Source organism: Biomphalaria glabrata, chromosome 3, assembly GCF_947242115.1.
Source record: "Biomphalaria glabrata chromosome 3, xgBioGlab47.1, whole genome shotgun sequence".
Classification (NCBI taxonomy): domain Eukaryota; kingdom Metazoa; phylum Mollusca; class Gastropoda; family Planorbidae; genus Biomphalaria; species Biomphalaria glabrata.
Genome location: NC_074713.1, coordinates 52,607,158 through 52,736,599, shown reverse-complemented (window position 1 = coordinate 52,736,599; position 129,442 = coordinate 52,607,158). Strand labels below are relative to the sequence as shown.

The following is a 129,442-nucleotide window of genomic DNA, read 5'->3' as shown; positions in this document are numbered from 1 at the left end:
CAGAGAGAGAGACAGAGAGAGAGAAAGAGAGAGATGGATGGATGGATGGTTGATTGTGTAAACACGGGATATACTGCGGACTCGAAGACAGGCTTTTTTAGAGACAGACAGACAAAGAGAGAGAGAGAGAGAGAAAGAGAGAGATGGATGGATGGATGGAAGGTTGTGTAAACACGGGATATACTGCGGACTCGAAGACAGGCTTTATTAGAGAGAGAGAGGGAGAGAGAGAGAGAGAGAGAGAAAGAGAGAGATGAATGGATGGATGGTTGTGTAAACACGGGATATACTGCGGACTATCACCGCAGATATGTCACCATTTGATTGAAAAGAAATTAATAGAATATAGAGGGAAAGGGGGGGGGGGGGGTAACAAATGAAATTTCAGCTGGAGAAGATACATGTTGATAAGTAATACTATTAGGAAGGGTTGTCGGACTTGCATGTTAGTCATCACATTTTATGCTTAGACATTGCGCTAGGTGCGAAGCTATCACATCTTAAAATTAGCACTTTTTCTGTTGAGCGTAACATACCACACAGCTTTAAGTTAGTTCTCCCATATTCTAGTGCAGTTTGAAAGGAATCAATCACAAATTATACCTTATTATCATCATGAAACTACATTTGCAAAATCAGAGACAAGTAATGAATTATAATTTTTTTTATGTCATTAACACGCTAGTTATTGATTCGACAAACAGATGGACATCTTGTTGACCTGGGCCATCATCTCGGCCATCATTGCCCTCTCTGTCTACTTCTGGTTCAGCAAAAACACTGGCCGTCTTCCACCATACCCCGTTAGACCACTGCCCATAGTGGGTCACCTGTTTGCATTGGTTTCTGAGCAGAGGTCAAAGTTCAAGAGGTGGCGAGTGGAATGCGGAGACATTTTCTGGTGAGACAACTGCTATCTATCTATTTATCTATCTATCTATCTATCTATCTATCTATCTATCTATCTATCTATCTATCTATCTATCTATCTATATTTCTCTCCTATCTATCTATCTATCTTTCTCTCCTATCTATCTATCTATCTTTCTCTCATATCTATCTATCTATCTATCTCTCCCATCCATCCATCCATCCATCCATCCATCTATCTATCTATCTATCTCTATCTATCTATCTATCTATCTATCTATCTATCTATCTATCTATCTATCTATCTATCTATCTATCTATCTATCTATCTATCTATCTATCTATCTATCTATCTATCTATCTATATTAATATCTATATATGACAGATATGATTTGATTTCATGAGTCTGAATGCTTGGGTATGATGTTCAAACATAATTTCAGTTAAAATATCAGCATCCCTAAGACAGGCACACGACGCATTAAAAAGAACTAAAATAGAACTCAGGCGGACAACGGTTTAGTTTACATCAGATGTGTCAAAGGTCGCGACTGGGTTCTAGTCATGAGGACTACTTTACCCATCTTTAATCTTCGCACTAGAAGCCAGTGACTTGTATATGAAGTAGAGATATATCCTCTTGGAAGGCTGACTGGTTGTGGTGAATGGTCAGGAGTTTAAATTGTGCCCGCTGGCATCCTCTGCAGGAGGTTACGCTCTGCAGGAGATCTACGTTTCGCAGGAGGTCTACCTTCCGCAGAAGGTCTGTGTTCTGAAGGAGGTCTACGTTACAAAGGAGGTCTACGGTCCCTAGAAGGCCTACGTGCTGAAGAAGGTCTACGGTTCGCAGGAGGTCTACATTCTTCAGGAGATCTACGTTCCGCAAGAGGGCTACGTTCCACAGACGGCTACATTCCGCTGGAGGTCTACATTCTGTTGGAGGTCTACTTTTTCGGAGGAGGTGTACGGTCTGCAGGAGGTCTACAGTCCACTGGAGGTCTACGTTCTGTAGGAGGTCTACGATCTGCAGAAGGTCTGTGCGTTAAAAAAACCCAACAAAACATAGTACAAGCAGACAACGCTGCCGCACACCCAACCTACCAACACTTGGTGCGAAAGTTGAACTTCAATGCCATCTTCGAGTTCCTAGCTAATGAGATTGTGCTAATCAAGGACAACAAAGGAGGAGTTATAAATAGTCCCAATTCGAACTGTTGTTGTATGTTACACGTCATGCTTATACAACATACAAAGTAAGCATTCAGCCCCGGGATATAATAATAATAATAATAAGAAGAAGAAGAAAAACTGAGATAGAAAAACAAAGAAAATATGGGAACCTATAGGCTTGGAGATTAAGCGTCTATGGAAATTTTCCGAAATAACAATATACCCCATTGTCATATCAACCGAGGGGATTTAAACAACTGACCTCACAGACACCTTCAAGGACCTTAACATTCTTCGTTGCCTGTCAGAGGGCGGTACTGCTGCAGACCTGCCACATCACCAGAAAATTCCTCAGTGGACATTGTTAAAGGGACTTCGATTTTGTTTCTCTTTAACGAAACTGGACACTGGAAGCGCCAGAGATTGACTACTCATTCGTTTCTGACATAATATTAATAATAATAATGATAATAATAATCCTTTTTAATGATATTATAACTATAATAAATTATAATAAATAATATAAAATTAATTATTAATTAATTCATTAATAAATTTTTAATTAATTTGTAAAAATTATATATCTGCCATTGAATTCTACGCTTTTATTTTAAATGTACAGAATCACCGTACAGCCCTCTTTACTTTTTTTGTTCAAGAATGTTCATTTAATGTATATTTTACAGTCTTCAGTTGGGGTCAAAGGTCTTAGTGGTATTGAACGGCTATGACCTGATCAAAGAGGCCTTAGTGCACAAAGCAGAAGACTTCACTGACAGACCTTACACCGTGCTGGACAAAGTAGGTTCACGCCACATTATTAGTGATCTCATTTTTAGGCTATCGCTGATATTATTATAGCTTTTATATAGCGCTTATAACATGCTCAGAGCGCTTTGGTCCAATCTCATTTGTGGACCAGTGGGGAGGGGGTATCTAGGAGTTGGTTTTCCGTGCTGCCTTTAGGCGCTCAGTAAACACAACTCTGCCCGAGTCGGGTGTCGAACATCGAACCCCATTCTAGGTAGCCAAGCCAAGCCAAGTTCAAGCGCACTTGGCCTCTCGACCACGCTTCTCGACCATGATTCCCATCGATGGCATATCCATATTTGCATATATTTACAAACATTCTCGTATTGACAGCTAACATAAATCCCTCTGCCCTGTGCAGTATTTAGGCTTGAAAATGCCCTAAACTATTAAAGATATTGGGCCCTTTTGGGACCCTTACATGTTGTGGACACTGTCAGTGTTAAATATTTCTTGACGTCTTTAGGTTTTAGCTTGTTTTGAATATACATAAATCCGGCACCAGGGCCGGCCTTAGGCATAGACAAACTAGGCAGACGCATAGGGCCTCCGGTTGGTGGTGGCCTCGCAAAGGACATTTTTTTAGAAAAGAAATAACGAAACTTCTCTTAACTCTTTCTCTCCTAACTGACGATACCAACGTTGATTCCACCATAATGTGGTAAATAATTACGTATAGAAAGAGTTAAAAGGTATTATTGAAATAAACTAGACTTTTAATGAATTGTACAATTTTATTTTTTTCGCTGTTTTAATTTTTATTTTTCTATTTTTTTTTTTACACTTACTTTTTTTTTTACAATAATTACACTTCGCCTAGGGTTTCCATTTATCTAAGGCCGGCCCTGACTCTGGCTTCGAAAATGCTACTGACTGTAGCTGGTACTAATAAAACTCACCTACCGTTGTTTTTTTGTTTATGTTCATTTTGCAAAGAAAAAAAAATAGTTGCACCGAATATTATATTGAAGTTGTTTTTCCAGCTGCCCCGTGTATTATGTTTACGCAACAATAGGTCCAGACCCCTTTACTTTATTACCTATCTCGATATGACAGAACGAGGCATAATAGACATTAGAGTGTAGCACATTGAACTAAGTCTTTACTAGATCTACTAGTTAGGAAAAGCAACTCTTTCATGTTGAAACAGGTTTTTTTTTCCATTGATGATTGTGCAGAAAGAAAAGAAGGGGAATGTATTCTATGTTTTGTTTTTTGCTTTTAGTCAGCTGACTTGTCCACAAAATTCCCCTTATCAGCTTGCAAGCTCTTTGAGGGTTGAACCTAAAACCTGCCGGACACGAATTTTGAAAACGGCTCTAACAATTTTCATAGAAATCGGACAGTTTATGACAGTTTATGTATATCTTTGGGAAAAAGTTACTAGCTAATTGGCCTCACAGGGAAAACTCTGATTTGATCGTTACAATTGTTCAATACATATTTAATAGACTAAAACAATATGAGCTTCAATAAACACAATGATTTTATTACTCTCTATTTCTGTTCTTTACTCCAGCCACTTGTTCTCTAAACTGACTTCTTTTTACATACAGTCCTGACACACTGCTGTTCACTCAACCATGTACACTCAAGGTCCACTGGTCATTTCATACACAGGCACACACACACACTGCACTACCAGCCACTCAAAACACATACACTTACTATCACAACATAGTCATCTTAAAATTAAATTTGGCTTACGTTTTAGTTTGAACACACGTCAGTGGGAATTCCCGGATGTGTTCCGTGAAGAGTCGAACAAAAAGACTTCCAGGAAGAGTGTGAGCATTATTTTATGTGGAAATGATTGCTGGAATTAGTTTGTGACACTGCATATGTGTATATATCTTATTTTTTTGGACATTACTTTAAAAAATGAGATAGTTACGCCCTACGCATCACATGTGCCATTCTAGCTATGCCTATAATAATAATAATAGAATATGCATCCTCTGTTTGGGACCCCTCTACTCAAGAAAACATTAAGAAACTAGAACAGACACAAAATAGAGCAGTGCGATTCATAACAAACGAATATTCACATTTGACTAGAGTAACACCTTTAGTAAAATCACTAAATTTAGAAAGCCTTCAGGACAGAAGGCTCAAAAGTAAAGTAGCAATCATACATAAAACACTGAACCATAATCTTCAAATACAAAATTTAATAAAATACTCAGATAGACACAAAGATAAAGGCACATTCCTCGTCCCATATGCTAGGACAAATTTGTACAAACACTCCTTCTTCCCTAGTGCTATTAGAGCATGGAATGGGTTGCCTGAGCTAGCCAGGAAAACCAGTGACTTGGCAGAATTTAAGTCATTGGTTAACATGCATGACTAAATGCATGACGCGTAGGACGTAATCATCTTCTTTTTTGAAGTAACGTCTGTATTATATAAGATAAGAATAATAATAATAATACTGTTACTGTTAACTAGACCATATTTCACCAATCGACAATTTTCTATACTCTTGAGTAGAATCATACGTAAAGGACTTCTTTTACCAAAGCGAACGGTCACGTGATAATATTGATAAAACAACGAGGAAAAAAACTGTCACGTGATAACCATTATTGATTAAAATTAGATCGTAATTTGTATAGAAGAGATAGAGAAGCATGTGACTCGATGTTGTTAGTTGGTGAATGAGGTCCATTAGGATTTTTTTTTTGGGAGGGAAGGGATAAACCTTCATCTTTTTTTTATCTATTCAGAACGTCTGTAAAAGAGCTTACAGCTCAGGAGCTAAATGTGTGCTAGACGAAGAAGAAGGATCTATTGAGAGCCAAGTCACGTGTCTTCCATTAAATACCATCAGTTTAACGAAGGAAGATTTATCGTTAAAAAAACAACAACTAACAAACTTTTATTTTATATTCCTTGATAAATTCCATATTTGTTTATTGTTACAGATGACGCGGCTCCCCCAAGCAGGGGTTATAACCTCTACGGGAAAAACGTGGAAAGAGCATCGCTCAGTCAGTCTTCAGATTCTTCGCAATTTCGGTTTCGGAAAAAACATTCTTGCCGAAAGAATACAAGAGGAAGTGTCCTTCTATATCAGTTCTTTATCGGAATGTCTCGGGAGGCCCACTGACATCAAGTTGATGACAACAATAAGTACTTCTAACATTATCTGTTCTATCATGTTTGGTCAGAGATTCGACTACACTGACCCGTCCCTCATCAAGCTCACATTTCTTGTGGACAGCATCTTCCGAACTTTCCAATTAAACGGTGTGGTCAATTTCATCCCAGTGCTGCAATACCTGCCTGGGGACTTGTTTCACCTGAAGAAATTTGAAGCGGATGTACAAGAAATGTTACGGCTCTTGAGTGTATTTATAGAAGAGTGTCGAGACGGAAACAAGGGGGACAATCTGGTTACCGAGTATCTACAAGAACTGAGCAGACGCAAGGAGAATGGCGCCGATACCACTATGTGTGAGAATGGTCTGAAGCGGCTTGTGTTCGATTTTTTCAACGCTGGAACGGAAACTACTTCCACTACTATCGACTGGTTTGTACTGTACATGTTACATCATCCAGATGTCCAGAAGAAAGTATTCGATGAAATTAATGAACATGTTGGAACTGAGAGAGAACCAAACATCCGAGACAAACAGAATCTGACGTACTTGAACGCAGCTATCATGGAGACTCAGAGACTGGCCAGTATCGCCCCTTATTCTTTAGTCCGCACCTGTCCGAGGGATGTAAATATTAGAGGCTACACTATTCCAAAAGGCGCATACATCACTCCTTCTCTTGACTCAGTCTTACATGATGCGAAAATCTGGGGAAATGACGTCATGAGCTTCAGACCGGAGAGGTTTATTGATCAAGAGGGAAAACTTCTAACGCCTGAACAGTTTGTTCCGTTCGCCCTGGGAAAACGCGATTGTCTCGGGGAGAGCATGGCCAAAACAGAACTCTTCCTATATTTGTCCAACATGTTTCAGAAATTTGAATTTCGACCGACTGAACAGGGCAACCCGCCTCCACTAAGATACCACCTTGGAGTTACAGCAGTGCCCTTGCCCTACGATGTAACCATTGTCTCTAGGCTTGACTGACTGCTTTTTATTTTGTTTCTTCACTACGGCGATCTCCGAAATACGGACCACTATCATGGCCATTCCTTATGGCAGGCCTCAATACTGATCTGCAACGTCACAACCTGTGGGCAGTTTAGACTAATAGTTCATTGCATCGTCACAACCTGTGGGCAGTTTAAAATAATAGCTCATTGCATCGTCACAACCTGTGGGCAGTTAAGACTAATAGCTCGTTGCAACGTCACAACCTGTGGGCAGTTAAGACTAAGAGCTCGTTGCATCGTCACAACCTGTGGGCAGTTAAGACTAATAGCTCGTTGCAACGTCACAACCTGTGGGCAGTTCACACCAATAGCTCGTTGCAACGTCACAACATGTGGGCAGTTAAGACTAATAGCTCGTTTCAACGTCACAACCTGTGGGCAGTTCAGACCAATAGCTCCCAGCACCCAGTGTTACACCCTGGGCAGAACCTGCGACGCTGCTGACCCCAAACTGCATCGGCAATAGCCGTTCCTTTTGGATACATCAGCTGCGTGGAGAGGGGGGGGGGAAACTGATGTTTGGGCGACATCATTCCGATCAAAGCTAATATCAGGCATTAATCTCATTTCCATGAGATGATCCACAGTCGCTTCGCCACTAAAGGAGGACATAATAATGACGTTAAAAATACGTGATTTTGGAACCTTGTTTAAAAGAATCACTAGAATCACTAGATTAACATCAAGAGTCACTATTAGAATCTTAAGGACTCTGAAATTTATTTTGGGCACCAGAAAACAACGAACCTAAAGTGTCTCCTCCTTTAACAAATAATTTCCTTTCCATGTGCTTATGTGGAGGATATACTTAATCCCCATTGTCTTATAATGTTTTGAATAGGATAGCTCTTATAACAGCCCAATTGGCTTCACGCGGTAGAACAATAAGAATTTAATTTTACATAACAAATTTTGATAGACAACTTTTATTTAAAAAATACAAATCTATATTTTGTGATAAATGTAGAAAAAAAAATTTGAACAAATTTATAATTCCAAAATGTTGTCAAAATGACACGTAATAATAATATCATTTTAAATAATGTTATGTTCTATTTATGATGGTATATGTTTCGCTGTACACATTTTACCACATATTATTATATTTATTTGTTTGTCTCCCTTTGAATTACTCTATTTATAAGTAAAAAAATGAATGTGTTTGTAGCGAGGAAAGAGAAAAAGAGAGAGAGAGAGAGGAGAGAAAGAGAAAGAGAGAGAAAGAGAAAGACAGAGAGAGAGAGACGGAGACTATAGTACAGAGATATTTGGAAGGTTGGGTCTGTTGCATGATTTGGCTCTTAATTTTAAGATTGATTTTCGCTCTTCGTTGATGTCTGTCCTTTATCCCACGAATCTTGAATTCACGGCTCTACTCCACGCGGACAGGTCAAAAGTTAGCATTCCCCGGGGTGTCGATTGCCGCGTTATTGAGATGGGGTTCTTTAGGGTATCTCAATCTCTTTGGTGTTGATTTCCAAAGCAAAGATCCGTATTAAATAAGTCGCTCGGTGATGCGATTGTCAGGCATACAACACATGATCAGCTCAGCGTAGTTGGCATCTTTATTTTAGCTGTTGTACGAATTATGTCTGACGATTGCTGTTTACTTATTCCTTGGTAATGCTTCTTATATTAATTATTGATCAACAGGGCCGGTCTTAGACAACCTATATTCGAAAAACTCCTGGAAATCTCCTGAATTTATTAAAATCTCCTGAAAACTCTTTAAAATCTCCAGAAAAATAGACAAAATTGTCATTTGTGGGTGTCATTAAACGGCAATCCTACGCGTGATAAAAGGACAAAAGGCATTGTCAGCTTTCATGCAATAATCGGGCGAATTTATACCTTAACCGGAAGTTCCAATACTTTATATACTTTTATAGTCACTAGCATATAAATATGCAATTGGTTACAAGGTTCGTAAAGTACAGATCGCAATTTTTAACTTAGTAAAGTCGAATTTCTTTTATTCTTCTACAAAATCTTTATTTTCACTTATTATCCTTATTCCCACACAGACTAGGCCCCGCAATTGCTAGGACCGGTCCTGTTGATCAAACAGAATCATCACGCCGGAGATTTTATGAATGACTTGATAACACACTAAAGAAACATCTGTGTTCTCTTTTAACTTCTTTAATTAACTTCATCAAATGGTACATATAAGCAACTTCTCAATTCAATAACTTTACTTAAATATTTTCATAAAATGAAACGTTCTAATACTACAACTTTAAACTGATATTATAAAATTATAGCTTTTATATAGCGCTACTTTCATGCTTATAGCATGCTCAGAGCGCTTTGGTCCAATCTCATTTGTGGACCAGTGGGGGAGAGGGGGTATCTAGGAGTTGGTTTTCCGTGCTGCCTTTGGGCGCTCAGTAAACGCAACTCTGCCCGAGTCGGGTGTCGAACCTCGGGGCCCCTTCTAGGTAGCCAAGACAAGCCAAGTTCAAGCGCACTTAGCCTCTCGACCACGCTTCCCATATAACATATTACTGAGATAACTTAAAGATACAACAACTTCAACTAGTATGACTTCAACTAATGTAACTTCAACTAATGGACCCACAAGTATTTAAACTCATTTTAACACAGGGGTTCTCAACCTGTGGGTCTGACGATTTGCCAGGGGTCGCCTAAGACCATCGAAAATATGGATTGTTATTGTCTATTCTTCTATTGCTGTGGGGGGGGGGGGGGGGTCGCGGCAGAGTGGGGGGGTTGTAAAAAGGGGTCGCCGAGCATAAAAGGTTGAGAACCGCTGTTTAACACATTTGAAATTGTCTAGTTGAGTTGTGCGTCGCACTTGGAACTCTAAGACCAGCAAAAGCGAACAAAATCACCCTTTCACCAGCCTGAATTGGGCGGCGAGTTCCTCTTTCTCCCTTCGGAAAGGGGGGGGGTGAGACTCGGGGTTAAAACTTAAGAGTTTGGTTATGCGTTCACATCTAATGAACACGAAGAATTCGGACTCGCGGACTAGAGACGCGGCCGAAGTCCGCACCACCGGGACCCCCGTTGAATTCATATACTGCACCAGGCTAACCGTGCGGGACCGTGACCCCAGGCCGTAAGGCTGGTTCGTGACGTAGTAGGTCAGCGTCCATTGTTTCTGACTGCGTGTTAGCATTAGCGCTTAGGCGAAGTGTTGTAAAATGTAACACAACCAAAGTGTAGTTATTGTCCTTTAAACTATAAACAGACGTATTATTAAACTAGACAAATTACTAGATCTAGACTTAGATCCTCATAACTATAAACAGACGTATCATTAAACTAGACAAATTACTAGGTCTAGACTTATACTAGAGATCCTCATAACTATAAACAGACGTATTATTAAACTAGACAAATTACTAGGTCTAGACTTTATGTATTTACTTAATATACACACTAAGTGATTGAAGACTGCTTTGTGTGTGTTGTAAACTGAACTGTAGTGTGTTGTAAACTGAACTGTAGCACACCTGACCTGATGTTTGCATTAGTGCATAGGCTAAGTGGTAGAGTACCGTAGAGTCTGTAACTCATTAATGTGTAGTCATGTATGTTATGACTTTTCTATAAACAGTATTACACCTACATATATGTTATTAGAATATAATATTTATAATATTAAAATACTGGATCTAGAAATATTTACTTACTTTAGAGTTTAGAGTACTCCTTTAATGATAAGTAGATCTAATCCTTCTAAGGTATTACCGCTGGCCATTTTTTCTTTCTAAGCCATCATCTTTTGGTAATAGGAAAGCATCTACTAGATCTAGATCTAAATCAAGAACCTTTACAAAACGAGACATTTGTTCACCATTATAGATCTAGATTTTTAATCCATGATGAATGTTTCAAAAAGTCTAAAGCATATTTAGATGAAGATTCTAAAAGAAATTTTTCTGTCTATGTACACTACACAGCAACACAGTGGTTTCGGACACACGCATCATCAGTGACGCATAACCTTGGCCTCTGACGAGTGATGACGTAGGCCGCGCCTTGGTCAGAGCTCAGGCTTTCATATCGAAGGCGCCGGCGGGACTCGCCATTTATGTAACGGCCCCTTGAGGGACTGCGCCTGGATGTTGACAGATCGCTGCGGGAGCTCTTTTTCATCCCCGCACAGTGCAATGAGGGTGCCCGGGAGCCCCGATGAGGCAGGGCAGCTAGCACGGGCATTCTAACACAAGACCGTTACTAAGCAAAGACCGTTACAGTGCGAGGACCCCGACTCACTAACTTTCCCCTAATTTATACTTTTCTTAATCGTACTGTCCAGAATCATAGAAACTTCTTTCCTAATTATTTCGTTAACTGTGACCTTCTAGAAACTGACGTATGCTATTTTTTCCCTTTCTATCTCTATCTCTCTCCTAAGGCAGTTTGCAGCACCCAGTGCTACACTCTGGCAGAACCTGCAATGCCGCTGACCCCAAACTGTATCGGCACTGCCGTTCCTTTGGATACACCAGCTTCGTGAAGAGGGGGGAACTGATGTGTGGGCGACATCGTTCCGACCACAGCTAATGCCCAGGCATTCATCTCACCAAGATGATCCATAGTCGCTTCGCGACTGAAGGAGGCCATAGGGAGATCTCTATCTCTGATTGGATCACTGTAATTAACGTGTTTACTCTGGTCATCAATTACCTGACCTGGTCATCTAGAAACTGGTCGAATTATGTCACAGTATCGACTCGTGACAACTGATCATCTGTGAGATGTGTAGGATTAAAGAGTCAGTTAATATGGTCAAATCAATGCACAGTGGAGTAGCTAGGGTACTTGATGCCCTGTGCGGCAGTTCCTAATGATGCCCTCCCCCCAAAAAGTTTTAAAACAGCGAAAAGTTTCTAATTTTAAAGTGTATTCATTATTTAAGCATATTTCGCAAAGTATTGATTTTACAAAAAAAATATAATACAAGTAAATCTCACGAGCTTTCTCGCCGGCCAACAATCAGTAATTTTGTCGAAATCAGGTTTTTTTTTGTTTTTTTTTGCACTAGGTTTTGTTTAATAGACGAAATTGCCAAATTAGTGAATCGTAAATTCTTTATATCATTGATTTTAAGTATTTCATCAAAGTAAATTTGAAAAAAACTTCGCTTGCATGTATCCACACTTACCACAATAGTCAAAAACAAATATGCGAATCAAGATAGCATTATTCGGGGACTGACATATATTTTGTATTCAATAGATTCTTGTTTTGGAAGTTCGGAGACTTCTGGAGAAACTGCGACAATTATCTGAAGCCCCCGGACAAAATTCATTTTGTCTATGACGCTGGGAGAACCATCGAGATTGATTTCCATCTTAGGATTCAATAAAAGCGACTAAAATTCATATTTATCATGATGTTGTTCTTATGGGGCTTATATTTCATGTTTTTTTTATTTTTTCGTAAATTTAGTTGGCAAACACTTAAGTTCTATTTTTCTATCCTTAACCTGACTTCGCGTATCTAGTTGCGATCAGCATATTTAATCGTTGTCCGCAGCGGGAGGGGAGGGGGGTAGGGCTCCAATTTAATGCCTGACCTCGGAAAGGGTTATTCTTCCCACTACCTTTGTGAGAGCTTTCCAGCTCCAGCTGGCTCTTTACAACGCCATCTGCTACCAGCTGCTTTCTCTATCCCAGTGAGGGCGAAATGGTCCAACAGACAAACAACACGAACTGATAAAAATAATAACAATAATAACAACAAAAATCATCAGCAACAAACAACAACGACTACAAACAACTACAAACAACAACAATAAACAACTACAAACAACAACAATAAACAACAACAACAACAACAACAAACAGCTACAAACAACAACAACAACTACAAACAACTACAAACAACAACTACAATAAACAGCTACAAACAACAGCAACAATAAACAACTATAAACAAGAACAACAACAAACAACTACAAACAACAACAACAACAAACAACTACAAACAACAACAATAAACAACTACAAACAACAAAAAGGACGAAGACAAAGAAAATTTAAGTTTAAAAAAATGAAAGTTAAAGTCTTGAATAACTTATAATTAAATCATTTCAATATTCTTTTGCTTTCATAAGTTCTGTACAAGGCTAAGTCCTGGTCTGACGGAGAGCTTGATAGCATCTATTATAGTGGGGAAGTGTGTCCAAGTCATTTAGTATTTCTTTGCTAAAACTTCACTGATTGACTTATAGTTTTAAAAAAAGTTGTCTTTAATTTCCTAGTCTGTCAATGAAACAAACTTCAAATCTTATCGGCGACACGTCTGTGGAATAAATATACTTAATTGGTGGCGGTGAGTGGATGTCTTCCGGCAGAAGTTTAAATTTTTGAAACAAAGTGGCCAGCATCAAGAATATTGCAGTACTGGCCAAGCCTTCTCCAATACATACTCGTCTTCCAATCCCAAACGGTATCAGCTGTTCTGGGATTTGAAGTTTTCCCTCTTGGTTGATAAACCTCTCAGGTTTGAGGCTCATGACGTCATCCCCCCAGATTTTTTTGTCGTACATAATCGAGTCCAGATTCGGTATGACGATGCTGTCCTTGGGGATCTTGTAGCCGTTAACGATGGTGTCAGCGGAGCAGAGGTGGGAGAAGGAGTGAGCGACAACGCTGGCAAGACGGGTCACTTCGGCAATAAAAGCATTCAAGTAGACCAGCTTCGTCCTGTCGTGGAATGTCGGCGCTCTCTCAAGACCTATCTCATTCTCTATCTCCTGAAAGATCTTTTCCTGAACTTCCGGAAAGTTGATGGCGTATAACATGCACCATAGTAAAGCCGAGGCTGTCGTGTCGGATCCGGCGAGCAGAAGATCGAACACAATTTTGGCCAGATTTTCTTCATCCATCGTTGTTGCCTGTCCATCTCGCAATCGCTTATCTCGTTCTGCCAGATAGGCCATCACAAAGTTATTACATTCGCTTTCCACATTTGTTTCGCATTTCATGTTTTTAATAAGTTTGTTTGCGATGATGTCCAATATGGCGTGGGCGACTTTCGTTACTCGTTTGGCCTCGAAAATATCCCCAGGAAGTTTCGCCAGACACGGAAAGTAATGGACGGCCTCACTTTTGTTGAATCCACGTAAAAACTCGTAGAAATGTCCCATCAGTCTTTGAAAAGTGGCGTCACTGTAGTCGAATCTTTGCCCGAACATTAAAGTGCAAGTTATATTGCCCATCGCCATGTTGGTGTTGATTCTCATATCCGTGGGGTGGCCTTTCAGGTCTTTAATTAGACCAATGAAGTGGGTTATCTCCTCTTGAATGATTTGGTTCAAAACATTTTTCCCCATCCCGAAGGAACGGAGGATAGAGATGGCCACGGATCTCTGCTCTTTCCAAGCCTGTCCACTGGAGAAGGTGATGCCCTTGTGTTCCAATCCCAAAAGCTGTGAAGCAAAAATTTTATTGAAAAAAAATTTAAAACAAAAATACACATTTTATTAAAAAAATATTAAAAAAACAGGTGCGAACAAGTAGGCTTTCTTTGTAAGGACTTTTAAAAAATAAAGTAAAGTTCCCCGTTTAGACCTTGCGGTCTATAGGGCAGATGATGTAAAGGTCTGTGGCATATGATTAACGAGGGTGTCATGTGGCCAACACAACGACCAACCGCCTTTGCTTTCCCCAACTAATGCCAGGAACCATTAGAGCTGGGTGATCTGGGATGGCTGCCTGGTCGTGCGGTTTGGGCGCTGGACTGTCGTTCAGATTTATCGATGGTCCCGTGTTCAGACCCTGCCGCTTCCATCCCCCTTCGTCATGCGGGAGGTTTGGACTAGGAAGTAATTATCTATAACCGTGCAGTAACATCCGAAACATGTAAAACATTTTACAAAACATTTTCACAACAAACTTAGAGGTGTCCAAAGAACGTTCCACGACTGAAGAAGGCCTGCGGTTAAATTAAATTAATTTTTGATTTTATAAACTTTAATTTATGTTATATAAAAAGAGCATGCATTTCCATTTAATTCTATACCAAATATAGCATTTTCTGATAACAAATAAAAACATAAGTTTAATCAATACAGCTCAGGAAACTACAAAACTGGCAAAATAAATAATTCCGTTGGATCAGGGGAAATAATTGCGGAGAGAAAGAATTCATATCTTATAAAATACGAGCTAAGATTAAAAAATTCATACCTTGTCTACGAAAAACGGTGCCCTGTCAGAGAAGTCATTTGCCCTCTTGACCAAAACGTCTTTAATGAGGTCATATCCGTTCAAGACGATTAGCAGAGTTCCAGTGACCTTAAAACTTGCAACATATTCAAAGAAATCAACGTCATTTTAAGACAATTAATGGGTAACTCAATAATATAAAAATAAAATCTATTTTTATAATACCATAATTTGATTTTTAAAACTGTTTATCACAAATACAAGAGAATAAGTGATTAGAACACATTAAATCAAGCATATTGAAACACACACATTTGTGTACACTTGCCACGCTATTAAAAAAAAAGGTGCATTCAGAAGAATTCGTAGAAATAAAATGTCCTGGTCAAAACTGAATCATGAGTTCGACCCCCCCTCCACCCCCACTCACTTCCGTCCCATGTAAAAACCCTTACCCCCTCTATATTAGGACCCCTCAAATCAAGAAAACAGTAAGAAACTGGAACAAACACGAAATATAGCAGTGAGATTCATATCAAACGAATATTCACACTTAACCAGAGCAACACCTTTAGTAAAATCACTAAATTTAGAAAGCCTTCAGGACAGAAGACTCAAAAGTAAAGTAGCAATTATACGTAAAACACTGAACCATAATCTTCAAATACAAAAACAAAATTTAATAAAATACTCAGAAAGACACAAAGATAAAGGCACATTCCTCGTTCCATATGCTAGGACAAATTTGTACAAATACTCCTTCTTCCCACCCAGTGGTATAAGAGCATGGAATGGGTTGCCTTAGCTAGCCAGGAAAACCAGTGACTTGGCAGAATTTAATTCATTGGTTAACATGCATGACTGAATGCATGACGCGTAGGACGTAATCATCATCTTTTTTGAAGTAACGTCTGTATTATATAAGATAAGATAATATATCCTTTATAATGAATGCTTATGCTCATTTATCTTGCTGTTGTTTTCTCGTTCTATTGGTTCTCTCACCTGAAAATGTCCCCCAGTTCCTTGTGCCACTTCTTGAACTGGGGTCGAGGATCTTCCTCCAGCGTAAACATATGCCCTAAAAACGGAAGTGACCCTGGAGGCTGGGGCGGGTACATTCCGTCAGACCGCCGGAACCACAGGTAAACGCAGACGATCAAAATGGAGGCTATTAAAACTGCAGTGATCTCCATCACAGGAACCTAGATAGATTTCAAACAAGTTTGTGGCTGGTCAAATGTTAAAATCCTGACCTAAACGATGTTTTATTTGTCATTAAATTAAAATTAAATTAAACTATAGCGTTAATGTAGCGCTACTTTCATACTGTCATGCTTGTGGCATACTCAAAGCTCTATAGACCACAGACCAGTGAGGGGAGGGGGTATCTGAGAGAAGGTTTTGCGTGCTGCCTTTAGGCGCTCAGTAAACACAACTCTTCTTGAGCCAAACCAAGTTCAAGCGTACTTAGCCTCTTGACCACGGGATCCCTTTTTAACCTAAGTTAGACCAATATAGGAATGCGTCATCTGTTTGAAACCACTTAACAAAAGATAGCATAAAAAAGAGAGCTGGGAGATTTATAACAAACATTTGACTAGAGTAACACCATTAGTAACACCATTAGTAACACCATTAGTAACACCATTAGCAACACCATAAGTAACACCATTAGTAACACCATTAGTAACAACATTAGTAGCACCATTAGTAACACTATTAGTAACACCATTAGTAACACCATTAGTAACACCATTAGTAACACCATTAGTAACACCATTAGTAGCACCATTAGTAACACCATTAGTAACACCATTAGTAGCACCATTAGTAACACCATTAGTAACACCATTAGTAGCACCATTAGTAACACCATTAGTAGCACCATTAGTAACACCATTAGTAACACCATTAGTAGCACCATTAGTAACACCATTAGTAGCACCATTAGTAACACCATTAGTAACACCATTAGTAACACCATTAGTAACACCATTATTAACACCATTAGTAACACCATTAGTAACATCACTTAAAAACACTTCAAGACAGGAGACTAAAAAGTAAAGTAGCAATAATAAACACGTCAAGAGAAGTGGCTCTTCACCGATCCCTCTGCGAGGAGTCCCCCTGAGACTATATGACCATTTATTCACATCTGTCTGGTCATGGGACACGGTCCCTTAAGCCAACGACATGAGTGCCTCTTCGCATGCAAGGCCGGAGGCCGAGCCCAAAGGGGGCCCACCATATGTGTGCTATTGCTTCCCGTGGGAAGGTCATCACCGCCCGTATGGCCCTCGCTTTGGAACGGTTCAATGGATGTCGGACGGGGTAGCAGGCCTTTCTCACATCCCAACCACGTGCAAGTACACTCGCTACAGCATATCTGACGTAGCCAATTGGGAGCCTTGTTTGCTCTCGTTCTTAGCCTTTTCGCTTCCCCGGGCAGACGTTTCCATGGAGGTGCCACGCAGAGGCGACGGGAGTATTTCCTACGGCCTGAATCAGCCAGAAAAGCCAACGGCTTAGCAGAGTTAAAGTCTCTAAATAACATGCATGACTAGATTAACCCCCTTGGGTAGGTACTTATATTCTATTTTGAAGTAACGTCTGCATTTTAAAAGATAATATAAGAGAAAGATAATATAATATTTTTTAAAAAATTCTTCATATTCGAAAAGAGGACTTCATGAAATATTATTTTTTTTTTGGAAAGGATTAATCGACTAGAGATACAGTACATTACAATCTAGAGTACTGTCTTCATTGGAAGATGAGCAGCATCAGTATTTTTTATGATAATATAAGATAAGATAAGACTTTGTGAAATCTCCTTACAGTCCTAAATCTGACAGGACATATGAAGAAGAAAAGAACATAGCTTCCAGTATTAACGTGGCTGCTGGTCACAAAGTCAACATTTTGATTTTGACATGATGTTGCGGTAGGTCTTCGACCTGTTGCCCCGAATTGCTAGTAAACAACTAAACCGATGTAGGCGTATTATGGTTTAAATTATGGAACTTGAAATACCTTGAACAAACTTCTCTTGTGAACAAAAACTTTATAAATATAACTTTCATGACAATATTCACACGTTTAACTTTAGATGAGATAAAGATTTAATAATAATAATAAGGCTTGTCTTCGAGTCCGAAGATTAGTGAGGAATGCAGTATTTCCCGTGGTTGCGCAACCCCAGCTGTGACATACATATTTTGCAAACAAATTTAATAGTAATGAAATAAAATGATATTAAAACAAAATCCAGCCACCACAAAACACGTCCTTACACTCTCACTTCTTTGGGTCGTCTCCCCTTCTTGACTTCGATGACAGAGTCGCCTATCTTGCATCATTCTACAAGACTAACAATTAATGCTTCCCTTTCGTCATCCTCACCTTGGTAACACACACACACACACACACACACACTCTCGCACTCTACATAAACACCAACAGAGACACTGAGTTCATGTTGTCATGTTTGTTTAAACTAGACGTGATTTTTTTTTCTGTATTAAAACCACATTTATTTTTATTTTTTACAGACTTTATTTTCACTTCATGCTATTAAAAAAACAAACAAATAATATTGTAAATACCGTCACGTGACATTTCTTTAGAATTTCTATTTTCAATGCATTCAATATATTTTTAAAGATATATAAATTAAATACTGTTCTTTTTATAGTCCAAAACAAATTATTAACAAATCCTGACTTGAATTCAAGGCTGTCAAACTATATTTAAATCAATATCTATTCTAAGATGTTCATGGACTTTCTTTTGTTCAACTATACTTACAAATGTACAATATAATTTCAGCGTGCTTTAAAAATTTATCTGGCACCTCATAATTATGGTATGCTTATAACAGATGGTATTCACTAAATCAAAGAAATAAAACAAAAATGGATTTCAAATGAACACTGACCTTATGTCCACACTTGCTGATGTTTCAAGGATGGTGCCCACTGACCAATATGCAGGAATGAATGTTGATATTTCAATGATGATGCACACTGACCTGTGTCCATAAGTGTTGATATTTAAAAGATGGTGCACTTTGGCCTATGTCCACAAGTGTTGATATTACAATGTTGATGCACACTGACATATGTAAAGTAATGATGATAGTATTGTATAGATAGTCATGACCTATGTCCAGGAATGTCATAGTTTAAATGAATGTTCCCTTCTGCTGGTAACAATTTAACTTCGCTTCGATGTGAGCAATATTCAAATGTGTAGCCATTGTTGAGCTGTCTCATTCTCCAGCACAAAAGGTTTTAAAGGGTAAACTGTTGCATTGTTCTGGTGGTTTTCATGTAGATGAATAGAGAATGCACTTAAAAGATAATCGTTTCTTTGTATGGCTTGGTGTACAATGTAACTCCGCTGATGAATGAGAGTTGTCCCCGTATTGTCAATTGTTTTTAACTGTTTTGTCAGCAAGAAATAGCAATAATATATTTTATGTTTTTACTCGTCAAATGAATGAGCTTTTTCTTTTTGATATTTTTTTAGATATAAGTAAATATATTTTAAAAAATATAATTATTTGAAAGAGGAAGATATTGAGAAATATTTTCTAGAGAAATAACCGATTAGGGATACGATGTATGGATTCATGGTTTAACTGCTTGTTAGACGATCTGACACTTTTATGAAAAGTAAATATTTAGATGACAAAATACATTTGAAATGAATGAATGTAATATAATAGATGTAAATAATTTAATAAATATAAATATAGATGCAAAAAACTTGATTAGTAATCTTATCTTATATTATAGACGTCTCTTCAAAAAAAAAAAAGAAAGGAAGATAATTACGTCCTATGTATTTTATGTGGTATTTCATGTGTCAATCTAGTCATGCATGTTAATTAATGACAAACTCTGCTAAGTTGTTTGTTTCCCTGGCTGATTCAGGCAACCCATTTCATAGTCTAATGGTACTAGGGAAGAAGAAGCACTTGTACGAATGTTTAGCGTATGGAATAAGCAATGTGCCTCTATGTCTTTCTGGGTATTTCATTAGGAGAAGCACTTGTACGAATGTTTAGCGTATGGAATAAGAAATGTGCCTCTATGTCTTTCTGGGTATTTCATTAGGTTTTGTTTTTCTATTTATAAATTATGGTTTAGTGTTTTATGTATTATTGCTAGTTTACTTTTGATTCTTCTGTCGTGAGATGTAATGATTTTACTAATGGTGTTACTCTAATCAAATTGGAATGTTTGAACTCGGTATTTGGATTCTCTACTCGTGTGGCGGTATGTTTCAGAGTACATGCATTTGTATTATTTCTTGTATTTTTTATTTCTATATCTCGGTTGATCACATTGCTTCTTTCTGAACTCATGGACTCTGTGCGTGTTTAAAAAAAAAAAGATTCTGTATTCAACCTCCTTCCACATCCCTTATTTGTTTACACAAGAGTTGAATCCCCTGAAATAGGGCCTCCCTATTAAGTTAATTGTTTATTGCCGATGGCATTTTCGCACCCCAGTCGGAATTAGCTATTGAGCACCCTAGTTCACGCCATTTGTAAACAATGTAAACAATGACTTATCTCTGGACGCACATCTTTTATTTCATCTCAAATGTTGTACATACAATGACCCACTCCATACGGACTGTCACACTTTGATATTTCATCTCATCGACTTGTATTGATGTCATAGTTTGTACTGACCACGTTATTTGATCCTTTGATGAACCGCTAGGCCCTAGCGAACACAACGCCATTTAGTTCAGTGAACTTATTGTACTAGACTTAGGGCTAGCCCTCGAAAGAAGGGACAGAATAACGACATCCAAGTTTAGTAACTAACAAATGCAGGGACAGACAATTCACCCATCGACTCCCAAAGTTATCTCCACTTCACTAGAACCCAGCCAGAATCTCTTTTTCCTCTCTAGATCTGTTCATACCTTATGTTAAACAGCGCCCTGGTAGTGGTACACATCATATGCGTCGGCTTAGGAGCCTCAGGGATAAAAGACTCAAAAGTAAAGTAGCAATTATGCATAAAACACTGGACCAAATATAAAAACAAAACCTAATAAAATATTCAGAAAGACACAATGATAAAGGTCCTCCCAACACCGCCCACGCTAGTACACATTAGTACGAGAGGTCCTTCTTCCCTAATGCTAATGCCACTAAGAGAATGAAATTTAACTCATTGGTTAACATGCATGACTAGATGCATGACGCTAAGGACGTCAGTATATTATAAGATAAGAAAAGATTTATGCGAGCATTTTAACCCAGTCCGACTGATTGCGGATTGTTTCACCCAGATATATCCCTTTCTCTCTTTCCCACCACATGTTCCCAACTGGTCATGTGATAAGTGATAGGGTCATGGGATAAGTGATAGGGTCATGGGATAAGTGATAGGGTCATGGGATAAGTGATAGGGTCATGGGATAAGTGATAGGGTCATGGGATAAGTGATAGGGTCATGGGATAAGTGATAGGTTCATGGTATAAGTGATAGGGTCATGGGATAAGTGATAGGGTCATGTGATAAGTGATAGGGTCATGGGATAAGTGATAGGTTCATGGGGTAAGTGATAGGGTCATGTGATAAGTGATAGGGTCATGGGATAAGTGATAGGGTCATGGGATAAGTGATAGATTCATGGGATAGCTAATAGCGTGAAATGGCTCTAATCTAAAACCATGGTTAAAAAAAAATCTCTAATCGCACAGTCTGTATCTTTAACAAATTTAATTACATGACTGATCCAAGATAATTCAATTGATTCAATTCCTCATTGGATAAACCATTATTTATTATTTTCTTGAGACATCGATCAATTCGGGGAACATAAATATCAAGCCAGTATTGATCAGGGTAAAATGGTGTTGTTACAGTGAAAAAACTTTTAAAGTCATTTAATTATATAACTAATTTTTGAAACTAGATAGGTTTAACAAATAATTATAATTTACCATACTTGTTCTTAGAATGTACACAGTACATAAAAATAATACTTTTTTTAAAAAAATTCTAATGTAAATACTTTTGATAAACATTTTTTTTCTAATTCTATAACAATTTATAACTTGTCTCATTTATAATGTACTTAGCAGCTTCTTTATAAATAATCATCCAACCTTCGTTTTCGGAGGCGCGGTGGCTGAGCGGCAAAGCGCTCTGACTTTCGAATGGGGGGTCCGGGTTCGAATCCTGGTGAAGACCGTTCTCTAACATTAGTTAGATGACATTAGTTGGGGAAAAGTAAAGGCGATACTCATGTGCTCTATAGACCACAAGGTCTGAAAGGGGAAATTTACTTTTTTTTTTTAACCCTTCAGGTTATGTAAAAGGAAAGTTGAATAAAAACATTTATACATTTTATTCTAAAATAATCTGTCGATTTCAAAGGCAGTCCCTCAGGGCCGGCCCTAAGAATCGTGGTCTATAGGGCAGATGATGTAAAGTTCATCTGTTTTTGTGGCCTATGGTTAGCGAGGGTGTCATGTGGCCAAAAAAACGACCAACCACCTTTACTTTTCCCCAACTAATGTCAGGTACCCATTAGAGCTGGGTAGACTCAGAGGAACGCACGAATATTCCAAATCTTCATCAGGATTCGAACCCCGGACCCCGGTTCGGTAGTCAAGCGCTTTACCGCTCAGCCACCGCGACTCCTTATTCATTCTTAACTAAGTACAAAATCACGATCAAATTAACTTTACTTTACGAGACTTGCATGCAGCGATGTCATATCATCAACATTTTGTTTGCTACATAGATCACGCTCAATAGCAAGAATTACCGAATTGTTACATCTATCTTCGTGAATTGATGACCTCAAGTAATTCTTGATTATTTGAAGAGCGAGAAACTGCTTTCACCAGATTCCACAATTACGGGTATTGTATAATGCCTTTTTTTTAAATCGAGGATTGGCGTTTTTCATGTTGAATGACACCCAAAATGACAATTTTGTCCATATTTCAGGAGATTTTTTATGAGTTTACAGATTTTAATAATTTCGGAGACTTCCAGGACTTTTTTTGTATATTTTGCAATTTCAGGAGATGTCCAGAGCTCCTGAAAAATCAGGAGGCCGCGGGAATAAAAAGTTATAATAGTTTACCTCGACTTTCAGTGGGGCCTATGAAACATTGTTGTAATAAAGTTAGCAAGTGATGAGAACAAAACTTCAGTTCTGTAAATTGCTTATTTCTAAATGTCATTGTTCTGGCTAATTTGAATAGAAAAATAATAGAAGTGCCCCTACAGTCTACAACATTATTGATCATGTTGAGTCGCTTTCCATTGTAGCTTTTAGCAAAATAGAAACATTGAATAAGAGGTCATTAGAGTGCATCAAGGGATATAATTGATACAAGTTAGAATACAAGAAGAGTCCTATACATTTAAATTAACGTAGTATAGTTAATGACAGATTTGAAAGTAATACAGGACAATACTGAAAACGATTTTAAAGCATAAATTAAACAATTGTAATGTCTTTACTGTCTGTTTTAAAATAGATCACTCTACAGATAGACTTAACAGTCCTCTTTCTCTCTCTTGGTTTGTAAGTATAAGTATATATATATAATTTTAATTGTTTCTGTTAAGATATAACAATAATAAAGTTGCTAAAATTTAATTCATGCCTGTCTTATCATTTGTTGAGTCTTAATTATAATGTCTAGATTTTAATTCTGTCGCCTGTCAACGAAACAGACTTCGAAAGGAGCTGGTGACACGTCTGGACCAAAGATATAGTTCAGTGGGGGCGGGGAGCTCATGTTTTTAGGCCGAAGCTGGAATCTCTGAAACAAAGAAGCCATGATGAGAAAAATGGCGACGTTTGCGAGACCCTCGCCTAGACACATTCTTCTCCCGATTCCAAAAGGTATCAGCTGTTCAGGGATTTGAAGTTTTCCCTCTTGGTTGATAAACCTCTCTGGTTTGAAGCTCATGACGTCGTTGCCCCAGATTTTTTTGTCGTACATGACGGAATCCAGATTGGGTATGATCATGCTGTTTTTGGGGATCTTGTAGCCTTTAATTGTGGTTTCATTAAGGCAGCAATGAGTAAAGGAGTGAGCCGCAACACTTGCGAGGCGGGACACCTCAGCAAGAAAAGCATTTAAGTAAACCAGTTTCGTCTTGTCTTGTGTGGTCGGAGCTTTCTCAAGCCCTATTTCATTCTCAATCTCCCTGAAAATTTTCTCCTGAACCTCCGGAAAGTTGATGGCATACAGCATGCACCACAACATACCCGTGCTTGTCGTGTCTGCTCCTGCATTCAGAACATCAGCAAAGATTTTGGCCAGATTTTCTTCATCCATCGTTGTTGCCTGTCCCTCTCTCAGCTTCCTGTCACGTTCTGCCAGATAGGCCATCACAAAGTTATTGGCATCTCCTTCCACAAGCTTTTCGGATTTTTTTTCTTTAATGAGCTTGTTCAAAATAACATCCATAATTTCTCTAGTGATCACCTGAACACGTTTGGCATGGAAAATATCTCCAGGAAGTTTCATTAGAAACGGAAAATGGTGAACCACTTGGCTGCTATTGAGAAGCCGTATAACATCATTAAAATTCTGCATTAATTTTTGAAACGTGGCATCACTGTAATCAAATCTGTCTCCTAGCAACAGCGTCAACGTAATGTTCCCCATCGCCATGTTCATGTTAATCCTCATATCCACAGGACGACCTTTGAGTCCGCTGATCAATTCTTGGAACTGGGTCAGCTCTTCCAGGATGATTTGCTCCAAGACATTTTTGCCCATACCGAATTTGCGGAGTATGGAGAGCGTCACGGTCCTTTGCTCTTTCCAGGTCTCTCCGTTAGAGAATATAATCCCTTTCTGCTCCATCCCCAGAGCCTAGAAGAAGAAATGTAAAACTATTGAGATATTTATTGTTTTTTCTATTTAAAAAAATTAAAATATTTTTTTCACTCATAAAATAAGTCAATATTGTTGAAAATTAAATTACATCTAAAGCTTTTAAAAGTAAGTTATTTAAGTTGGTACTGTTATTTTCTTATCTTATATAAGCGTGGCCGAGAGGCTAAGTACGCTTAGCTTGGCTACCTATGTAAGGGGCTTGAGGTTCGACACCCGACTCGAGCAGAGTTGTGTTTATTGAGCGCCTAAATGCAGCACGGAAAACCAACTCCTAGATACCCCCCCCCCCCCAAACTGGTCCACAAATGAGATTGGACCATGACGCTCTGAGCATGCTATAGGCTTGAAAGTAGCGCTATAGAAAAGCTGTAATCTTTATTAGCGGCCCCCGAAAGGGGAAAAGACGCTATTAGTTTTGTGCGAAATGTCTGTCCGTCTGTCCATCTGTCCGTCCGTCCCGTTTAGATCTCGTAAACTAGAAGAGATATTGAAAATCCGACTTCACAATATTTTAGACCATTCAAAGTTCTGATGCAACGGCTACTTTTTTTTCCTGAAAGTGAAAATTCTAATTTTTAAAATCAATTATGCAAGCAGTTTTTTATAAGAAAAAGCTAATTAGTATGCATTATATGTTAGACCTAATTGAAGACGAATAGTAATCTTATAAATATCATTTTTGTGAAAATTTTTCTATATAGCGGAAATTTTTTTATTTTTTTTATTTTTGAGAATTCGAACATGAGGTTGAGCCTTTTCAAAACAATTAACTTATTTAGTTCGAACCGAGAGTCCCGGGTTCGAATCCTGGTGAAGACTGGGATTTTCAACTTCTAAGTCTACCCAGCTCTAATGGGTACCTGACATTAGTTGGAGAAAAGCAAAGGCGGTTGGTCGTTGTGCTGGCTACATGACACCCTCGTTAACCGTAGGCCACAAAAACAGATGAACTTTACATCATCTGCCCTATAGACCACAAACTAGTTAGGCCAGGTTCACATCTAACTTTACATTCACTTTCACGTATCCTTTGATCTGCGGGACGGTTGGGGCACTACACAAGATCTGTTAACCTTCTTTCTCCATTTTTATCTCTCATTTGTCTTTGATATAATTTCATTCGGATGTTCTTTCTGAAAATATTGAAGCCTACCTGGGTGGACAACTGGTCGTGCGGTTTGCGCGCTGGACTGTCGTTTGGATTTATCGACGATCGAAGGTTCAAACCCTGCCTGCTCCCATCCCCCGTCGTCCTGCGGGAGGTTTGGACTAGGAAGTAAACTATCTTCAACTCTGAAGGATTATCCAAATTATGTAAAACATTTTACTTCGGGGGCCGATTTAGAGTTTGTGCTTCCACACAAACTGTCTTTTGTAACCTTGTTACAGATGCTACTTCAAAAAAGAAGATAATTATGCCCTACACATTTCATGTGGTAATCTAGTCATGCTTGTTTATCAATGACTTAAACTCTGCCAAGTCGTTGGTTTTCCTGGCAGTATATGTTAAATATAGATGGTCTGTACCAGCGGTTCTCAACCTTTTATGCTCGGCGACCCCTTTTTTACAATCCCCCACTCTTCCGCGACCCCCGCACACACACACACACACATACAGCAATAGAAGAATAGACACTAACAATCCTTATTTTCGATAGTCTTAGGCGACCCCTGGCAAATCGTCAATCGGCCCCAAGGGAGTCGCGAGCCACAGGTTGAGAACCCCTGGTCTATACTATGAAGGTATTTTATATTTACTGTACTGTTTCGGGTGCTCATTCAGAGTTTAAGATAATCTACTTCCTAAGCCAAACCTCCCGCAAGATGTCGGTGTATACCACTGGGGTGTGTACTACGGAAGTGCGTTTAATTTAAAATTGGTCTTTTTTTAGACATACGTTAGTGGACATTCCCTCGTGAATAGTTAGGGATTTGGGGGCCAGGGGCCTTGACCTTTTTAGGGGCCCCTGCATTTTGATATTCGACATCATGACATGAGATAATTGCGTAATATTTAATGTAAAAACAAATTTTGGAAACTCATTTGGAGGACCCTTAAGTGGGGGCTCGGAGGATTTTCAAATTTGGACCCCCTTTCCCGACCCAAGCTACGCCACTGGTCTTTTTTTTTTTGTTACCTGTTTACAGATGATGTCCTTATAATGAACAACCGAAAATGAGATTTACAAATATAAGGGGAGTTTTAATTTTTCGGTTGCTATAAGTGGTCACGTGTTTTGAATATATAATTTGGTTTTTTTTTGGCATGGTGAGGAGTTAAGCTTTATTACATGAACTGTTGTTGCTTTGCCTAGTTCATATTTCTTTGCCTTAAGACTCATTATCATCATCATCATCATTATTATCATCATTATCATCATCACTATCATCATCATCATCATCATCATCATCATCATCATCATCATCATCATCATCATCATCATCATCATCATCATCATCATCATCATCATCATCATCATCATCGTCATCATCACCACCACCATCATCATCATCATCATCATCATCATCATCATCATCATCATCATCATCATCATCATCATCATCATCATCATCATCATCATCATCATCATCATATCATCATCATATCATCATCGTCATCATCATCATTATTATCATCATCGTCATCATCCTCATTGTCATCATCATCATCATTATCATCATCATCATTATCATTATCATCATCATCATTATCATCATCATCATCAAACTCCATTGGAGTGAGGGCTTATAAGGCTCAAATTCTCTCTTGCAAAAGCCCTGGACAGAAACCCTGCTGTCTTGCATAGTGTATACATGTCACCATAGAGGTCGAGAATTTACGGTTTCCCAGACCTGTCGGGACGGAGATCAGCGAGTCTGGGGCAGTGAAAAAGAATATGAAACTAGTTTCCTCTTCTTCCTCGAAGACTCCTAAAAATAGGACTATGGTCAATGTCTGTTTACTTGTGCAATGTTTAAAGCATCAATTTTGTTTTTCGTTTTCTAGTCAGGAGGAGGTGGCAGTCATCAAGCATATTTACCTCGGTACGTGACGTTTTGGCGCTGCCGTTTTGGCGTTGGGGACGTTTTGGCGCGAGAAATAATTTGACGACAATTTAATAAGCACGTAGCGTTTAAAACGTATTTATAGCGTATTTATTTCACTCTACCATAATATTGTATGTATAGTATGAATTCTAACACCGTCCAGCGACTTGTTTTTTTTTTTTAAATACTTTCGCCCTTTCATTCTCTTAAGAAACCTGTGGCATTCTATATAAACAATGGAAAAAGTCCAGTAGAAGCGAGGAAAAGGCAAAATTTCGCATGCAGGATATCTCTATGTTTTTTGATAAGTTTAGTGCAGACCACTCTAAGTATGAAATATGTAAGGCAGCCTGGTGTTGTGTAATATTACAGATTTAACAATAATTACATAACAAACTTATATACCAAAAATAGCGGACAAAAATATTTCTTCATCTGTACGTGAAAAATATTGTCTTAAGCCAAACACTCATACAAAACATAAATATACAGAAGTCTTTTTAAAGAAATAATGCCATGAACGTGCATAATGTCCCTTGCGCCAAAAAGTCCCTTGCGCCAAAACGGCGGCGCCAAAAAAAACGGCGGCGCCAAAACGGCGGCGCCAAAACGGCGGCACCAAACGGCGGCGCCAAAACGGCATCGCCAAAACGGCGGCGCCAAAACGTCCTGCTTCGTATTTACCTTGTCTACAAAGAACGGTGGTCTGTCGGAAAACTCGTTGGCCCTCTTGAGCAAGACTTCCTTCATCAGGTCGTAGCTGTTCAACACCACCATCAAATTTCCAGCGATCTTTAGGCTAGAACATTTTGGAGAAGAAATGTATGGATTTAGTTTTACAAGTGGAACAGTTACGACATATGACTAACTACAAATACAAAACAAAACAGAAAAAAAAATCCTTTTAAATAAAAATGTTCATACCCGAAAATACACACTGCAAAAAAAAAAAGGGGGGGGGGTAGCTCCGCGTTTACGCCATCTTATTGCTTGAGAAACGTATTTAAATAATCTCTGGGCAGACGACGGCCTTGTATGCGTAAAGTATGAAAACATATTTGTAATTTAGATCTAGGTCACGGGTCTGCAAACCAGCACTGTCCACGGCTTTGTGGACATTCGCATTTTTTGTTCATGTTTAAAATGTTAACATTTGCTGTAAAAAAATTTTTTTAACGAAGATTCGTAGGCTTTATTTTGTCCATGCTATCAGCTAACAATCACATGCATTTGAACGCAGAATGCGACATTTTTAGATCTTCACAAAAAACAGACGAGCTTTACATCATGTGTCCCCATCGCAAGGTCTGAAAGGGTTACAATTTAGACATATATAAAGAAACGCCCATGACTTTTTTAAAATAAAGGCACATTCCTCATCCCATATGCTAGGACAAATTTGTAGAAATACTCCTTCTTCCCTAGTGCTATTAGAGCATGGAATGGGTTGCCTGAGCTAGCCAGGAAAACCAGTGACTTGGCAGAATTTAAGTCATTGTTTAATATGCATGACTGAATGCATGATGCGTAGGACGTAATCATCTTCTTTTTTGAAGTAACGTCTGTATTATATAAGATAAGATATATAAGAAAGAGAAGCAAATAGAACGCCTTTTATACACCTATGATTGGTCTAAACAAAAGAGTTTAGATGATATTTGTTTCCTTGGTCCCTATTTACCATGTACCTGTATAAAATCTTTTTTATTCATTTTGATTTTCATTTTATATGTGGTTAATTTAAATATTAAGAAAATGCTATACGAAATGAAGAATTTTTATAAATTACAATATAAATGTACTCTATCGAGTTAGTTTATTATAGTACAGTAGATAATAAGCAGAGCTAATATTAGAAGCCAGGCTCCAGAAGGAATTCTATGTACACACCAAGAACGTGACTAATACAACACACGTAAGTGATGATATGACAAGAACCCTCTTGCTAAGGGGAATAACCCAAAATATAGATAACATGCGAAATTTGAACAGAATTATCCCAATAATAATTGTCGCATTGATGTTAAGAATCTAATTAAAAAATAAAAAATTAAATTAAACGGAAAAGGAACAATTGTATAAATTTCAGCCTCTTAGCATTATGATGGATTTCTTCTGCAAAATATGCAAATCATAACGTAATGACGAGAAATACGTCATCATCATAAATAGTCAGAATCAAAGACAGACAAGTGTTTAGCACTATGGAATGTAGTATTTATTTATGGAATGATTCCGCCAAATTCTTATTGGATAAAATGGAGGTCATAATCGGGTTTGCTGGTTCACCTGTTAATGTCATATTCAATCCTTCCTAGTCTCGGATAGTTGGTGCCTGTTTCTATGGTATGCGCTTCGGACTACCGCCACAATGGTCCAGAGTTCGAAACCTGCCCGCTTCCATCCTCTGCAGTCCTGCAGAACGCTTGAACTAAATGAAAAAACCTGCCGAAACCCTAGAGACATTCGGCACTGGAAAAATTGAAGACCATGTCTAATTATAGAAGTAAAAAGCAGGTTGAGAAAAAGGTCACGACGTTATGAATACGTACCTGAAAATGTCGCCTAATTCTTTGTGCCATTTCTTGAATTGAGGTCGAAGGTCATCTTTCAGGATAAACAGATGCCCCACCACGGGAAGGGGCCTGCAAGGCTGGGGAGGGTAATTGTCGTCTGATCGTCGAAACCACAAGTAAACAAACAGGGCAACACCGGAGGCTATCAGCACTGTTGTGAGATCCATCTTTCAAAGTCTAGTCCAGAAGAAATGATAATAATTTAATTTCTTATGGAGATTTTCAAATGGCTCGTAAAGACATTCCTGCAGGGAACAGTTCCAGGGGAAAAAAATTGGAGGAAGATGAAAGAAGTGATGGGAAAACAGGGTCAAGGAATGGACAGGTTTGTCAATGAAAGAGAATCTAATCCTGCACATTAACAAATAGGAATGGAGAGAGATGGTCAACAGCTCATGTTCTGTTTACAGGCGGTCAAAAAAACAACAACAAAGGGCAGATAATAGGGGATGTACAGACTATAGGAAATGTTGATGGGTCATGTATTATAAAAGTTATATTTCATTTTTTTGTGAATCTTTAAGTGATGCTTCAGCTTTTTGTCTAAATGTGTAAGTATGTAGCACATGAACATATCACTATGAAGTAGGTATCAGATGTTCACTTTATAACTGCAATGCACATTCTCTTCATGACTATTGGATTTTCTCTTTATAACTCTATCACTTCAGTGGCGCAGCGTATTTTAAAACAAATGAGAAACTCTTGTTTCATTATAGCAGAGAAGATGCGGCCTTAGCGGTGCAGGGGGCCCTGTCAGACGAGCGCTACGAATATTTGTACGATAGTCTGATGGAACAAAGGATTCTCCTTATCGGAACAGGGCCATGGGCGGTTCTCCTACTCGTCACCCCTTAACTCTGAACAGAGTTGGTACGAAGATTAATTATTACTCATTCGATACTACTTGGTAACAATGATCTTTTAATTTTGTTATTGATATCGGAGTATGTCTGTTTGCAGCACTTTATCTAATTAACATAGGTCTATGTATGCAAAAAGAACATCTCTGGAAAGGTTTTAAGACTTATGAATAAAAGAACAAAATAATTTTTTTCCACAAGCTTGAATGAATTATTTTACTGTCTAAAATTAATTATTCATTTTTCTTCGTACTTGTTACTGCTAAACTGATATAACACTGTATTTTGACTACACTGACCTATATATGCGTATAGCCAACTAGACTATGCCTATTGTCTTATGCAATTCAAAGATTATAAACGGAAAATATTTAACTGCTGCCAAAACCTTTGCATGGGAGTAAGAGTAAGAGATGGGATTGTACCCCCAGCCGCCACATCCCCGAGGGAACATGCACGTCTCGTTACACCAAATTTTAGTGCAGAATATATTATTTATATTATGTTATAAACCCCCTCCCCCCTCCTTGTCCGGCCATAACAGTATCTAGCATAACTCACAGACGACCCACTTGTAAAAACTCAAGGATCACAATGGACGAACACTATGTACAAGGCGAGCTAAAATGACAACACAGAACTGATTCCCACACCGTGACTCAGATCTGATAGCGAATTTCTGCACCCTCGTAAACACACAGAGATCTGCAATGCTAAAAAAAAATACAAACATATCCTAAAATAAACTTAGAAATACCTATCTTGTGCTGTCATGGTAATGAGATATGTCCACACACTATATTTTTAGTTTTGTGTACAAAATATTTACTTACCGTAAGTAGGTTGATTCCAGTTCACAGAGTGGTAAGAAATAACTCAGTTCTGCTCGGCAATCCAGGCATTGTACTTCGGCCTATATTTAGCCTAGCACTAGACATCGACGTAAACTTAACAGGGGCAGCAATCTCTCTCTTTTTTTTTTAAACAAAAGATATGAATGAAACCCTGGTCAATCTATTTATTATTTAACACAATCTCAGACCTCGAAATATGGGGAAAAGAATATGAATGTAGTGGCAGGGCCGGTCTTAGGCATAGGCAAACTAGGGCCACCTAGGGCCTCCGAACGGTGGCGGCATCGCACAGATCTCAAAAAAAAATTTTTTTTACTAGAGCACAGTTTCAGTAGCGTTCAGCTAGCTTTCCGTGAGTTTCTTAAATATATGCATGTATGCATCTGAGCATTAAACAAAATCCTTGTTTTCTATCTTTGATGATAACAAAGTATCGAGTAAATTGTGAAATGGACAAAAGTTTCATTGGGCCGACACCACCACATGACGGATATGGCCCGCGAGTTGTAGTCTAGGCATCACTGTACCAAAGTAAACGGCTAACTGTCCCTGGTCCGTGTCTGATTAGAGCAGGGAATGGGTTGCATGAATCAGCCAGGAAAGGCAATGGCTTAGCAGAGAATTAAGCATGCAATTAGCATTGACGGCGCGATTAACACATGTTGCAACGTTGCAGGTAAGTGTTGAGGCCTTCTATAACTAGACTCCGACCCCAAAACCCTAGTATAGGACAAAAACTATAAGGAGAACTACCTGATCAGGAAACCACTGCGGCGTTCATCTCAGATATAAGATTACTGATCAGAATCCTCCGACAAAATGAGAACGAAGAAAAAGAAGAAGACTTGACAATAGTTAACATCACGAATCCTTAATATAATCCCACATTAACTCATTCTTAAAGTCATCTTCTTTGAGTCTGAAGATTAAGGTTGAGTTGTAAAATGTTTTGTTTATGTTCCTTCAGAGTTGAAGACAGTTTACTTCCTAGTCCAAACCTCCCGCAGGACGACGGGAGATGGGAGCGGGCAGGGTTTGAACCCAGGACCATCGACAGTCCAGCGCGCAAACCGCACGACCAGGCAGCCAGTAGAGTATTTCACTTAACTACTGGAACGCAGATGCGACCTGCATATTTCGTTACATGCGATGCAGAGAAAGCTGTTGCCCGCCCGGGTAATGGTGTCTGTTTAAATCATTATTTAATAGCTCGTATTTAAAAGTACAGTATAGGAGACCCTGTTTGTTTTAAGTTTTTAATGAAACACATTTAAACTGAGTCATTTTTATTATCATTTTTACTTTCCTCTATATTACATGTCCGTATGGACGAACTTTTTAGAGCAAGATTCATTGCCACTATGGTACAAACATTTTAAATGTCGCTGTAACCTGACCAATTAGTCCCCGGATAACGGAATTTGCAGCTCCATTTTTTTTTCGATCCAATATTAATTTATGAAACCTTGGTCCAATTTAGGACAAAGACCAGTAACTCTGAAAGTACATATGCACTTAATTCAGAGGCGTATCTAGGCACCCGTGGAGCTGGGTTCAAGAACATACTTGTGTCCCCAATCCTCGAAAAACAAAAGTTTGGACATGAGAACAAAACAAAAAAACAAGTCTTGTAAGTATCATTCTATATGGGTCTTTCCGTCTCGGAGGACAATGGATTTGCCCAGATCAGTCACTGGCTTTGGTTTCGTCTTGAGACGGGGCAGAATCTGGAGTGACTGATTTGTAGATTAGTCTTGGGCGGCCCTTGAGGGGGTCTGACTCCCTCCACAAGACATTATAATATATACTTACATACTACTAGTAAAAGTATATGTACTAGTCTTTTTCTTTAATTATTTAATGACTTTTTAGAAGTGTCAATGCACTCTAAGTTTGTAAGTCTTTAAATGGATAAAACGACTTTGTGTCAGAAGCCTTGGCGGCCCCACTTAGTCATGGACCAGTGTTAAATAAAATCCTTTGTGGCATGGTTACTACGCCACTGACTTATTGGCTTGCTTTCTACCGTTGACACTGTTTCAGTCATAAGAGAGACCATTCTATCAATTAGTCATTCCAGCATTGCTTATCAGCCTTTGAAAAAACAAACTTTGAAAAAAAACGGAATAAAATTCGGAAGCAGCCGACAATATACGAAACTATACATAAAGATTTTTATTGATATCCTTCTTTTTAAATGCATTGGGTACAAGTGATCACCTGATTAGGTCATTCAGTTTTATGTTTTCTAATTTGGTCAAATTAGCAACTTGAAAATTAAAAAAAAATGCAAACATGTGAACAGACTGATGAGAAGATGTGTCTCTATCACACACATACATACACAAGTATACATTGACATCGACGTGTGTATGTTATTAAGGACAGTATAGTTTTGTTAAAGCATAAAACACATCATCACGACATGACTGACTAACACACGATTTACAAAGGGTGGCCCGAGTGTAGGTTTACAGTTAGTTATTAAACTACCTTTTTTTATGGTAGAAGCGGTCAGTGTGTCAGTGGTCAGTGGGTCAGTGTCAGTGGTCAGTGGGTCAGTGGTCAGTGTCGGTGGTCAGTGTGTCAGTGTCAGTGTGTCAGTGGTAGGTGTGTCAGTGTCGGCGGTAAGTGTGCCAGTGGTCAGTGTGTCAGTGGCCAGTGTGTCCTGGAGAGTTTTGAAAAATGTTGGCGATGTTGAAGGAGGTTATTTTGAGCATCTGAGAGACTCGATTATTTCTGTTTATGTCAACAGGTGGAACGGATTCCCCGCTGTTATAGTGCCGACTTCTCTAACAAATAGTCTACGTGATAACTTTGAGCCTACACTTGGGCGACCCCGCTGACATTGTGTTTATTTGTGCGTGTGTATATTTGTTGTTTGTTTACGGGGTTATTCCTCTTGGCAAGAGAGAGTTGATACTGTATTGTTGCGTGTAGCGTGTATGCAGTGAGAGCGTGTTATTTGAGTGGCTGATGTATCCAGCGTCTAATGTTAGCAGGGATTGGTTTGGGGGAAGGGCGGGCGGGACTACAGCCCGGGGTTCTCCACAAGAAGGGGGCCCCCACAACAGAGACGGGTCAGCAACTTTACGGGTTCGTGTTTTAAAAGCAGTGCTTACATTTTTACCAATATCACTTTAAATGTTACAGTTGGCAACCCTGTCGTGGATACAAAATCAGCGAAAACTCTGGTTTGACCGTTATAAATTTTCAAAATACAATCATCTTAAAATTACAATTGGCTTATTATATTTTTTATTTTAAACCTGTTTAAGCGGGTATTCCCGCACTCAACTCAGATGTTGGCCTGACCTCAGCAACGAGTTGAATACATAAATGAACGCACATTTTGCGCACCGTCTTAGATAAAAGTTCCAGTTCACCTGATTTTGTATGATCACTAGCTGGAAATGTTAAAAGAAGATTTCGATTGATACAAAACTCACTAGTAAGACTCATTGCAATAGAGAAACATTATTCGACATACGATAAGAAACAGGAATAGATGTCGAAAAGAAAAGAAGCCTGTTTTATGTTACTTGTTAAGAGATCTACTTACTATGTATATTTTTAATTTTTTAAAAGTTGTAAACATTTTTTTTTTTGCTTATACAGGAATCCTATTACAGGCGATGCCCTGTCTACACTGTTGTAAAGCCGGCCCGTGTGGAGTTATAAATTATGAAGATTAGCAAAGCTGATAATTTATAGATGTTCTCCCATATCTAGCACATTCACACACACACACACACACACACACACACACACAAACACACAAGCTACTTTACCAAATGCTTGATAAAGCTGGCACTTCACTACATCATAGTCCGTCCGTCAAGTGTTTACCTTTGACCTTTGTACTATACACAGTAGGTACAATACAAATGCCAAAGATACATAACTCAAGAACTCATGAACTTAAAAAGCATTGACTTTTTTTAAACGTCATTAAACTTGACAAGAAAGACATATTAATCAATGCTGCAATAATAAAAAAGAAACAACACTAGCTTACCCATTAAATGAAATCTGAATAGTGCTAACATGCTGTTACAAAGCTTTTATCACCTCTGTCTGTCTGTCTGTCTGTCTGGTACAACTTTTGTATACATATTTGTCCTACTTAATATCTTAACATTACATGATCTCTTATAGCTGCTTTAAGATTCGGTCCGAATAAGCGGCCGGTCCGATTAACCGAATTAGGCTGTGATTTATCTCATAACCTAATGTCATTGATAATAAAGGACTTTGAACCCACGATCATATAGTCGATGGAGTCGCGGTGGCTGAGTGGTAACGCGCCTGGCTCCCGAACAGTAAGTCTCAGGTAGGAAACCTGGAGAAGAGTGGGATTTTTAATTTCTTTAGGGCACCTCTGAGTCCACCCAGCTCTAATGGGTTCCTGACGTTAGTTTGGGAAAAGTAAAGGCAGTTGGTCTTTGTGCTGGCCACATGACACCCTCTCTAACCGTGGGCCACAGAAACAGATGACTTTTACATTTAGGACACAAGAAAGGCGTTTGCTTTTTTTACAAAGCTTATATAAACTCACTCTGTCTGGCGTGTCAAATGTTTTTTAGACGTTCTTTCTCTCACACCCTTTCTCAGATCAAGTAAAAACTCGACACAATGATGTAGTGTACCTTTTCTTGTGACCTAGTTTGTAACATCCTTGACCTTCTACCAATCATATCTCTCCCCCCCCCCCCCCATTTTACTTGAAGAGCGTAAATAAAAAGCGATCTTCTTGGCAATTACCACTTCTCGTACCAATATGCCAAAAAAAAAAAATTCCTCAATACTGTAATAGACCCAAACTTTGTATGTAATGAGCTTTTCAAAATGAAGATGCCACTTCACGTGCATCTGTGATCTAGTCCGAATTGAGATTGTGCTAAACTTCGACCACTGCGAAAAAGCTAAAAAAAAATTAATTAAACAATTATTTATAAAGCAAACTATATAACCATTTTAGAATGTTATGTAAAGGTAGACAATGCTATATAATGTAATACATTCACGAGTGAATTCCCTTGTGATAATGTAATGGAGGGGATATCAAAATTATGTAAATTAACTTTCTTTTAAATGTAGCTTTTTTTAAAAAAAAAATATATATCAAGGTGAAAATTATTGCTCATTCTTTAAATAGGATATTTAAATTTATTGTTTTTTTTTATAGATCAAACTACCCTGATAAAGTTTTGCCATTAGCGTGGCTAGAGAGTTATAATAGTGGCATGACGGGCCTGCAAGCAAAAAGGAACTAATACACAAAAGTAAGTTCCCCTTTCAGACCTTGTGATCAATAGGGCAGATGATGTATAGGTCATCTGTTTCTGTGGCCCGCGGTTAACGAGGGCGTCAAGTGGCCAGCACAGCGGCCAACTGCCTATTCCCCAACTCATGTCAGCTTAGAGCTGGGTGAACTCAGAAGCACCCGAGATTAAAAATCCCAGTCTTCACCAAGATTCGAACCCCCGCACTCTGGTTCGGAAGCAAAGCGCTTTACCATTCAGCAAGAGCGACTAGAACTAATACACAGGAATGGGAAAATCAAGCCCATGATGTCTCTTCGTGGACTGTTATTGTGACAGACTACATCAGAGAGGTTAACTCACAGCCATATAAAAGGGTGAAGAAAAAAACAGCCAATATATCAATATGTCTAGCCTATACACGCCTAGAAGTTAAACGGCTTTTCAAAGTGGATTTCGGACTCCACCGTCACCTCCGAGTTTATTAGTAATAACAGGGTGCTTATCACGAAGAAAAAGATCATTACTTCTTATTGTAAGAGCAGATTTCAGGGGAGAGATGTTGTTTTTAATACTTCTCTTTTGTCGACTAAAGTTTATCCTGTCTTTAAAAAAATATACTTTTTTTTAAGACTTTAAAAGTATTTGTTAACTTGTATAAGAACGGGTGCCTGGTCATGTGATATGTTCTGGACTGCCGTCTCAATCGTCCAGGGCTTAAACCTTGTCCTCTGAGATGCCCCGCCGTATCGTTGGGGGTTCGGACTAGGATTCTGAAGAAACATCCGAAACATGCACAACAAAAGAGCAACAAGTTAAAACAAGAAGCTCCGTTAGATGTCCACAAGATAGTGACCAGGAAGCTCCGTTAGATGTCCGCAAGATAGTGACCAAGAAGCTCCGTTAGATGTCCGCAAGATAGTGACCAAGAAGCTCCGTTAGATGTCCGCAAGATAGTGACCAAGAAGCTCCGTTAGATGTCCGCAAGATAGTGACCAAGAAGCTCCGTTAGATGTCCGCAAGATAGTGACCAGGAAGCTCCGTTAGATGTCCGCAAGATAGTGACCAAGAAGCTCCGTTAGATGTCCGCAAGATAGTGACCAAGAAGCTCCGTTAGATGTCCGCAAGATAGTGACCAAGAAGCTCCGTTAGATGTCCGCAAGATAGTGACCAAGAAGCTCCGTTAGATGTCCGCAAGATAGTGACCAAGAAGCTCCGTTAGATGTCCGCAAGATAGTGACCAAGAAGCTCCGTTAGATGTCCGCAAGATAGTGACCAAGAAGCTCCGTTAGATGTCCACAAGATAGTGACCAAGAAGCTCCGTTAGATGTCCGCAAGATAGTGACCAAGAAGCTCCGTTAGATGTCCGCAAGATAGTGACCAAGAAGCTCCGTTAGATGTCCGCAAGATATTGACCAAGAAGCTCCGTTAGATGTCCGCAAGATAGTGACCAAGAAGCTCCGTTAGATGTCCACAAGATAGTGACCAAGAAGTTCAGTAGATATCCATCTCTAAAAGCAGATCTCCGGTAGACCATTAATTGTAATCTTTTCCCATCCGTAGAAACTGTTAGACAATTTTCAGAATCTTCTGAACACTATAGGTTACATTTAACATGTATAACACAAGGTACAGCCAATATAGTAAACCGTATAAATATATATAATCACTCGTTTAAAGAAACATATTTTAAAGTTCCATAACCCTCGAAAGTAGTAACGTAACTAATATTTCAAGTTAGTTCCCTTGTTGAATTATTTTTATAATTATTATTTTCTTCGTTTCTTTGAGTTTTTTCGAACTTTTATTTCTTCCTTCTTTCTATTTTGTGTCCTTCCCCATTTTCCCAATGATCACATTTCCTTCCTTTTACCCGTGTCCAGTCTTTCATTCCTCTCTAATTCCTTCGTTCCTTTCCCTCTATTCTTCCTCTCACTCTTTCGTTCTCTCCTTAGGAATCTTTCCGTTCTCTCAGACCTTCTGTAATGAATATTATATGTGATTAATATCAATTGTTTTTACTTAACGCTATTTCATGCATTTTGCTTTCTCAATACGATATGATTCAATCGCTTATCTGGGCCAGTTTGGAAAATGATACAATCACTTATCTGGGCCAGTTTGGAAAATGATACAATCACTTATCTGGGCCAGTTTGGAAAATGATACAATCACTTATCTGGGCCAGTTTGGAAAATGATACAATCACTTATCTGGGTCAGTTTGGGAAATGATACAATCACTTATCTGGGCCAGTTTTGAAAACGATACAATCACTTATCTGGGCCAGTTTGGAAAATGATACAATCACTTATCTGGGCCAGTTTGGAAAACGATACAATCACTTATCTGGGCCAGTTTGGAAAATGATACAATTACTTATCTGGGCCAGTTTGGAAAATGATACAATGACTTATCTTGGCCAGTTTGGAAAATGATACAATCACTTATCTGGGCCAGTTTGGAAAACGATACAATCACTTATCTGGGCCAGTTTGGAAAATGATACAATGACTTATCTGGGCCAGTTTGGAAAGTGATACAATCACTTATCTGGGCCAGTTTGGAAAATGATACAACCACTTATCTGGGCCAGTTTGGAAAATGATACAATCACTTATCTGGGCCAGTTTGGAAAATGATGCAATCACGTATCTGGGCCAGTTTGGAAAATGATACAATCACTTATCTGGGCCAGTTTGGAAAATGATACAATCACATTTCGTATGTTACTTTTTCATGATCCGATCTGTTTGTATGTAACGTAAAGACCAAGATGCTAGCTATGGAATCGAGATGGTATAAGAAGGATCGTTGGTATCACCAATGGAGACATTCGAAACAGAAGTATCTAAGCGAACGATGACCAGCTGGACATTGGCGAAAAACGCAAACAAAAAGCTTTGCGGCCATATCACGAGGTCCTAATAGGTCGCAAAGACCTTTCTGCAGGGAACAGTACCAGGAAAGGAAGAAGAGGCAGAGACAAAGTGATGGGAACAAAACATTATAGAATGGACGGGCAATGAGAGAGACACTCTAGTCATGACTGTCAATGACAGGTTGAATGGCGTAAGTTTGCAGAATGCGAATGTCGTGTAATACTGAGTTCTTGCTTCCTGAGGTGGTCTTGACACGTGACAAGACAAATAGTATAAGCTGACCTAACTCCGTTTCAGCAGACAAACATGAAGTTTATTTTACTACAATAATAATAATAATAATATACTGCACTCCTTGTTAGTGCTACAAGTCAAGAAATAATAAGCAATCCTGTCCGCATAACAGCGGTATCAAAAGTATCCAATATATGTTAGTTACAAATCACGTCCGCATCTCAGCGGGTGACAATAAGAACAATTACTACTTGTGACACTGGAGCTTCAACTATAGATATCCATTGAAATACGAATAATACTTTAATATTCAACAAGCACATAATGAAATCAACTCTCAAATATAACTAATCAACAATCATTAGTCCATTGACTTTCATGCTATATACATATATATACACCAGTCCATGAAGCAACGTCCAACCTTCCTGGACCGGGAGCAAGACCTTACTGACTTGACTTGACTGAACTCAAAGTCAACTTTATTCATTCTACTTCCTGTTTTCTACATCAGGAATTCCACGTGTCTTTTAAACTCTTAACATGACGTGAACTTTAGATCATGCAATGTCAACTGAGACTGTGACAATGACAAAGATGGAGAAGAATGAAGAGAGATGGTCAACAGATCATGGGTGGTACCCCAGCGATGTGAAAGTCGAACTTAGTGTAATTCACATGCTCGTTTCTTCATTTGGGCGTGAATTTCTTTTTAATCGACCAGTTAATAATCTTATGTGGTGCCCCATCGGACCAACAGACTAAGGGGTAGGTGAGGCGAGGTAGACATTAGTAAGTTTTGACTCTTCTCAAAGAAATGGCTGAGCACATGAGCTAAATACGTAGCTGTTACGTAATTACAATCTTAAATGTTTGCTGTGACATTGTTATAACTGTGTAATCAATAAATAAAATGTTTAATTTCGAGAAACAATTTCCTACAGAGCTATAAATAGCCAAAAAAGGTAGAAATAGCTTTTGAGATTTTTCTTTTATGTCGGAGGTGCTAATTTTAGACAGGATATAAAAAGAAGGGAAGACAATAAGGGGGCTCACTCTTTATGTATTAAGTCTTCTGAAAGTCTACTTTTCAATATTTATTATTGAAATTAAGTTGCAATATGTGTGTTGATAGTGTGTGCTCAATGTTTTCATGGTTTTTTTTTTTACTTCAGGAATTGAACTGTTTTATTCATAAAGAAATGTTAGTTATTACTTCACCTAGGCATCTATTCTACAACTAAAAAGTACAGTGGATTTTTTGAGTAATTTGATCTAGTCAGTACTGCACATAATGGACTGCTTAGATCAGTGATGCCCAACCTTATTTGGTCTGCGGGCCATTTTAATTTTCGGCATTCGTGTCGCGGGCCATATCACCAAAAAGAAAAAAATGTAATATACAATGAGCTATTTTTAATAGTTTTATTTGTGGACCTACTTACATAAATTAATGTGATGCATGAAGTTTATCCAAAACCATCTTCTGAATATCTGGCTGCATAGATGAAACACCAACTCGGAGCACTGAATCTAGATGTTCATCCGTGAGGCGATTACGTAACATGGTTTTCGCCCGTTTCATCATTGAAAAAGTTTGTTCATACAGATAAGTGCTTGAACATTGTGATTATCCTTAACGCTTGTTTTCAAAGATTTGCATAAGTTTCTGCAGGTAACACGGAGTAGAAGTCAATAGTCTGCATCACTTGAAATGTGTCAAGCAGGGATGTCTGGCTTTGTAAGTCAATCAGTTCCAGTTGCAGATCCGTCGGAGCACTTGACACATCGGCAGCTAACGGATTTTCAAAAAGACGGATTTCAGTTTTTAAATTATGAAAATCCACAAATCTTTCACTGAAAATATTCATCAAGAGCCTCAGAAGTTGGGATCATTCTTTCTCTAGGGAAAGACATATTTAGCTGCTTATCATTTTGTAGAGTGGCACAGGTTGGAAAGTGGACAAGATGCACCTTTTCCGCCTGTTGAATGAAAGTTGCAGTTTTGTTTGGAAAGCACATATGTCTGCATACACAAGCGAAAGCAATTTGTCTTTCCCATTTAGTTTGGTGTTAAGTTCATTTAGATGTGATGTGATGTCGCTTAAAATAGCCAAATCCCACAACCATGAGGGGTCGTTCAGTTGTGGCACTTGTTTTCATTTATCGGTCATAAATATTTCAATTTCGTGTCTCAAATCAAAAAAACGTTTTAACACCTTCCCTAGGCTTAACCAGCCCCCCCCCCCCCCCCCGCACTTAACTGTGAAATAGAACGTCTTCATATTCGGACTCTATTTGTGTCAGAAAATCTTTGAAAGTTCTGTGATTCAACGTTCTGTGATTTGATGAAATTTACAGTGTTGAGCACAATCATCATCACATGGTCCAGATTCAAAAACTTTCTACAGAGATTTTGTTGGTGAATGATGCAGTGAAGCTGCAGGTGTTCAGTTTTCCATTTGACTCAACAACTTTTTAAATAACTCTTGCTGTCATCCCCTGTGACATTTCTAGCGCCATCAGTAGTCACTCCAACTAATTTATTCCAAGGAAGAGCAAGGTCCTCTATGATGGCTGACACTTCTTTGAACAGGTCTTCTCCAGTTGTAGTCCAATGCATGCTCCTCATAGCTGCTAACTCAAAATTGCTGTTTGTACCGCGAATAAATACCAAGAGTTGCGCAGTATCAGTTATGTCAGTGGACTCCTCAGCAGCAATAGAAAACATTTCGAATTCTGCTGCTCAGTCTTTTAATTGTGAATGAAGATTTACCCCCATATCTTCCACTCGCCTTATAACTGTCATGCGAGAAATGCTGACAGCTTCTACTGCATTCTTCTTTTCGTGACACATTTCTTCCATCACTGCTAGCAAGCACTTTTTTACACATTCATCATCTAAAAAAGGCTTCATTTGGTCTACTTAAGATGTGAGCAACTTTGTAGCTGGCTCTTATTGCAGACTCATTTTCTTGTCTCTTTTTGTTAAATATTCTTGTCAATCCCCCAATCTCTAGACGTAACTTGGCAATCTTGTCTTCGGGGCTCAAACCAAGAATGCCACCATATGTGTTTATGTGTTTGGCTTCATGATGCCTTTTAATGTAATGTTATTTAAAAACAGCCACACTTTCTTTACTAATCAGACATGTTGACTTACTATCCTATTCCACCAAAAAGTAAAGATCTGTCCACATTTCTTGAAAGTTTCTACATTCAGAGTCCACTTTTCGTTTCTCTCCCATTTCATTAAATCAAAAAAAAATTAAACAATACGGTACCAATCGCTTTGATATCAAAAGAACACGACCCAAAACGATGCATTAATGTTCTGTGTTGCACACACAAGGTGTCAAGGACACGCTAGCTCAAGACAGTAGCGTTATTTCTTAATAATTAAAAATAGCAGTCTAGTTTTATCGTCATTGAAAAAAAACAACACTTGTGTTCTTACAAGTAAAAAAAAAATATTTACTACGAATATTAGAATACCAAACCTAAAGACGGAATTCATCAAAGAATGAGTGAGAATCCTAACTGAATGAGAATATTTTTTCAACATTCTATGTTTTTATTTTTTTTTTATTTCTACATTTTGTTCCAATGTTTTGGCGGGCCGGATAGAACCACGTCGCGGGCCGGATCTGGCCCGCGGGCCGTAGTTTGGGCATCGCTGGCTTAGATAAATGAACCGCCCAATGATTCTATGGTATCAATAAGAAATACATAAAGACACCACAAAGTAGGCCGCAATGACGCACATATTGCAGACCAATTTCTTCAAGTTTTCTTGACATAACAGTTCAATAGCTTGTCGCCCTCTTCATCGAGTGAAGTAACCATTCAGTACCTGTTTACCAAAATCTGTTTTGTTTCGGATCTAGTTAGACTAAAAAAAATGTTTTACAGACTTCAATGTCTCGACATGCGAAGGAAATATGAAAAAGTGCAGACACAGGGCACTAGCAATGAATACATACTGACGATATGGAAGTTTCAATGGCCATACCTTTTAGTGCAATCTTGGCTAGATTCCCAGTGTACACAGGAGCAAAGATTGGCTCAATAAAAGGGGTGTACACAGAGAGGAACAAAGGGGAACTCAAGGTTCTAAAATTATAGAAAGTTATTTGTAGAAAATAAAAAATGTAATTTAGTTGTCATGCCTGTCTTATTTCTCTTATTCTTATATTTTCTCTTCTCTCTTTTTTTTCTCTACCTATTTACTTGTCTTTCAACTCTCTCTTATCTTATTATCTTATTATTTTTTGTTTTCCATATACAGAAGGAAAATCAGCCTTTTTTTTTATACCAGGCTGGGCCAGCAAAAAGATTGCATTTATTTTCTCCATCTCTCTCTCTCTTTTTTATTCATTGCAACTCTCTTTATCTCTACCCGTCGTCTGCTTGCCACTTTCTCTCTATCTCTTTCTTTTTGATTGTGACCCATAAGACAGATAATGTTAAGGTGATCTGTTTCTGTCGCCATGGTTAACGAGGGTGTCAGGTGGTCCACACAACGACCGACCGCCTTTATTTATCCCCAAAAGTACCAGGTACCCATTAGAGCTGGGTGGACTCAAAGCAACCCGAAGATCCCGAAATTGAATATCACAGTCTTCACTAGGATTCGAACCAGGGACCAGGGACACCGGTTCACAAGCCAAGCGCATACTGTCAGTTCTTTTTCTGTTAATTACTTTTCACTCTCTCTCTCTCTCTCTCTCTCTCTCTCCCTCTCTCTCTCCCTCTCTCACTCTTTCTCTCCCTCCGTCTTTCCCTCTCTCCCTCTCTCTTTCTCCCTCTCTCTCTCTCTTTCTCTTCCGCCCTCTCCCTCCCTCTCTCTTTCTCTCCCTCTTTCTCCCTCTCTCTCTCTCTTTCTCTCCCTCTCTCTCCCTCTCTCTCTCCCTCTTTCTCTCTCCCTCTCTCTCTTTCTCTCCCTCTCTCTCCCTCTTTCCCTCTCTCTCCCTCTCTCTTTCTCTCTCTCTCTCCCTCCCTCTTTCTCTCTCCCTCTCTCTCTCTTTCTCTCCCTCTCTCTCCCTCTCTCTTTCCTTCTCTCCCTCTCTCTCTCCCTCTCTCTCCCCCCTCTCTCTCTTTCTCTCTGAAATTTTACATTCTTATAGCCTCACAAAAAATTGTTTATTAGAGTAATCTTCTCTTTGTTTACATTCTGGTTTATTTTTTTTACCGGCAATAAAATTGCACAAAAGAGGAAGCTATATGGAGAAATGATAGGTTGATATCAGGTAAACAAAAGAAAAACAAAAGAAGATGAAAAGGTAGAAAACGTTTCGAAATCGACTATACAATGTCTATTATGTCTGTTTACTATATCAAATAAAATCACTTTGTGATATAAGCGAAGGAGTGTTGGGATTGTTTTTTTTTTTTACTGTAGATGCAAATGCGCCACACCAATTTTTATTCCGTTTTATACCATTGAAATAAAATACATATATGGGTCTTTTGGATAGCATAATCGTTGGGTGCAATCTAAATTATAAGCATTCGTTTCAAACATGGCGACTTTGTTGAGGTCGGTCGGCCGACAAGGTCGGGCCTTGCAAACAATTGTCAATAATAAGTCCTTTCGTTTATTGATATTTCCACTGCTGAAGCATAAAGCTTCTATTTCTACATCAGAAAAGAAAAAAGATGTTGGTGCAGTTGTGCAACCGATGGAGAAGTCAGAGGAATTAAAAAAGTTGACCGATAAATTCAAAGATGCTACTGACACTGAAGAGAATCATGTATCCTATGGTTATGTACCGGGTAACCGTGACAAAGATTGGTTTCTGTACCATATGATAATGTTTGCTTGCGTTAGTCTTGTTGTATGCTGGGGAGGATTTATTCTAGCATATATGCCTGATTACAAATTGAGAGATTGGAGTCATCGTGAAGCATTTTTGGAGTTGGAAAGAAGAGAAAAAGAAGGTCTCCCCTTGGTGGATCCAGACTATTCTAAAATTGACTTGAGTAGTCTCCCTTCAGATGAGGAAATTGGAGAGACAGAAATTGTAATCTAAAAATATTTGAATGCAGTGTGATGTTACAATAGTGAGATGTGATCATTGGACACTATTCTTGATGAGAAGTTCAAAAGAATGATATTTATCAATTGTGTTAGATTTATGTGAAAAGATTTTTGGGATTAATTATGATAATTACTCCTTTTCACTGGTTCATTTCAAGTTTTGAAAGTTTTGATATCATTATCCGACTTATTCTGTATTGATTGCTGCCTTGAAATCTCATTCACAGTTGGCAAGTCTCATGCTCCTGAGTAGTGAGCATTCTGAATATCTGCATTCATTATTTGTTAGGTGTAAATAAATAAATGTATTCAATAAAAACATTCTTTTAAAAAAAAAAAAAAAAAAAAATGCGACTATATAGTGACGCCATTAAACTGGGACGTTTTCCTCCAAATTTTAACGAAGCATACATCACACTTTTACCTAAGAAATCTGAAAGTAACACTTCACCTAGCGACTATAGGCCCATTTTACTTCTCAACACGGACTATAAACTTCTCACAAAAATGATTTTCCTAAGAATGCAACCACTCATAAACCAACTTATCGGACATGACCAGTACTGTTGTATCCCGGACAGAAACATAGACGGCATGACGCATTTTTTACGGGATTTTATCATGTACAGTAAGGATATAAACCTCAATGTGTCTCTTTTATCTGTAGATCAAGAAAAAGCCTTTGACCGAGTAAGCCATAGCTTCCTGTTCAAGGTGCTTGAGAAATGTAAAATAAGTTCCCTGTTAATCAGATATATAAAGCTTGTCTATACCAATGCAACAAGTAGATTGATAATTAATCATTCTCTCAGTAGGAGTATCCTCATACAAAGGTCTGTCAGACAGGGCTGTCCCTTATCGCCCTTCTTGTATATCCTTTGCTTGGAACCCTTCTTGGAATCTGTAAGATCTGACCCCTCTATTATTGGGATAAATATACCGGGTCGTTCCTTCTCAACCATCAAAGTCAAAGCCTATGCGGATGATACAACCTTTTTTCCATCTTCAGAGCAAGATATTAAGAATATACTAAAGAAATTTACACTTTTCGGAGAAGCTAGTGATTCAAAAATAAATATAAATAAATCCTCTGTAATGGGACTAGGGAAATGGAAATTCAAAGAGAATTGCGCTTTCAGAATTGTTGATAAAATCAAGATTTGTGGTATTGTCTATACCTGTAATCCTTTGTTCTATTGTAAAGACCAGTGAGAGAATATTTTTGTCAAAGCCTCAAACTTAATTAAACTTTATCAGCACACAGGTTCTACAATATTTGGTAGAGCTGTATTGATAAATAGTTTGGTCATTCCAAAGATTGTCTATTTAGCTAACATTACATTAACATCCTAAATTCATAAACAAGCTGAACAAGTTAATTAGAAGCTTTATATTTAAAAACACTATTAGGAGCATTAAGCACACTACACTCATTCAAAACAAAGAGGATGGGGGGATAAACTTGCAAGATGTTAAAACAAAAATACAGTCGCTAAGGCTAAAATTTGTAGGTCAAGTAGTTAGGAACCCAACAAACTTTCCCTTGACAATTTACTATTATGGTTTAAGATTAAGTAGTCTTCTTCCAATACACAATGATACTCCTCACTATTTTGGTACAGTCACTCATCCATTTTACAGATCTATTTCAAGAATTTTACCTGGTAATGAACATTTAATACACAACAAAACCAAAGAATCATACACAACACTTAAAAAGCTGTTACAGGAAAGCCTAGTGAATAGGATTAAGTGGGGGAGAGTTCTTGGGGTGACAGAATTCAAGGACACATTCATAAACCTACACAGTAAACATATCCCACCAAAAGCTAGAGAGATTAGTTATAGACTTATCTTTGGGATGACCCCTATGGTTAGAAGACGGGCAAATGACCGTGAATATATATTATGCCACCTTGAAAATGCTGATAATGAGAAACATATGTATTTGGAATGTCCATTATTCCTTCAAGTTAGAAGTACTGTAATGGACCTATTGGAAGCAAACTGTGGCAATTATGTAAATGTTAACTTGTCTATTATTTTAAACAAGCTGCCAAAACTAAAAAATAAAATGATTATTGTTTCCGAATACAGGAATCTTGTTTGGGCTAGCTGGCTCAAATGTCTACATAATAATAAGGTGTTTGATCCTAATCACTTGGAATTAACATTTAGAAAAAAAATGGACTTTAGGGTAGAGAATTATCTAGTTTGATTTTCATATACCTGTACAATGCTCATGTAGTTTTTCAGAAATAGGGTGTTGGGGGTCAGGTATATCTGATATTGTGTTGATTGTTCTGGAGTAGAGTATACTAGTATCATTTTTCTGTCTTTAGGGGGTTCATTGGTTAGGTAGTATGTCTTTGATATTAAATAATATTTCTATTACTATTATTATATTTTTAGGTTAATCACTTTTCAATTGTTTATGATTTAATACTTGTGAATTATGATAACTTACAAATAAAAACATATTAAAAAAAAAAAAAAAAAAGCCCACAAAAGAGGCAAGATGGCCCATAAAAGAGGCACATAAAGCCCAAAAAAGAGGCAAAGAAAAGAGGCATAATGCCCAAGGATTCCTATGATGATAAAGCTAAAACTGAATAGCGCAAATTCTGAGGTTTCCTTTTAAAAGAAGAAAAAAAAAAAAAGCAAACTAGTCACCAAGTTTTATGAACGTACCTAAAGGGGTTTTAAATTTGTTTAAAAAAAATATTTTTTCCCAGCAGATTATTTTGACGATAAAAACTTTCAATTTTCATATAAAATCTAAAGCAAACTACGGTCACCAGATTCCAAGAGCGTAGCCAAGAAAGGTTACACATTTCGACCAGTCGCCGGGCTCCATAGATAAAGTGCAGTGAAAAGTCATCTGCCGAAAATTGAAAAACAAAAAAAAAAGACTAAATGTGTCTCAACAATGATGGCTAAGACGGATTTTAGGAGTCAGTTATAGAGATCGCATCTCAATGAAGGAAATCTTATGCTTAGTATGGTTGTGACAGAGCGTCGCATTAGTTTGCAGGACATGTTCTCCGACAAATTGAATTACGCATACGTAATGACATGGAGGCCATTACGAGGAAAGCGCTAACAGGCACATCCTAGTACAACTTGGCGCCACATTTTCAAGGAGGTCTTCAGAGCAGTGGACACCAGGTGGGAAGAGGGTTCAGACATTGACAGTGACAGATTTTTGTGGAGGCAGCTTGCCGCAGAATGCGCCGAAATTCGCGAGAGGATCTAAGTCCTAAGTAAGTAAGAATAGCAGATTAGGTTTCTGAACTAAAACATTTTAATAGCAGTGCGATGCACAGTAGATACTTCAGAATATGAATTTTTTTTGCTCTAAAAAACGGAAATAGTGCTTGACACTGAAAAAAACTCACAGCGCCCCCCAAGATCCCTTGGGGTGTCTACAATTTTTCCACTAACTCCATGAAGAACCTATTCTAGGGTAGATACTTCAGAATATGAATTTTTTTGGCTGAAAAAAAACGGAAATAGTGCTTGACACTGAAAAAACTCACAGCGCCCCCCAGATCCATTGGGATGTCTACAATTTTTCCACTAACTCCATGAAGAACCTATTCTAGGGTACAATAAACGTCTACCGAAAGAATGTATCTACAGCGGGGGGGAGGGGAAAAGAAAATTCCCACCCCAACCCCCTCCCCCGAAAAAAAATCCTGGCTACGCCCATGTTCTCTACAAATCGGTTTTCTTATTTCTTACGATTAGACATGTTTTTTTTGTTGTTTTTTTTATTATTTCATGGGTAAAGTGCGCCACTATTATCGTGCAATGCGCCACTATAAACATACGATATTACAATATTCACATTTTTTTCTTTTTAAAAATAATCTCTACTATCTACTTAGTGAAGACTCAAGGGCAATCACTCTATTGTTTCTTAACACAGGCTTTTGGCGTCTGCTGCCATATTCATCTAAACTACTGACCCTCTATTTTTAAAGTAGTTTTGAACTTGTGGGATACTGAACACCACATAGTGAGCTTGTGAAATAAACTTTTTCTTTGATTGTGTTACTAGACCACCCCCCAACATCCTTACACAATTTTCTAGCACTCAAATTAGCGGACTATATTTTCGAACTACATGGTATAGATTTTATCTCCTATATCTTCTCCTTAACAAACACTTAACGACAACACATTCATGGTTAGTTAAAATTGAATATTTATATTATACTTATTATTATTCCATGGGGACAGCCAGCATTACAATGAATGGCACTTAACGACAACACATTCATGGTTAGTTAAAATTGAATATTAATATTATTTTTATTATTATTCCGTGGGACAGCCAGCATTACAATGAATGGCATAGATTTTTCGGCATGCGTTAATAAAATATTTTTCATTGCAAACATCAGTCACAAAAAAAAAACACCTCAGAATTTGAGAGAGAGAGAGAAGAATCGTTAGTGATTAAACTTAAAAAAAATATTTTTACACAAAAATTTTAAAGGCTCAAATGTTTGAAACATTCAAATAAACAAAATATCATTTTGCTACATACGTAAACATGAGAGGTAGTGGCCGGTGGGAAAGCGATTGGCTTCCGAACCCGAGTGCCTCGAGTTTGATTTTTGGTAAAGACTGGGACTTGAACCACGGGATTTCTAGAACGCTACTCTGTTCACCAAACTCTAATGGCTACCTGGCTGACGTCGTCCTGGCCACATGACACCTTTGTGCACTGTCGATCAATAAAAACAGATGAGGTTTACATCACCGCAAAAACCGCAAGGACAGAAAGGTGCCTCATTTTCTTAATGCATACACATCAGTTAAATAAGTTTGAACTTTGGGCCTTGGTAAAGTCTAGCATCTAACTCTATGTAATAGGTCGACGCCTGCAAAAGAAAATACTTAAAGTTGAGTTTATAAACACAAATTTATTTTACTTTCTCCGCCCCCCCCCACCCCCTTATGGACGTTTCACTAGAGATATAGTTGTGCTACACTATAACACGCAGACACACACACACACACATACACGTACACACGCAAACACATTCGCGCAAAAATACATACTTTCACACACTCGCAGCTGATTTAGGAATACATATTTAGTCTGTATAGTAAACATGGATTTGGGGAGAAAGGAAAATGGGAGCGGGGTTGGAGGTGGATAACTTCTCTTGGCCTTCACGTCAAAAAGGCTGGTGCCCGAACCATGGTCAAGAACTTTGGCATTCTTTCTATATGCGTTGTTATTAGCACTTTTAGGCGTTTTCTTTTTTTTGTAGCCTACTGTCATTTCAAATGTGATACATGGATTAATTGAGAATGTCTATTGTTTAATAGGTAAGGATATAATAATCTAATCATTACATGATACGCGTATCATACTGTAAAAAAAATATTAGGATGTGACAAAAAGAAGCGGCTCAGATTTTTAGAAGACTACATTTTTTTAATTTTAAAAACTTTTGTCCTGTTTCTACACCATCTGTACCCTTAATTGGACCTTTGGGGCACCACACAAGATATGTGCATTCTTCTTTGTCTTTTGCCTTGACTAGAATCTCAGTGACAGGCTTGTCCATTATAATATATTGGTCGGCTATTAATTTTGAGTTACGTAATGGATGTTATTGTCGAAAGCACTACACTACCTATAAAATGCATGAATGGCATGAGTCTCAAATAACCACTGACAACCATGTAGATGGCAAGTTCTGTTTGTTTTACATGTTTCGGATGTTCCTTCAGAGTTGAAGATAGTTTACTTCCTAGTCCAAACCTCCCGCAGGACGACGGGGGATGGGAGCGGGCAGGGTTTGAACCCTCGACCATCGATAAATCCGAACGACAGTCCAACGCGCAAACCGCACGACCAGGCAGCCATCCTAGTTCTGTAAGGGCCTTCAAGTGTGGATCAGATAGTGAGCCCGGCGAAACTGTTATTACTAACAGAAGAAAGGGCAAAGATGATTAGCTGGTCCCTATACCGACTATTGAAATTCATTATAGTGACGACTTTTGTGTAAAAAAAGAAAGGTCCGTGAAAGAAACATCGTACTTAAGACGAAGACTATTTTTAAAAAGATCACTCCCATTACAGACGTCCGTGTGCAATATATATATATATATATGCCTACCTAGAATATCAGTTGTACTAGATGTTTGGAGTGACATGCCAACGACAAGGGAAGGGGACTGCGAAAAAAATGTTTTATGTTCAGTGTAAATCTAAACATTAGTAAAATTACATTGTTAGCTATGTTTTACATATTAAAGTATCGTAGGTAAGAGACGTCGTTTTATCTTCTCATAGGACCTTGTCAAATAAAGATCGTGTAGGACAGAGGTGTATGCATCATTGTGGGTCAAAACTTTTTGAAGAAAACTTTTCAAAACGTCTCCGCTAATCTAATTCGTTTGGAGTTTTGTTTTGTCTCTAAATCTTCCGACTTTTGCAGTTCATTATAGTAACGTCTTTTTAGGGGGAAAAAAAAAGGTTCGCGAAAGAGACGTCTTACTTAGCACGAAGAATATTTTTAAAAAGATCACGCCTATTACAGACGTCCGTGCGCAATATATATGAATACCTAGAATGTCGCTTGCATAATACTGTCGGGCAGGCTTGCCTCTTTATTTTTGACATGATATTGCCCTCGACGTTTTTTTTAAAATTACAATCAATAGTTCGTTCTTAAAGAAAACAATACAATATTGCCCTTTTATATATTCTCTCTTCTTACTATGAGAAAAAGGCGTTTGTAGACGCCAAGAAAAAGAATTTCAGAAGCTAAAAACGTCAGGGTACGCTTAGCGCCGGGGCCCCGTCAGGAATCAAACCCCTTGCCGACTTAAGCGGAAACCTGCCGCATCTTCAATTCTACATACAGGAAGAAACTTTTACAACGCTTAAAATTTATATAGGCAACACGAAAAAAAACAAACCATGACTCGTGTTACTGAAATTTCATGACTTGGATTCTATACGTGTAAAATCAGGGGTTCTCAACCTGTGGATCGCGACCCCCTTGGGGGTCTATTCTTCTATTGCTGTGTGTGTATGCGGGGGGCATTGTAAAAAGGGGTCGCCGAGCATAAAAGGTTGAGAACCGCTGTGTTAAATTATTACGAATGAAAAATAAAACCTAAAAAATTGTGTTATAATTAAGACTAAGTTTCTTTTCTTTTTTCATTACATTCTTTTAAAAAAATGCAAAGTTCAATTAAAAAATAAAACATCTTTGAGGGAATGGGGATACGACAACGTTGAGAATGAGAAAGGAAAAAGAAATGGTACAAATATAGATTTAAATCAAAGAACGCTTTAGGTACCGAGGTCTAACTCAGTCTTAATGAATTTCTTTTTCTAAAAAAAAAAAAGGAGGGGGGGGGCAGCATTTTTAAATTTCGCACGCAGGCGACAAAAACCCTCGCGGGGGCCCTAAAGATGACATAATAATTTTTATAAATGTATATATTTAGATACTATTATTTTTTTGTTGTTAATGAAAAAGTTGTAAGCCTAAATGAAAATATTTGTTTACAATTTCATTGAAATTATTTGATTTCTATTTCAGTGTGATAACCTTACTGGAAACTTTCTGGAATGGATTTGGTCTTGATCATGGCAACAGTGACATTGTTGTCTCTTTACTTTTGGCTCAAAAGAGAAGATCGACGTCTGCCGCCATATCCCGTCATGCCCTTACCAATAGTTGGACATATGTTTGAGTTAACCTCTGACCTAAGGTTAAAGTTCAAACAATGGAGGGCGAAATGCGGGGATATCTTTTGGTAAAATTGCAATAATTCAATTCACTATTATTTTGATCCAGTGTTTATATTTTATTATTGGAAATAGTAGTCTACTAAGATAAAAAGAAATACAACTCAGCAGTAGCGGGAGTTAATCGATGCGGTAAAGCGAAAGTGTTGCTCTCTTATTTAAATAATCATGTGATCACGAAAGTTACTATACTCTAACTTGTAACTTTACTCTAACTTGTAACTTTACTCTAACTTGTAACTCTACTCTAACTTGTAACTTTACTCTAACTTGTAACTTTACTCTAACTTGTAACTTTACTCTAACTTGTAACTCTACTCTAACTTGTAACTATACTCTAACTTGTAACTTTACTCTAACTTGTAACTTTACTCTAACTTGTAACTCTACTCTAACTTGTAACTTTACTCTAACTTGTAACTTTACTCTAACTTGTAACTTTACTCTAACTTGTAACTTTACTCTAACTTGTAAATGTACTCTAACTTGTAACTCTACTCTAACTTGTAACTATACTCTAACTTGTAACTCTACTCTAACTTGTAACTATACTCTAACTTGTAACTCTACTCTAACTTGTAACTATACTCTAACTTGTAACTATACTCTAACTTGTAACTATACTCTAACTTGTAACTATACTCTAACTTGTAACTATACTCTAACTTGTAACTATACTCTAACTTGTAACTATACTCTAACTTGTAACTATACTCTAACTTGTAACTATACTCTAACTTGTAACTCTACTCTAACTTGTAACTCTACTCTAACTTGTAACTGTACACTAACTTATAACTCTACTCTAACTTGTAACTCTACTCTAACTTGTAACTCTACTCTAACTTGTAACTCTACTCTAACTTGTAACTCTACTCTAACTTGTAACTCTACTCTAACTTGTAAAACTTTTATCTAGCCTACTTACTCAAGTCTGTACTTTAACCTCATGGTGCGGTATGTGATTGGGATGGTCCTGGGTTCAAACCCTGCTCGCTACCATTCTTTGCACTCGTTAAGAAAGCTACATCTATGACGTAATAGTTCTATTTTTTTAAATAAAAAATAAATAACACAAAATATGTTAATTGAAAAATTCCTGTTTTCCATAACGTGATTAAATATACAGCTGAGTACTGATGCCTCAAACTTTAATTTGATATCAGGCTAGTTCTTATCATGTTTAGTCAATAATTTTCTTTAGTGGCGTAGCTAGGAGTTTTTCATTGTTTGGAGGCCTGGGGATCTTGACCTATTTGGGGGCCCCCTAAATTTTGCGTAATATTTAATTTTTAATGTAAAAAAAACACTCATTTGGAGGCCCACCTCAAGTGGAGGCACGAGGGATTTTTCAAATTTTCGCACCCTTCTCCCCCACCCTATCTACGCCACTGAATAATGAACATGTAAAAAAAAAATACCTTCCCACTTTATCTGGAACTTTCAGGTTTGTATTTTACTTCGTATCTCCTGGTTTATTTTGGGAATGGCAAAGCTTTTGGCTCCGTCGTCTGTCTGTCTGTCACGTTTTTTTTTACGTAATATTTCTCCCACTTTCCGTTCTCCAATCAAGTTAACATGTTGCACAATCTTTCATCGTCGATGACAACAAATGAATCAATTTTTAAAAAATACCAATTATTTAATTAATTAATGAGAATTCATTAATATTGTTTAATATAACCCCCAAAAAATTATTATTTATTTAGAGAAATGACATAATTGAGCGTCTCTTTCCATATAATATATTTTAAAGTAATTTAAAGAGCTACTACCCAAGGCAAAAGAGAATAATTGAGAAAGATGGTCAAGAGATCATGTGTGGTGCCCCAACGGTTCAAAACACTTCTGGAAAAGCTGGAGCTAAAGGTGATCAACAAGAAAAGATTTGGATCTTCTTGCGGTGATTTTGCAATCACTTCAATCAATGATTGTGCTTGAAAAATGTTTTCAAAGCTGAAATTAAATGATTATAACAATTATACATTACAAAATTACAAAGCTACTAATAATTGTTCCATGAACAGATTACACTTTTTAAATAAACAAATCTTTTAACAACTGTAAACAAAGGAGAAATCTACTAAAACAAGCAACAGAAAAAGAGAATCCTTTTTAAAACCAAAGCGTATCTAAGTGGAAAGAACCGCTAATTATTACCCTTATTCCCCAGTTACTGAGTATATCTTTATTTCTCCTATATAAATCAATATTCATTAATAAGTACTAGGTGGCAGGTTCAATGAATAATTGTGCAAAGTTTTAACTTGATCCGAGAATGGGAAAAGGGAGAAAAACGTGTTCAAACTTTTTACTGGACAGACAGACAGAGTGAAATGATATTAGCTTTATAGAAGAAAAAAATGAATACTAGAATTGTAGTTTGAGATGTTGAATATATTTTTGTTCTTGTCATCGCTATAGCCTAAAAATTGGGTCAAAGTTCATGGTAGTGCTTAACGGATATGACCTTATCAAGGAAGTCTTCGTACAAAAAGCAGACGACTTCTCAGATCGACCGCTGACCGTTTTGGACTTGGTGAGTATAAACGGAACAGAACCAACTTATTGTTATGGACTGTATGTGTGTGTGTGTGTGTTTCCAATGTAACAACGTGGGAAGGGGAGTGGATGCGTTGAGTTGGGTAGACTCTAGAGACAGTTTCCGGTGAAACCTTGGTTTCGTCTGTCACGTGATTAATGTCACGTGGGGGATATTTTATTTTTTTATTTTTAGAGACCTGGTAGAGAAAGGCTGTGTTTTTCTAGTGAGTTAAATATTGCTTTTAATTAGCATTTAAATAATTCTACATACATCTCCTTGCACCTGTGTATATTGTCTATCGAAGATAAATTCCTTCACCTTTTCCTTCAGTCTGTTGGACCATTGGGGTACCACACAAGATCTGTCTTCCGTCCTTCTCCATACCGCTCTTTCTTTTGCCTTCGACATAACCTCTTTCAATAGCAATTCTGTCCATTCGTTTATTTGATTTTTTCATCGCTTTCTCTGCCTACCTCTTCTTCATTTTCCTTTACTTTACTAGCCCTGAAGATCTTGTAACATGGCCATAGAGATTTAGTTTGCGTTTTTATAAAAGTTAGCAGGTCGTCGTGGGTTCCATTCCCTTTAGTAACCCTGTCTCTAATCTCCTCGTTTGTGATGCGGTCTTTATATGTCTTTAAATTTCAAGACATTATAATGTTATGTACACACATTTGCTGCTTTATGATATATGTTGTACATAGTTATCACTAGTATTTTATGATATTTCTAAACATGATATAATGCCAACTTACTACATTTCTTTTGAAATATTTGACACCAGGTCTCAGGATTACATCACTATGGTATCATTACAAGTTCTGGAAAGGTCTGGAAGGAGCAACGAGCTGTCGGGTTACAAATTCTTCGAAATTTCGGACTTGGAAACAATATATTAGCGGAAAGAATACAGAATGAAATATCCTACTATATCGAACATTTGTCTGAGAATACGGGGAAACCCGTTGACATTCACTTGATCACCTATGTCAGCTCTTCCAATATTATTTGCTCTATATTGTTTGGACATAGATTTGAATACACTGACCAACTGTTTCAAAAAGTAGTGACCAACGTGTCCCTCTTTTTGGGCAATTTTCAAATCAACAGTGCCATTCTTTTTATTCCTCCTTTACGACATCTGCCCGGAGATTTGTTTAGAGTGAAAGAGTCTGAGCAAGTTGTCAAAGAAATGTTCCAATTTTTTGACTCTTGTATTGAAATGTGTCGTAAAGGAGAGACTGGAGAATGTTTTATATCAGAATATCTCAAAGAACAGGACAAGAGAGTTAAAAGTGGAATCGAAACATCTATGGATGAAAATCATTTGAAAAGAAATCTGTTTGATTTATTCTTAGCTGGAACAGATACTACCTCTGACACCATCTATTGGTTTGTACTTTATATGTTGCATTATCCAGATGTTCAGAAAAAAATATTTGATGAAATTAATGAGCATGTTGGAACAGACAGAGTACCTAATATCCTTGACAAACAGAACCTGACGTATTTGAACGCAGCTATAATGGAGACACAGAGAATCTCAAGTATTGCCGCGAACGGTCTAGCCCACACTTGCCCAAGGGATGTAATCTTAAGGGGTTACACTATACCTAAGGGGACCTTCGTCGTACCGAGTGTAGACTCCGTGTTTTATGACGAGAATATTTGGGGAAAAGACGTCATGACCTTTAGACCGGACAGATTTATTGACCAAGATGGAGAACTGCTGAATCCGGAGGAGTTTATTCCGTTCAGCTTGGGAAAACGAATTTGTTTAGGAAAAGCCATGGCCAACGTCGAACTTTTCCTCTATCTGGCCAACATGCTTCAAAAATTTGAGTTTCGACCAGTGGATCCTGCTCAGCTCCCTACATTGGACTATGTGTTCGGGCAGACAGTATATCCTACAAAGTATCAGCTATTAATCGTGTCTAGATTCGGTTAAATCCAAGCAACTATTGTGTAGACGATTGAAGGTGGACTTTAAATAGGATCGTTCATGTGTATATGCGTTAAGGTTGAGACCAAATGCTCCTAACACAAATTGTTGCTGCAGTCCATACACATCTTACAAAGGCAATGGGTCTGTTACCACTCTATATTGTATTTCATTAAAATAATGCACAGAATCATGTCCCTTTTTCCCCTTGTAGTCTTGAGTGTTTTGTTTTGGTAAAAATGTCCTTTCATTATCCATGACTTAGTCAAAGACGTCTCTACCTTTTCTAAACACATGATTTTTAAAAGCATTTTTCTCCCTTTTCTTAACACATGTCTTACAATGGTATTCCTCTCCCTATTCTTAATACATACCCTTTACAATGATTTTATCTCCCTTTTCCTAACACTTATATTTGACAATGAATTCTTCTTTAACTTTGACTAACGTACTTTCAATGATCTGTCAAACGAAACACTCGCAATCTTCTACACTAAATTTGTAACATAGATCAGATCTATTCATGTTTTTAAAGTATTTATGTATATCCACACAACCAGTGGAATTAAACAAATAAAAAATTGAAAAGGTGTTTGTTTTGTCTGCACCGTATCGGAACATACAGGCTAGTTGATGTTTGAGGGATAGATGTTGTAGACCATATAATCCGAATGATTTCTAGCATTTTTATTGTCGTAGAATATATAGTGTTGTAACTCTAAGGTAGGCACTCAACGAACAGATATGCAACTCAACGAACAGATAGGCAACTCAACGAACAAATAGGCAATTCAACGAACGGATAGGCAACTCCCCTGGCCTAGCTTATGTCTTATAATTGATCTAATTGTTTTGAAAAGGCTCAATCCCTTTTTTTTCATTTTAATATCTTTTAATATCTACTAATTTGTAGTCATTTTCAAAAAAAAAAAAAAAAAAAAAAAAAAAAAAAAAAAAAAAAAAAAAAAAAAAAAAAAAAAAAAAATCCGCAATATATGTTCACAAAAATGAAGTTTACATGATTACTATTCTTTTTAAATTAGGTCTAACTTGTAATGCATACTAATTCGCTTTTTCCATAAAAAAAAAAACTGCTTGCATAACTGATTTTAAAAATTAGATTTTTCGCTTTCAAAAAAAAAAAGTAGCCGTTGCATCAGAACTTTGAATGGTCTAAAATATTGTGATGTCGGATTTTCACTATCTTTTCTAGTTTACGAGATCTAAACGGGACGGACGGACAGACGGACAGACATTTCGCACAAAACTAATAGCGTCTTTTCCCCTTTCGGGGGCCGCTAAAAAACTAAGAGATATCAATGTAATTATTTTATCAGAATATAGAAATCGTATTGGAATAACTACCTACAAATTGTCTGCCATAATAAAATCTATATTGAAGTCATATTAGATTACATTTTAAAGAAAATTATTAAACGCAAAGTGAAACAATTAAGCACTAAATAAATACATCAAGATTGTCCTGAACTAAAAGAAAAAGAAATATATATATATATATACTAGTCGACCGCAGGCGTAGCATACGCCACTATTCTGCAGGGCCGGCCATAGCCGCAGCAACCTATCCGACCGCAGTGGGCCCTACACTTTCATAGGACCCGCGCTAATTCTATGAGTAAATTATTAAACTAAACCATTTTATAACTTATAACAGATTTATCGCGGCCGCCTGATTTACCTGGAGCTCCTAAATAACTCCTGAAATTGCAATATATATATATAAAAAGTCATGGACATCTCCGGAAATTATTAAAAATCTTTTGAAAACTCATACAAATCTCATGAAATATATAGATAAAAATTGTCATTTTGGGGTGTGATTCAATATGGAAATCACCAATCCTACGGGTGATAAATAAAAACTGCATTATGCATTAGCATTAGTTGTGTAATCTGGTAAAAGAAGCTTCTCGAGACTCAAACTAATGAAGAATTACTTTAGTTGAACAATTCTCGTAGATAGATTTAAACGTAATACACTGTCGCTATTGAGCGTGATCTATGTAGGAAATAAAATGTTCATGATACACTCTATGACTTCGCTACACGCAAGGCTCGTAAAGTTCGTGGGATAACTCTATCCGCAGAAATAAAAGAGTGATCTTTCCTTCGGGTTCGACACCCGACTCGGGCAGAGTTGTTGTTTTACTGAGCGCCTGAAAACCAACTCCTAGATACCCCCTCCCACAAATGAGCGCTCTGAGCATGCTATAAGCATGAAATTAGCGCTATATAAAAGCTATAATAATAATGCTTGTGCAGTTTACACAAAGAAAGACAGGAAGAGGAAAAAAATAAGAGAAAAAGGGGAAGAAAAAAAAAAGGAGAAAAGAGAAAGGAAAGAGGGGGGGGGGGAAGAAGAGAAAAAAAACACCTTTTTTTTCTGTAAGACTCTAATAGACCCCTGTGACCAAAAAAAAACAGTCACAGAGAAATTGTCACAAAGCTGAGACTCCCTGGATACTGACTCTAGCTGAGACTCCCTGGATACTGACTCTAGCTGAGACTCCCTGGATACTGACTCTAGCTGAGACTCCCTGGATACTGACTCTAGCTGAGACTCCCTGGATACTGACTCTAGCTGAGACTCCCTGGATACTGACTCTAGCTGAGACTCCCTGGATACTGACTCTAGCTGAGACTCCCTGGATACTGACTCTAGCTGAGACTCCCTGGATACTGACTCTAGATGAGACTCCCTGGATACTGACTCTAGCAGACACGATTGCCACCTTGATGATGATGAAGCAATGTTCCGTATCTCAAGGGAGGAAATCAAAAATTGTCATATAAAGGGAGAGAAAAAAAAGAAACAACGAAAATGTTTGGATGCCTATGTACGTATGAATGTGTATACATATATATATATACACTTTTGGTAAAGGTTAATATGGGGAATTGGATTATTGTAACATTATCTACACGGGAAAAAAAAAACCATAAGCAATAGAGACAAAGAAAAAATAAAAAAATATATGAGAGGTTTAAAAAGTTTCAATATTTAAAGTGCAACTTTTACATTTGGAATTCTGTTCTTAATTATCCATTGTATACATTTGCACAGTATATATATTGAAGTATTTTATATTTGTAAAAAAAAAGTATCTATTTTGTGCTATTATATATAAAAAAAGGGTCCTATGATGAATAACGTGTACAAAGCAACTTATAACCATAAAATGTTATGACAACCTCAATGTAATTATTTCCATGTCCGCAATCAATGTATTATATAATGTAACTATTTCATTTGTACCTTTACTAATTAAAAAAAAATATATATTGGGAAAAAAGCCCAATAAAGAGGCAAAAGGCCCCGCCCTCCCCAAAAAAAGAGGCAGAGCCCCCCAAAAAAAGAGGCAAAGAAAAGAGGCAAAGGCCCAAGGATTCCTAGGATGTAAACAGCTCGACAACTGACGTCAAAAGCTAAGAAGCTGAGGTATCCTAAAAAATAATAAAATAATAAAAAGAATAATAAATCGTAAACATTTCTGATAGTATGAGCAAATGTAGCAAGGAGGAAGGGACTTCTCACACACACACACACACGCACACGCACACACACACACACGCACGCACGCACACACGCACACACAAACACACGTGTAATTGTTGACTTTATGGACAGTTCTGAATTAGCGTTGATCATTTTAATGGATTATCTCTGAATCTACTACAAATAAAATGTAAACACTGTTCGATGTTTTAATTTAAGAAAAATATTTCTTATGCAAGTAAATTAATTAGCTTTAATGAGGTGTGAATGCGTTTTGTTTTCAATTACTCTGAAATATTTTTAGTTGAATTCGCAATTGAAATCAATTGACAGTTCTAAACTTTTGAATCGGACAGTCGCGAGCTCAATTCGTTTTCGATTATTTTCATGGACGAAAATGTCTGCTCGAATCTGTGTGTTGATCCGATCTGTGTGTTGATCCGATCTGTGCGTTGATCCGATCTGTGTGTTGATCCGATCTGTGCGTTGATCCGATCTGTGTGTTGATCCGATCTGTGCGTTGATCCGATCTGTGTGTTGATCCGATCTGTGTGTTGATCCGATCTGTGTGTTGATCCGATCTGTGCGTTGATCCGATCTGTGTGTTGATCCGATCTGTGCGTTGATCCGATCTGTGCGTTGATCCGATCTGTGTGTTGATCCGATCTGTGCGTTGATCCGATCTGTGTGTTGATCCGATCTGTGTGTTGATCCGATCTGTGGATTGATCCGATCTGTGCGTTGATCCGATCTGTGCGTTGATTCGATCTGTGGATTGATCCGATCTGTGCGTTGATCCGATCTGTGGATTGATCCGATCTGTGCGTTGATCCGATCTGTGTGTTGATCCGATCTGTGTGTTGATCCGATCTGTGGATTGATCCGATCTGTGCGTTGATCCGATCTGTGCGTTGAATTCGATCTGTGCGTTGATCCGAAGCTACAGGGATAACTTTAGTTACTGTTCAGGTACCTCTACCAATCATTGGCGGGGCTCGATCACTGAACACACTTAATAGTTGACTCAAATTAAGTCGAAATTTTTCCAAACACGACTTTGCTTTTTAAACTATGTCGGGCTCTCTTGTTTATTTTTATGGACTGGATCAAGGGCAATAAGTCCTTTAAAATTATTACCAATTCCTAAATGTTGAACTGGGCAATATCACAAATATCAGCCAAGAAAAATGAAAAGAAAGAGCATGCTCAGATACATCACGAGAAAGTTCCTCAGTGTGTCTTGTAAATGTCTGCAATGAGACAGCGATTTCATTGATCTTATTATCAATAGTTTTATCACGTTTGAGCCAAGACAAAGACGATGACGTAGAATGTTTCAAGTGTTGCTTCTTCCACAACTTCTCCCACCAAAGAGTTTCACCTATTTAAATCCTCTTTTTTTTTCTTGACAAAACAAACTTTGTGGAAATCAGAGCATAAACACAGGAAAGTAATAATGTCTTAAAAGATATATTCGAGAGATTGCGCTCACAAGCAATAGATGTTGGTTTTCCTAATGGTTTCGGAATATATAAGAATTAATTTCCCCACATTTGATTTAGTTTGTATTTTGTTCTCAGCTCGTTTTTTATGTTAACAGGATTATCCATGAGAGTATGTAGTGTAATGTTTTTCTTCTTTCTTAGGGAGGACTAACGTGTTCAAAAACCATTGCACCAAATTTAAGTTTATTCAATTGTAGTAGAATAAGGCAAAATATTTATTTCTTTTTTACAGCGGTAGGCTGATTTACTGGTTAGTCATATTTTGGTCTTTGACTAAAGTCCTAATTATTATGACTTAATATTTGAAGCTATGTGTTTAGAATTTGGGACCTATTTGTGTTTAAACATGTAGGTCTTTGGTGACATCGTAGTAGCAAAAGAGTTAAATAAATAGTCTCTACTAATCGGTTTACTTATTTTTTTTACGATCAGACATGTTTTTTAATGTTTTTTATTATTATCTCAAGGGTGTAGTGTGCTACTATAATCGTGCAATGCGCCACGTGTTCAAAAACCATTGCACCAAATATAAGTTTATTCAATTATAGTAGAATAAGGCAAAATAAATTTTTTTAACAGTAGACTCAACCGTACCAGTTAGTCATATTTCGGTCTTTGACTAAAGTCCTAATTAATATTTGAAGCATTATTCTTCACTATGTGTTTTGAATTTGGGACCTATTTGTGTTTAAACATGTGGGTTTATTTGACATCGTAGTAGCAAAAGAGTTAAATAAATAGTCTCTACTAATCGGTTCACTTATTTTTTTAAGATCAGACTTTTTTGTTAATGTTTTTTATTATTATCTCAAGGGTGTAGTGTGCCACTATAATCGTGCAATGCGCCACTTTTGGCGCATGTACCATAGGTTGGCAACCCCCGAATTTTATATGATCTATAAACATACGATATTACAATATTTACAATTGTTTCTTTTTAAAATTATTCTTTACTATCTACTCAGTGGAGACTCAAGGGCAATCACTCTATTTTTTTTTGTAGCACAGACTTTTGGCGTCTGTTGCTATAGCCAGTTAAACTACTGACCATCAATCTTTAAAGTACTTTTAAACTTGTGGGATACTGAACAACACCTAGTTAGCTTATTAAATTTAGTTTATCTTTGGTTGTATTACTAGACCACCCCCACATCCTTACACAATTTTCTAGCCCTCAAATTAACGTGCTACCTTTGTAATGAAATATAAGGCCTACCTTTAACCTAACAACAAGTCTCCTTCTGCTATCATTTTCTCAATGCCCTTGAATTCTAAAAACTCTTAATAACACATACATGGTTGGTTTAAACTGAATATTTATACTATCATTATTCAGTGCAAAAGCCAGTATTACCATGAATCGCATAGTTTGTAAAATGTTTGTAAAATGTTTTACATGCTTCGGATGTTCCTTCAGAGTTGAAGATAATTACTTCCTAGTCCGAACCTCCCGCAGGACGACGGTGGATGGAAGCGGGCAGGGTTTGAACCCGGGACCATCGATAAATCTGAACGACAGTCCTGCGTGCAAACCGCACGACCAGGCAGCCATCCAGCAGTTTTTTAGCATCCTCTATTAGAATATTTTTTATTGCATACACCAGTCATAAAAAATTCAGAATTTGAGATCCATCGTTAGTGTTTTTTACACAAATATTTGAATACTAAAATGTTTGAAAAATTCAAATTAACAAAATATTATTTTGCTACATACATAAACATGAGACTTATTGGCCGGTAGTAAAGAGTTTCTCTACAGAACGTATGTGCCTCGACTCACTAGCGGATCCAGAACTTTGGAGTGGGGGGGGGGGCGATTTTTTTCCAAACCCTAACCCCAACGCCCAGTAAACCCTAACCCTATGCATAAATGTGCGTACAGCACACACACACACACATACATATATATATATATAGCATTTCTCATCCTTCGGCGAAAAACAAAACAACTGGGGCAGTGCCATAAGGTTCTCTTGTGTTCGCCCCGACGCCAAAAGCGTTTTCTTGCTTTTTTCACTGCAGAAACGTATTCTTCTGACATCTACAGCTCATTATTCATCAATGGAGTTTGGCGCGAAGTGGGGGGGGGGGGGCGATCGCCCCTACCGCCCCCCCCCCCCTGGATCCGCCAGTGCCTCGACTTCGATTTCCGGTAAAGACTGACATTTTGAACCACGGGATTTCTAGAACCATTTCAGTCCACTCATCTCTAATACGTAAGTAAAGTAAAGGCCGTTGGTCGTTTGGCTGACCACGTGACACCTTTGTGAACCGTCGGTCATTGAAACAGATGAGCTTTACACTACCGCAAAGACCGCAAGGACTGAAAGATGTATATTTTTTATGCATACACATTTGTTCAATAAGTTTCAATTCTTAAAAATGGGCCTTGGTAGTCCATTATCTAACTGTATGTAATAGGTCGACGCCTGCAAAGGAAAATACTTGAAATTGAGTTTGAACACAAATTGTTTTTCCTACCTCCCCCCCCACCCCCTTATGAACTTTTCACTAGAGATAGAGTTGTGCTACACTATAACACACAGGCGCACACACACACACACACGCAAAAACATTAACGCAAGAATACATACATGCACACACTCGCAGCTGATTTAAGAATAAATATTTAGTCAGTAAAGTAAACATGGATTTGGGGGAGGAAAGGAAAAGGGGGGTGGGGGTGGATAATTTCTCTCAATTGCAGGTTGGCCTTCACGTCAAAACTGCTGGTGCCCGAACCATGGTCAAGAACTTTGGCATTCGTTCTCTATGCGTTGGTATTAGCACTTAAAGGCGTTTTCTTTTTTTTTTTTCGCACTGTCATTCCAAATGTGATACATGGATAAATTTTGAAACGTCTATTGTTTAAAAGGTAAGGATATAAAGATCTGATTTGATCTGATTACACGATACGCGTATCATACTGTAAACAAAATTAGGACATGACAAGAGGAAGTGTCTCAGATTTTTAGAAGACTACATTTTTTAATTTACAAAATTTTTTGTCCGGTTTCTACACCATCTGTACCTTTAATTGGACCTTTGGGGCACCACACATGATCTTTCCATTCTTCTTTGTCTTTTGCCTTGACTAGAATCTCAGTGACAGGCTTGTCCATTGTAATATATTGGTAGGCTATTACGTTTGAGTTACATAATGGTTGTTGTTGCTAAAAGCAGTACGCTACCTATAAAATGCTTCAATGGCATGCGTCTGTAAGAGTCTTCAAGTGTGGCTCAGATATTGAGTCCGGCGGCAGAACTGCTATTACTAACAGAAGAAGGGGCAGAGATGAATAGCTGGTCCCTAAACCGACTATTGCAGTTCATTAAAGTGACGACTTTTGTGGTAAAAAAAAAAGGTTCGTGAAAGAAACATCTAACTTAACACGAAGAATATTTTTTAAAAAGATTACTCCCATTACAGACGTCCGTACGCAATATATATGCCTACCTAGAATGTCAGTTGTACTAGATGTTTGGAGTGACAAGCCAACGACAAGGGGAGGTGACTGCTAAAAAAAAAGTTTTATGTACAGTCTAAATGTGTCTAAATAAAATTACATTGTTTACTTATGTTTTAAAAATTAAAATATCGTAGGTAAGAGACGTCGTTTTATCTTCTAATAAGACCTTGTCAAATAAAGATCGTGTATGGCAGAGGCGTATGCAACGTTATGGGTCAAAACTTTTGAAGAAATCTTTTCAAAACGTCTCCGCTAATGTACTTCGTTTGGAGTTTTTGTCTCTGAATTGCCGAATTTCTTCCGGCTGTTGCTTTTCATTATAGTAACGACTTTTGTAGTTCATTATAGTAAAGACTTTTGTGGGGAAAAAAGGTACTTAACACGAAGAATATTTTTAAAAAGATCACGCCTATAACAAACGTTTGTGCGCAATATATATGCCTACCTAGACTGTCGCTTGCCTCTTTATTTTTGCCATAAAATGGCCCTCAATTTTTTTTTTATTAGGATGACTAGTGTCAACATTGTTCTTTTATATTTCTCTCTTCTAACTATGAGAAAAAAAGGCGTTGTAGACGCAAAGAAAATGCATTTCAGAAGTTTAAAACGCCAGAGTATGTTTAGCTCCGGGGCTCCGCCCGGAATAAAGCCCCTATCGGGCCTATCCGACTATAGCGGATACCTGCTGGAAGAAACTTATCCTGCGCATCAATTTGGTAGAAAACAAATTATAAACCTGACTCATTTTAGTTAAAAATTTCATGACTTAAATTTGGTTTCTATACGTAGTGTTAAATTATTACACATGAAAAATAAAACCCTAAAAATTGTGTTATAATTAAAACTAAGTTTCTTTTCTTTTTTCATTACATTCTTAAAAACAAAGTTAAAATTGAAAATGAAACATCTTAGAGGGCATGGGGATACGACAACGGTGTAAATATGGAAGGAAAAGGAATGGTACAAAAATAGAAAAAATAAATAAATATAAAAAAAAAAAGAAGAACGCTTTAGGTACCGTATCCAGCTCAGTCTTAATAAATTTTTTCTATTAAAAAAAAAGGGGGGGGGCAGCATTTTTTAATTTCGCACGCAGGCGACGAAACCCTCGCGGCGGCCCTAAGGAAGGGATAAATAATTTTATAAATGTATATATTTACATGCTATTAATTTTTTGTTGTTAATGAAATAGTTGTAAGCCTAAATGAAAATATTTCTTTAGAAAAAAAATTTCATTGAAATTATTTGATTTCCATTTCAGTGTGATAACCTTACTGGAAACTTTCTGGAATGGATTTGGTCTTGATCTTGGCATCAGTGACATTGCTGTCTCTTTACTTTTGGCTCAAAAGAGAAGATCGACGTCTGCCGCCATATCCCATCATGCCCTTACCAATAGTTGGACATATGTTTGAATTAGCTTCTGATCTTAGGTCAAAGTTCAAACAATGGCGGGCGAAATGCGGCGATATCTTTTGGTAAAATTGTAATTATTCAATTGACAATTATTTTGATCCAGTGTTTATATTTTATTATTTAACATAGTTGTCTAGTAAGGAAAAGTGAAATACAACTCAGCAGTGGCGGGAGCTGTTAGCGAACTCGGTGCGGTAAAGCGAAAGTGTCGCTCTCTTATTGGAATAAAAAAATCATGTGAAAATGACAGTTACTATACTCTAACATGTAACTCTACTCTAACTTGTAACTCTACTCTAACTTGTAACTCTACTCTAACTTGTAACTCTACTCAAACTTGTAACTCTACTCTAACTTGTAACGCTACTCTAACTTGTAACTCTACTCTAACTTGTAACTCTACTCTAACTTGTAACTCTACTCTAACGTGTAACTCTAATCTAACTTGTAACTCTACTCTAACGTGTAACTCTAATCTAACTTGTAACTCTACTCTAACGTGTAACTCTAATCTAACGTGTAACTCTAATCTAACTTGTAACTCTAATCTAACTTGTAACTCTACTCTAACTTGTAACTCTACTCTAACTTGTAACTCTACACTAACGTGTAACCCTACTCTAACTTACAAAAACTTTTATCTAGCCTACGTTCTCAAGTATTCACGTGTAACTCCTACTCTAACTTACAAAAACTTTTATCTAGCCTACGTTCTCAAGTCTTCACGTGTAACTCCTACTCTAACGTACAAAACTTTTATCGAAATGGAGAAAAATGGTCAAGAGATCATGTGTGGTGCCCCAACGGTTCAAAACACTTCGGAAACGGTGGAGATAAAGGTGATCAACAATAAAAGATTTGGATCTTCTTGCGGAAATTTTGCAATCACTTCAATCAATGATTATGCTTGAGGAGATTTAAAATGTTTTCAAAGCTGAAATTAAATGATTATAACAATTATACATTACAAAATTACAAAGCTACTTATAATTGCTCCATGAACAAATTACACCTTTTAAATAAACAAATCTTTGAACAACTGTAAACAATCGAGAAATCTACCAAATCAAGCAACAGAAAAAATACTTCTTTTTAAAACCAAAGCTTATCTAAGTGGAAAGAACCGCTAATTATTACAATTTTGTCGCTACTATCTGAATATATCTTTCTTACTGCTATATAAATCAATCTTGATTAATAAGTACTAGGTGGCAGGTTCAATGAATAATTGTGCAAAGTTTTAACTTGTTCCGAGAATGGGAAAAGGGAGGAAAACGTGTTTAAACTTTTTACTAGACAGACAGACAGAGTGAAATGATGTTAGCTTTATAGAAGAAAAAAATGACAACTAGAATTGTAGTTTAAGATGTTGAATATATTTTTGTTATGCTCTCTTTCTTGTCTTCGCTATAGCCTAAAAATTGGGTCAAAGTTCATGGTGGTGCTCAACGGCTATGACCTTCTCAAAGAAGCCTTCGTACAAAAAGCAGACGACTTCTCAGATCGACCGCTGACCGTTTTGGACTTGGTGAGTATAAACGAAACAGAACCAGCATATTGTTATGGACTCTCTCTCCCTGTGTGTGTGTGTGTGTTTCCAAGTTAACAACGTGGGAAGAGGGAGTGGATGCGTTTGGTTGGGTAGACTAGAGAGTTTCCGGTGAAACCTTGATTTCGTCTGTCACGTGATTAATGTCACGTGGGGGATAGTTTTTTTTATTTTTAGAGACCTGATACAGAAAGGCGGTGTTTTTCTAGTCAGTTAAATCTTGCTTTTAATCAGCATTTAAATAATTCTACATACATCTCCTTGCACCTGTGTATATTGTCTATTGAAGATATTTTCTTCACCTTTTCCTTCAGTCTGTTGAACCATTGGGGTACCACACAAGATCTGTCTTCCGTCCATTCTCCATTCCGCTCTTTCTTTTGCCTTTGACATAATCTCTTTCAGTGGAAGTTCTGTCCATTCTTTTATGTTGTCCTCCCATCGCTTTCTCTTTCTGCCTCTTCTTCTTTTTCCTGGTACTATTCCCTGAAAGAAGGTCTTTGCAAGCCACGAAGACCTTATAATATGGCCATAGAATTTTAGTTACAAAAGTTAGCAGGTCGTCGTGGGTTCCATTCCCTTTAGTAACCCTGTCTCTAATCTCTTCGTTTATGATGCGGTTTTTATATGTATTTAAATTTAAACACCTTATAATGCTATGTACACACATTTGTTTCTTTATGATATATATGTACATAGTTATCACTAGTACTGTATGATATTTCTAAACATGATATAATGCTAACTTATTACATTTGTTTTGAAATATTTGATACCAGGTCACAGGATTACATCACTATGGCATCATTACAAGTTCTGGAAAAGTCTGGAAGGAGCAACGAGCCGTCGGGTTACAAATCCTTCGAAATTTCGGACTTGGAAACAATGTATTAGCGGATAGAATACAGAACGAAATATCCTACTATATCGAACATTTGTCTGAGAATACGGTGAAACCCGTTGACATTCACTTGATCACCTATGTCAGCGCTTCCAATATTATTTGCTTTATATTGTTTGGACATAGATTTGAATACACTGACCAACTGTTTCAAAAAGTGGTGACCAACGTGTCACTATTTGTGGACAATTTTCAAATTAACAGTGCCATTCTTTTTATTCCTGCCTTACGACATCTGCCCGGAGATTTGTTTAGAGTCAAAGAGTCTAAGCAAGTTGTCAAAGAAATGTTCCAATTTTTTGACTCTTGTATTGAAAAGTGTCGTAAAGGGGAGACTGGGGAATGTTTCATATCAGAATATCTCAAAGAACAGGACAAGAGAGTTAATAGTGGCATTGAAACATCCATGGATGAAAATCATTTGAAAAGAAATCTGTTTGATTTATTCTTAGCTGGAACAGATACTACCTCTAACACCATCTATTGGTTTGTACTTTATATGTTGCATTATCCAGATGTTCAGAAAAAAATATTTGATGAAATCAATGAGCATGTTGGAACAGACAGAATACCTAATATCCTTGACAAACAGAACCTGACGTATTTGAACGCAGCTATAATGGAGACTCAGAGAATCTCAAGTATTGCCGCGAACTCTCTAGCCCACACTTGCCCAAGGGATGTAATCTTAAGGGGTTACACAATACCTAAGGGGACCTTTGTCGTACCTAGTGTAGACTCCGTGTTTTATGACGAGAATATTTGGGGAAAAGACGTCATGACCTTTAGACCGGACAGATTTATTGACCAAGATGGAGAACTGCTGAATCCGGAGGAGTTTATTCCGTTCAGCTTGGGAAAACGAATTTGTTTAGGAAAAGCCATGGCCAACGTCGAACTTTTTCTCTATCTGGCCAACATGCTTCAAAAATTTGAGTTTCGACCAGTGGATCCTGCTCAGCTCCCTACATTGAACTATGTGTTCGGGCAGACAGTATATCCTACAAAGTATCAGCTATTAATCGTATCTAGATTCGGTTAAATCCAAGCAACTATTGTGTAGACGATTGAAGGTGGACTTTAAATAAGATCGGTCATGTGTATATGTGTTAAGGTTGAGACCAAATGCTCCTAGCACAAATTGTTGCTGCAGTCCATACACATCTCACAAAGGCGCTGGGTCTGTTTCCACTCTATATTTTTATTTCATTAAAATAATGCACAGAATCATGTCCCTTTATCCCCTTGTAGTCTTGAGTGTTTTGTTTTGGCAAAAGTTTCCTTTCATAATACATGACTTAGTCAAAGACGTCACTACCTTTTCTAAACACATGACTTTTAAAAGCATTTCTCTCCCTTTTCCTAACACTTATATTGCACGAAGAATTCTTCTATAACTTTGACTAACGTACTTTTAATGATCTGTTGAACGAAACACACGGAATCCACTACACTAAATTTGTAACATAGATCAGATCTATTCATGTTTATAAAGTATTTATGTATATTCCCACAACCAATGGAATGAAACAAATAAAACATTGAAAAAGGTGTTTGTTTTGTCTGTATTGAGTAGACACGTCAGCAGTATATGGAAACCATTTTAGAGTCGTTTAAAAAGAAATAGTCACTAATCAACTAAAATGAATAGGCCAACTAACAACAATCAATTAAACGTAATTCTGGCCAAAAGGACAAACATGCATGGAGGATCGTTGGGGGGGGGGGACACATTCCAATCTCGGCTTGTTATAAATACCATGATGAAAAACACTCATTTACCACATCTTGGTTTGGAAGACCCAACCTCTGTCTACGCCAGGGGTTCTCAAATTGTGGTTCGCGAACCCCTTGAGGGGTCAAGTCCTTAAGTCCAGAACACAGAACAGACCACCGATACATTTCCCAGTGTCGCTCCAGGTCTCCCAAACAGTTTCCTAGTATCACACAGGACAGCACTCAGCGCCATACTGTTCAGACTCCCATGACTTCAGCCGGATCTACAATAGTCTTTCTTCCTGTCAAAACATGTGTTCCATTACTTGTGTTCAATGGCGTTCTGATGCGCACCATCAGCGTGTCTCGAGAGCGGAGTTACAACAAAAGTTTTAACAGTTTAAATCATAGATATTTTTTCTATGGTAAAATTCGGGCATTTGAAAAGCATTGTCGTTTATATTTAATTTTTTCGCGATTGCTTTAAGTTCATGTTACTATAAGTAATATTTTCATTATGGAACAACTCCTTTGTAATTTTGTTACAACTCCTTTGTAATTTTGTTACACCTCCTTCGTAATTTTGTTACAACTCCTTTGTAATTTTGTTACAACTCCTTTGTAATTTTGTTACAACTCCTTCGGTTATTTTGTTACCACTCCTTTGTAATTTTGTTACCACTCCTTTGTAATTTTGTTACCACTCCTTTGTAATTTTGTTACAACTCCTTCGTAATTTTGTTACAACTCCTTTGTAATTTTGTTACAACTCCTTCGTAATTTTGTTACCACTCCTTCGTAATTTTGTTACAACTCCTTCGTAATTTTGTTACAACTCCTTCGGTAATTTTGTTACAACTCCTTTGTAATTTTGTTACAACTCCTTTGTAATTTTATTACAACTCCTTCGGTAATTTTGTTACAACTCCTTCGTAATTTTGTTACAACTCCTTCGGTAATTTTGTTACAACTTCTTTGTAATTTTGTTACAAATCCTTCGGTAATTTTGTTACAACTCCTTCGGTAATTTTGTTACAAACTCCTTCGTAATTTTGTTACCACTCCTTCGTAATTTTGTTACAACTCCTTTGTAATTTTGTAACAACTCCTTTGTAATTTTGTTACAACTCCTTCGGTAATTTTGTTACAACTCCTTCGTAATTTTGTTACCACTCCTTCGTAATTTTGTTACCACTCCTTCGTAATTTTGTTACAACTCCTTTGTAATTTTGTTACAAACTCCTTCGTAATTTTGTTACCACTCCTTCGTAATTTTGTTACAACTCCTTTGTAATTTTGTTACAAACTCCTTCGTAATTTTGTTACCACTCCTTCGTAATTTTGTTACAACTCCTTTGTAATTTTGTAACAACTCCTTTGTAATTTTGTTACAACTCCTTCGGTAATTTTGTTACAAACTCCTTCGTAATTTTGTTACCACTCCTTCGTAATTTTGTTACCACTCCTTCGTAATTTTGTTACAACTCCTTCGTAATTTTGCTACAACTCCTTCGAATATAACGTTATAAGATATACATATTTTTTTCCCATCCTGTTAGTTTTTTGAAGTCTAATAACAGAAGTAGACTTGATGAAGAAGATGACATTCGTTGTGATCTGGCAAAGACTGCTAAGGGAATTCCCTGAGCTTAGGAAACAGAAACAAGCTGAACCTTCGCATCGATCTTGTATACACTGGCAATAGTATTGTAGCAGTGTAGTTTGCTAAATTTCCTTCTGCCATGGTTTTTCACTACATCACTACACTACGTCAGTATGGGAAAATATAAAGTAAAATAAATTGTAATCAAAAAATTAAATTTCGTTATTTTTTTAAATTAGAAGAATAAGAAGAAATATATCATAGACAAAAAAATAATTTCATATTATACATAAAGCTTGGCTAATGCTCCTCATTATGACTACGATTTTTATAACATTATATTAAAAGCGCAGTTAGGCTACTTTAGATTTTTATTTTACGGTTGGGGCTCGCCGCATGGTAGGGAATAAAGAAAAAAGGGGTCGCCGAGCTAAAAAGGTTGAGAACCGCTGATCTACTCTATCAAATCTCACTGCATAATAGTACTGAAAAGCGCTTAGGGATTCCCGGGCAAGGTTAGATAACTCCATGTATGAACAGTTCAAGGACGACTGGATGACAAAGATATTTGTATTGATCTTCTGAAGTTGAAGAATCTTCTTTGTAAGTTTGTTTCATTTGCAATTTTATTTTTTTATCAACTCCCTCTGTCTATCTGTCTGCCATGTAAAAAGTGTGAATACGTTATTCCCACCTCCCCCCCCCCCTCACACACACACTTACCCACCGATTCTCGAATCAAGCTGAAACTTAGCACAATTATTCATTGGCATTTATAAGACATGTATCAATTTTTTAAACAAGTAACCATTAAGATAGTGTATTACTAGTAATTCATTATTTTTTAAAATCTCATATTGAAAAAATGAGAAATTATTAAGAGGTTTGACCGTGGTGAGACTCCATACTGATCCAACTCTTCTATATACGGCATTGGGCGATCTACCGTTTTCGAACAAAATAGAATTTTTTTTTTTTAAATACGGATTGAGGACAATATTATTAAAAAATGATTACTCACAGATACTATATTTAATCATTTCAGTCTGTTGTGATTCTAACAGAACTCCAGGACCTCTCGGAGTCAACTGGTGAAGATTAGTTGTCCCGGGGTTTAAATGGGGAAAAATTATCGCTACCAGACATACTAGAAATAAACTAGAAATCCTAACCTACGCGGTGGCTGAGCGATAAAGCGCTTGACTTCCGAACCGGGAGTCCCGGGTTCGAATCCTGGTGAAGACTGGGATTTTTCAATTTCGGGATGTTTGGGCGAGTCTGAGTCCACCCAGCTCTGATGGGTACCTGACATTAGTTGGGGAAAAGTAAAGGCGGTTGGTCGTTGTGCTTGGCCACATGAGACCCTCGTAAACCGTAGGCCACAGAAACAGATGACCTTTACATCATCTGCCCTATAGACCAGAAGGTCAATTTCCCATGAGCTTACTGCAATGCTGTCTAGCCTCAATCTTGGTTTTGATGACAAGTTAACACCTGGAAACCGGTGCCGGTCTGTCCACTGGAACCACGGGATCACAAGTACATCTCTCAGCCCACTCCAACTGTCATGGGTCACTGCCATACATTAGGAAGGTAAAAAGTGGGTAGGTCGTTGTTCAGGCCACGTGACACCTTTGTGCTCTGTCGGTCATAGAAGAGGATAAGCTTTACATCAAGGACAGAAAGGTGCACATTTTTGTTAATGCGTATACATTTGTTAACTCTTTCTCTCCTAACCGACGATACCAACGTTGATTCCACCAGAATGTGGTTAATAATTACGGAAAGAAAGAGTTAAATAAGTTTGAACTCTTAAAATGGGCCTTGGTAGTCTAGTATCTAGCTCTTATCTTGACATTACGTAATAGGTCGACGTCTGCAAAGAAAATACTTAAAGTTGAGCTTAAGCACACACTTTTTTTTTCCTACATCCACCTCCCCCACCCCACCCCTTATGAACTTTTAAATGGAGATTTATTTGTGCTACACTATAACACACAGGTGCACACACATACACATACTCAAGCAAACACATACGCTCAGGAATACATACATGCACGCACACTTGCAGCTGATTTAGGAATATATGTTCTGTAAAGTCAACATTCATTTTGGAAGAAAGGAAAAGGGGGGGTGGGGGGAGTGGATAACTTCTCTCAATTGCAGGTTGGCCTTCACGTCATGGCTGCTGGTGCCCGACCCATGGTCAAGAACTTTGGCATTCTTTCTCTATGCCTTGAATTTTTATTACTTTGAGGTGTTTCTTTTTTGCACTGTCATTCCAGATGTGATACGCGGAGTAAATCTATCGTTTAAAAGGTAAGGATATAAAGATCTAATCATTGCAGGATACGCGTATCATACTGTAATAAAAAAAAATTTGGACACGACAAGAAGAAGTGGCTCAGATTTTTAGAAGACTAAATTTTGTAATTAAAACTTTTTGGTCACATTTCTTCACCTTCTGTCCCCTTAATTCGGACCTTTGGGGCACCACACATGATCTGTCGAATATCTTTCTCCATTCTTCTTTGTATTTTGCCTTGAATAGAATCTCACTGACAGGCTTGTCTATTCTAAGATTTCTTCCCATACTTTCTCTGTCTCCCGCTTCTTCTTTTTCCTGTTACTGTTCCTTGCAAGAAGGTCTTTGCGAGTACTTAGGACTTCGTGATATGGATATTTAGTTTTAATTGTTTTGTTGTTGTTGTTTTTACAGTGGTCAGATGGTAATCATGGGGCCAATTAGGCGACATAATATAATGGTATATATTGGTTTCATAAGGTTGTTATTGCCGAAAGCACTACACTACCTATAAAATACTTCCAACGGCATGTGTCTCAAATAGCCTCTGACAACCATGTACATCGCAAGTTCCGAAAGGGAAACTGTTTGATCCTGTAACTCCTGACCTTCACGTGTGGCTCAAATTTGGAACTGCTATCACTAACAGAAGACGGAGCAAAGGTGAGTAGCTGGTTCCTAAACCAGTGAGCTTCCACGGGCAGAGGCGAAGAACTGGCGCCTAAACCAGTGAGCTTCCACGGGCAGAGGCGAAGAACTGGCGCCTAAACCAATGAGCTTCCACGGGGCAGAGGCGAAGAACTGGCGCCTAAATCAATGAGCTTCCACGGGGCAGAGGCGAGGAACTGGCGCCTAAACCAGTGAGCTTCCACGGGCAGAGGCGAGGAACTGTCGCCTAAATCAATGAGCTTCCACCTGGCAGAGGCGAGGAACTGGCGCCTAAACCAGTGAGCTTCCACGGGGCAGAGGCGAGGAACTGTCGCCTAAATCAATGAGCTTCCACCTGGCAGAGGCGAGGAACTGGCGCCTAAACCAGTGAGCTTCCACGGGCAGAGGCGAGGAACTGGCGCCTAAACCAATGAGCTTCCACGGGGCAGAGGCGAGGAACTGGCGCCTAAACCAGTGAGCTTCCACGGGGCAGAGGCGAGGAACTGGCGCCTAAACCAGTGAGCTTCCACGGGGCAGAGGCGAAGAACTGGCGCCTAAACCAGTGAGCTTCCACCTGGCAGAGGGGAGGAACTGGCGCCTAAACCAATGAGCTTCCACGGGCAGAGGCGAGGAACTGGCGCCTAAACCAATGAGCTTCCACCTGGCAGAGGGGAGGAACTGGCGCCTAAACCAATGAGCTTCCACGGGCAGAGGCGAGGAACTGGCACCTAAACCAGTAAGCTTCCACGGGGCAGAGGCGAGGAACTGGCGCCTAAACCAGTAAGCTTCCACGGGGCAGAGGCGAGGAACTGGCGCCTAAACCAGTAAGCTTCCACGGGCAGAGGCGAGGAACTGGCGCCTAAACCAGTAAGCTTCCACGGGGCAGAGGCGAGGAACTGGCGCCTAAACCAGTGAGCTTCCACGGGGCAGAGGCGAAGAACTGGCGCCTAAACCAGTGAGCTTCCACGGGCAGAGGCGAGGAACTGGCGCCTAAACCAGTGAGCTTCCACGGGCAGAGGCGAGGAACTGGCGCCTAAACCAGTAAGCTTCCACGGGGCAGAGGCGAAGAACTGGCGCCTAAACCAGTGAGCTTCCACGGGCAGAGGCGAGGAACTGGCGCCTAAACCAGTGAGCTTCCACGGGGCAGAGGCGAAGAACTGGCGCCTAAACCAGTGAGCTTCCACGGGGCAGAGGCGAGGAACTGGCGCCTAAACCAGTAAGCTTCCACGGGCAGAGGCGAGGAACTGGCGCCTAAACCAGTAAGCTTCCACGGGGCAGAGGCGAGGAACTGGCGCCTAAACCAGTGAGCTTCCACGGGGCAGAGGCGAAGAACTGGCGCCTAAACCAGTGAGCTTCCACGGGCAGAGGCGAGGAACTGGCGCCTAAACCAGTGAGCTTCCACGGGCAGAGGCGAGGAACTGGCGCCTAAACCAGTAAGCTTCCACGGGGCAGAGGCGAAGAACTGGCGCCTAAACCAGTGAGCTTCCACGGGCAGAGGCGAGGAACTGGCGCCTAAACCAGTGAGCTTCCACGGGGCAGAGGCGAAGAACTGGCGCCTAAACCAGTGAGCTTCCACGGGCAGAGGCGAGGAACTGGCGCCTAAACCAGTGAGCTTCCACGGGGCAGAGGCGAAGAACTGGCGCCTAAACCAGTGAGCTTCCACGGGGCAGAGGCGAAGAACTGGCGCCTAAACCAATGAGCGTCGGACAGAAGGGGCGCGTTAGCCAAGGCTGGCTAACCATCTTGTGGAAGGAAAACTATGAATCCAAATCTGCTATACCCAGTGTCACATATCATTTATCAGACATTTTGATTATTTAATTATTAAACTATAGCTCGGGTCGAGGTCGAGTTGCAGACCGAGCAGACCTAATTAGCCGGGTTTTTCTCTGGGATTCTTGACCATGCACCCATTGTCTGATAGAGAATTTCTGATTGGTTGGAGATGTGAGCTAGAGATCAAATGTCGTGGTTTTGATTGGAAGAGGCGTGGTGACGCTACGAGCTGAAAAGAAATTTAAATAATGCCCCAGTCTCCAGCTGATTTTCATACTATGTAGATCGTTTAAAATCCAGTAGAAATCTTTTGAATGTTTTATCTAAGTTACAGTTTATTCATGTTATTATTGTACATTTGCTGTTTCAAGTTTTAAATTAAAAGTTTCTGTATTTGAATTGATAAGGATTTTCGCCTATTCATTACTAGATTATATTTAGATCTAGATATAACGTAGTCCTTAGAAAGTCACAGTAATTCTTCTAGACAGCTGACATCTTCTAATCCTCGGCATCACGGTTACAGGATCATGATCTAAGAGGCAAAAATTCATTCAAGATCATTACTACTTCAAGAGCTTATTCATCGGGACATCTATCATCACAGGATCATGATCTAAGAGGCAAAAGCTCATTCATGATCATTACTACTTCAAGAGCTTATTCATCGGGACATCTATCATCACAGGATCATGATCTAAGAGGCAAAAGTTCATTCAAGATCAATACTACTTCAAGAGCTTATTCATCGGGACATCTATCATCACAGGATCATGATCTAAGAGGCAAACGTTCATTCAAGATCATTACTACTTCAAGAGCTTATACATCGGGACATCTATCATCACAGGATCATGATCTAAGAGGCAAACGTTCATTCAAGATCATTACTACTTCAAGAGCTTATTCATCGGGACATCTATCATCACAGGATCATGATCTAAGAGGCAAAAGTTCATTCAAGATCATTACTACTTCAAGAGCTTATTCATCGGGACATCTATCATCATCAAAGATCTTCAGTGATCGTGATAAAATGGCACCTTTTACTCAAGTATTAAAGATCTATTAACCGTGGCACCCAGATATGGGAAAGACTTCTGGATTCAGCTCTGAGGAAAAATCAGGATCCGCCGACACTTACGTAGTTCGCAGCACATTGTGTTATATTCTGCGATGCGGCTGATCCCAAAAAGTACTGTTCCATTCGTACACAGCAGCTGCGTGTTGAGGGGGTGTGTGAGAGAACTGCTGTGTGGGTGACATCGTTCTGACTGAAAGGGGTCATAAATAATTTTAGAAATATATAGAATTACATGCTATTAATTATCTGTTGTTAATAAATTAGTTGTTAACCTAATAGAAAAATATTTGTTTAGAATTTCATTGAAATTATTTGATTTCTATTTCAGTGTGATAACTTTACTGGAAACTTTCTGGAATGGATTTGGTCTTGATCTTGGCATCAGTGACATTGTTGTCTCTTTACTTTTGGCTCAAAAGAGAAGATCGACGTCTGCCGCCATATCCCGTCATGCCCTTACCAATAGTTGGGCATATGTTTGAGTTAACCTCTGACCTAAGGTCAAAGTTCAAACATTGGCGGGCGAAATGCGGGGATATCTTTTGGTAAAATTGTAATTGTTCAATTCACTAATTTTTTTTTTTCATCCAAAGTGTTTATATTTTATTTTGTAACATAGTAGTCTAACAAGGAAAAGTGAAATACAACTGAGAAGTGGCGGGAGCTGGTAGCGTCACTGGGTGCGGCAAAGCGAATTTTGTTCTCCCACTTACCATTCTTGGATCAAGTTAAAACTTTGTACAATTATTTATCGTCATTGACAACACATGAATACATTTTTAATAAAATATTTAATAAAATTTGGTTAGAATTCATTAATTTTGTTTAATATAGGAAAAGGAAAATGAACCTTGCAGTATTGAGAGAAATGGCTTAGATGAGCGGACAGACAGAGTGCAATGATATAAGCTTTGTAGAAATAAATTTGAATGCTAGTCTTGTAGTTCGAGATGTTGAATATATTTTTGCTCTGCCCTCTTTCTTGTTTTCCCTATAGCTTAAAAATTGGGTCAAAGTTCATGGTGGTGCTCAACGGATATGACCTGATCAAGGAAGCCTTCGTACAAAAAGGACACGTCTTATCAGATCGACCCCTGATCCCTTTGGACTTGGTGAGCATAAATGAAACAGAAAAAAAAAGATGTTTTTAAGGACTTTATTGATATGGACCGTTTGTGTGTTTCCAAAGTACCGATAGAATGAGAGAGGTGGATGTTGTTAGCTTGGTAGACTTCAGAGATCTTCTGATGAAACCATGAGCTGGTCTGGCATGACGAATGTTAATTGAAGTCACGTGGGTAATAGTTGCAGCGATTTTTTTTTCGAGAGACATTAGACAGAAAGGGCGTTGTGTTTTTGTAATGAGTTTATCTTGGTTTTTTTTATTATCATTTTAATTGGTTCTACATACATCTGCTTGCATCTGTGTATATTTTAAATTAAATTTACATTCCTTCACCTTTTCCTTTAGTGGTTGGACCTTTGGGGCACCATACAAGATCTTTCGACCGTCATTCTCCATTTCTCTCTTTCTTTTTCCTTCGATAGATCAAATCTGTTTCAATGACAGGTCCTTCCATTCTTTTATTTTATCTTCCCATCGTTTCTTATGTCTGCCTCTTCTTCTTTATCCTGGTGCTGTTCCCTGAAGGAAGGTTTTTGCTAGCTTTGAGGACTTTGTGATATAGTAGTTACCGTGGGGTCCAATCGCTGTACTAATCCTGTCTGTAATTACAATAAGCTTTTTTTTTACAGATAACTTCGTTTAAGTTTATTTAATGTTCCATACTACAAATATAATGCACATTCATTGATGTAGTTACACAGCTGTTTGGAGCTACGAACCATAGACTTACAATTCAAACTTATAATGTTTCCTCTACTTTCACCTATAACTTAGTCTGTGGGACCATTGGGGCACTGTCACAGCTTTCCTATTATATAACTCTATCTACTTATAACTCGATAGAATCTAGCTTAGGTCTCGATACGTCTAGGTGTCCTTGGTTCAGCTGAAGTTAACGAAAAAAAAAACAATTAAACCACTAGATCAAACACAGAACCTTTAATCAGCTTTGCAGCATATCACACACGCTGGTCTCTGTCTGACAACCAAACACACTTCCGGTCATTCGCGCAGATTGTAAAAAAAAAGATTATACATACATACACACATTCATCCGTGGCAGGCACCACGCATGATTTGCTAACCACCTTTCTCCACTCCTCTCTGCCTTTAGCCTTGGATAGAACCTCTTTCAATGACACAGGCCCGTCCATTCTTTTATCTTGTCTTCCCATCGCTTTCTCTGTCTGCCTCTTTTTATTCGTCCTGGTACTGTTCCCTGAAGGAAGGTCTTTTTATCCACAGTGTTTTATTTTGCGTTTTTTTTTTTTTTTAACAATAGTTAGTAGGTCATCGTGGGGTCCATTCACTGTTGTTATGACATGATTAGGAATTAGTTATTTGTTTCGGGAATAAGGGGAAAGTTTTAATTAGCGACAAGTGACGTGACAGATCTTTAAAAAATAAGAACGCTCTAAGTGACGCTAAAAGGAAGACGCTTCTTGTAGAGTAGTAGACTTGAGTACGACATAACTGACAGCGGACGATTCCCTTCTTGAGTATTAAACATATTTGTAGAACAACATATCAGCGTCGACTACGTATTTGATTGTTTCGTCCTTTCGCCGGTGTTACTGAAGTAGTTGAGTTCAGCGTTACTTCCAGTCAGATCTACACTTGACAGATTGCCAAGAATCAACACCGCGCGGAGGCCTTAACACTGTAGTAACCCTGTCTCTAATCTTTTCGTATGTGATGCGGTCTTTAAGTGTCTTTAAATTCAGACCTTATAATGTTATGCAGGGCCGGTCCTACAGATTGCGGGGCCCTATGCAAAACGTATTGCGCGGGGCCTAATTTAGGTTGTGATAAGGATAAGTGAAAATTAAGATTTTATATTAGGAAATAAATTCGTCTTTCCATTTTATTATACTTTACTAAATACAAAATCACTGTCAAATTAACTTTACTATTTTTACGAGCCATCTACAGTAGATAGTAGTTTCCCAACAAAAGCCGATAAACTTTCAGATCTGCCTTTTAGATTTACTATCGACTCGCAAATTATTTTCATGTTTTTTAAGAAGTCGAGATAGATTTAGATCTATATTTGCATGCCAGTGACTATTAAAGTAAATTAAGTATTCCAACTTCTTGTTTTGGTTAAAATTCGGCTTATTATTACATTTTTATTAAATGAAAGCTGACAAAACCGCCTTTTTTAAATCGCAGGTTGGATTGGAATTTCCATATTGAATGACACCCCGAAAAGACAATTTTTATCTGTTTTTAGGAGATTTGCATCAGTTTTCGGAAGATTTTAATAATTTCAGGAGATTTTCATGACTTTTTCTTATATTTTATAATTTTAGAAACCCTTTAATAATACGTTAAAATGGTTTAATTTAATAATTTACACCTGGAATTCGCATCGCGCGGGGCCTATGAAAGTGCGGGGCCCACTGCAGCCGCATAGGTTGCAGTGGCTTAAGACCGGCCCTGATGTTATGTACACACATTTCTTTCGTTATAACATATTTTTACACAGTAGTCCGTAGTAATGTCTGATATTTCTATACATAATATACACACTAACTTACTACATTTCTTTTGAAATATTTGACACCAGGTCTCAGGATTACATCACTATGGCATAGTTACAAGTTCTGGAAAAGTCTGGAAGGAGCAACGAGCTGTCGGGTTACAAATCCTTCAAAATTTCGGACTTGGAAACAATATATTAGCGGATAAAACACAGAATGAAATATCCTACTATATCGAACATTTGTCTGAGAATACGGGGAAACCCGTTGACATTCACTTGATCACCTATGTCAGCTCTTCCAATATTATTTGCTCTATATTGTTTGGACATAGATTTGAATACACTGACCAACTGTTTCAAAAAGTGGTGACCAACGTGTCACTATTTGTGGACAATTTTCAAATTAACAGTGCCATTCTTTTTATTCCTGCCTTACGACATCTGCCCGGAGATTTGTTTAGAGTCAAAGAGTCTGAGCAAGTTGTCAAAGAAATGTTCCAATTTTTTGACTCTTGTATTGAAAAGTGTCGTAAAGGGGAGACTGGAGAATGTTTCATATCAGAATATCTCAAAGAACAGGACAAGAGAGTTAATAGTGGCATTGAAACATCCATGGATGAAAATCATTTGAAAAGAAATCTGTTTGATTTATTCTTAGCTGGAACAGATACTACCTCTAACACCATCTATTGGTTTGTACTTTACATGTTGCATTATCCAGATGTTCAGAAAAAAATATTTGATGAAATCAATGAGCATGTTGGAACAGACAGAATACCTAATATCCTAGACAAACAGAACCTGACGTATTTGAACGCAGCTATAATGGAGACTCAGAGAATCTCAAGTATTGCCGCGAACTCTCTAGCCCACACTTGCCCAAGGGATGTAATCTTAAGGGGTTACACAATACCTAAAGGGACCTTCGTCCTACCGAGTGTAGACTCCGTGTTTTATGACGAGAATATTTGGGGAAAAGACGTCATGACCTTTAGACCGGACAGATTTATTGACCAAGATGGAGAACTGCTGAATCCGGAGGAGTTTATTCCGTTCAGCTTGGGAAAACGAATTTGTTTAGGAAAAGCCATGGCCAACGTCGAACTTTTCCTCTATCTGGCCAACATGCTTCAAAAATTTGAGTTTCGACCAGTGGATCCTGCTCAGCTCCCTACATTGGACTATGTGTTCGGGCAGACAGTATATCCTACAAAGTATCAGCTATTAATCGTATCTAGATTCGGTTAAATCCAAGCAACTATTGTGTAGACGATTGAAGGTGGACTTTAAATAGGATCGTTCATGTGTATATACGTTAAGGTTGAGAGCAAATGCTCCTAGCACAAATTGTTGCTGCAGTCCATACACATCTTACAAAGGCACTGGGTCTGTTTCCACTCTATATTGTATTTCATTAAAATAATGCACAGAATCATGTCCCTTTTTCCTCTTGTAGTCTTGAGCATGGGCGTAGCCAGGATTTTTTTTCGGGGGGGGGGGGGGTTTGGGGGGGCGAAAAAAAAATTATATGTATTTATGTGTGTGTGTGTGTGTGTGTGTACATAATCTTTATTACATTCTGACCCTTCATTCTTTCGGAAGACGTTTATTGTGCCCTAGAATAGGTTCTTCCATGAGTTAGTGAAAAAATTGTAGATTCCCCGACATTACTAGCAAAGGGGTCTGGGAGAGCGCTAGGAGCACTATTTCTGATATTGAAAACCAACAAAATGCATATTCTGAGGTATCTACAGTGCATTTTCCTGCTATTAAAAAGTTCTATTTAAAAAACCTAATGTGCTATTCTTACTGACTTAGACCCTCTCTCGTCGTTCGGCGCATTTGCCATCAAGCTGTTTCCATAAAATTGTGAACTCCCCGCCATTATTAGCAAAGGGGTCTGGGGGAGCGCTAGGAGCTCCCCTAGCGCGGGGGGAAGCCCCGCCGCCAAGCACTATTTCTGGTATTGAAAGCCAACAAAATGCATATTCTGAGTTAACTACAGTCCATTTTAATGCTATTAAAAAGTTTTATTTCAAAAACCTAATGTGCTATTCTTACTGACTTAGACCCTCCCACGCCGTTCGGAGCATTTGACGTCAAGCAGTTTCCATAAAAATCTGTCACTGGTAATGTCTGAAGCCTCTTCCCACCTACCATGAGGACCTCCATGAATGAGTGGCGTCAAGTTGTACTAGGATATCATTGCAACTCTTCTTATGCGTAATTCATTTTGTCGGAGAACATGTCCCGCAAACCTCATGCGTCGTTCTCTCACAATCTTACTAAGGGGTTGACTCCCAGTTCGGCATAGGATTTCCTTGATTTGATCAGATCTCTATAACTGACTCCTGAAATCTGTCTTAGCCATCTTTGTTGAGCTATATTTAGTGTTTTTCGATTTCGGTAGATGACTATTCACTGCAGTTTATTAATGGAGCCCTGCCACTGGTAAAAATGTGTAACCTCTCTTGAATACGCTCTTAGAATTAAGTGACTGTAGTTTGCTTTAGATTTTATTTCGAAAAGAGAAGTTTTATCGTCAAAATCTTCTGTTGGGGGTTTTCCACCTCAAAATGCTCTGTACGGGGATCTTAGACTCAAAACCATCTGGAGGGGTTTTAATTTAAACTTTAAAAAAAAAAAAGCCATCTGTAGAAGAAGCTCAAAACCCCCGATTGGCTTGGCTACGCTCAAATAATTTTACTGTGTAATTTGCTTTTTTTTTATATTGAAGATGTATTTTTAGCACCAAACCCCTCTGAATGGGGGTTTAAACTCAAAACCCCATTCGGCAACGCTCATAGCATTTTGAGTGCGTAATTTGCTTTTTTTCTTACACTGAAGATAGCGGGGGGTTTAAACTCAAAACCCCTTTGACTACGCTCATAGATTTTAGAGTGAGTAATTTTCTTTTATTTATATTGAAGAGGTACTTTTTACCTTCAAACCCCACTGAAGTGGGGTTTAAACTCAAAACTGAGTCAAAACCCATTTAGCTACGCTCATAACATTTTGAGTGCGTAATTAGCTTTTTTTTATATTAAAGAGGGGGTTTATCGTAAATTTTAGACGGGGTTTTAAAATCAAAATCTTCCTTAACTGTGCTCTTGGAATTAGGGGATTTTCGTTTGCATTTTTTTTTGTTTTGTTTTATAGAAGAGTGGGAGTTAACTGCAAAAACCCCAGGTAGGGGGTTTAAAACTCAAAATCCCTGGTAGGGGGTTTTAAACTCGAACCGCTCTGGTAGGGGTTTTTAAACTCGAACCCCCCTGGTAGGGGGTTTTAAACCCCAAAACCCCTTTGGTTGTGCTAGGGCAAGTGATGGTTTAGTATTAAAATCTCACCTAAAATAAACAAAATCAAAGCAAAAAATCAGTCACTAAATTCCGACTCCCCCCCCCCCCTTGGGGGGATTTCATTTCGGGGGGGGTTTGAACCCCAAGAACCCCCCCCCCCTGGCTACGCCCATGGTCTTGAGTGTTTTGTTTTGGCAAAAATTTCCTTTTATAATACATGACTTAGTCAAAGACGTCTCTACCTTTTCTAAACACATGACTTTTAAAAGCATATTTCTCCCTTTTCCTAACACTAATATCATACAATGTATACTACCTTAACTTTGACTAACGTACTTTTAAATTTAATGATCTGTTAAACGAAACACACGGAATCCCCTACACTAAATTTGTAACATAGATCAGATCTATTCATGTTTATAAAGTATTTATGTATATTCCCACAACCAATGGAATTAAACAAATAAAACATTGAAAAAGGTGTTTGTTTTGTCTGTACTTCACGGATACCACCCTACCATGTGGAAACCATTTTAGAGTCGTTTAAAAAGAAATAGTCACTTATCAACTAAAATGAATACCAACTACAATATAGGAAACGTAATTCTGGCCAAAAGGACAAACATGCATGGATGGTTGGGGTAGGGGGACACATTCCAATCTCTGCTTGTTATAAATACCATGATGAAAAACACTCATTTACCACATCTTGGTTTGGAAGACCCAACCTCTATCTATGCCAGGGGTTCTCAAATTGTGGTTCGCGAACCCCTTGAGGGGTCAAGTCCTTAAGTCCAGAACACAGAACAGACCACCGATACATTTCCCAGTGTCGCTCCAGGTCTCCCAAACAGTTCCCTAGTATGACACAGGACAGCACTCAGCGCCAGACTGTTCAGACTCCCATGACTTCAGCAGGATCTACAATAGTCTTTCTTCCTGTCAAAACATGTCTGCCACTACTTGTGTTCAATGGCGTTCTGATGCGCACCATCAGCGTGGCTCGAGAGCGGAGTTACAACAAAAGTTTTAACAGTTTAAATCATAGATATTTTTTCTAAGGTAAAATTCGCGCACGTAGGGAGGTATTTGAAAAGCATTGTCGTTTATATTTAATTTTTTCGCGATTGCTTGAAGTTCATGTTACTGAAAGTAATATTTTCATTATGGAACAACTCCTTTGTAATTTTGTTACAACTCCTTTGTAATTTTGTTACAACTCCTTTGTAATTTTGTTACAAATCCTTCGTAATTTTGTTACAACTCCTTCGTAATTTTGTTACAACTCCTTTGTAATTTTGTTACAACTCCTTCGTAATTTTGTTACAACTCCTTCGTAATTTTGTTACAACTCCTTCGGTAATTTTGTTACAACTCCTTAGTAATTTTGTTACAACTCCTTCGTAATTTTGTTACAACTCCTTCGTAATTTTGTTACAACTCCTTCGTAATTTTGTTACCACTCCTTCGTAATTTTGTTACCACTCCTTCGTAATTTTGTTACCACTCCTTTGTAATTTTGTTACAACTCCTTCGTAATTTTGTTACAACTCCTTCGGTAATTTTGTTACAACTCCTTCGGTAATTTTGTTACAACTCCTTTGTAATTTTGTTACAACTCCTTTGTAATTTTATTACAACTCCTTCGTAATTTTGTTACCACTCCTTCGTAATTTTGTTACAACTCCTTCGTAATTTCGTTACAACTCCTTCGTAATTTTGTTACAACTCCTCGTGAAACTGGATCTGGAAGAAAGAATATAACGTTTAGAAGATATACATATTTTTTTCCCATCCTGTTAGTTTTTTGAAGTCTAATAACAGAAGTAGACTTGATGAAGAAGATGACATTCGTTCTGATCTGGCAAAGACTGCTAAGGGAATTCCCTGAGCTTAGGAAACAGGAACAAGCTGAACCTTCTCATCGATCTTGTATACACTGGCAATAGTATTGTAGCAGTGTAGTTTGCTATATTTCCTTCTGCCATGCTTTTTCACTACATCTCTACACTACGTCAGTATGGGAAAATATAAAATAAAATAAATTGTAATCAAAAAATTAAATTTCGTTATTTTTTTTAAATTAGAAGAATAAGAAGAAATATATCTTAGACAAAAAAATAATTTCATATTATACATAAAGCTTGGCCAATGCTCCTCATTATGATTACGATTTTTATAACATTATATTAAAAGCGTAGTTACTTTAGAATATTATTTTACGGTTGGGGCTCGCAGCATGGTGGGGAATAAAAAATAAGAGGTAGCCGAGATAAAAAAGTTGAGAACCGCTGGTCTACGCTATCAAATTTCTCTGCATAATAGTACTGAAAATCGCTTTGGGGTTCACAGGCAAGGTTAGATAACTCCATGTATGGACAACGCATTATGAACAATTCAACGACGGCTGGATGACAAAGATATTTGTATTGATCTTCTGAAGCTGAAGAATCTTCTATTTAAGTTTGTTTCATTTACATTTTGTTTTATTTTTATCAACTCCCTCTGTCTATCTGTCTGCCATGTAAAAAGTGCGTACACGTGTACACAAAAAAAAGTGTGTACTCGTCATTCCCCCACCCCACACACACACACTTACCCACCGATTCTCGGATCAAGCTGAAACTTCGCACAATTATTCATTAACATTAATAAAACATAGATTCAATTTTTTTTAAGTAACCAATAAGACAGTCAATGACTAGTAATTCATTATTTTTGTTTAATCTCTTATTGAAAAATTGGGAAATTATTAATAGGTTTGACCGTGGTGAGACTCCATACTGATCCAACTCTTCGATATATGGCATTGGGCGATCTACCGTTTTCGAACAAAACAGAATTTTTTTTTTTAAAATACGGATTGAGGACAATATTATTAAAAAATGATTACTCACAGATACTATATTGAATCATTTCAGTCTGTGGTGATTCTAACAGAACTCCAGGACCTCTCGGAGTCAACTGGTGAAGATTAGTTGTCCCGGGGTTTAAATGGGGAAAACATTATTGCTAGACCAGACATACTAAAAATAAACTAGAAATCCTAACCTACGAGGTGGCTGAGGGACAAAGCGCTTGACTTCCGAACCGGGAGACCCGGGTTCGAATCCTGGTGAAGACTGGGATTTTTCAATTTCGGGATGTTTGGGCGAGTCTGAGTCCACCCAGCTCTGATGAGTACCTGACATTAGTTGGGGAAAAGTAAAAGCGGTTGGTCGTTGTGCTTGGCCACATGAGACTCTCTTAAACCGTAGGCCACAGAAACAGATGACCTTTACATCATCTGCCCTATAGACCAGAAGGTCAATTCCTCATGAGCTCACTGCAATGCTGTTTAGCCTCAATCTTGGTTTCGATGACAAGTTAACACCTGGAAACCGGTGCCGGTCTGTCCACTGGAACCACGGGGTTACAAGTACATCTCTCAGCCCACTCCAACTGTCATGTGTCACTGCCATACATTAGGAAGGTAAAAAGCGGGTAGATCGTTGTTCTGGCCACGTGACACCTCTGTGCTCTGTCGGTCATAGAAGAAGATAAGCCTTACATCAAGGACAGAAAGGTGCACATTTTTGTTAATGCGTATACATTTGTTAACTCTTTCTCTCCTAACCGACGATACCAACGTTGATTCCACCAGAATGTGGTAAATAATTACGGAAAGAAAGAGTTAAATAAGTTTGAACTCTTAAAATGGGCCTTGGTAGTCTAGTATCTAGCTCTTATCTTGACATTACGTAATAGGTCGACGTCTGCAAAGAAAATACTTAAAGTTGAGCTTAAGCACACACTTTTTTTTTCCTACATTCACCTCCCCCCCCCCCTCCCCAACCCCTATAGAACTTTTAAATGGAGATTTATTTGTGCTACACTTTAACACACAGGTGCACACACATACACATACACACGCAAACACATACGCTCAAGAATACATACATGCACGCACACTTGCAGCTGATTTAGGAATATATGTTCTGTAAAGTCAACATTCATTTTGGGAGAAAGGGAAAAGGGGGGTGGGGGGGGATAACTTCTCTCAATTGCAGGTTGGCCTTCACGTCAAGGCTGCTGGTGCCCGATCCATGGTCAAGAACTTTGGCATTCTTTCTCTATGCCTTGGATTTTATTACTTTGAGGTGTTTATTTTTTGCACTGTCATTCCAGATGTGATACGCGGAGTAAATCTATCGTTTAAAAGGTAAGGATATAAAGATCTAATCATTGCAGGATACGCGTATCATACTGTAACAAAAAATTTTTGGACACAAGAAGAAGTGGCTCAAATTTTTAAAAGGCTAAATTTTGTAATTAAAACTTTTTGGTCTCATTTCTTCACCTTCTGTCCCCTGATTGGACCTTTGTGGCACCACACATGATCTGTCAAATATCTTTCTCCATTCTTCTTTGTCTTTTGCCTTGAATAGAATCTCACTGACAGGCTTGTCTATTCTAAGATTTCTTCCCATACTTTCTCTGTCTCCCGCTTCTTCTTTTTCCTGTTACTGTTCCTTGCAAGAAGGTCTTTGCGAGTACTTAGGACTTCGTGATATGGATATTTAGTTTTAATAGTTTTTTTGTTGTTGTTGCTGTTGTTTTTACAGTGGCCAGATGGTCATCATGGGGCCAATTAGGCGACACTATATATTGGTATATATTGGTTTCATAAGGTTGTTATTGCCGAAAGCACTGCACTACCTATAAAGTACTTCCAACGGCATGCGTCTCAAATAGCCTCTGACAACCGTGTACATCGCAAGTTCTGAAAGGGAAACTGTTTGATCCTGTAACTCCTGGCCTTCACGTGTGGCTCAAATTTGGAACTGCTATCACTAACAGAAGACGGAGCAAAGGTGAGTAGCTGGTTCCTAAACCAGTAAGCTTCCACGGGGCAGAGGCGAAGAACTGGCGCCTAAACCAGTGAGCTTCCACGGGGCAGAGGCGAGGAACTGGCGCCTAAACCAGTGAGCTTCCACGGGGCAGAGGCGAAGAACTGGCGCCTAAACCAGTGAGCTTCCACGGGGCAGAGGCGAGGAACTGGCGCCTAAACCAGTGAGCTTCGGACAGAAGGGGCGCGTTAGCCAAGGCTGGCTAACAATCTTGGAGAAGGAAAACTATGAATCCAAATCTGCTATACCCAGTGTCACATATCGTTTGTCAGACATTTTAATTATTTAATTATTTAAACTATAGCTCGGGTCGAGGTCGAGTTGCAGACCGAGCAGACCTAATTAGCCGGGTTTTTCTCTGGGATTCTTGACCATGCACCCATTGTCTGATAGAGAATGTCTGATTGGTTGGAGATGGGAGCTAGAGATCAAATGTCGTGGTTTTGATTGGAAGAGGCGTGGTGACGCTACGAGCTGAAAAGAAATTTAAATAATGCCCCAGTCTCCAGCTGATTTTCATACTATGTAGGTCGTTTAAAATCCTGTAGAAATCTTTTGAATGTTTTATCTAAGTTACAGTTTATTCATGTTATTATTGTACATTTGCTGTTTCAAGTTTTAAATTAAAAGTGTCTGTATTTGAATTGATAAGGATTTTCGCCTATTCATTACTAGATTATATTTAGATCTAGATATAACGTAGTCCTTAGAAAGTCACAGTAATTCTTCCAGACAGCTGACATCTTCTAATCCTCGGCATTACGGTTACAGGATCATTATCTAAGAGGCAAAAGTTCATTCAAGATCATTACTACTTCAAGAGCTTATTCATCGGGACATCTATCATCACAGGATCATTATCTAAGAGGCAAAAGTTCATTCAAGATCATTACTACTTCAAGAGCTTATTCATCGGGACATCTATCATCACAGGATCATGATCTAAGAGGCAAAAGTTCATTCAAGATCATTACTACTTCAAGAGCTTATTCATCCGGGACATCTATCATCACAGGATCATTATCTAAGAGGCAAAAGTTCATTCAAGATCATTACTACTTCAAGAGCTTATTCATCGGGACATCTATCATCACAGGATCATGATCTAAGAGGCAAAAGTTCATTCAAGATCATTACTACTTCAAGAGCGTATTTATGGGGACATCTATCATCATCAAAGATCTTCAGTGATTGTGATAAAATGGCACCTTTTACTCAAGTATTAAAGATCTATTAACCGTGGCACCCAGATATGGGAAATGCTTCTGGATTCAGCTCTGAGGAAAAATCAGTACCCGCCGACCCTAGTTCGCAGCACATTGTGTTATATTCTGCGATGCGGCTGACCCCAAAAAGTACTGTTCCATTCGGACACAGCAGCTGCGTGTGGAGGGTGTGGGAGAACTGCTGTGTGAGCGACATCGTTCCGACTGAAAGGGGTCATAAATAATTTTAGTAATATATAGAATTACATGCTATTAATTTTCTGTTGTTAATAAATTAGTTGTTAACCTAATAGAAGAATATTTGTTTAGAATTTCATTGAAATTATTTGATTTCTATTTCAGTGTGATAACTTTACTGGAAACTTTCTGGAATGGATTTGATCTTGATCTTGGCAACAGTGACATTGTTGTCTCTTTACTTTTGGCTCAAAAGAGAAGATCGACGTCTGCCGCCGTATCCCGTCATGCCCTTACCAATAGTTGGGCATATGTTTGAGTTAACCTCTGACCTAAGGTCAAAGTTCAAACAATGGCGGGAGAAATGCGGCGATATCTTTTGGTAAAATTGTAATTGTTCAATTCACTAATTTTTTTTTTCATCCAAAGTGTTTATATTTTATTTTGTAACATAGTAGTCTAACAAGGAAAAGTGACATACAACTGAGCAGTGGCGGGAGCTGGTAGCGTCACTGGGTGCGGCAAAGCGAATTTTGTTCTCCCACTTACCATTCTTGGATCAAGTTAAAACTTTGTACAATTATTTATCGTCATTGACAACACATGAATACATTTTTTATAAAATATTTAATAAAATTTGGTGAGAATTCATTAATTTTGTTTAATATAGGAAAAGGGAAATGAACCTTGCAGTATTGAGAGAAATGGCTTAGATGAGCGGACAGACAGAGTGCAATGATATAAGCTTTGTAGAAATAAATTTGAATGCTAGTCTTGTAGTTAAAGCTGTTTAAAATACTTTTGCTCTGCTCACTTTCATGTCTTCCCTATAGCTTAAAAATTGGGTCAAAGTTCATGGTGGTGCTCAACGGATATGACCTGATCAAGGAAGCCTTCGTACAAAAAGGACACGTCTTATCAGATCGACCCCTGATCCCTTTGGATTTGGTGAGCATAAATGAAACAGAAAAAAAAAAGATGTTTTTAAGGACTTTATTGATATGGACCGTTTGTGTGTTTCCATGGTATCGATGGAGTGAGAGAGGTGGATGTTGTTAGCTTGGTAGACTTAAGAGATCTTCTGATGAAACCATGATCTGGTCTGTCATGACGAGTGTTAATGGAAGTCACGTGGGTAATAGTTGTAGCGAATTTTTTTTCGAGAGACATGAGACAGAAAGGGCGTTGTGTTTTTGTAATGAGTTAAATCTTGTTTTTTTTTTTATTATCATTTAATTGGTTCTACATACATCTGCTTGTGCCTGTGTATATTTTAAATTAAATTTACATTCCTTCACCTTTTCCTTTAGTGGTTGGACCTTTGGGGCACCATACAAGATCTGTCGACCGTCATTCTCCATTTCTCTCTTTCTTTTTCCTTCGATAGATCAAATCTGTTTCAATGACAGGTCCTTCCATTCTTTTATTTTATCTTCCCATCATGTCCTATGTCTGCCTCTTCTTCTTTATCCTGGTGCTGTTCCCTGAAGGAAGGTTTTTGCTAGCTCTGAGGACTTCGAGATATAGTAGTTACCGTGGGGTCCAATCGCTGTACTAATCCTGTCTGTAATTACAATAAGCTTTATTTTACAGATAACTTTGTTTAAGTTTATTTAATGTTCCATACTACAAATATAATGCACATTCATTGATGTAGTTATACAGCTGTTTGGAGCTACGAACCATAGACTTACAATTAAAACTTATAATGTTTCCTCTACTTTCACCTATAACTTAGTCTGTGGGACCATTGGGGCACTGTCACAGCTTTCCTATTATATAACTCTATCTACTTATAACTCGATAGAATCTACCTTAGGTCTCGATACGTCTGGTTCAGTTCTAGTTAACGAAACAAAACAATGAAACCACTAGATCAAACACAGAACCTTTAATCAGCTTTACTGCATATCACACACGCTGGTCTCTGTCTGGCAGCGAAACACACTTCCGGTCATTCGCGCAGATTGTAAAAAAAGATTATACATACATACACACATTCATTCGTGGCAGGCACCACGCATGATTTGCTGACCACCTTTCTCCATTCCTCTCTGCCTTTAGCCTTGGATAGAACCTCTTTCAATGACACAGACCCGTCCATTCTTTTATGTTGTCTTCCCATCGCTTTCTCTGTCTGCCTCTTTTTATTCTTCCTGGTACTGTTCCCTGAAGGAAGGTCTTTTTATCCACAGAGTTTTAGTTTGCGTTTTGTTTTTTTTAACAATAGTTAGCAGGTCGTCGTGGGGTCCATTCCCTTTAGTAACCCAGTCTCTATTCTCCTCGTTTGTGATGCGGTCTTTAAGTGTCTTTAAATTCAGACCTTATAATGTTATGCAGGGCCGGTCCTACAGATTGCGGGGCCCTATGCAAAACGTATTGCGCGGGGCCTAATTTAGGTTGTGATAAGGATAAGTGAAAATTAAGATTTTGTTTTCGAAAATAAATTCGTCTTTCCATTTTATTTATACTTTACTAAGTACAAAATCAGTGTCAAATTAACTTTACGAGCCATCTGCAGTAGATAGTAGTTTTCTAACAAAAAGCCGATAAACTTTCAGATCTGCCTTTTAGATTTACTATCGACTAGCAAATTATTTTCATGTTTTTTAAGAAGTCGAGATAGATTTAGATCTATATTTGCATGAAGTAAATTAAGTATTCCAACTTCTTGTTTTGGTTAAAATTCGGCTTATTATTACATTTTGATTAAATGAAAGCTGACAAAACCGCCTTTTTTAAATCGCAGGTTGGATTGGAATTTCCATATTGAATGACACCCCGAAAAGACAATTTTTATCTGTTTTTAGGAGATTTGCATCAGTTTTCGGAAGATTTTAATAATTTCAGGAGATTTTCATGACTTTTTCTTATATTTTATAATTTAAGAAACCCTTTTATTAATACGTTAAAATGGTTTAATTTAATAATTTACACCTAGAATCGCATCGCGCGGGGCCTATGAAAGTGCGGGGCCCACTGCAGCCGCATAGGTTGCAGTGGCTTAAGACCGGCCCTGATGTTATGTACACACATTTCTTTCGTTATAACATATTTTTACACAGTAGTCCGTAGTAATGTCTGATATTTCTATACATAATATACACACTAACTTACTACATTTCTTTTGAAATATTTGACACCAGGTCTCAGGATTACATCACTATGGCATAGTTACAAGTTCTGGAAAAGTCTGGAAGGAGCAACGAGCCGTCGGGTTACAAATCCTTCGAAATTTCGGACTTGGAAACAATATATTAGCGGATAAAACACAGAATGAAATATCCTACTATATCGAACATTTGACTGAGAATACGGGGAAACCCGTTGACATTCACTTGATCACCTATGTCAGCTCTTCCAATATTATTTGCTCTATATTGTTTGGACATAGATTTGAATACACTGACCAACTGTTTCAAAAAGTAGTGACCAACGTGTCCCTCTTTGTGGGCAATTTCAATATCAACAGTGCCATTCTTTTTATTCCTGCCTTACGACATCTGCCCGGAGATTTGTTTAGAGTCAAAGAGTCTAAGCAAGTTGTCAGAGAAATGTTCCAATTTTTTGACTCTTGTATTGAAAAGTGTCGTAAAGGGGAGACTGGAGAATGTTTCATATCAGAATATCTCAAAGAACAGGACAAGAGAGTTAATAGTGGCATTGAAACATCCATGGATGAAAATCATTTGAAACGAAATCTGTTTGACTTATTCTTAGCTGGAACAGATACTACCTCTAACACCATCTATTGGTTTGTACTTTATATGTTGCATTATCCAGATGTTCAGAAAAAAATATTTGATGAAATTAATGAGCATGTTGGAACAGACAGAGTACCTAATATCCTAGACAAACAGAACCTGACGTATTTGAACGCAGCTATAATGGAGACTCAGAGGATCTCAAGTATTGCCGCGAACTCTCTAGCCCACACTTGCCCAAGGGATGTAATCTTAAGGGGTTACACAATACCTAAGGGGACCTTTGTCCTACCGAGTGTAGACTCCGTGTTTTATGACGAGAATATTTGGGGAAAAGACGTCATGACCTTTAGACCGGACAGATTTATTGACCAAGATGGAGAACTGCTGAATCCGGAGGAGTTTATTCCGTTCAGCTTGGGAAAACGAATTTGTTTAGGAAAAGCCATGGCCAACGTCGAACTTTTCCTCTATCTGGCCAACATGCTTCAAAAATTTGAGTTTCAACCAGTGGATCCTGCGCAGCTCCCTACATTGGACTATGTGTTCGGGCAGACAGTATATCCTACAAAGTATCAGCTATTAATCGTATCTAGATTCGGTTAAATCCAAGCAACTATTGTGTAGACGATTGAAGGTGGACTTTAAATAGGATCGTTCATGTGTATATACGTTAAGGTTGAGAGCAAATGCTCCTAGCACAAATTGTTGCTGCAGTCCATACACATCTTACAAAGGCACTGGGTCTGTTTCCACTCTATATTGTATTTCATTAAAATAATGCACAGAATCATGTCCCTTTTTCCTCTTGTAGTCTTGAGCATGGGCGTAGCCAGGATTTTTTTTCGGGCGGGGGGGGGGGGGGGGGTTTGGGGGGGCGAAAAAAAAATTATATGTATTTATGTGTGTGTGTGTGTGTGTGTGTGTACATAATCTTTATTACATTCTGACCCTTCATTCTTTCGGAAGACGTTTAGTGTGCCCTAGAATAGGTTCTTCCATGAGTTAGTGAAAAAATTGTAGATTCCCCGACATTACTAGCAAAGGGGTCTGGGAGAGCGCTAGGAGCACTATTTCTGATATTGAAAACCAACAAAATGCATATTCTGAGGTATCTACAGTGCATTTTCCTGCTATTAAAAAGTTCTATTTAAAAAACCTAATGTGCTATTCTTACTGACTTAGACCCTCTCTCGTCGTTCGGCGCATTTGCCATCAAGCTGTTTCCATAAAATTGTGAACTCCCCGCCATTATTAGCAAAGGGGTCTGGGGGAGCGCTAGGAGCTCCCCTAGCGCGGGGGGAAGCCCCGCCGCCAAGCACTATTTCTGGTATTGAAAGCCAACAAAATGCATATTCTGAGTTAACTACAGTCCATTTTAATGCTATTAAAAAGTTTTATTTCAAAAACCTAATGTGCTATTCTTACTGACTTAGACCCTCCCACGCCGTTCGGAGCATTTGACGTCAAGCAGTTTCCATAAAAATCTGTCACTGGTAATGTCTGAAGCCTCTTCCCACCTACCATGAGGACCTCCATGAATGAGTGGCGTCAAGTTGTACTAGGATATCATTGCAACTCTTCTTATGCGTAATTCATTTTGTCGGAGAACATGTCCCGCAAACCTCATGCGTCGTTCTCTCACAATCTTACTAAGGGGTTGACTCCCAGTTCGGCATAGGATTTCCTTGATTTGATCAGATCTCTATAACTGACTCCTGAAATCTGTCTTACCCATCTTTGTTGAGCTATATTTAGTGTTTTTCGATTTCGGTAGATGACTATTCACTGCAGTTTATTAATGGAGCCCTGCCACTGGTAAAAATGTGTAACCTCTCTTGAATACGCTCTTAGAATTAAGTGACTGTAGTTTGCTTTAGATTTTATTTCGAAAAGAGAAGTTTTATCGTCAAAATCTTCTGTTGGGGGTTTTCCACCTCAAAATGCTCTGTACGGGGATCTTAGACTCAAAACCATCTGGAGGGGTTTTAATTTAAACTTTAAAAAAAAAAAAAGCCATCTGTAGAAGAAGCTCAAAACCCCCGATTGGCTTGGCTACGCTCAAATAATTTTACTGTGTAATTTGCTTTTTTTTTATATTGAAGATGTATTTTTAGCACCAAACCCCTCTGAATGGGGGTTTAAACTCAAAACCCCATTCGGCAACGCTCATAGCATTTTGAGTGCGTAGTTTGCTTTTTTTCTTACACTGAAGATAGCGGGGGGTTTAAACTCAAAACCCCTTTGACTACGCTCATAGATTTTAGAGTGAGTAATTTTCTTTTATTTATATTGAAGAGGTACTTTTTACCTTCAAACCCCACTGAAGTGGGGTTTAAACTCAAAACTGAGTCAAAACCCATTTAGCTACGCTCATAACATTTTGAGTGCGTAATTAGCTTTTTTTTATATTAAAGAGGGGGTTTATCGTAAATTTTAGACGGGGTTTTAAAATCAAAATCTTCCTTAACTGTGCTCTAGGAATTAGGGGATTTTCGTTTGCATTTTTTTTTGTTTTGTTTTATAGAAGAGTGGGAGTTAACTGCAAAAACCCCAGGTAGGGGGTTTAAAACTCAAAATCCCTGGTAGGGGGTTTTAAACTCGAACCGCTCTGGTAGGGGTTTTTAAACTCGAACCCCCCTGGTAGGGGGTTTTAAACCCCAAAACCCCTTTGGTTGTGCTAGGGCAAGTGATGGTTTAGTATTAAAATCTCACCTAAAATAAACAAAATCAAAGCAAAAAATCAGTCACTAAATTCCGACTCCCCCCCCCCCTTGGGGGGATTTCATTTCGGGGGGGGGGGTTTGAACCCCAAGAACCCCCCCCCTGGCTACGCCCATGGTCTTGAGTGTTTTGTTTTGGCAAAAATTTCCTTTTATAATACATGACTTAGTCAAAGACGTCTCTACCTTTTCTAAACACATGACTTTAAAAAGCATATTTCTCCCTTTTCCTAACACTAATATCATGTGGAGAATACTACCTTAACTTTGACTAACGTACTTTTAAATTTAATGATCTGTTAAACGAAACACACGGAATCCCCTACACTAAATTTGTAACATAGATCAGATCTATTCATGTTTATAAAGTATTTATGTATATTCCCACAACAAATGGAATTAAACAAATAAAACATTGAAAAAGGTGTTTGTTTTGTCTGTACTTCACGGATACCACTTTGCCATGTGGAAACCATTTTAGAGTCGTTTAAAAAGAAATAGTCACTAATCAACTAAAATGAATACCAACTACAACATAGGAAACGTAATTCTGGCCAAAAGGACAAACATGCATGGATGGTTGGGGTAGGGGGACACATTCCAATCTCTGCTTGTTATAAATACCATGATGAAAAACACTCATTTACCACATCTTGGTTTGGAAGACCCAACCTCTATCTATGCCAGGGGTTCTCAAATTGTGGTTCGCGAACCCCTTGAGGGGTCAAGTCCTTAAGTCCAGAACACAGAACAGACCACCGATACATTTCCCAGTGTCGCTCCAGGTCTCCCAAACAGTTCCCTAGTATGACACAGGACAGCACTCAGCGCCAGACTGTTCAGACTCCCATGACTTCAGCAGGATCTACAATAGTCTTTCTTCCTGTCAAAACATGTCTGCCACTACTTGTGTTCAATGGCGTTCTGATGCGCACCATCAGTGTGGCTCGAGAGAGGAGTTACAACAAAATTTTTAACAGTTTAAATCATAGATATTTTTTCTATCGTAAAATTCGCGCACGTCGGGAGGCATTTGAAAAGCATTGTCGTTTATATTTAATTTTTTCGCGATTGCTTTAAGTTCATGTTACTGAAAGTAATATTTTCATTATGGAACAACTCCTTTGTAATTTTGTTACAACTCCTTCGTAATTTTGTTACAACTCCTTCGTAATTTTGTTACAACTCCTTCGTAATTTTGTTACAACTCCTTCGTAATTTTGTTACAACTCCTTCGTAATTTTGTTACAACTCCTTTGTAATTTTGTTACAACTCCTTTGTAATTTTGTTACAACTCCTTCGTAATTTTGTTACAACTCCTTTGTAATTTTGTTACAACTCCTTTGTAATTTTGTTACAACTCCTTTGTAATTTTGTTACAACTCCTTCATAATTTTGTTACAACTCCTTCGTAATTTTGTTACAACTCCTTTGTAATTTTGTTACAACTCCTTCGGTAATTTTGTTACCACTCCTTCGTAATTTTGTTACCACTCCTTCGTAATTTTGTTACCACTCCTTTGTAATTTTGTTACAACTCCTTCGTAATTTTGTTACAACTCCTTCGGTAATTTTGTTACAACTCCTTCGTAATTTTGTTACCACTCCTTCGTAATTTTGTTACAACTCCTTTGTAATTTTGTTACAACTCCTTCGTAATTTTGTTACAACTCCTCGTGACACTGGATCTGGAAGAAAGAATATAACGTTTAGAAGATACACTTATTTTTTCCATCCTGTTAGTTTTTGAAGTCTAATAACAGAAGTAGACTTGATGAAGAAGATGACATTCGTTCTGATCTGGCAAAGACTGCTAAGGGAATTCCCTGAGCTTAGGAAACAGGAACAAGCTGAACCTTCACATCGATCTCGTATACACTGGCGATAGTATTGTAGCAGTGTAGTTTGCTATATTTCCTTCTGCCATGGTTTTTCACTACATCACTACACTACGTCAGTATGGGAAAATATAAAATAAAATAAATTGTAATCAAAAAATTAAATTTCGTTATTTTTTTTAAATTAGAAGAATAAGAAGAAATATATCTTAGACAAAAAAATAATTTCATATTATACATAAAGCTTGGCCAATGCTCCTCATTATGATTACGATTTTTATAACATTATATTAAAAGCGTAGTTACTTTTCAATATTATTTTACGGTTGGGGTGGGGAATAAAAAATAAGAGGTAGCCGAGATAAAAAAGTTGAGAACCGCTGGTCTACGCAATCACATCTCACTGCATAATAGTACTCAAAAGCGCTTAGGGATTCCCGGGCAAGGTTAGATAACTCCATGTATGAACACTTCAAGGACGACTGGATGACAAAGATATTTGTATTGATCTTCTGAAGTTGAAGAATCTTCTATTTAAGTTTGTTTCATTTGCATTTTGTTTTTTATTTTTATCAACTCCCTCTGTCTATCTGTCTGCCATGTAAAAAGTGTGAATACGTTATTCCCACCTCCCCCCCCCCCCACACACACACACTTACCCACCGATTCTCGAATCAAGCTGAAACTTTCACACATTATTCATTGACATTGATATGACATGAATCAATAAAAAACAAGTAACCAGTAAGACAGTATATTACTAGTAATTCATTATTTTTTAAATCTCTTATTGAAAAAATGAGAAATTATTAAGAGGTTTGACCGTGGTGAGAGTCCACACTGATCCAACTCTTCGATATATGGCATTGGGCGATCTACCGTTTTCGAACAAAATAGAATTTTTTTTTTTAAATACGGATTGAGGACAATATTATTAAAAAATGATTACTCACAGATACTATATTGAATCATTTCAGTCTGTGGTGATTCTAACAGAACTCCAGGACCTCTCGGAGTCAACTGGTGAAGATTAGTTGTCCCGGGGTTTAAATGGGGAAATAATTATCGCTAGACCAGACATACTAGAAATAAACTAGAAATCCTAACCTGGCTGAGCGATAAGGCGCTTGACTTCCGAACCGGGAGTCCCCGGTTCGAATCCTGGTGAAGACTGGGATTTTTCTATTTCGGGATGTTTGGGCGAGTCTGAGTCCACCCAGCTCTGATGGGTACCTGACATTAGTTGGGGAAAAGTAAAGGCGGTTGGTCGTTGTGCTTGGCCACATGAGACCCTCGTAAACCGTAGGCCACAGAATCAGATCATCTGCCCTATAGACCACAAGATTTACCCTAACCTACGTCAATTTCTCATGAGCTCACTGCATGCTGTATAGCCTCAATCTTGGTTTTGATGACAAGTTAACACCTGGAAACCGGTGCCGGTCTGTCCACTGGAACCACGGGATCACAAGTACATCTCTCAGCCCACTCCAACTGTCATGGGTCACTGCCATACATTAGGAAGGTAAAGGCGGGTAGGTTATTGTTCTGGCCACGTGACACCTTTGTGCTCTGTCGGTCATAGAAGAGGATAAGCTTTACATCAAGGACAGAAAGGTGCACATTTTTGTTAATGCGTATACATTTGTTAACTCTTTCTCTCCTAACCGACGATACCAACGTTGATTCCACCAGAATGTGGTTAATAATTACGGAAAGAAAGAGTTAAATAAGTTTGAACTCTTAAAATGGGCCTTGGTAGTCTAGTATCTAGCTCTTATCTTGACATTACGTAATAGGTCGACGTCTGCAAAGAAAATACTTAAAGTTGAGCTTAAGCACACACTTTTTTTTTCCTACATCCACCTCCCCCACCCCACCCCTTATGAACTTTTAAATGGAGATTTATTTGTGCTACACTATAACACACAGGTGCACACACATACACATACTCAAGCAAACACATACGCTCAGGAATACATACATGCACGCACACTTGCAGCTGATTTAGGAATATATGTTCTGTAAAGTCAACATTCATTTTGGAAGAAAGGAAAAGGGGGGGTGGGGGGAGTGGATAACTTCTCTCAATTGCAGGTTGGCCTTCACGTCATGGCTGCTGGTGCCCGACCCATGGTCAAGAACTTTGGCATTCTTTCTCTATGCCTTGAATTTTTATTACTTTGAGGTGTTTCTTTTTTGCACTGTCATTCCAGATGTGATACGCGGAGTAAATCTATCGTTTAAAAGGTAAGGATATAAAGATCTAATCATTGCAGGATACGCGTATCATACTGTAATAAAAAAAATTTTGGACACGACAAGAAGAAGTGGCTCAGATTTTTAGAAGACTAAATTTTGTAATTAAAACTTTTTGGTCACATTTCTTCACCTTCTGTCCCCTTAATTCGGACCTTTGGGGCACCACACATGATCTGTCGAATATCTTTCTCCATTCTTCTTTGTATTTTGCCTTGAATAGAATCTCACTGACAGGCTTGTCTATTCTAAGATTTCTCCCCATACTTTCTCTGTCTCCCGCGTCTTCTTTTTCCTGTTACTGTTCCTTGCAAGAAGGTTTTTGCGAGTACTTAGGACTTCGCTATATGGATATTTAGTTTTAATTGTTTTTTGTTGTCGTTGTTGTTGTTTTTACAGTGGTCAGATGGTAATCATGGGGCCAATTAGGCGACATAATATATTGGTATATATTGGTTTCATAAGGTTGTTATTGCCGAAAGCACCTACACTACCTATAAAATACTTCCAACGGCATGTGTCTCAAATAGCCTCTGACAACCATGTTCATCGCAAGTTCTGAAAGGGAAACTGTTTGATCCTGTAACTCCTGGCCTTCACGTGTGGCTCAAATTTGGAACTGCTATCACTAACAGAAGACGGAGCAAAGGTGAGTAGCTGGCGCCTAAACCAGTGAGCTTCCACCTGGCAGGGGCGAGGAACTGGCGCCTAAACCAATGAGCTTCCACCTGGCAGGGGCGAGGAACTGGCGCCTAAACCAATGAGCTTCCACCTGGCAGGGGCGAGGAACTGGCGCCTAAACCAGTGAGCTTCCACCTGGCAGAGGCGAGGAACTGGCGCCTAAACCAGTGAGCTTCCACCTGGCAGGGGCGAGGAACTGGCGCCTAAACCAGTGAGCTTCCACCTGGCAGGGGCGAGGAACTGGCGCCTAAAACAGTGAGCTTCGGACAGGAGGGGCGTGTTAGCCATGGCTGGCTAACCATCTTGGAGAAGGAAAACTATGAATCCAAATCTGCTATACCCAGTGTCACGTATCATTTGTCAGACATTTTGATTATTTAATTATTTAAAATATAGCTCGGGTCGAGGTCGAGTTGCTGACTGAGCAGACCTAATTAGCCGGGCTTTTCTCTGGGATTCTTGACCATGCACCCATTGTCTGATAATGAATTTCTGATTGGTTGGAGATGTGAGCTAGAGATCAAATGTCGTGGTTTTGATTGGAAAAGGCGTGGTGACGCTACGAGCTGAAAAGAAATTGAAATAATGCCCCAGTCTCCAGCTGATTCTCATACTATGTAGGTCGTTAAAAATCCAGTAGAAATCATTTGAATGTTTTATCTAAGTTACAGTTTATTCATGTTATTATTGTACATTTGCAGTTTCAAGTTTTAAATTAAAAGTTTCTGTATTTGAATTGATAAGGATTTTCGCCTATTCATTACTAGATTATATTTAGATCTAGATATAACGTAGTCCTTAGAAAGTCACAGTAATTCTTCTAGACAGCTGACATCTTCTAATCCTCGGCATCACGGTTACAGGATCATGATCTAAGAGGCAAAAATTCATTCAAGATCATTACTACTTCAAGAGCTTATTCATCGGGACATCTATCATCACAGGATCATTATCTAAGAGGCAAAAGTTCATTCAAGATCATTACTACTTCAAGAGCGTATTAATGGGGACATCTATCATCATCAAAGATCTTCAGTGATTGTGATAAAATGGCACCTTTTACTCAAGTATTAAAGATCTATTAACCGTGGCACCCAGATATGGGAAAGACTTCTGGAGTCAACTCTGAGGAAAAATCAGGATCCGCCGACCCTTACGTAGTTCGCAGCACATTGTGTTATATTCTGCGATGCGGCTGACCCCAAAAAGTACTGTTCCATTCGGACACAGCAGCTGCGTGTGGAGGGTGTGGGAGAACTGCTGTGTGAGCGACATCGTTCCGACTGAAAGGGGTCATAAATAATTTTAGAAATATATAGAATTACATGCTATTAATTTTCTGTTGTTAATAAATTAGTTGTTAACCTAAATGAAAATATTTGTTTAGAATTTCATTGAAATTATTTGATTTCTCTTTCAGTGTGATAACTTTACTCAAAACTTTCTGGAATGGATTTGGTCTTGATCTTGGCAACAGTGACATTGTTGTCTCTTTACTTTTGGCTCAAAAGAGAAGATCGACGTCTGCCGCCATATCCCGTCATGCCCTTACCAATAGTTGGACATATGTTTGAATTAACCTCTGACCTAAGGTCAAAGTTCAAACAATGGCGGGCGAAATGCGGCAATATCTTTTGGTAAAATTGTAATAGTTCAATTCACTAAATTTTTTTTTTTAATCCAAAGCGTTTATATTTTATTTTTTTACATAGTAACAAGGAAAAGTGAAATACAATTGAGCAGTGGCGGGAGCTGGTAGCGTCACTCGGTGCGGCAACGCGAAATGTTTTCTCCCACTTTTCTTTCTTTTATCAAGTTGAAACTTTGTACAATTATTCATCTTCATTGACAACACATGAATAAATTAAAAAAAAAAAAATATTTGATAAATTTCGTGAGAATTCATTAATTTCGTTTAATATAGGAAAGTGAAATTAAACTTGAAGTATTGAGAGAATGGCATAGATGAGCGGATCTTTCTTTTATATAAGCTTTTTTTCAAAAGTATTGTTTATATTTTATTTGTCTTTAACCATCTGACCATTTTAAACCAGGCTATATAAATGTCTTAGAGATATCCACCGGAAACAGGAAATGCTTGTTTTTGGTTTTTGTGCCTGTGGGATTAGTAGGAGGAGCGTCATTAGTTACACAAAAAATGGCCGGCTCCTCTGCCACCAAAGCGAAAGCCACCTTGGCCAGCCATATATGTGGACGGGAGTGTCTTTCTAATATATGGCTCAACAGTCACATGATAGAGTGTTCAACGAGATGAGTAAAAGTCCATACGACTGATCGAGGCCAACGCAATTACCGTATTTTCGCGCATATCACCCGCATACGTGTATACAGCGCATTGATAACAAAAGAAATAAATACAATATTGTTCAACCCGCACCCTTAAAAACCCCGCATGTGCGAAGCGTGACTTGCTATAAACCTGTCACAATTGATTACTAGTATATTATAGATTCTCTGCCGCATCGAAACTATTTGTTTTCTTTTGGTTTATAATAAGATGTTTATAAAGCCTTTCAATTTATATTTTTACAACCATACAGCGAACCGTAGGTGATATAAAGACTCATTGGTGTGTTCATATTTTCCGTTTATGACTGCTAAAATCGGTGTACACCCCGCACCTTATATACCCCGCACCATTTATACACGGACAGCCGCACTCCGCATGTACAAACTTGTATAACCCGCAAGCAATATGCGAGAAAAAGTCAGTAGAGATTTCCTATGACGGAAAAATTATAAATAGCTAGGGGTTCTTTTTGTGTTGTTTCTCGTGTGTGTGTCCTGTGTACCAATAAATAGAATTGTGAATTTGCTGTTGTTGTTTTTTTTTAATTTATATGTTTGTTTTTTTCACTTTTAACTCTTTCTCTCCTAATTGACGATACCAGCGTTGATTCCACCAGAATGTGGTAAATAATTACGTAGAGAAAGAGTTAATGCACTTTTCCGTTTGTAAGTAAAGTTCCCCCTTTCAGACCTTGTGGTCTATAGGGCAGATAATTTCGGGATCTTCGGGCGTCTCTGAGTCCACCCAGCTCTAATGGGTATTCCTGACTTTGGTTGGGGGAAAGTAAAGACGGTTGGTCGTTTTGCTGGACACATGACACCCTGCTCGGTAACCGTTGGTCAAAGAAAAAAGTGACCTTAACATCATCTGCCCTATATATATATATATATATATATATCCATATCGCTCATTAAGTAGCATTTATTCCCTTATTTTGAAATGAAACAAAATAATTAATCACCAAAAATTAATGAACTAATTGTTGTTGTTTTTTTATTAATTCATGTAGTGCAGGTTCAATGAATAATTGTGCAAAGTTTTAACTTGAACCGAGAATGGGAAATGGGAGAAAAAAACAACATGTTCAAACATTTTACCAGACAGACAGACAGACAGACAGAGTGCAATGATATAAGCTTTGTAGAAATAAATTTGAATACTAGTCTTGTAGTTCGAGATGTTGAATATATTTTAGCTCTGCTCTCTTTCTTGTTTTCCCTATAGCCTAAAAATTGGGTCAAAGTTCATGGTGGTGCTCAACGGATATGACCTTATCAAGGAAGCCTTCGTACAAAAAGGAGACGTCTTATCAGATCGACCCCTTACCCCTTTGGACTTGGTGAGCATAAATGAAACAGAAAAAAAGAAAGATGTTTTTAAGGACTTTAAACGTATTGATATGGACCGTTTGTGTGTTTCCATGGTATCGACCAGTAGAGAGGAGTGGATGTTGTTAGCTTGGTAGACTTAAGAAATCTTCTGATGAAACCATGAGCTGGTCTGTCATGACGAGTGTTAATTGAAGTCACGTGGGTGATAGTTGAAGCGAGTTTTTTCTCGAGAGACATGAGACGGAAAGGGCGTTGTGTTTTTGTAGTGAGCTAAATCTTGTTTTTTTTTTTTATTATCATTTTAATTGGTTCTACATACTTCTGCTTGCATCTGTGTATATTTTTTATGAAATTTACATTCATTCACCTTTAGTGGTTGGACCTTTTGGGGCACCATACAAGATCTGTCGACCGACGTTCTCCATTCCTCTCTTTCTTTTTTCTTCGATAGATAAAATCTGTTTCTATGACAGGTCCTTCCATTCTTCTATTTTATCTTCCCATCGTGTCCTATGTCTGCTTCGTCTTCTTTATCCTGGTGTTGTTCCCTGAAGGAAGGTTTTTGCTAGCTCTGAGGACTTTGAGATATGCATAGTAGTTAGCAAGTCACAGTGGGGTCCAATCGCTGTACTAATCCTGTCTGTAATTACAAAAAGCTTTATTTTACATATAACTTTGTTTAAGTTAATTTAATGTTCCTTACTGCATATATAATACACATTCATTGATGTAGTTATACAGCTGTTTGAGCTACGAACCATAGACTTACAATTCAAACTTATAATGTTTCCTTTACTTTCGCCTATCTCTTAGTCTGTGGGACCGTTGGGGCACCACGCACGATTTGCTAACCGTCTTTCTCCATTCCTCTCTGCCTTTTGCTTTGGATAGAACCTCTTTCAATGACAGGCGCGTCCATTCTTTTATGTTGTCCTCCCATCACTTTCTCTGTCTGCCTCTTTTTATTTGTCCTGGTACTGTTCCCTGAAGGAAGGTCTTTGCGAGCCCCGAAGACTTTATCCACAGAGTTTTAGTTTGCGTTTTTTTACAATAGTTAGTAGGTCATCGTGGGGTCCAATCGCTGTAGTAACCTTGTCTCTAATCTCTTCGTATGTGATGCGGTCTTTAACCCTTAAAGTGCTCAGCTGTTTTACAATGAGTGCATAAACAATGGAGGCTAAACTACCACACGCGCCTTAAGGGTTAAGTGTCTGTAAATTTAAAGAACTTATAATGTTATGTACACACATATGTTTCGTTATGATATATTTGTACAAAGTACTCAGTAATACTGTACGCCAGGGGTTCTCAGCCTGTGGGTCGCGACCCCTTTGTGGGTCGAATGACGATTTGCCAGGGGTCGCCTAAGACCATCGAAAATATGAATTGTTTTTGTCTATTCTTCTATTGTTCTATGTGTGTCTGTGTGTGTGTGTGGGGGGGGGGTTCGCGTCAGAGTGGGGGATTGTAAAAAGGGGTCGCCGAGCATAAAAGGTTGAGAACCGCTGCCGTACGGCATTTTTAACATAATAGACACCCTAGCTTACTACATTTGTTTTGAAATATTTGACACCAGGTCTCAGGATTACATCACTATGGCATAGTTACAAGTTCTGGAAAAGTCTGGAAGGAGCAACGAGCCGTCGGGTTACAAATTCTTCGAAATTTCGGACTTGGAAACAATATATTAGCGGATAAAATTCAGAATGAAATATCCTACTATATCGAACATTTGTCTGAGAATACGGGGAAACCCGTTGACATTCACTTGATCACCTATGTCAGCACTTCTAATATTATTTGCTCTATATTGTTTGGACATAGATTTGAATACACTGACCAACTGTTTCAAAAAGTGGTGACCAACGTGTCACTCTTTTTGGGCAATTTTCATATCAACAGTGCCATTCTTTTTATTCCTCCTTTACGACATCTGCCCGGAGATTTGTTTAGAGTTAAAGAGTCTGAGAAAGTTGTTAAAGAAATGTTCCAATTTTTTGACTCTTGTATTGAAAAATGTCGTAAAGGGGAGACTGGTGAATGTTTTATATCAGAATATCTCAAAGAACAGGACAAGAGAGTTAATAGTGGCATTGAAACATCCTTGGATGAAACTCATTTGAAACGAAATCTGTTTGATTTATTCTTAGCAGGAACAGATACTACCTCTAACACCATCTATTGGTTTGTACTTTATATGTTGCATTATCCAGATGTTCAGAAAAAAATATTTGATGAAATCAATGAGCATGTTGGAACAGACAGAGTACCTAATATCCTAGACAAACAGAACCTGACGTATTTGAACGCAGCTATAATGGAGACTCAGAGGATCTCAAGTACTGTCGCAAACGGTCTAGCCCACACTTGCCCAAGGGATGTAATCTTAAGGGGTTACACTATACCTAAGGGGACCTTCGTCCTACCGAGTGTGGACTCTGTGTTTTATGACGAGAATATTTGGGGAAAAGACGTCATGACCTTTAGACCGGACAGACTTATTAACCAAGATGGAGAACTGTTGAATCCGGAGGAGTTTATTCCGTTCGGCTTGGGAAGACGAATTTGTTTAGGAAAAGCCATGGCCAACGTCGAACTTTTTCTCTATCTGGCCAACATGCTTCAAAAATTTGAGTTTCAACCCGTGGATCCTGCGCAGCTCCCTACATTGAACTATGTCTTCGGGCAGGTAGTATATCCTACCAAGTATCAGCTTCTAATCAAGCCTAGAGTCGGTTAAAGCTCAAGCAAGCTCTATATACATCCCAGTGTATCTCAACTGATGTAAAGGTAGTCTGGTGATAAGATTATAAATGAGTATCTGCCTGGGTTGAGATCCAATGCCTCTAATGCCAATTGTCGCTTCTGTCCTTACACATCTTATAAAGGGACTGGCTTTGTTTCACTCTAGATTGTATTTTATTCCACTACTGCACAAAATCTTTTTTTTTTCTCTCCTTTGTAGTTTTGAGTTTTATGTAATGATAAGACTTAAACAAAGACGTCTCTACCTTTTCTAAACACATGACTTTTACAAGAATTTGTTTCCCCTTTTCTTAAAGCGGGAGTCTCACACAGCATGAACACCTTTCTGAACACATGATTTTTACTTCAATTTCTCTCCCTTTTCTTGAGAAATCACTTTTACAAGGATCTTATGTCCCTTTTCTCATCACTTACATTACACAATGAATTCTTCTTTAACTTTGACTAACGTACTTTCATTGATCTGTTAAGCGAAACAAACAGAAACTCATAAAATAAATATGAACATAATCTATTCATGTATAAAAGGCATTGATGTTTCTTCACACAACGCAATATAATTAAATACAACGTTGGATAAAGTGTTTGTTTTTGTCTGCACTGAACTGAAAATGTTTTTTTTCAAACTATTTTCAAGTAAGCAAAACAACTACATTGCTAAAAAGAAACTATTTATAAATTTGACTAACATACTTTCAATAGTCTGTTTAACGAAAGATACAGGAAAAGAATAAATTTGTAGCATAGATAAAATCTATTCATGTATAGAAAGTATTTATGTATTTTAACACAACAAAATGGAATTCAACAGATTTATAACTACGCGCTGTTTTTGTTTTGTCTGTACTGTACTAAAATATTTTTTTTTTGGAACTATTTTCAAGTAAGCGAAAAATGCATATATTAAATGGAAACCAATTTAGAGTCGTATAAAAGGAAATAGTCACAAATCAACTAAAAGGAATATCAACAACAGTAAAACCAGTATAATTCGGACAAAGGACAAACATGCATGGAGGTATGTGTGTGTGTGTGTGGGGGGGGGGGAAACACATCTCGGCTTGTGATTTCAAATGAAAGTGTAAAGAACTATCAAGATGAATCAGTCGTTTACCCCTGCAGCAGTAAATGTTTGGGGTTTGTTTTTTAGTCTTTGAACGATCATGATGAAAACCACTCATTGATCACATCTTGGTTTGGAAGACCCAAACCTCTAGCTACGCTATCAAATCTCATAACTCTATAGTACTAAAAACCACCTTTTTAGCTTGGTGAGCCTTTTTACAATTATTCACTATGCAGCGACCTCACCCCCTTTCACCAACAGCAAAACTATTTTCATTCATAAGCATTAGTAACTTTTCCTTCTGTTATAAAATGGAAATCTTCTATAAGTATCTGATAAGCATTGCCAAAGCTTAATGTTCTTTAAACACGGAACAGTTTGAAATGTAATTCTTCAAACAGGTTTTTTTCATTATCTTTACATTTCAAAGAAAGGAAATGTTTTAATCTTTCACACGTGCATATATTTACTTTTCTATTTCTGATTCACCCTATCCATCTTGCTGGTGTATAGGAACACATGTATGGCTCTGAGACATGGTAACTATATAGGAAAAATCTAAGACTTCTAGAGCGCTTCCACCAAAGATGCTTGCAAACCATCATGGACATATGGTGGCAAGACCTCACTACAAACAGCGAAGTTCTTGTAATCACAACACATTTCCGTAAGGATCAATAAAGCAGTCTTAGTCTTAGTCTTAGTCCTTGCGAACGCCTGTATGGACAGTATAGAGAGGACTTCCTTTGGTCCAGCAGTTGCACTGGGCAGGGCACTTATCGCGTATGGGAGACGAACGTATGCCAAAGGCAGTCTTTTTTGGTGAGCTAAAAGGTGGTCGACGTAACAGAGGCGCCACACGGAAACGCTTCAAAGACCAGCTTAGGCGTCAATTTCCGTTGGCTGACATAGAAGACAGCCCCTGGTTGCATGCGGCCTCAGAACGAGACAGCTGGAGGTCACTCACGAAGGCCGCGGGATACACACTTGAGACCAAAAGAAAATCTGCTGCCGAGGACAAACGCAGACGGCGAAAAGAAAATCTAAATCGACCGCCTGCGGACAATGGTTATCCTGCTCTGGGTGTGGCAAAATATGTAGGTCACAGCTGGGACTGCGCAGCCACGGGAAATACTGCCTTCCTCACTAATCTTCGGACTCGAAGACAAGCCTTATTATAATGTATATGAACATGTTGAAAAGCCTGACGGAGCACAGTCAGTGATCGGGACAACAGTAAACTACATTGCTACAATATTGTCACGACTATCTGAGTTTTGTTTCTGTTTTACCAGATTAGGGATTGTCGGGACACAATTGTACTGTCATCGTCTGCATCAAGTCTTCTTCTTTGTTTAGATTTCATGACTAAAAAGCTGAAGAAACAGGTTTCGCTAAAAAAAATTTTTTTTTGAAATGGAGAAAAAATCGCGATATAGACTAATCGGGATATGACTTGATCAAGATTTCTGTCACTGCATCGCTATTAATGAGTTCACTACTTTCTGATACGTCTGCGTATATCTTCAATTTTGACCTTGAATGGACTTCTGGCAAGCGCAAAAAACAGTATGTCTGGTAGATTGGCACGCATGCGCAATTATACTTTCACAGAAATTATCTTTTTATCCGTACGTCGGGTTCATAGTGACCCGATAAGATTGGCAACATGTAAAGATTATTTGCTTCTATTTTCGTTTGCAAATTTAATTTGAACGTTCATTTGAAAGGATCAGATTGTTTCAGACAAATCGAGACATGTTACATTTGATTCATGCTGTGACGCTTTGAATTACTTATAACCAGGGGCGGACTTGGTGTCAAAATAGTCCCGGGCAATTCTATACAATCCGGACCATAAATTGTATATTATATGATGGACAACCAATTCTAGGTCTACCTGTCCTCAAAATCATTATGTTAAGTTTGATAATATATCGATAGTTGTACACATACATACAGTGAACACTATATCCTTATAAGGATTAAGCCTGAATAAGGCATTTTGTTGCTTTTTTAATCGTAAAGTGTGTAGGCCCTAAAAGGATGTAGCCTTTTAGTAGCACTGTCTTCGGATGTCAGTTATTACATTAATTTTGAAAAATGTGTTAGATTAAATAAGTGGGCCCTAGTTTGTAAAAGATTTGTTTTAAAAACTTCACTCAGAGGGCCCCTCTTATAAGAGTATACTATAAAACATTTAACAATTAAATAGGTGTCATAAATAGCATCCGTACAGCTCTTATGTTATAAAATGCAGACGTGACATCAGAAAAAAAAAGAAGATGACTTTGGTCCTACCGGCCCATTGGGGTATCGGCCCACCGGGCATTTGCCCGAATGCCCATATAGCCAGTCCGCCCCTGCTTATAACTCGTGTTGCAGTTCTACTTCTTCTTCCTCGTTCTCATTGTTATGTTGGAGTGTTCAGATGACTACAACCAATACATGAGATGAACTGCGCAGTGGTTTCCAAATCAGGGAGCTCTCCATATAGTTTTCTTTCTATTGGGGTGTTTTGGGGCCAGTGTCTTATACGGGCCTCTTGGTAACCTTTGACCTTTCCCTGTCTCTTTATAATTCCATCTATTCCGTGGTTCTATTTTATGCACTTTCATTACATAATATTCATCATCATTCCTTTGGGTTCCTCATGGAACATAGTGTCTCAGCAAAAAACACGCCAATCTCCACGGTCTCTTGCTAGTTTTTTGATGGCTTCCCATCTCTTTCCGGTCCTCTCGGCTTCCTCTAGTATACTGCGTCACCATGTTCTTTTTTGATCTTCCTCTACGTCTTGTTCCCTGGGGGTTCCACTCTAAGGCCTGCCTAGCTCTGTTGTTGGTATCTTTTCTAAGGGTGTGACCAATCCATCTCCACTTCCTCTCTAAGATCTGCACCTCTATATTTTTCTGTCCACTCATCTCCCACAGTTTGGTGTTTTCTACTTTGTCGTATCAGTGTATCTTTAGGACATGATATTAAATAAGAGAAAAAACGTTCCAGAGCTCAAGATAATTGTATTGTACTATAAGGTCAACAAGACCTGTGAGAATAAATTCTCTTATCTAGACATTTTCTATATGTCATTGTGGGTCACAGTGGTCACTGTAGAACTTTGCTTGTTTTTACTTTCTTCATAAGTTCAGTTAAAACAAAGAAACGCATATTGCCTAGAGATCTAGATAGCAGATTCATGCAGACAGAATATAAAAGTAAATTAAATTTACCAAAATTTGTATATTTAACTCTAGTTGTAAATACAATTGTGAGATCTAGTCTTTATAATTCTGCATGTTTATACACATATACGCGTGAGTGCATGTGAATATCTATATGTGTGTGTGTGTCCGCAAGTGTAAATCTATGTGTGTGCATGTCGACATGTGCATGTCTCGGCAGTCTGTCTCTTTTTTCCTGTAACCTACTTACTAATCCTAGACAGATGTACTTTTACTGAGGCGGCTGTTTATTTGACACAGAAACATAGCAAACACCAGCACTAGTCAGCGGCAAATATTTTAAACTTCAAAAGGTAATACATTCAAATTAATATTTAGACTTAGTTTTTTTGTGATTTTTTTTTTGCTTAATCGTATGAAATAAATGTCTAAGGCGATATTTAATACCACAGAATCATTCTTTAAAGTGTAATGCATAGATCATTGTAAGAAGATAGGCAGAGTGCTATATAGATTACGTAAAGGCGGTTGGTCGTTGTGTTGGCCACATGAAAACCTTGTTTACCGTCAGTCTCAAAAACAGATGAGCTTTTACATAATCCTCTGATATCAAATTTAAATATCAATATTACACTACAGTGGATCCCTGGACACATTGGCATCATGGGAAATGAAAAGGCAGATAAGCTATCAAATTTAAATATCAATATTACACTACAGTGGATCCCTGGACACATTGGCATCATGGGAAATGAAAAGGCAGATAAGCTATCAAATTTTAATATCAATATTACACAACAGTGGATCCCTGGACACATTGGCATCATGGGAAATGAAAAGGCAGATAAGCTATCAAATTTAAATATCAATATTACACTACAGTGGATCCCTGGACACATTGGCATCATGGGAAATGAAAAGGCAGATAAGCTATCAAATTTAAATATCAATATTACACAGCAGTGGATCCCTGGACACATTGGCATCATGGGAAATGAAAAGGCAGATAAGCTATCAAATTTAAATATCAATATTACACAACAGTGGATCCCTGGACACATTGGCATCATGGGAAATGAAAAGGCAGATAAGCTATCAAATTTAAATATCAATATTACACTACAGTGGATCCCTGGACACATTGGCATGATGGGAAATGAAAAGGCAGATAAGCTATCAAATTTAAATATCAATATTACACTACAGTGGATCCCTGGACACATTGGCATCATGGGAAATGAAAAGGCAGATAATCTATCAAATTTAAATATCAATATTACACAACAGTGGATCCCTGGACACATTGGCATCATGGGAAATGAAAAGGCAGATAAGCTATCAAATTTAAATATCAATATCACACTACAGTGGATCCCTGGACACATTGGCATCATGGGAAATGAAAAGGCAGATAAGCTATCAAATTTAAATATCAATATTACACTACAGTGGATCCCTGGACACATTGGCATCATGGGAAATGAAAAGGCAGGTAAGCTATCAAAATTAAATATCAATATCACACAACAGTGGATCCCTGGACACATTGGCATCATGGGAAATGAAAAGGCAGATAAGCTATCCAAAGGCAGGTTCATCTATGGAACAACCAGATAGACCTGTTAACTACCTCACCCTAAGGTCAATGTTAGTCAACAATCACAAAGAGGAGTGGCTCAACCAATGGGCATCAGGAAACACAGGCAGAGCCATGCACAGAGAAATGACTACGCCTAACAAACTGGACAGTATTAACTTCCTCCCCCGCAAAGAACAATCTACAATCTTCCAACTAAGAACAGGACACACACCACTATTAAATTACCACCTGAACAAAATAAACTCCACACAACTACCCCTTTGCAGACACTGCGCCCACCCCTTTGTAACCGTAAACCATATCCTCTTTGAATGCCCCTCCCTAACCCACCTTAGGCAGACCCTACTTCCACTACAGCCCAACATAACCAACACCCTGTACGGCAGTGCTGAACAACTGAAAAAAAACAGCACACTTTTTTTCCTTGGCACAGTCTGCAAAAGAGCTGACAGTATGGATCGCAAGGTTTGAACGGTGAACGTAGATCAAGAAACAAGACCTACAGAGGCGTAGTCCATTGGTACCATTTTTGTCTAAATTAAAAGAATTGAAGTTCCCCTTTCAAGCTTAGCGATCTATAGGTAGATGATGTCAAGGCCATACGTTTCTGTAGCCTAGGGTCAAGGACGGTGTCATATGGCTAGCAAAACGACCAATCGCCTTAACTCCAACTAATACCCATGAGAGCCGGGTGGTCTGAGAGGCCATCCGAAATTGACAAATTCACCAGGATGTGATCCCGAGACCCCTGGAATCGAAAGCCAAGCACTTTACCACTCAGCCAACCCGCCTCCCCTTTTTTTTCGTCTAGGGGGTTTATAAATTTCTAGCAATGCATCAAGGATCGAATACGCTCATGAGATAACTTTCATAGTCATTAAGTACTGTGAATAGTGTGTAGCTATTGAGCACCTAAATAGGTACCCCATTAAATTCTTGTGATTTATGGTGGGTGGGAGGGGTGAAGTAAAGCTAAACTGTTTCTAAGGCTGAAGGTCAACGAGGTTGTCACGTGGCCAACGTAACGACCAAAATAGTTGTAAGTGCGGAGTTCTTTCCCTTATATAAGCCAAATAGTTTGTATTCAAAGATATATTTAATAATTTATTTATTTTTCAGTACATTAAAGAGTATATAATCCTGCTAGTAAAAGGATGGAGTTCTCCGCCATTGATTTGGCTTTGGCACTTAGCGTTGTCATTTTGTTAGTTTTCCACTTCTGGCTCAACAGAGACTCTAGACGTCTGCCTCCAAGTCCACTCAGACCGCTACCTATTGTCGGGAACATCTTTGCACTGATATCTGACCAGAGGTCACAGTTTAAGCAATGGCGTGAGAAATGTGGGGATATATTTAGGTAAATGGAAATATCCTTAGCCATTATAGACTTCATCCATGTCAACAGGAGGCTTCCAATGGTCGCAGAAATCATTACACTACGAAGAGCTTCATTTAGTTCCGTCAATAGGCAAGGAGTATTCTAATCTAAATTACATTGGTTTTTATATGATCTAAAGTAATAACATTTCAAAGAAACATTTCAAAGAAACATTTCAAAGAAACATTTCAAAGAAACATTTCAAAGAAACATTTCAAAGAATCATTTCAAAGAAACATTTCAAAGAATCATTTCAAAGAAACATTTCAAAGAAACATTTCAAAGAAACATTTCAAAGAATCATTTCAAAGAATAATTTCAAAGAAACATTTCAAAGAAACATTTCAAAGAAACACTTCAAAGAATCATTTCAAAGAAACATTTCAAAGAAACATTTCAAAGAAACATTTCAAAGAAACATTTTAAAGAATCATTTCAAAGAATCATTTCAAAGAAACATTTCAAAGAATCATTTCAAAGAATCATTTCAAAGAAACATTTCAAAGAATCATTTCAAAGAAACATTTGGCGTTACTTTAACGTGAAAACAAACCGAATAACCTATAATCTGAAAAAAAAACATAAACTTTTAGACCTTTTGGCAGTAAAACTAAATGTAATATATCAGAAGAGCGATTTCAGATAATCTTTTGGTATTGTTGTTTTAATTTTTAAAAAATGAACAGTCTATTATCGATACTTCGATTTCTGCTTATAGTACATGTACTTATTGGTTTATTGTTGTTTTTTTTTATCGATAAAAACATATTGGTCGTTGACTTGTAGCACCAAACTGCTGGTATACAATTAAACCGTTGTTGGTGTAATGTATCTTAACTATTAAAACCTCAAATAACTTGAATAAATTCGTTTTGTGAACAAACTAAATAACAATTTATTTATAATATAAATAATTTATAACATAATTAACACATAGTCAGATAAAATAACTGTAGTAGACTTTAGTAATAATATTCTGTAACAAAATCTAACTCACTACAATAACACAACCTGTCAGACTCACGTTCTGGAGTCAGTCTTTCCTAAATAAGATCGAGTGACGGCAATGCCACCTATGATGTATCATTCACAACCAATAGCTAACTTCTTACCACCATCAGGTTATAAACACACACACTCCATAAACACAATTCCATTCTCAAATGAATGGCACTAGAAAAGAAGGAGTATTTGTACGGCTTTGTCCTAGCATATGGAATAAGAATTGTGTCAAAGGAAAACTAATTATGACGTGGTCGAGAGGCTAAGTGCGCTTGAACTTGGCTTGGCTTGGCTACCTAGAAGTGGACTCGAGGTTCGACACCCGACTCGGGCAGAGTTGTGTTTACTGTTGTGTTTACCAACTCCTATATAACCCGCCCCCCCCCCAAACTGGTCCACAAATGAGATTGGACCAAAGCGCTCTGAGCATGCTAAAAGCATGAAAGTAGCGCTATATAAAAGCTATAAATATATATACAAGGATCTAGCGGGAAAACTCAAAACAATAATGAAACATTACAAGAAACAAATCATAAAAAGAAATGGTAGATCACTCTAAGTTTTTAAACCAAAAGTGTAAATTACTTAGTTTTCCATCATCCTTTGCAGTTTGAGAATTGGGTCAAAGTTCATGGTGGTACTCAACGGATATGACGTTATCAAGGAAGTCCTCGTACAAAATGCAGACGACTTCTCAGATCGGCCATTAACCGTTTTTGACTTGGTGAGTACTTTATTGATATGATGAAATATTTTAAATACGATCGGAGTAAAAATAAATAAATAAATAAATTATAGATATTTTACTGTTATTTTATTGTCATTTTAGGGGGTTAAGAGGTAAAGTACTCCTAACAGTAGGGTTTCAGGCAGTGGCGTAGCAAGGCACACTTGGGCCCCGGTTCAAGAATATGTCGGTGGGCCCCCCTTTCCACAATACGACAAATTGAGTGTGTGACAAAAAAATTGAGTAATCTGACTGTATTGGTACATTAATCATAAGACATTACAATGCCAGAACAAGGATCGTACCTTTTTTTGTAAGTAATAATGTCATTGGGTTAGATTTCGTTAGACTCTCTACGAGTCTTAAAAGTCTATGTTTGTACAACTGCTTAACACAGGGGTTCTCAACCTGTGAGTCGTGACCCCTTTGGGGGTCGATTGATGATTTGCCAGGGGTCGCCAAAGACCATTGAAAAAATTGACTGTTTTTGTCTATTCTTCTATAGGTGTGTGTGCGGGGGGGGAGGGGGGGGGGGTCGCGGCATAAAAGGTTGAGAACCGCTGGCTTAACAGAATCAAACCTTTTTTTTTTTATGATATCGGTTTAAACAAAAGTACAATTTTATTTTTACTTTGGTATCATCCCAAGTGCTCATGTGGCCCCAACTGGTCAGGAGTTCAAGCGCTATGAGCCCCTTCGCGCCATGGTTGTTACGCCACAAGCAGTGGGCCCAAAATGGTCTTGGGCCCGGGTTCATTGAACCTCTTCGCGCCATGGATGCTACGCCACTGGTCTCAGGTTAAAATGTCGGTAAAGGCGGGATTTTCAAATATTTTAAGACGCTTCTGCGTCCACTCAACAATACTGGGTACCTGACATTAGTTGGGTAAAATAAAGACGGCTGGTCGTTCTGCTGGGAACAAGAAATCCCGTCGGTCCTATGAACAGATGACCTTTACATCACCTACATGTCGCAAGGTCTGAAAGGGGCAACTTACTTTATTTTTTACTTTTGTCTTATCTTATATAACACAGACGTTACTACAAAAAACAAGGTGATGATTACGTCCTACGCGTCATGCATCTAGTCATGCATGTTAACCAATGACTTAAATTCTGCCAAGTCACTGGTTTTCCTGGCTAGCTCAGGCAACCCATTCCATGCTCTAATAGCACTAGGGAAGAAGGAGTATTTGTACAAATTTGTCCAAGCATATGGGACGAGGAATATGCCTTTATTTTTTTATATTTCTAAGTATTTTATTACATTTTGTTTTTGTATTTGAAGATTATGGTTCAGTGTTTTATGTATAATTGCTACTTTACTTTTAAGTCTTCTGTCCTAAAGGCTTTCTAACGTTAGTGATTTTACTAAAGGTGTTGCTATAGTCAAATGTGAAATGTATTGAATTGAATTTGTAATTTAGTATTAAGATTCTAAAACAAATCTTTAGTAATTTTTTTTTCTTCTTTTTTAAAAAAAAAAAAGACTTCAGGATTACATAGCAATGGCATCATCACAAGTTCTGGAAAGGTCTGGAAAGAGCAACGAGCCGTCGGCTTACAAATTCTTCGAAATTTCGGAATGGGTAAAAATATTTTAGCGGAACAAATCCAAAAAGAGATACATAAATATATTGAATATTTGTCTGAAAATATTGACCACCCAGTGGACATTGACTCGGCGACCAACATCAGCTCATCCAATATTATATGCTCAATCTTGTTTGGGCAAAGGTTTGAATATTCAGACCAATCGTTTAGAAAACTGATGGACAACATTGCTTTACTTATAAACAACTTTATTATCAACAGTTCCGTTGTTTTTATTCCCGCGTTACGACTTTTGCCCGGGGATTGGTTTAGGATAAAGCAAACAGAACGAGGAGTTCAAGAAATGTTTCAACTTTTTGTCTCCTGTATTGAAAAATGTCGCAAAGGGGAGACTGGGGAATGTTTCATATCGGAATATCTGAGAGAACAGGAGAAGAGAGTTAAAAGTGGCATTGGCACGTCCATGGATGACAACAATTTAAAAAAGGTCATCTTTGATTTGTTTATCACTGGGTCAGAAACGACGTCGACTACTCTATACTGGTTTGTACTTTACATGTTGCATTATCCTGACGCTCAGAAGAGAATATTTGATGAAATTAATGAGCATGTTGGAACAGACAGAGTGCCGAACATTGAAGACAAACAGAACCTGACGTATTTGAACGCGGCGATAATGGAGACTCAGAGACTGGCCAGTATCGCCCCTAACGGATTCATTCACACTTGTCCAAGGGATGTCACCATACGAGGCTATACTATTCCAAAAGGCGCATACGTCATGCCATGTCTGGACTCTGTGTTATACGACGAAAAAATCTGGGGACAAGACGTCATGAGCTTCAGACCAGAAAGATTTATCGGCCATGAGGGACAACTCCTCACTCCTGAGGAGTTCATTCCCTTCGGAACAGGAAGACGAATCTGTTTCGGTAAAAATATGGCGAATGTCTCCATGTTTTTGTATGTATCCAACATGATTCAAAAATTTGAATTTCAACCAATGGATCCTTTCCATCTTCCTTCAACGAAGTACAATATGGGTCTGTCAGTTCATCCTGATCATTATCAAGTGAAAGTTGTGCCGAGGCGCTCTAGAAATTAGACCCTCATTTTGTTCTTTCGGAAGCGTCTATTGCAGGGGTTCTCAACCTGTGGATCGCGACCCCCTAGGGGGTCGATTGACGATTTGCCAGGGGTCGTCTAAGACCATCGAAACTATGGATTGTTATTGTCTACTCTTCTAGTGCTGTATCTGTGTATCGGGGGGAGGGGGTCGCCGCAGAGTGGAGGATTGTAAAAAGGGGTCGCTGAGCATAAAAGGTTGAGAACCGCTGGTCTATTGTATTGTGCTTTCATATTTATTTTTTGTTCACTGGTTGTTTGATTCGTACAGTCAGACTCTGAACGACTGTCTCGTATAACTAGATGTATATCATATGAAGATATAATTGTCTGTATTTTGAGGAGGTTAAGAAGAAAATCATTAAAAGTTATTTTAAAAAAAAAACACTATACCTCAATATAAAGCACAAAATACCCGCTCATTCACTAACTGATTGATTCATTGATGGCGAAATCTCTGAAACTGTTGTAGTAAAGATCCGCCTGATATTTTGTAAATAGGTTCATATTAGCTCCTAGGTGCTCAGTAAGTTAATTTTTCCTAGTGTGACCAGCAATCTGTTGCTATTAGCGACAAACCGTAAGCTTTCTATCAAACATTTCTGTTTTATTTTCGGTGTTTCCCAAAAAGCATTTTAAAAAATAGATCACGAATTCCGTATTTTTAACTCTTTCTCTCCTAACTGACGATACCAGCGTTGATTCCACCAGAATGTGGTAAATAATTACGTAGAAAAAGAGTTAAAGCAATTTTTGTCTACAAGAGTAAATTGGGGGTCTACGAGGTGTAAACAGGGGTCTAACTTAGTGGATCTTATTTAAACACACTCACACACACACACATATTTATGTATATATAGTTTAGTTTTTCGACTCATAACCGGACACAACAGAAGGAAACAACATATGTTCCGGAAGTTTAAAGTCGGGACTAGCGAAATCTGTCCTTCTGGAGCATCATCAGAGAATGCTGACCATGTCCTTCAAAGCTGTATACTATATCAAGAGGCCCGAACAAGACTCTGGCCCCAAAACCTTCATATAGAACAAAAACTCTATTGAGAACTGCCTGAACTGGAAACCATTGTGCAGTTCATCTCAAATATAGGATTACTGATCTGAACTGCCTGATCTGGAAACCACTGTGCAGTTCATCTCAGATATAGGATTACTGATCTGAACTGATTGATCTGGAAACCACTGCGCAGTTCATCTCAGATATAGAATTACTGATCTGAACTGCCTGATCTGGAAACCACTGTGCAGTTCATCTCAGATATAGGATTACTGATCTGAACTGCCTGATCTGGAAACCACTGTGCAGTTCATCTCAGATATAGGATTACTGATCTGAACTGCCTGATCTGGAAACCACTGCGCAGTTCATCTCAGATATAGGATTACTGATCTGAACTGCCTGATCTGGAAACCACTGCGCAGTTCATCTCAGATATAGGATTACTGATCTGAACTGCCTGATCTGGAAACCACTGCGCAGTTCATCTCAGATATAGGATTACTGATCTGAACTGCCTGATCTGGAAACCACTGCGCAGGTCATCTCAGATATAGGATTACTGATCTGAACTGCCTGATCTGGAAACCACTGCGCAGTTCATCTCAGATATAGGATTACTGATCTGAACTGCCTGATCTGGAAACCACTGCGCAGTTCATCTCAGATATAGGATTACTGATCTGAACTGCCTGATCTGGAAACCACTGCGCAGTTCATCTCAGATATAGGATTACTGATCTGAACTGCCTGATCTGGAAACCAATGCGCAGTTCATCTCAGATATAGGATAACTGATCTGAACTGCCTGATCTGGAAACCACTGCGCAGTTCATCTCAGATATAGGATTACTGATCTGAACTGCCTGATCTGGAAACCACTGCGCAGTTCATCTCAGATATAGGATTACTGATCTGAACTGCCTGATCTGGAAACCACTGTGCAGTTCATCTCATATATAAGATTACTGATCTGAACTGCCTGATCTGGAAACCACTGCGCAGTTCATCTCAGATATAGGATTACTGATCTGAACTGCCTGATCTGGAAACCACTGCGCAGTTCAACTCAGATATAGGATTACTGATCTGAACTGCCTGATCTGGAAACCACTGCGCAGTTCATCTCAGATATAGGATTACTGATCTGAACTGCCTGATCTGGAAACCACTGCGCAGTTCATCTCAGATATAGGATTACTGATCTGAACTGCCTGATCTGGAAACCACTGCGCAGTTCATCTCAGATATAGAATTACTGATCTGAACTGCCTGATCTGGAAACCACTGCGCAGTTCATCTCAGATATAGAATTACTGATCTGAACTGCCTGATCTGGAAACCACTGCGCAGTTCATCTCAGATATAGGATTACTGATCTGAACTGCCTGATCTGGAAACCACTGCGCAGTTCATCTCAGATATAGGATTACTGATCTGAACTGCCTGATCTGGAAACCACTGCGCAGTTCATCTCAGATATAGGATTACTGATCTGAACTGCCTGATCTGGAAACCACTGCGCAGTTCATCTCAGATATAGTATTACTGATCTGAACTGCCTGATCTGGAAACCACTGTGCAGTTCATCTCATATATAAGATTACTGATCTGAACTGCCTGATCTGGAAACCACTGCGCAGTTCATCTCAGATATAGGATTACTGATCTGAACTGCCTGATCTGGAAACCACTGCGCAGTTCAACTCAGATATAGGATTACTGATCTGAACTGCCTGATCTGGAAACCACTGTGCAGTTCAACTCAGATATAGGATTACTGATCTGAACTGCCTGATCTGGAAACCACTGCGCAGTTCATCTCAGATATAGGATTACTGATCTGAACTGCCTGATCTGGAAACCACTGCGCAGTTCATCTCAGATATAGAATTACTGATCTGAACTGCCTGATCTGGAAACCACTGCGCAGTTCATCTCAGATATAGAATTACTGATCTGAACTGCCTGATCTGGAAACCACTGCGCAGTTCATCTCAGATATAGGATTACTGATCTGAACTGCCTGATCTGGAAACCACTGCGCAGTTCATCTCAGATATAGGATAACTGATCTGAACTGCCTGATCTGGAAACCACTGCGCAGTTCATTTCAGATATAGGATTACTGATCTGAACTGCCTGATCTGGAAACCACTGCGCAGTTCATCTCATATATAAGATTACTGATCTGAACTGCCTGATCTGGAAACCACTGTGCAGTTCATCTCATATATAAGATTACTGATCTGAACTGCCTGATCTGGAAACCACTGCGCAGTTCATCTCAGATATAGGATTACTGATCTGAACTGCCTGATCTGGAAACCACTGCGCAGTTCAACTCAGATATAGGATTACTGATCTGAACTGCCTGATCTGGAAACCACTGCGCAGTTCAACTCAGATATAGGATTACTGATCTGAACTGCCTGATCTGGAAACCACTGCGCAGTTCATCTCAGATATAGGATTACTGATCTGAACTGCCTGATCTGGAAACCACTGCGCAGTTCATCTCAGATATAGAATTACTGATCTGAACTGCCTGATCTGGAAACCACTGCGCAGTTCATCTCAGATATAGAATTACTGATCTGAACTGCCTGATCTGGAAACCACTGCGCAGTTCATCTCAGATATAGGATTACTGATCTGAACTGCCTGATCTGGAAACCACTGCGCAGTTCATCTCAGATATAGGATTACTGATCTGAACTGCCTGATCTGGAAACCACTGCGCAGTTCATCTCAGATATAGGATTACTGATCTGAACTGCCTGATCTGGAAACCACTGCGCAGTTCATCTCAGATATAGGATTACTGATCTGAACTGCCTGATCTGGAAACCACTGCGCAGTTCAACTCAGATATAGGATTACTGATCTGAACTGCCTGATCTGGAAACCACTGTGCAGTTCAACTCAGATATAGGATTACTGATCTGAACTGCCTGATCTGGAAACCACTGCGCAGTTCATCTCAGATATAGGATTACTGATCTGAACTGCCTGATCTGGAAACCACTGCGCAGTTCATCTCAGATATAGGATTACTGATCTGAACTGCCTGATCTGGAAACCACTGCGCAGTTCATCTCAGATATAGAATTACTGATCTGAACTGCCTGATCTGGAAACCACTGCGCAGTTCATCTCAGATATAGAATTACTGATCTGAACTGCCTGATCTGGAAACCACTGCGCAGTTCATCTCAGATATAGGATTACTGATCTGAACTGCCTGATCTGGAAACCACTGCGCAGTTCATCTCAGATATAGGATTACTGATCTGAACTGCCTGATCTGGAAACCACTGCGCAGTTCATCTCAGATATAGGATTACTGATCTGAACTGCCTGATCTGGAAACCACTGCGCAGTTCATCTCAGATATAGAATTACTAAATCTGAGACCTTCGACATTACAAATGAGAACAAAGAAGAAAAACAAAAAATGTGAACATTTTATTGAAATATCTTTATAGTGTCTACATGAAACTAATATTAAACATGACTGAATCCAAACATAAATGTAGAAAGTTATGTGTTTGTTATTATTTGTAGAGCTAAATGTTGTCATGTCTATTTTTAAACAAATGGAACTTTAACTTGAGAATAGAAAGAGTGAATAGAGGACCAATGAAAGAACGAAGAAAATGTATTTTTTTTAAATACACAAAGACTGTGAAAACACCTACATATAAGGAAGACAACTCAGGTCTTGACCCCTGCGAAAACTCTACGAAAGGAGCCAACCGTTCACACCAAAAGGGAGAGTAGCAAGAATTGCATCCCTTGGTACTGAAACAAAACTTTAGCAGCCTCGAGCTGGAGCCGCAAATAAGAACAAATGAAATGGAATTTTTTCCCCCAATTGTTTCTGGAAAACAAAAGCCAAGCAAAACAACAAGAAAACAAGATGAAACTGAATGTTTTGGAGACTTAGAACAGACTATAAACAAACTACAGAAACCAAATTAATCCAAAAGAATATAGACAAGGGCAGACAATTGAAAGTCAAGAATCTCCAACAAAAAATGTCGCAATATTTATAGATAAATTAATTGTATAAAAAAATTGTATGATCTATGAAATAGTTTGAAATAAAAATAAATAAGTACAAGTGTAAGCTTATTAATAATGTATCATCTAGAAATGTGTTGTATGAGACTTTGTTTTGTTCTTTGGTAAATACAGAATGCAAGGATTGGTCAAGATAAAAGGATTGGTCAAGATTAAAGGATTGGTCAAGATAAAAGGATTGGTCAAGATAAAAGGACTGGTCAAGATAAAAGGATTGGTCAAGATAAAAGGACTGGTCAAGGGCGAGGCCTGATAAAAAAACAAATTAAGCTTTAGAACGTGCAGTATAAGATATGTAAATACTACCTTCAGGATTAGGGACAAAATTCAAACCCTCTTGTAATGAAAAGAAAGAAGGGAGGAAACTTAGACACACTTACCCCTGAACTATTTTACAAATAGTAGCAGTTATCGCTCTTGTTTTAGTTTGTATTAGGTGTTAAAATCTGTAGATCTATAGTTCTACTCTGTTGCTGCGCCAATTTGAAAAATATTTTTTTACAAAGCTTATATCAACTCACTCTGTCTGTCTGTCTGGCTAAAAGTTTGTACACGTTATTTCTCCGTCACCCAATCTCTGACAAGAGAAAATTTTGCACAATTTTTGCTTTTTACCTGACAACACAAGAATCAATTTAAAAAAAAACACAATTAGTTAATTATCTATTGGTAATAAATTACTTTGTTTAGTATCTCAAACAAGGGAAAGAAACTGTACTCGACTGAAGTGGTGGAATAAGCTGAATTAGTCCATCTTTCCAAGGGAAAAAAAATGAAAGATATAGTATTCGACTGAAGTGATGATATTATCTGAATTAGTTCCCTTTATAGATTGTCGTCTGAGGCTTATTACAAATTTAATTACATGACTAGATCAAAACTAATTGATACACTTAATATAAGCTTTGTTTTTAAAAAGTTTTTTTTTTTGTATTTTGCTTGTTAACTTGACAGCTTGTAGTTATTTGTACTCTTAGTAATCTTATGTCAGTTCAGAGGTGAGAGGTCAACCTTGTGACATGCATATTTAGGTATCGACTGAGCTGTTGTTAATCTGATAGAACATAGATATATAGTTCAGGTTATCTCAACGACTCTGTGTACTCGTCAATATGAGCAGAAATAACCCAATGTATGACACGTGAACACCGTTCTAAGACGCAGCCTTCAGAGGTTGCCGCGTCACAGGTCTGCATCACAGGTCTGCATCACAGGTCCTCTGTCTGCATCACAGGTCTGCAGCCAGGACTACTGTAAAGATTAGCCTTGCTCTGTTCAACCTGGAAGCTTTGCTAGATTGGATAACTTTTCTTTACGCTTTGAGATCCACTTACTAGTT

The 129,442-nt window shown here is 38.3% G+C and overlaps 8 protein-coding genes across 16 annotated transcripts; 6 read left to right on the top strand and 2 right to left on the bottom strand.

The window, feature by feature from the left end:
- The first annotated feature begins 684 nt into the window (after nt 1–684).
- LOC106054491 (cytochrome P450 18a1-like) lies at nt 685–8,037 on the top strand. Its single transcript, XM_013210374.2, has 3 exons — nt 685–901; nt 2,728–2,842; nt 5,779–8,037. Exons 1-3 carry the CDS (start codon nt 705–707, stop codon nt 6,940–6,942), a joined length of 1,476 nt encoding a protein of 491 aa, XP_013065828.2. The 5' UTR covers nt 685–704; the 3' UTR covers nt 6,943–8,037.
- Nucleotides 8,038–13,066: 5,029 nt separating this feature from the next.
- Nucleotides 13,067–19,561, bottom strand: LOC106054501 (cytochrome P450 2J1-like). The gene is made up of 4 exons (XM_013210387.2): nt 19,059–19,561; nt 16,121–16,320; nt 15,137–15,251; nt 13,067–14,376 (listed from the first exon to the last, which is right to left on the bottom strand). Exons 2-4 carry the CDS (start codon nt 16,309–16,311, stop codon nt 13,195–13,197), a joined length of 1,488 nt encoding a protein of 495 aa, XP_013065841.2. The 5' UTR covers nt 16,312–16,320; nt 19,059–19,561; the 3' UTR covers nt 13,067–13,194.
- A 3,910-nt stretch (nt 19,562–23,471) lies between these two features.
- Nucleotides 23,472–32,477, bottom strand: LOC106054493 (cytochrome P450 2E1-like). Of its 2 annotated transcripts, none has more exons than XM_056022622.1 (4): nt 32,346–32,477; nt 30,626–30,826; nt 28,758–28,872; nt 23,472–25,001 (listed from the first exon to the last, which is right to left on the bottom strand). In XM_056022622.1, the coding sequence occupies exons 2-4, from the start codon at nt 30,814–30,816 to the stop codon at nt 23,820–23,822; spliced, it is 1,488 nt and encodes a 495-aa protein (XP_055878597.1). In that variant the 5' UTR covers nt 30,817–30,826; nt 32,346–32,477; the 3' UTR covers nt 23,472–23,819. The 2 variants fall into 2 exon arrangements, with proteins under 2 accessions (XP_055878597.1, XP_055878598.1); XM_056022623.1 differs by lacking the exon at nt 32,346–32,477 and adding an exon at nt 32,270–32,287.
- Nucleotides 32,478–46,262: 13,785 nt separating this feature from the next.
- LOC129924964 (NADH dehydrogenase [ubiquinone] 1 beta subcomplex subunit 11, mitochondrial-like) lies at nt 46,263–47,109 on the top strand. The gene has a single exon (XM_056022621.1). The coding sequence runs from the start codon at nt 46,269–46,271 to the stop codon at nt 46,776–46,778; it is 510 nt and encodes a 169-aa protein (XP_055878596.1). The 5' UTR covers nt 46,263–46,268; the 3' UTR covers nt 46,779–47,109.
- Nucleotides 47,110–51,927: 4,818 nt separating this feature from the next.
- Nucleotides 51,928–85,620, top strand: LOC106054494 (cytochrome P450 2U1-like). Of its 5 annotated transcripts, none has more exons than XM_056022620.1 (4): nt 51,928–52,132; nt 54,367–54,583; nt 57,000–57,114; nt 57,905–59,546. In XM_056022620.1, the coding sequence occupies exons 2-4, from the start codon at nt 54,396–54,398 to the stop codon at nt 59,066–59,068; spliced, it is 1,467 nt and encodes a 488-aa protein (XP_055878595.1). In that variant the 5' UTR covers nt 51,928–52,132; nt 54,367–54,395; the 3' UTR covers nt 59,069–59,546. The 5 variants fall into 5 exon arrangements, with proteins under 5 accessions (XP_055878595.1, XP_055878593.1, XP_055878594.1 ...); XM_056022618.1 differs by lacking the exons at nt 54,367–54,583; nt 57,000–57,114; nt 57,905–59,546 and adding exons at nt 68,816–69,032; nt 70,384–70,498; nt 71,299–72,971 and having other exon boundaries at nt 51,936–52,132; XM_056022619.1 differs by lacking the exons at nt 51,928–52,132; nt 54,367–54,583; nt 57,000–57,114; nt 57,905–59,546 and adding exons at nt 66,761–66,959; nt 80,881–81,097; nt 81,550–81,664; nt 84,248–85,620.
- A 5,893-nt stretch (nt 85,621–91,513) lies between these two features.
- LOC129924963 (cytochrome P450 2U1-like) lies at nt 91,514–98,273 on the top strand. Of its 4 annotated transcripts, XM_056022612.1 has the most exons (5): nt 91,514–91,663; nt 92,133–92,315; nt 93,920–94,136; nt 94,588–94,702; nt 96,901–98,273. In XM_056022612.1, exons 3-5 carry the CDS (start codon nt 93,949–93,951, stop codon nt 98,062–98,064), a joined length of 1,467 nt encoding a protein of 488 aa, XP_055878587.1. In that variant the 5' UTR covers nt 91,514–91,663; nt 92,133–92,315; nt 93,920–93,948; the 3' UTR covers nt 98,065–98,273. The 4 variants fall into 4 exon arrangements, with proteins under 4 accessions (XP_055878587.1, XP_055878586.1, XP_055878590.1 ...); XM_056022611.1 differs by lacking the exon at nt 92,133–92,315; XM_056022615.1 differs by lacking the exons at nt 91,514–91,663; nt 92,133–92,315 and adding an exon at nt 92,777–92,876.
- A 5,853-nt stretch (nt 98,274–104,126) lies between these two features.
- LOC106054495 (cytochrome P450 2U1-like) lies at nt 104,127–111,668 on the top strand. The gene is made up of 4 exons (XM_056022610.1): nt 104,127–104,270; nt 106,381–106,597; nt 108,496–108,610; nt 110,179–111,668. Exons 2-4 carry the CDS (start codon nt 106,410–106,412, stop codon nt 111,340–111,342), a joined length of 1,467 nt encoding a protein of 488 aa, XP_055878585.1. The 5' UTR covers nt 104,127–104,270; nt 106,381–106,409; the 3' UTR covers nt 111,343–111,668.
- Nucleotides 111,669–115,745: 4,077 nt separating this feature from the next.
- LOC106060364 (cytochrome P450 2J6-like) lies at nt 115,746–123,601 on the top strand. Its single transcript, XM_056022609.1, has 4 exons — nt 115,746–115,969; nt 118,336–118,573; nt 120,206–120,320; nt 121,813–123,601. Exons 2-4 carry the CDS (start codon nt 118,371–118,373, stop codon nt 122,980–122,982), a joined length of 1,488 nt encoding a protein of 495 aa, XP_055878584.1. The 5' UTR covers nt 115,746–115,969; nt 118,336–118,370; the 3' UTR covers nt 122,983–123,601.
- Nucleotides 123,602–129,442: the final 5,841 nt, after the last annotated feature.

Excerpts from the sequence above, each read along its gene's own strand:
- LOC106054491 (XM_013210374.2), top strand. The coding sequence starts at position 705 with ATGGACATCTTGTTGACCTGGGCCATCATCTCGGCCATCATTGCCCTC. Across the intron at positions 902-2,727 it reads GAATGCGGAGACATTTTCTG|TCTTCAGTTGGGGTCAAAGG; the intron begins GTGAGACAACTG and ends TATATTTTACAG. Across the intron at positions 2,843-5,778 it reads CTTACACCGTGCTGGACAAA|ATGACGCGGCTCCCCCAAGC; the intron begins GTAGGTTCACGC and ends TTATTGTTACAG.
- LOC106054501 (XM_013210387.2), bottom strand. The coding sequence starts at position 16,311 with ATGGAGATCACTGCAGTTTTAATAGCCTCCATTTTGATCGTCTGCGTT. Across the intron at positions 15,252-16,120 it reads GAACTGGGGGACATTTTCAG|TTTTAAGGTCACTGGAACTC; the intron begins GTGAGAGAACCA and ends ATATGTTGCAAG. Across the intron at positions 14,377-15,136 it reads CACCGTTTTTCGTAGACAAG|CTTTTGGGATTGGAACACAA; the intron begins GTATGAATTTTT and ends TTTGCTTCACAG.
- LOC106054493 (XM_056022622.1), bottom strand. The coding sequence starts at position 30,816 with ATGGATCTCACAACAGTGCTGATAGCCTCCGGTGTTGCCCTGTTTGTT. Across the intron at positions 28,873-30,625 it reads GAATTAGGCGACATTTTCAG|CCTAAAGATCGCTGGAAATT; the intron begins GTACGTATTCAT and ends AAAATGTTCTAG. Across the intron at positions 25,002-28,757 it reads CACCGTTCTTTGTAGACAAG|GCTCTGGGGATGGAGCAGAA; the intron begins GTAAATACGAAG and ends TTCTTCTTCTAG.
- LOC129924964 (XM_056022621.1), top strand. The coding sequence starts at position 46,269 with ATGGCGACTTTGTTGAGGTCGGTCGGCCGACAAGGTCGGGCCTTGCAA.
- LOC106054494 (XM_056022619.1), top strand. The coding sequence starts at position 80,910 with ATGGATTTGGTCTTGATCTTGGCATCAGTGACATTGTTGTCTCTTTAC. Across the intron at positions 81,098-81,549 it reads AAATGCGGGGATATCTTTTG|CTTAAAAATTGGGTCAAAGT; the intron begins GTAAAATTGTAA and ends TTTTCCCTATAG. Across the intron at positions 81,665-84,247 it reads CCCTGATCCCTTTGGACTTG|GTCTCAGGATTACATCACTA; the intron begins GTGAGCATAAAT and ends ATTTGACACCAG.
- LOC129924963 (XM_056022611.1), top strand. The coding sequence starts at position 93,949 with ATGGATTTGATCTTGATCTTGGCAACAGTGACATTGTTGTCTCTTTAC. Across the intron at positions 94,137-94,587 it reads AAATGCGGCGATATCTTTTG|CTTAAAAATTGGGTCAAAGT; the intron begins GTAAAATTGTAA and ends TCTTCCCTATAG. Across the intron at positions 94,703-96,900 it reads CCCTGATCCCTTTGGATTTG|GTCTCAGGATTACATCACTA; the intron begins GTGAGCATAAAT and ends ATTTGACACCAG.
- LOC106054495 (XM_056022610.1), top strand. The coding sequence starts at position 106,410 with ATGGATTTGGTCTTGATCTTGGCAACAGTGACATTGTTGTCTCTTTAC. Across the intron at positions 106,598-108,495 it reads AAATGCGGCAATATCTTTTG|CCTAAAAATTGGGTCAAAGT; the intron begins GTAAAATTGTAA and ends TTTTCCCTATAG. Across the intron at positions 108,611-110,178 it reads CCCTTACCCCTTTGGACTTG|GTCTCAGGATTACATCACTA; the intron begins GTGAGCATAAAT and ends ATTTGACACCAG.
- LOC106060364 (XM_056022609.1), top strand. The coding sequence starts at position 118,371 with ATGGAGTTCTCCGCCATTGATTTGGCTTTGGCACTTAGCGTTGTCATT. Across the intron at positions 118,574-120,205 it reads AAATGTGGGGATATATTTAG|TTTGAGAATTGGGTCAAAGT; the intron begins GTAAATGGAAAT and ends CATCCTTTGCAG. Across the intron at positions 120,321-121,812 it reads CATTAACCGTTTTTGACTTG|ACTTCAGGATTACATAGCAA; the intron begins GTGAGTACTTTA and ends AAAAAAAAAAAG.